We start from the raw sequence: 144179 nt of genomic DNA, 5'->3' as shown, positions 1-144179 counted from the left end.
CATGCTAACCACTTCCAAATCTTGCAATTGCACCATTATTCGTGGCAAAGACGATAAATTAAAACCCGATACAGTTTTCTCTTACAACAGTGCGAAAGGGAGTTGACATATCCGACTAAATGTGTTCGTATTATAATAGTTTACGGAAAACAGTAAAATGGTACCGAAAAGTTGTCGTGGAACTAATATGCGGGACCTCTGTAATAAATGCGTGGTACATACACAGAAAGTGGGGAACCAAGCGTTATAAAATTTTAAAATTTAGAGGAAAAATGATTGATTACTTATTGAAGAGTGAGAATCCCCCTAGTGATGAACTAATAGTAAGACATAGTAAACATTTTTTAAGTTCACACCAAGGACCCGCGAGGAAGATGAGGAAAAGATGCAAAGAATGTTACAAACGCTTAGCAAACCTAAAAGGTACACAGTACGCCACAAATAAAACCAAAAGAGTGATGACCTTTTGTAGCAGTTGTCCGGATAAGCCAGCACTTTGTTTAGAATGTTTTAAAAAATTGCATCGGTAATTTAAGTAGTTATATTTTGTTATTTTTTATGTATTGATTATTATAAGTTATGTATATTGTGTTAAATGTTTGATTATAAGGTAGAAATGTTAATGTATAATGTTAAATTAATAAAATAACATTTTATGCAACGTATTTTTTAATATACAAACGTGGCCCATCAGTGATGCATGCCGCCGCACGGAAGAATTCAGCGTGGCCCATCGGTGATGCATGCCGCCCCACAGAACAATCTAGCATGGGCCACCGGTGGGTCAGGCCGCCCCATGGAACAGACAAGCATGGGCCACCGGTGGGTCATGCCGGCGTCAACGTGATAAAAGATATTTTAAGTACCAATTGAAACAATATTGAGAGAAAAAAATAATATTTCATTACACGGCGAAAATATATGAGAATGAAAATAGTACCATTAACACAATCTCGACAATTTTCTTCATTTTGTCCCATTCCTCGGCAACAACCCTCGAACTCCTTTTCTACGCAGGATCGCCGTGCAATCATCGTCTCGACAATCTCTCGAACCCTCGACCCCCCCCCCCCCCCCCCCTCTTCCGGCGATCTAGGCGCTGATTCTCACACGTTCCACGAATAATCTCGATCCACGGTGTTCCGTGTGTCCATCGTGGCTCGGACAGCCGAGATCCGAGGAAGTCCATGGACGATAAACACGCCGGCTAAAGTTACCGGCTGCCGAGCCGTTAATTCGTCTCGATCGAGTGCTTAGATAAATCGACACGTCCGACGCATCCGACCGACCGTGGACCTTCGCTCCGTTCACCCTCTAGCCGCTGAAACCCTCTCCCAGCCCTAAACCAGCGCCAGCGTCTGCCACTTATACCTGGCTGACGAGCTTGCTGACTGGTGAATGCCAACCTCGGAAGAGCTATCCGATATCCGGTGTTAATGTCGAAGATAAATAACAATTATTTTATAATTAAGCGACCGACCGAGTGGATAGTAAATACACGTCCGCGCGGCGAAAACACCTCCCCGAAACCTGACACCGTCTGTTGCCGCTCATTCATAAGACGTGAGAGCGGCATCGATCAGGCTCTCCTATAGCTGCCTGGGCTCCAACAATGGGCAAGGCTACGCGGCCAAGGAATTGCTTGTAACCTGTGCCGTTGTTTATTGTACATGGTGTTTTCGTGTAAATGTCGGGTAAGAATTGAACGGATAGTTCAGGGGATGGATTGGAAGGCTCGGTTTTATCGAGTACTCGATGCACTTTGAAAATAATCGAGTAACCAAAATTCATTTCTCATTTATTCGTATGTAAAAATAATCGTTTGTTTCCCAACTTCAGATTGATATTTTACCTCCAATTTGCACTGCACGGTTCATATAAATATAAATAGATTCTTTCGAACGTAGGAATAAGAAAATAAAAATTGTGGTTACAGAGAGTTAACTCTGTATATAATAAAAAATAGTGCCGAGACGCACAATTATTTGGAACCAATTACTAACATAAATTTCGCACAAAAACTATCTTGCCCTTAAAACCAGCGAGACTGAATCCCTACCCCCTATCGCGGTAAACGAACCCATTTTCCGCCAGCTTTGCTGGTAAACGAATCGAGATATTTATCGGCGGTGTCTCTTTCAAGATTGTCAATGAGAGGCAAACGATGTAGCGTGTAACATTTTCGTGTGAATTACCGCTGAACGATCGGTGGGTGGAAACCCATCGGAAATATCCGCACGGTCCTCTTGCCTGTCGAAATATTCGTGGAATTCCACGAATCGAACAGCCGCGCCGCCATTCCTGTACGGTTGAGAAGCATATTTCCGGTGTCTCGAAGGGTGCTCAGTGTCCTGATGGGATTTGTTAATAGTTGCGAAGGCAGCGACTCCGTTGCGATTCAAGGCATCGCGGAACGGCGATGCTCGGATTTCTCCGCGACTCTTCCTCCGTTCGTTGATGCTCTCTCTTTCTCTTTCCCTCACTTTCTCCCTATCCTACCAAAGTCCGTTGGTCCGCGTAAAATAAGACTGGTCGGAGTCGTAAAACGGGCCTCCCGTCGTAAGTTACGTCCGGTATATACGCATAAAGCCATTATATACCTTATACTGTCCTGTAATACGCTATAAAATCCCGCGTTGTATATCTAGGCGCGATATCATCTGGGTTAGGAGCACCCGTAGAGCACGCTCGCAGGGACCATTGGTCCTTCTCCTGCAGTTCTCCTCCGGTTCAACCTTTCCTTGTCTTTCCCGCCGAACGGCTTCCACGACGCTGGTAAAACGACCTTCCACCGTTAGGCGCTTACAAGCGTCCAAGTACATACTTACCGGCGCTGTCTCTTTCACTTCGATCGAGATGCCCATTATTTTCACCTTCGATGGATGAAACCTCACCGACGGCAAGAAACCTTCTCCACGGTCGTACATTTTCGATCGGCAGTCGCATGTGAAGCAACAACGACTACCCTGGCCCCCGGCTACAACCCATTCCTCGTTGCTCTTTTTTTCTATCCCGGTAATAACTTTCTCCCCTTGGTACGCGAGTGCCCCAGCATTTTTCTTCCGTTTCATAATTATTTTGTTGCGCGCTCCATTTTCATCGCATCTACTATTCATTTTGTCTCGCACGAGAATCTTAATTACAATCAAACATGGCGTACTTGGATTTACGATGCAACTATTATCGCTGAAGGTTGAAGAATCAAGGGGGTGTACGCGGAGCTTGGTTGAAGTGGAAGCATCGATAAGACTGGAATAAAACTAGCAGAGCAACATGTTGAATCTTATAATCGAGAAATAAACAAATTTAAAACTTCAATTACTGTTATGCAAAATTCCAGCGGCCCAATACGGAGAATCGAGAAACGCGATGAAAGGCACAAATAAAATAGTTAATAAAAAAAGAGAAATGCAAGTCGAAAATAATAAATCAAGCAAAGTTCGATGCAAATCGTGGAAACGAGGAGGCCGCGTCGAGCTGCGGAACGCAGACCGGAATGGAACAGCGTCGGGCCGCCGCATTCATCGGTGGATCTCGCGTGAATCTCGCGTGGATTCGGTTACCCCGCGGCACGGACGATCGCTTCTGAATGGGATAACGCATGTCTTGGTACGATGAAGCACGACGGGGCATAGGACTGCGAAGGAGGTGTTACATTACGAAACTCTCGGTGGCATAGCGAGTTTACGGGATACGGAAGCCTCGTATTCGCCGGCTACCGAAACCCTCCGCGCGTATTTTGCGCATTCGCGGCTCAGGCGGTGTACGATTACGCGGCTGTACAACATGACTCCACGCATCGACGCCATCGGCGACGCACCCCTCGAAACGCGCGTCCACGGAAACGGGTCGAGACTGTCTTGACGCTTAGCACCGTTTGAACTTGTGGGATCAGAGTGAGAATTGCCGCTCGACGATACACCTAGGAGGTTTACGAGGTAATTACTAAGGGGTGGATCGAGCGATCTGACACACACGGTAATTTGGAACGAGTCTGTCTTCGTTTCGAGATGCATAGAGAGTTCGTATTATAGTGATGGTTAAGAAGGACGTTGGACAAAGAAAATAGGGCTAGTCCTTTCCATCGACCATGATAAATGGAATCGTGTATTACCATGCGATCGCGGACAACCTTACCTACAAACACCATTATTGAGTTACATAATTTTTATCTGCCCGCTAAAACAATGATAAACGTTAAGATTATTAGGAGCGTGTTGAGTATCGATAATTGCTTAATTCGTATTCGAACTTTTCTCTCTATAAAGTACACCACTTGAGAGCCATTTGAGGGCGGTCGATTTACTCCGAAGTAACACTTCGGCAACAGCCTTAGCATACAAACGGTCGATCGATGAGTTTGAGTATTCGTGCGTGTAGTTACGCAAGTACGACACTCGGCAATTGTTTACTGAACTACATCAGAACAACGCGAGACGCCAGGATTTACACGTTGGTATGGAAATTATTATTCAAACTGGTTGAAATTAGAAATCAGCTGATCTACGAGATCGCTTAACTCGTGATAATACGGTCATTTAATCAACGTTAAAAAAGGCAGTCGCGAAGAAATTACATCTAATATCATATTTTTTAAGCAGACAAAATTAGAAACAGTAAGGTAATAAAAGTTCACTTGTGTTACCAATAACCATACAGAACGTGTGCTGACAGAACGTAAAATTGGCTTGCAGATCGTAACATACTCGCACATTAGTGTTACAAATCTTGTAACAAGGGTAACACGCTTGTTCAAATGATTCTTGATCCTCTCGCCGCTGAAACGTTCGTTGTAACGATGCAGCAGACACCTTTTACGAAACAACGCTTCTGACTCCTTCAATCGACGCGTCCTGTCCACCGCGTGATATCGACATCCGTATGCGTATCTGATTCGTGCCAGAACGCCCACGTGGACCGATGCAACGGATCGCAGCTCGTCCCGTGCTCGCGTGTACGCGCCACGGGAAACGTAGGAACGGAATAGACACGGATAGTTGATTGCCAACAAGCGCGGAACGCGTAGTCGCAGCGCGAACAGCGCGCGTTACCGCGACGTGCAGCGATCGGTCATCGAGCAGCCGGGACCACCGTGAATCTCCGTCGCGAGGATACGTGTAATTCGCAGAAAGAACTCTTCTTTGGTGCCCGTGACACTTACCGCGATACAAATTGCACGAGGACAAACGTTGCTCCCTCTGCTCCTCCGCTTGTCCCAACGGTGGCTACGGATAACGTTATGCCGGTAATCCAATTTGTACGCGATGCAGTCGCACAGCGGGTAACCCATTGACGCAAGGCTTAAAGGTTCGCGGTGCTGGGGAATTTGTACGCCGAGCAACAAGCTCGCCGCATTGAACCGACCCGTGTTCGAGGATCAATCACGAGGGATAGCAGATACGCGGTCACTTGCGGGGCTGATACCAATCCGGGTAATTAGGAGTGAATAAGTGTAGAGGTGCGGTATTCAAAACCCTTTGATCATTGACTGAAATTTGAGGCTCACAGATGGTCACGTTTATAATCTCTACATATGTACGTAAAGAAAGTGAAATCGACAATTGCATTTTTACGTCTGTAATTTATCTAAAACTGCATTGATTTTTGTAGATTAAGAAAAGTTGGAACTGGATAGTACTCATCTGAGTGTAGATGCTATCTCTTGTCGCACCCATGCTTTCGCCTGTATCAAAGGGAGAGTTTCGAGCCAAACGTGAATATCACGAGTCAGATTCGTAATCTTAATATACTTGGGCCAAATAATAAATAATATATACAATTAATTTTCGACTCCCTTCGCAAACATTTCTGCGAGGTCATCGCTTGACCTCGAATTCTTCCGAGTTAAATAGTACGACAAGGAGTTAAACTACTGAATTCATACCAACTCATTCAACCAAGTTACTCCGATGTATTCTGATAATAAGCAAGTTGTTTTTTATCCGAATGGATTGTGTTTGTGTTTCGTTTCTCTGACTTTCGCAATTTTTAAAATAATTTACATTAATAACTGAGTCAAAGTGCTACATATATTGAAATACGTCTTAAGAATTGAAGGTACTCTTTGCAGTTTTAGTACAAATGCTACGCAAACATTGTTTAAAACGAGAGACTCGTATATACCTATATGACGTCTCCATTCGTTTAAACTCTTCGATTCCCTCAAAGAACGCCAGGCATACATCGAAAAACCTCGACGGTGATAATTGAGCTATTCGGGCACCGGTTAATAACAGATATAAAATTCGCGGTACCTAGCGGAGGTAAGCGCGCGATGTCGATAATCTTGCGGATAATCTCCGCGTATCGAGGTAGTACGTGGCAGTTTCTTACAGCATCGCGGCTATAAACGAATTCTAAATTAATTCGAACAATGCCAGGAGGCAACGCGCGGCGTTCCTTGCCGGTTGCCGGTCAGCCGGATAACGACCCTCGTTTCCTCGAGGCGCGCAGCCGGCCGTTCTGCTCGATTTCAGAGCGTGTAGAGGTGTCGGCCGTATCCATAACGAACAATTCACGATGAAAATAACTCTGCGATGTAGTACAATGGAGCCCCCGTGCACGCCAGCCGCTAGGAAACAGAGAGGCCATGTATGGTGAACGATGGTGCGGCAGGTAGGTAGGTACCTTGCTTCACCGAGCCCCCTATAGGGAAAAGGAACGAGTGGGAAAGAGTACAGCCTCGGCACCCGAGAAAACTTCCCTCCCTCGCATGCAGTACCGTATTAAACGAACGTGAAACTCACATCTGCAGCGAAATCATTGAGTCATCGTCGGCTTAATAACTAATTATCAATTAACTGACCAATAGCAGGGAGCTCGGCTGGAAGAAGAAAGCAATTCTCTTTATAGAATTACAGTCGCGCTCTATACAAACTCTGTATAACGTCCTAATCGATAACAAATTGCCTGCAAGACGGTTCATTTTCCCGAGTGGTGTAATATGGTAACGAGATGCAATGTATCATTCGTGGTTGATCCAATGTTGAAATAAGTAATAAAGTACGAAGTTAAAGTTTTGAACAATTGGAATCATTACAAGTTTATACGAATATTGTATTCAAATTATAATTAGATACGACGCATCATTTTAATTAAGATAATCCCTAATACCATAGATTATACCATCTGGACTAATACATGTTGTTTTACTAAGCTCTACGAAACAAAAACATTTCTCGTAGCGTTAGACCGCGATCCACGAGATTATTAAGAAATTTGCTACATCGTTTACAATCGACGCTCAAGAATGAATTTCACGATAGAGTTATAGGTGGAAGGAGAGGACGAGCACACTCGCTAATAGGCTTAATCCGCCGTCTCGAAATCGCCTCCATTCCGAAGCAAGTATACAGTATCGGGCTGTTCGCCGAGAAAACGAGGAACGCGTTGCGAAACTGCAACTGCGAACGGCGCAAGCCCGCTCTCGTACCGGACCAGTGGAGACAGTCCGATTCCAGCGGGCAACAGGTTCGAGGCTCGCGTTCGGGGCCTCGCATTTATCACGCGTATGACACGCGGTGTACGTTGCAGGGCGATGTAAGACTAAACGCTACACGGGCCAGGAATTCAGGCCCCGAGACAGTATCTCCTTACCTAATTTCTGCCCATTTCAATTAGGGAAACCGATATTCGGCGAGACACCTTCGCACGTTCGGAGCGATCGTCGTATCGCCTGCGTCGATTATCCACGATCGACCCGTGGATCCTCGGATAAACCGATTTAGTTCGAAACAACCCAACTGCGAAGGTAACATCGTGGGAGACTGATCGTGTTGAAGTCTCTAGAGTTCAGAGTTTACAGCGGACACAAGCCTTAAGTGCATACACAAATATTTTGAAGAAGTAAACCCTCTAAATTAGGCCAACGACAACCTAAATTAGACCATACGGGCCTGTCACGTACATTGCTACGACGTCCTCACACCAGAAATCAACGCGCAATCTAACACAGACTCTGAAAGAACACCAGCATCGATCGAAACCGTCAAAACACAAACGTCGAGGAAGAGAAATTCGCGAATCGAGTGAAAACTAGATGAGACACGCCTCCCAGGGGTGAGCTACAATCGCGGTGCATCGCGCTCTGATCAACCAATTTCTCGGTTGATCAGAGCGCGATGCACCGCGCGCTGACTATAATATCGAGTATATTGGATAATGATAAAGCCGCGAGCACGTACACCCTCTGCGCACGGGTGATTGGTTATTAGTTTTGGGACCGCGATACGATCTTAATGGGAATACTTAGGTGGGAGGCTCCGAGACATTGAAGATGATCTATACTCGGGGTCCGTGTACACGCATCAGGTCCAGCTGATAGATCGACCGACCCTATTCTTGAGCCCTACCTTCCACCCTTCTTCTCTTTTAGTCCACACTCCCTCTTTTCGAGGCAGCGTCCGCGTACACACCGATGACCCCCGTAGGTAACCGTACACAGTTACGCGTGCGTGTTCACGTGTATGCACACTACCGGACACGTAGTGGTATGTACGGCAACGGCAACCCGGGAACAACACAATGCAGCTAACACAGGGACCGATAAGATCGGGATCCGAACTGCTATGTCGAGAACGCCCGCTGGGACCCACGCCTTTTTTGCACGCAACCTCCCGGCCGTGGTACGTACGTACATATATCTACTTCCTTGCTCTCTCTGTCCCGCGTACCCGTTCGTGGCTCGTTCTTATTATTAGGGTAAACGAGGCTTCCCCCTTTTCGCGGAGCCCCTGAAGAGAACCACGATCGCGGAGGGAGTCACTTCCTACCGGACATCTGCTTCTCTCTTTCCGCCTCTCGCGTACCTTCTGCAGATCTCGAGCACGCAAACTCAAGGGATTCTGCAACCTTTTTCTAACAACGGTGCCTTCGATACCGTGGAAACTGAGTGAATCTCACTTGATAGTGGTTGAATGTTGTCGTACGAATGTAAAGGGAGTTTGACAAATAACTCTTTTTTTTTTTCTATCAGATTCTTTGGTGAATGACAAGAGCAACGAAAGCGTTACAAGGAAACGTTTCTCTATTTCTCTGTTGTCTAGCTGAGCTTTCATTCAGAAAATGACAGGCATCGTACCTCTGTGTGAAACAAAAAGACGAGGCACACGTAAGCCAGTATTGGACACGTAGGCTTTTTGCGACGCCTTGTTCCAGCAGCGTCATGGCCCACCGAAATTAGATTAGGTTACTTATGACAGCGACGTAACTAAATCACATTCTTCGCGTGTTCGAGTTCTTTGCATGCACCTTTTCCCGTCGTTCGGTTTGATTTATAGGTTCGAGAGTATTCCGCTTCCCATAAACGGCGCACGGTGGAACCAGTTACTCTTTTCGGTACCGTAGCCCACTCTGATAACCCGAGCAAAAATAACGATTGTTTCGCTCTCGAATCTCGCTTCGGAGAATCGTTGTTCCGTGCAAACACGAGGCTGTACCAGGACTTGATGTGCATCCCAATTATACGACCGCATAATTAATTTCTTAATTCGCGTGGAAAGAAATCGTTGTAGTTGTAAAGTCTGTTCGGTAATCTTCTACTAAGCGTTATAACTTACAATAATAAAAGCTACATGTTCATGTGTTTATGTGCTTCATTTACTATTTCTTTTATACTATTTTACTTTATTTTATTGCACAATTTTGTTGTTACATATGTAGAACTCGAAGACGAAGGGAAGAAATAATGGCAAAAGATAGATAGTTAATTAAGATTTATACGTAAATAATACGTAAGAATCTTGGGCGCCGTAGCTTTTCACGACCGGGTCTTCGCAGAACACTGTCTCACTGATTAAAGAAGACGCGGGACGCAACGTATCTCGAGAAATCAGAAAAAAATAATAACATCGACGCTTCAGAAAACTATTTCTACATATAGATTGTTTGTGTAGTATTTCTATTATTCGGTATGAGAATAAGTTTTAATCGTTTTTCATAAATTGCATTGATAGTACCACTGGTATCCTTTCTAATCTTTCGATACATAGATTTGAAAAGTGTGGATGTGAGCTGTGAAACGCAGTGTAAGACTTTTGTTTAAAGTGTAAGCAGCAAGTGTTCATATCGCATCGAAGACGTCGAAAAAAAGTAACATTTGGGAAAAGTTCTTTTTCCCTACTATTTTTTGAAGGAAAGTGTTGCAAAAACGAACCGTTTGCTTGTGAATACTTACAACGATCATGCTCCATCGGAACCAAATTGCAGATGTTGGTTCCAACGCTTTCAACGTGGTGATTTCGATGTCAACGACAAAGAACACGATGGTGCCCCAAAAAAGGACGAAAATAAGGAACTTGAATTATCTGCAGCATTGGATGTTGAAAACGGATTCCCATGCCCAATATATGTATACTATCGCGTTGTCGCTGAAGTAATTCACGTCGTGTATCTACATATTCCAATAAACGATATTTTTGAGAACATAACAACAGTCCGTTCTTGTACGATCGATAAGAACGATAAAACAGGGACACAATCCATTTCGCTGACGTCAAAATCGGGGTAAGGAACGAATAGACATAATGTAACGTCATCGTAATGACACGTTTTCGTGAAGCCGTTTCACTAGCGCCCAGATCCGACGATCATACGGTAGCTCCACGAATCGTAAAACGAACATTACGATCGACGTGGGTGTCGCGTGACGCGCGATTTCCCCTCTGACACGACGTCTCGGATTATTCGCTCGCGCCAGGCGGCACTCTCTTCCCGACATTTCCCTCCGCGAATTCCCGCGAGACGCGGGAAACGAAACGCGTGACGCGGCGGTGCATACATGAACTATAAACGTCGCGCGCGAAAAATACGATCATCATCAATGTCCACATCCGGCGGAGCTCGCTCGTGCCTCGATGGCATCGGTCGTCCTCGCATTTACATGCAGATACGCCATAAACCGGCAATGGCTTATGAAGTTCCATTCACCGGTGTATGCGTTTCGGTCCGCGAGAAGATGAAGGCTCGACTGTTAACGCTTCTGTCGTTGATAATTAAGGGCGAAGTATAAAGAAACAGAATATACATGTAGAGGTGTTTAAATTGTTTAATTTCGTTGCCGGTAACCACATTTCGTCGAGGCCTTCGTGTACGATGTCGGAAAGAATCAGACAGACATCTAAATTCGATTTACGACAGAACAGAAGATTGGTTTTTAATAATTCTATTGCGGGTTATCGAAGACGAACGTATTTAAATTGTTTAATTTTGGTTCGATTCCTTTGAAGTTGTCAAACTCTCGGAAGAACGTTGCGTGTCACTGGCGTAGGTGTAAATGGGCGTACGAGATCGAAACACGAGTTCGAAGAATAAAATTTGATAACGTGTTATGAAAGGGCCAGTCAGAGCGTACATAAAGAATAAAAAGACGCGACGTGTTTCGACACCGTTATTGCGAAATCAGCTTGATTCACTTCACTTTTAATTTCCAAGAAAACGAAGGCTCGTCGCGAGATTTCTCGAGGCCATGGAGCGAAGGATTCACGATTTTAGCAGCGAAGAGATCCGAGGTGAGAGAGAGAAAGAGAGAGAGGAGGACGTGATGAATCCTCGCGATTAACACATCACCGTGGAAGAGCGTGTTTAATCAGCGCGCGGAGAAGACGCTGCGGGGCGTCCGCATTCGGACCGTCGGCCCTCTGTCGTTGCACCCTCTTTTCGAGATGGCTGGAACACCCCGTCATAAATAACGGGGCGTTCTCGAGCCACGCCGGGGGATGACGACGATGGTAATTGTGAGTTACTAAGCCCTCTCGCCTCCTGAGACCCGGTCTCCTTCGGTCCCTGTCCACGAAATCAGCGACTGTAACGAGATCGATCAAAAGCTCCGACTCTTTTTTCATGTCCTCCGCCCGCGACTCTTAAACGGACCGGGATCGAACGCGTGCACGCGATGCATACGGCCTGGGATTTATGAAGTTCCCATCTTACGAATGGGGAGCATTGTTCATTCGCGGATGTTTCGGTGGTACGGTTTCAGTCAGCGGTGAAAATATTGGAGGAGAACTAATAAAATTAAAAAATAAAATTACAAAAAAATTATTTTACATCTATTTGTTGCCTTAAGGATAACTTAAAAATATAATATAAATTTCATCCAATTCACTTTTTACGTCTTGAATGTTTAGGATTGACGTCTTCGTTTCCTGGTTAATCCCTTCTTTTACTTAGTTGGACTGATTTGGTAGACGATCGAATGATACAACGCCTACGTAGTATTCCGAAAACAATAATCAGCAGCTGTTGAAGCTAATTCGAGAATCAGATAATCTGAACTTGAAAAAGCGACTCGCGGCAAAAGATACTATCGTCGTTCTAACCACTGCCAATTAACATTTGACTCGACTGATTTTCGCATAGAACACAGCCTCCGTCTGTTTCGAAAGCAGCGATCGTTTTGATAATGTACGCTCATAACAGCTCTCGAATTCACGATCGAAAGTCCGTTTCGAGCCGTTGTTCTCCACACGGATTGTCGACTGTGGCCCGCATCGTAAATGTAACAGGTGATACGATCGAACGTTTCACTCGATCGGCTCACAAAAATTGTCGTCGGCGGAGGTGAAAGTTTCCGACGGTAGTCGCTGGTTTCCCGTGGCGTAATTGCCGCTTGATAAAGCGGCCGAATGCCCCTTGGATTCAATAAAGAGGAATGCGGTCGCGTGGAACGTGACGCAAAGAAGAGGATAGTCGAGCGACGAGTAATGCGGCGATGGAACCGAGGGAAAAGGGATGCCAAAGAAACGCCATCCGAGAGAATAGACGATAGATTCGTGCAAAAAGAAGCTCGACTCTGACACGAACCTGCTGAATCATGGGAATCATGAATGAACCAAGGTCATCGCGACGTTACACAAATGGCTTGCTCATTTACGAATTTTTTGCGGTGTGGAAGACTGGTTGTCCTGAAAATGTTGGAAATTTTGCAACACGTGGCTTGTTACTTTGTGGTGCAAACGATACACTAGTTATCGCTTAATGGAATTATATGATATCGACAACTGAATATTGAAACTGCATATCCACGAATCTATATTGGTTTTGTCATTTTTTTAAGACTGTACTATCGTTTCTTTAAGTACACTATCAATTAACAACTTTTCCGTTGATAGTCAAACAAATTTCTGATTATAACGAATTATATTCAGAACGCGATACAAACGGGTCCGTGCTAAGTAAAAATTAAAAAAGAAATTAGTAACAATGAACTTTCTGTCTTCTCGCAGACCACACACTGTGGCACCTCCTGTACATCAAACTCCCATCAACTATTCCCTGCAATAGAATCAAAAGCCATCGAGAGATTGTCTCTTGTATCCAACCGTATTTTCTCGGGGGAATGGTTATTCGGATTCCAAGCCGTGCGATTGTTTACGGCTTCGCCATAAAAGCGCAATGTCCACGCAGAAAAGCTGTCCGACGTTTATTAACATCGTTGAGCAGATCGAATTTAAATTGTCGATTTCCCCATAATAGGATTCGCGGCCGGCCTGTCCAGCCTCGCAACGATCACCAACAATAGCCTATTCTCCCCCTGTCCGGCTGTACGCAGATGAAACTTTTTTCCCTTATGGGTATTAGTCGGTGCGCGACTACAAGCCTCGTTAATTAATCCCGTAACCTTGCTGCGCGTGAGCAAAAACCAGAAACCACGGGCGAGATTTGCTCTCTTCTCTGTAAATCTAACTACTGTGCCAATCTGTCTCTGCCTGTTCCACAGGAATGGTATTAATCTTATTAATTAATCGACACTGCGCTAATCTATCGACTGATCGAAATGTATTCGCCATTTTGATCACTCTTAAGCTATTAATCATATAGATATATTAATCGCATCGGTCACCGTCATTAGCGTCGAACTTTTATTACTTTGCAACAAACAAAATTTGTATTGTTATTAGTGCAAAACAATTACCCGGGTAATATCTCAAAAATACCAATTCTATGATATCACACGAAGGGGAAGAACTCTAAATTCAATGTTTAATTGTTTGTAAAAGTTTATTCGTGGCATACTGTAGAGTTGTTGATTGATACTTTAATTAATTGGCGAACTACGCAGGACCGCTGCTTTGTAGCTTTTTCGAGTGAAAACGCGCTCCTATTTGGTACCTAGCGTGATCCTTGGAGAATAATCCTTTTATTTGCCCTGACGCTAGGAACCAGGTAGCAAGTACTATTTGCTTGCTAGTCGTTTTATGTATATGACAGCTACACACATGATTAATTCGAGGTATGGTGACTATTGACTGCATAATGCGGACAAGGAATTTTAATTGCAATGAAACCGTTTACCGGAGAGCAGCACGTTTCATTTGCGTACGGGCATTTTATCAGGACAATAATTCTATCGTAACTGCACGCCGTCAGTATCGCGCACATTACAAATTACGAGATATTAGCTTATCACCCAGTCCTAATGTTATCAGAAAGTGAATCTGAATGTTCGAAGCTACTAGTTCTACAGTGAAAATACACAAAACGGGTCACAAATGTCGAAGTTGTACGGCAATCAGTCAGGGAAAATTCGATATTATTTCTACAAAAACCAAGTCAGGCCAGTAATGTTAAAAAATAATTTTTAAATAACATTGTGGCGGCACTCGCCACTAGAGGGACAGCACCGTTTACACTCTCCTGAAAGTACTCGATGACCCATCCTTTCCAATATATAGAAGTTCTGACCTGTCCCTAATATCCCAGCGTCTAAGGCAGGAACTACTAAACAATACTCACAGATTCAGCCCCCCCCCCCCCCTCCGCACACCGTATCAAAGCAACATCACCCACAGAGATCCGGAACGTAATAAAGAAGCTAAAAAACAATAAAGCGCCAGGACACGATACATCCACAATATCCTACTTAAAAACCTACCCCAAAAAGGCAATAGTCAGACTGACCTACATAATCAATGCCATCCTCACACACAACTTCTTCCCCAATACATGGAAACACGCAACAATAATCCCCATTCCAAAACCAAACAAAAACCCCTCCCTCCCATCGAGCTACCGACCCATCAGTCTACTCCCGTCCCTCTCCAAGGTAGCCGAAAAAATCATCCTATCCCGACTCAACATACTCCTTGAGAAACAAAACACCATACCCGCCACCCAATATGGATTCAGACACAATCATTCAACCACACACCAACTACTGCGAGTCACAAGCGACATAAAAACGCAAATGTCACTGAAAAACACAACCGCCATAATCCTACTCGACACCGAAAATGCCTTCGACTCAATCTGGATCGAAGGACTAACGCACCAACTAATTGAAAACAAAATACCGGAACCTCTAACTAAACTACTCCACTCCTTTCTCACAAACCGAAGCATTGCAGTAAGGATCGGCCACGAAAAATCCTTAACACACACGATAGAGGCAGGAGTTCCACAAGTGTCAGTACTGTCCCCAACTCTCTACAACCTGTACACTGCCCACATCTTCCACAACCTACCAAAACAGATAAATATTGCAGGATTCGCGGACGACATCGCCTTATACTCCTTACAGCTCTTCCCCCCACAAGGCACTGGCCAGGTGCCAAAACGCCGCGAACTTAATAATAAGTCGGCTACACAAATGGAAACTTAATACAAACACGGAAAAGACAGAAGCAATGCTCGTAGCCTACAAACGAAAAACACCAACTCACATTAAAATCCAAAACACCTCAATACAGCTCCAAAAAACAGTCAAATATCTCGGAATCCACATCGACAGTAAACTAACATGGAAACATCACATAGCAACAGCAAACAAAAAAGCAACAGCAACCCTCGCCCGATACTACAACCTTCTCAAATCACCAGCTCTCCCCGTTAAACTTAAAATTATCCTCTACACAACACTTATACGACCAAAGATGACGTACGCTTCCACGGTATGGCAAACAGCAGCCTACTCACACGTCAAAAAACTTCAAACAACACAAAACAAGTGTCTAAGAGTAGCTACAAACGCACCCCGCAGAACCAAAACCAGGAAACTACACCGTCTCCTCAATATACCAACAATAGACACCTTCATATCAAACACAACTGTAGCGGCTAGCATCGAGGTATAATAGAAGACCTTTTTCGCTACAAGTAGCTAGCACGATTTATAGTATGCGCACAAATAAGTTACTTTTGAGAAGACGTCCTTAACGAACTTTCTCCGCATGTTAGTTGTAAATACGTGATTGGCTAAGGTCGAAGCACCGACTTAGCCAATCATGCAACGTAAAGAATTTGTACAAACGCGGCTGCACACGAGAGAACCGAGAAAGTACAGTTGATCTCGAGAACTAGCCGAGTGCAGACGCTCCAGAAATAAAAGAAAAGTGAACATCCTACGAACCATCCGATCAGTCTAATAACGAACCCCTCCACACAACCAAAAACCTAAGTGAGAAGCTTAAATACCACAGCAACCCGACATTAAAAAATGTCAAAACATGCATAAAAACTCACTGGGGGCCTAAAAACCACTAACAACAACCCATATCACAACAACAAGAAACTAACACCAACAATCAAGGGGAAGGCAAATACCTACACAAAATCATGAAAATACACAAATGTAAATATACTGTAAATAGTCTGTACATAACCTGTAAAATAAAATAAAACTAACAGCACTAACATAGAATAAGCCCCACTAACACCATTAACACACTAACCCCCCCCCCCCCCCCAACAAAAACAAAACCGACATGTAACTAGGTTTTTAAAAATTGTTAAAAATTTTTTCTTAGACACACACAACAATACCCACAACACGTATTTATAAGACCTGAAAAGTTGCACTACCAATGTAAGCGCCAGATATCTCCGGATAGGGAACGCGACAATAGAAAGTAAGAAACATTGTAGCGATGAAATATTGTATACTCTGTAACCATCTAAGAAAACAAAATAAACAAATGTCAAATGTCTAAGGCAGGGCCTGCTAGGTAGCCTTACTGATGAGTCCACTAGCAGGCCCAGGACGAAACGTTCTTCCTCTCTCTTTTCCTTCTTTCTTTCCTCCATCTTTACAGCAAACCGAAGCAACGCCGCTTCAACATTTTGACATTTTGACCAAAAACCAAGTAAGGTTGCTCTCAAGTGAAATGTATGGACGCGTTATCAACAATCTTCGTTCTTGATTTGAAGAGTGCTTACAATGCAACAAACATTATTTAGATAACATCGTTTTCGATTGTCTGCGTATTAATTTTTCATAAACAAATAATCACAAAAGTTTTAGATTTTTTATTCATACAAAAATCATAGCGCTAACACCCTTTTCGCTCATCCTGTATATGATTTTCAAATGACATCACGATTATGAACGTCAAGCACGAGAACCAGCGCAACGGCGAGCAAGCACTAACGGCGCGATTGAACGGCAGCGGCCTTTCGGGACGACCGATTATTTCGAGACCAGCCGGACCTATGGGTCGCTCGGCAAAAACTGGGCGCTACGCAACACCGGGCCCATAAACAGCTTTTTCGGCGATCAGTCCGCGCTTGAATATTCAACGAGCGATCCGCGACGCGGTGCGGTGCCGCCGCCGCGCGGCAATTAATATTGATTTTATTAAATCGGACTTTTTGCCTAACCCTTCTACACGGCCAGCTGTTGCGGCTCGCGATACAACCGTGCCAGTCGAGAGTAGAAGCGAACCGCATGCCACGCGGCCGCCTCGCGCGGTTTTTCCCACTTTCGACCTCGCGGATATGGCTAGAGCATCGTCGAGCCATGGGCATACCCTTCGTGCGTCTTGTGACTTTCACTGTTCTTATAAAATTGATTTAATATTACAATAATAGTAGGAGACGTTGCTAGGAAATGTGAACCTTTTTTTCAAGCATACTCCTTCGATACTCCATACGAAATCGACGTTAAAGGACTCGGTTCAAAAACCATAAACTTTTGTCCCAAATGAATTTTTCGTAGCCCTCTAAATAACGGAGGAGGAAATAGTTAAAGTATGCATTTAGTAAAACATTTTCGAGGCTACGACTCGTGACTGGAAAAGAAATTAAAAATCACAAAAAGATTCAAGCTTTCGAGTGGTACGAGACATTTTATTTTTCCAAAATTTTTATGTTAAATTTTATGCATATTTCTAGCTTCCGTGTCTGCGCAAAACGATGAAAAATAGCAATACCCAAAAGAGGGATCTTTCAATTTTAATAAAAAACTCAATGTAATAAGCTTGTTTTATACTCTTTAAATGGTACAAGCTGCATCTTGGGCAAACTTTTCGTTTCAGAGTTATAAAGTGAAATTCAGTTTGTTGCGCACAGTGTGGATGCAATGTTTGAACAAAATAAATGAGTTTCTTGTCACATAATAGCTTAACAGTCGAACATATATCATTGGAGACCAAGATCCGGAACATATATTTTCCGGAATATATGAATTTTTCGTCAGAAGGAGAAAAAAAAGAAGTAGAAGCAAAAGAGAAAGAGAAAGAGAAAGAGAAAGAGAAAGAGGAAGAGAAAGATGAAGAAGACTGCAGCATTATACATTTTCAATATTGTTGACTTGTAAGAGCTTGCATAAATATTTAGGCTTTGCATAAGCTTGCCTAACAATTTTTGCTACAACGTTGTCACTTTGCAAATGTTTGTATTCGACATTGTTACTTTCCAAAGTGTTAGTTGCCAATAGTAACGGGACAACACATTTGCTAATTGCGATTAATCCTCTTCATTTTCTTCTTCGGTTCAGTGAACTATTAAGACTGTCTATTATCCATCTTTGTTTGCTAGACAATCGACTTTCGTTTGCTTCAGATGTTAATAATTGTTTAATATCCTTGTTCAATAGGATGAGAATACAGACTTTCTTTGAGAATCTTTTTTTGATTTCCTAATCAATCCTAATTAATCTAAAACTCTCTAAAACACTCTAGCAACACGGATTTTTGTGTCACAGATCATTGTGATACGTGAACCGTTTATTCTGAAAGTGAAAAATCAAGCTAACTATTTTAATATTTACATTTCCACGTTATCTTTTCATTTTGAAGTAAATTGTACATAATATATTTAAGATCAGTAAGATTTTATACAACAAAAATTAGTAAGGTAATAGAATGATAAAAATGTTCGTTTTGAATGTGATTTAAGTTCATTTATCAGTTTAATGTGGAAATCGTATACCATAAAGTTTTAGTATCAGGACATTCCCTTCTACCGAATTACAGAGATTTTCGGTGACAGAATCATAGAAATGTCATTAATGAAACATAATTTACTGTTTGTCCCACAAGATTTTTTTAATGCTATCAAGAAATGCCGGAAAGGTAAGAAATTTATTTTAAATAAAATGAAAGAAGAGGATTTCATATCAACAAAATCACGTCGGAATAGACCAAGAAAATTCGAAAATATTGTATTGACACCACTTTATAAAAATATAAGGCAAATTATAACAGCGAAATACAAGGACATGATGGACTTACTACGATAAATACTCTGATGAGTACCATAAATTTTTCAAATCCTTGTCGTGTTTTTCAAGTGTTCTAGTGAAATATAAAATAAATTGAATACGGTTTTTTTTCAATTTGAAGCACCTTAAATTATATCGAGTGGACTTGGGCTGTTTTAAATTTTATGACAAATCTAGTTGTTAATTTTGAAAGTGGCTTAAGTCCATTCTTGCTAAGAAGACACATATTATTCACTTAGGAATTGCTATTATTTTAATCGGAATTGTAAATTTAACTCCCTTAGGTTATATTTAAGTAGTGTTCTATACGTACGTTTCTAATTTCATTGAAACGCAAACTCTTAAATATCTGGATTTAAATGTGAATGGACTTAGGTTACGTTCGAGTGTCAAGCCATTATATGTTAAGAAAAGCACTTATTCTGTTCGAACATTGCATCTACAGGTTGCACATCGAGATGAATTTCACTTTATAATTCTGAAACGAAAAGTTTTCCCAAGATGCAGCTTGTACCACTTAAGGAGTATAAAACAAGCTTATTACATTGAGTATTTTGCTAAAATCTGAAGATCTTTCTTTTGGGTATTGCTATTTTTTATTGTTCTGCGCAGACACGGAAGCTAGAAATATGTGTAAAAATTAACTTAAAAATTTTGGAAAAATAAAATGTCTCGTACCATTCGAAAGCTTGAATTTTTTGTGCAAAATTTGAATGAAATTCATTGCGGGCGAAAACATATGGTTTTTGAATAGGGTCCTTTCATTACGGGTAACAGAAGGTTCATATAGTTCCGAAATAAATTGGTTGCTGGAGGCCACGTTCATCATCATGGACAACATTGCAACGGCCGCGGTGGTGAAGTAATTAAACGGGTAATTTGACGTATGTCGCCATTAAAACAGCCGTAAAGCTGCGGGTTATTATCAGTAATTAAATAGATCATTGACTGTACGAGTGCGTTATAACGGTCTGCCTCGTCCCTTCTCGTCTGCGTTGGAACGTGAAATAGATTCAAACAATAACAGTACCATTTTTTCTAAAAAGATTTTTTATGGATGGTTCGATTGAATTTTAAAATAAAAGTGCGGCAACCATAAAAAATGAAACTAGATAGATCGCGAGTGGCATATCCCTTTTTGTAAGACACTTTTACCGTATTTCACCTGTCACACTTAGAACTATTGCCCCACTGATCCTACTTTTATTGTCCCTGCCGCTATTACGCTATCGACATTTCTACGCTCTCTGGGAAGAAAATGTTCTCTTAGAGAGTCTGCCCGAATTAAGTATTCATCATTTCACAGACGAATATGATTCACAAAAGATAATAAACGGTAGGTATAGATTCCACATTACCATCTTCTAGTTGGTTTATTCTTACAAAATAATAAAAAATTCACCTGAATTCTGGTGGTCCCGAAGAATATTATTCCAAACCGGTTCTTTCATTGATGCGTATTGCAATTCTCGAAAGGGAATTTATTTCATCGTACCCGGAGGCCACCGATGACGTCCTCGCGGTGAACCGTGGAAACGGAACAAAAGAGTCGTGGCGACAGAGGGTGGGCGCACAGAGGGAAGATCAGTGGCAAATGTCGTGGTCCCAGTGGGACGCCAGGCGCCCTAAAAGTGAAGACATTCGAGTAATTGGCCCTTTGGTTCGATTCCGACTGGCGCTGCGTCGCGAACACACCGAGAGCCCTCGATACGGCGCTCCCTTACGTGCCGATCCTTCTCCCTCGTTACATCGCGGGTACTGTGCTGGCTGGCATTGTCGGCGGGGAGTTACTGATTACAGAGAGCTGGCCGCGGTCTCCCTGTTCGCCTCACACCACCCCAACGCGAAGAGAGTCTTCGCGCGTCTTTAACCATGATCCAAAGACTCGCCGTCACCTTGTACTCTCGGTACACGCGTTGTGTCTACCGCGCATAATAAGACCAGTCGGGCTATCCTTCGCTCTCCTCGCCTCTGTAACTCTTCTTGTCTCAGTTACCCCTCGTTTTTCTTTGCCTTCTTTTTTTCGTTGCTGTTCGCTCTTTATCTCCTTTTCCTTGTTTCCTCTCGTTGCGGTGTTCCGCGCGTCGAACGATCAAATCGATTCATTCGGTTCTCGAAAGCTACCAACTGCGACGACCACGAGCGCAACCAGAAGCACGTCATTGTTTACGAACAGTGCGCTAGCGATTCTCACGATCCTCGAAGCGGAAAGAGGTGATCATTACGTACGAATGACGGCCGATGAATGGGAATTTTAATCGATTCGGCATTAATTTGATCGACGCTTTATTCGCCAAGTGACGACGACATTCCTCTCGAGATACACGGATGCTTGTCACGTTATGCCGCGTTCGCACGTGTCTAATGCAAGTTGTTGAACCGTTAACAAGTGAAGAGAGTAGTCAACGAGTGAAGATCGATCGGCTTAACCCGTGCATCGAAGAGCACGCGTATGAACGCAGCAAGAGACGCATGAGAACTCAGTCCCGGAAAGCCGTTCGTTCCAACGACGATCGACCGAATCGGAAGAGCTGGCTGGCCACGCGAAAGGCGTGGAGACAATGAAGTGGTGAAAACTATCGAACGCTACCAGTCGATGCACCATGGTCCGTTCTCCAGTCGGAGAAGAAACCAGCGAGGGGAATGGACGAAGCGGATTCCTCTTCCGATGCCTTTTACACGGTCGTTCTGCCACGGCTCAATTGGCCGTTGCGCGAGACGCGACGGAATCCCCCCTAGCTGCTTAATTACGCGAGCCCTCGTTTCTTGTCGACTCATTCGCGGAATGCGTTTAATTCGCGATTGCGCGCGTTACAGTAGGCGTGGATACCGTCACGCCTAGACAACAGGAACGCGATGACGAGGTGGAAATCCTTGAGTCGTACGCGACGATGATATCGGTGGCGCGACATTAGCCATGTTTCACGCGCCACCCTGTTGCTCGATTTTTCCGGCTTAATCGCGGAGGGTGATCGCTGTCGTGCCGGTGCGTGCGATCGCCGCCCTCGGCTCTGATGCTCGGATGATCGTTGCTCCGTTTGATCGCCATCGCTCGCTCGAGCCACGGTGCTTACGCGTCTGTAATTACACGCCATTCTACGGTGGCTATAAACAGTGTACGCACGGACTCTTATTTATCAATGCGACCGTTTCGGTGCGGTTTAACGCTTTATTTTCACGACATCAAATTTCTCTAATCACACTGAAGTATCCTTTTAAATGGCAAAAAGTTTGCTACTTATGAATATTTAGGATCAATCACGTTTCACTTGGTGACACATATTAACGATACATGGCTAGCGGTGTCTTCGGTTACATAGGAACTGCAGCACCCGTTATTCCCACTTGATATTATCGATAACATTTAATATAATGAGTCTTTTTTACTATAATTATTATTTTGTACTAAGATTTTTGTACGATATACAATCCTAAAGCTTAACGTCAATAATTATCCTCCTGTTTATGAAAAAGATATACATGTATATGATCTTCCTATATAATCACACTGCAGAGAAAGACTTATCACGAGAAAGACTTACCACGTGTTATATACAATTTTAATAAAAAAATACACCTTATATTAGCCAAGAAACGAATCGACGTCATTGTCTTCAGTTATCGGAATATTGCGTCTACCAATCATTAAGAAAGCAACATGTTCGCGCGTATTACGACGCGGACCATTGGACCATGCAACGACAATTAGAGGCGACACATAATCGAGCATGCAATTATCCGTGAAATGACAACAAATTATTCAAAAAGCATACCCATCACGCCATACCATCTACGCACAGTGCATAGAATCGAAGTTTAGATGGGAGAGGAACGTAGGCGGTTCGCGTTAAAAGCGGCTCCGCATCATAGTACGGGTACGATTAGAAAAGCGTAGGACGAGTGACCTATGTTTAGCTGATCATAGCTATAGTTCCATCCGGTACATCTTCTTCTTCGATCATCGCGGTTGAATAAACGCTTGTCAGCCTGAAAGCGACGTCTCCCGTAGCTCTGTTTGCATATACGCGCTCCTTGTCCATTATCGACGTAGAATCTCTCCCTCGCGTATCCTCAAACCGTCTTAATCGTCCCCCGTTGGAGCGTACGAGCCTCGTCACCAACGATGAACACGTTCGCAATGGGAAACGTGTTCGTGGACGTTGCCTCGTCGAGCAGATGGTTTTTTTAACCGCGCGATCGATCCTCGCAGGTGGTTTCTCGCGACGTCGCGTCGCGTGTTCCCAGGACGCGATACCATCTGCGCCACTAATTTCCGGCGATTCAGCGAAAGTGACGAGCGTACGCTCGTAAATTTGCTCGGCGAACCGGGCGAAACGATTCCGCTCGGGACCGGTTGCATGGTCCTCGTGACTTATCCAGCATCCGTGAAGAGAGGAATGGACGGGGCGGCCGAGGTACAGGTCTCGCGCGCGGACAATAGGCCCGAGAGAGTTGCCACAGCGGCCATTGTTTTTGCGCCGTCGCGTCGCCGTCACTTTTTGTCTGCATTAACGCGAATTGATTTCACGTGAAACTGGCTACGTACACCGTGAAGCAACCGGTGAAATCGAGTCTGAGACGTGCATACAAATATTCTATAAATGATGCAGGTTTTGATTTGTTGCTTGACTAAAATGGAGCTTGCGCATTAAATTCTGTATTTTATACCCTTTTCTCACTGGATTTGAGAGAGAACGATGTTGCTTTGCGAAAAGTGGCTAATTAGTAAACTTCCCCCCCCCCCCCCCCCCAGTATTATAATTTGTAATTAACGTGGCATTAAAGGTTATACTTGTATTACGAAGCGCGATAAAGAAAAAATACACTTTTGGTATTCATCGGGGTACAAAAAGTAATAGCACGCTTTCTAATTTATGGTAAATGCAGGTGAGAAGTACAAGAGAATTTATCCGAAATATATTACTCGACAAAACGTAACGTTTCAATAAAAAATAGTACTCCAGTTGGATGCTAATTGTCCAGGATAATTATCTGGCTGTACCAACTGGAGCACACTGCGGGGCAGTTAGAAGAAGCTTACGTAAATCAATCAGCCGGCGTACGGACGTTTCGACGAAGGATAATTGGAGTAGCGACAAGTTGATTAGCGCGGCTTCTTTCTCGACGCGGGACAGAATTGCGCGGATCGGGCTCTACTGGTCCCCGCGTGATCCACGGAACGGTACCGGAGGGCTTAGTCATCGAGTGCCTTGCTATCGCCGGCGTGCCTTATGAAGATCAAAAGAAACGAGTATCACGGTGTTTCGTTATGGTGGCCATCTAATTGTTTATTCGAGCACAGCGATTTTGATTCCAGATTTTTCTTTCCTCCTCTTCTTTCAGTCGATACTTATAGTCGCGAGACATTTGACACTTTTCGTCGCACTTTTCAGATGATTTGAATTTAGATAAAATTCATTTCTGGTCCGAGTGAATTAAAAATGGACAATTTTCGATGGCAGATAAACACTAAAATTCTGATAATCAATTTAGCTACAATAATTACCGATTTGAATATAACGGAGTCTGTCCGCCGTTGTTTAATATGATATAAAAAGGAGCAATTTTGAACGAAATCTTTCGAAGACACCAGCAAACTATCGAGAATTATTGCACGTGAACCGGCAACACGGTGTGATTTAAGCGTTCACAGCGAATCAACCAGAGGAAATCCGGTACAACAAGCCCATCACCGAGCACGAACCAACAGGACGAGTACTGTTGGGAAAAATAGGAACATCGAGTCGTACAGCCTCGTGCTCTCTCTCTCTCTCTCTCTCTCTCTCTCTCTCTCTCTCATCCTAATACAAGGCTGTTGCAATACCGCATCCTTCTTAAACGTCTTCGAACATATACGCGTGTGTACACTCGCGACAACGTATCTCGAGGATCGCTGATAGGAGGCATATTACAATTACTAAATCCTGAATAGTCTTTGAACAGCGTCGCGACATTGGTATCGTTGTCTCGATTGTGTCAAATCAATTATTCGGGAGATCGACGGTTCCACGTGTAAACGCGATCGATGGCGGAGTAAAAAGCGGAGAAGGATTCCTCTCAGTACGTCAATACACAGTAATGTTGATTGCGTGGAATCCCGTATTGGCTTCTCTCCTTCGATCCGCTGCATCTCTCTCTTCGTCGCTGTTCTTATAGTTGCGCGACTCTGCGTTTCGCTGCGCCTCGTAACCGCTCCCGAGCTGATGGACGCTCGGCTCGCTTCTTCCGCCACGAATCGAATCGCGATCGGATGTCTGTTGCCGATGTCAATCTCGTTTTTTGCGCTTCCGTTGGCACGACGAAAATCGAACGAGACGCCGGTGACTCGACGATTCCTGTTCCTATCTCGGTTCCCTCATTTCCTTTTGCTTTCGTCTGCTCGCGTGACCGTGCGCTTTCTACGCTCCGCGCCTACCGATTCGACAACCGCCACTCGCTTCTTGCAAGATTTCGTGGGCAAACGGTGAATAAGAATCGAACACTTTTGCTACTGTGCGGGGCGCAAAACTTGCGATCTGAATGAGTTGCGTTCGGGTCGAGACAAAGGAGAAATGAATAGAGGAGTAGTCGCTTTTGACCGATGGGAGGGTGAAAGAGGTTTGTTTAGACCGAGTTCCTGTGGATGGTCACGAAAAAAGAGCGAATGTATGCACGTATGCTTTTTCAAGCCTATTGTCTATTTAACAATCGGATTCAGAGGGAATTGTTCGAATTTTATGAGAACGAATAAAATGTTTACAGTCCAATATGGTTACCACCACTATCTAAATATAAATGTTTTGAAACTCGTACGAATTTTTTATTCTTCTACTTAATGAAGTTGACACCCAAGATGGCAAAGGAAGATCCTAATCCGCGCGACATCGGTTACTAACCGATAGTAATTCATTTCGTTAGTCCTTCATCAATTCTTCCGAATTATCAGATTCCATGACAATCACCAAGTTATGCTAAATACGGAATACTATATATTCACGCACGGTCGACACCGCGCATATTCAAATTCAACGACTCTAATCCAAAGGCCCAAGATATAATAAAGATCTCACCTTGCGTCGTGGCTTCCGACGTTGTAAGGCTAAATACATTTAGATCATTTGTCAAATGAATAAACCTCGAATACTTAACGAGTTCATCGCATTGCTCGCAATGGATGAAGATATTTCGAGAATACGCCGTTCGACTGCCAAATCTATGTTTAGATTCCTTCGGGAGAAGGAAGAAATACGTGCAACAAAATCGTAATCGCTCCGGGATTCAAAATGACGGCTGGTCGAAAAATGCTACAGATGACCGGAGATGAACAAATAGTTATGCAAATAGGCGTGCGATAACGATCGGATGGAAAAAGCGACGCCCATCGAACGACTCGTTAATATTATCTGCATTCCATTGGCGTGTTTCGTAGTTTCACGGACTTAATTTTCTTCGAAGAATGGAATTCCAGCACCGAAATTTATGGAGACAAGCCGTGTTACAGGAACGCTTTCTACGTCGCTTTGTCGCGCCTAAGTACGCGTATAAATCTATCCATCGTTCCGTTTTTTCCCTATCGCGGTGGACACGTACAATTTCTCAGTAAATTATCCATTGCCTCTTGTCTTCGTGTCCCTGGGTGAGAAAAACGCGTACTGCTGCTTGCGAATACCAATTCCTTCCAAGCTCTTACCTTGCTATACTTTTAATTTATTTCTATATAATCATCTTGGTAAATTTATGCCTCATTTTTTAAGTTCCCTATTTTTTTCATCTTCCAGACCCACTCCTATGTCGTTCAACGTTTTCAAACGCGGTTTCTCCTTTTCCTTCTCTCATATTGTCCTGATTTTTCGAAAAATGTGGCATTTCTGAGTTGATGCGTACACGTACGCTCGCGTTTTGTTTTATTGCCTATGTTTTATTGTCGGCATTTTTTCTTTCCATATCTATTTTCTATCGCCCCTTCAGCGACTTCGCCACCGACCACACTCGTCGCGTACGTGCCCCTCCTCTCTGTTCGTATTTTCTAAGCACCCTGCTGCTCTCAATACCTCATGATTATGGTCAACATCTTTTACCAGGGGTCTATGTGCACTGTAGTAGAAGTGTCATCATCGTGTGGCGGCTACGATTCCTAGTATTTTCTAGTCGTAAATTTTCTAAAGAAATAACAATGCGTTCCTACGACACAGCGCAGGTCTGGCTACCGCGGGTTAGCACTTGGCGACCAGGCCCGCGCGTTTCCTAAACCCGATACCCGTCTGGTTTGTGTCCATCATCTGGGCCAAGCAATTGTTTCCCTTAAGATTTCGTCGCGACTGAGTATTGCCAGTCGCGTACAGCAGATCCTTAAACCTGGTTTATTTATGACCAATTTCCGTCCGTTACGTTTCATGGAAACGTTCACTCTCCTCGTCTGTGCATCTATCCTTTTCATTCTGGGATTTCCCATCCTTTTCTATACGCATTTTTAAGGGACGACATTTTCGTCCTCGCGACAGTTCGATTCGGACAGTTCGGTTAGAACGACGCAAGCACACAGTTCTGTTAGAACAACGCTAGCATACAGTTCGGTTAGAACAGTTCGGCGAGAACACCCTGTTCGTTAGAACGACCTCCATATTCGTTAAGAATTGTGAGGTCAAGTTGAGTTTCACTAGAGTCGCGTAGCGACGTAAAAGAAATCGTAGCCATAGCACCGCCCCCAACATTAAGAACTGTTATTTTATTGTTGTTTCGCTATTGTTGACTATTGTCGATTGTTATGTATTAAATTGTGGGCAAAAAGGTCGAGTGTGGTTTCTTACTCCCGTTACATTGCCCTCAATCGAAAAGCAAGAGTTACTCCAAAGTTTAAAACTGTTCATTTCTTTTTATTAAAAATCTGCGAATGATTTATTCGAAAATTGTAATCAAAAACTGATGAAAAGTCTAGGAAAAGAAGAATACATCGTAGTAAAAGTTACCAGTTTATGTATCGGAAATTGAAAAATGACAAGTTTATGTATTAAAGTTGAAACGAAGGTAACATCTTCGCAACCCTATAAACCATTGCGAAGTCTACGGTCCCTTGCTCCTATTTGAAAATGACTCAACTTATTTAAATTGCTCCTGAAGCGAATTCCTTCAGTGTTCACAGAAACTCGGCTGATCACCATCGAGATTTCGCGCGAACCGTCCAACGCGTGCATACATATCGCGGCGGTAGTTCAGAGCGTATCAGCTCTGCGAGTATTACTAGGAAACACCGGTAGTTAATACCGGCAGAAGGTGTGATAGCAGGAGTTAAGGAAGAGTAAGAAAAGCAGAAAGAAGTGTTTTCACGGCCGGGACGTTCCTCTTCCCTCGAGACACCTTGTGGTGCACGGTAAAACGACCCAGCCGAGCGACAGGCCCCGAGAGGAGGTTGAAACAGAAGAAAAGGAAGCTTGGTTGACGGTACTCGTTATCCCGACTGACTGCCAACTCTCGAGTAGTACTCGTTGCGATATCTTCACAGATTCGTATCTAAGGTTACAGATCTTGGTTGGTATACAGAGACACACACGTATACGCAGGGGATAGTGTTCCGGAAACGCTCTCAGTGGTCCGGGAAATCCTTGTGACTACGTTGTCGCGAACAAACGGGGCGTGAAGGTACGCCGATTCTAGATACATACATCCTCTGTACCGTACATAACAAGAAAACGAAGATTCTTCTATGGGTACCGTTCGTTGGGAGCAGCGATGCCATTCGCGTGTGCCTGAGATTGCATAACCGCTATCAAATGTACATTCGAGTGCAGCTCGAAGGTGCAGAGGATAATTTGTAAAACGAAGGAAGTAATAGCGTGTAGTAGAAGATTTTTTATTCAAGTTTATCACGATCTGACGACATGTTTGCCATCCATGATAAAACTACTCAAGCCTTAGGATAATTCTGCTGAAAGATCGTGGAGTACACTCAAAAAACTTCCTTAGGAACTGACTGACAATCGATAATCATTGGTGTCATCGAAATTATCAGTTGTCATTGGAGAGTCACCTGGACACCGTTTGAAAGTCTCAAGAAGTGATAACGTTACGTAAAAAATCTTTTGTTCGTTGTTTCATTCGGAGCCCGGTAGTCTTTTCGAGCAGCAACGGAGCAAGTACCGACCCATTCCTCTGTTTCCACCGGTCCTCCCTGTTCACCACTTATGCAAACTGGCTTCACCGTCGTGAAAACGACGGGGGACAGAAAGAGAAGAGTAGACGAAGCATCGAGCCACCAGGAAACAATCCTTCCCTTTCTCCGTCCCTCTCAATCGTCCTCGACGTTGTTCTCCGTTTCTTCTTGTTTTCCTTCTTCTTCTTCTTCTTCTTCTTCTTCTTCTTCTTCTTCTTCTTCTTCTTCTTCTTCTTCTTCTCCTTCTACTCCTCCTTCTCCTTTTTTTCTATTCTGTCCCCTCCTTCCTTCCTGTTCGCCAGACAACCCTCCGCGTCTCTGCGCCCTCACGTTTCCCTCCACCTTTTGTACGCGACATCAGCGACGCCGTGCAACATATACGAGATCGCCGATCTCTCGCCGGAGAACAAAATTGTCCTTCCTTCTCTCGTTTGTACATCTCTGTCTGTCCACCTCGTGCTGGTACAAAGAGACGAGCAGACATAGAGAAGGAAGACTGTGGTTTCACGGATTCCTCTCGAAAACACGACCGCGACTCCGCCATGAGGCTCCATTACCAGCGAAAGTCCTGGTAACGTGCCCCAAGAGATTCAAGCCGGTGATTTTGATAACGGCAACACGCTCGTGAAGACTATAATGTATTTAATACGAGAGATCCCAGGCCGCGATTAAATTTGAACCTCTCCTGTTCGGCGAGCTCGAGCCTCTCTTGAGCGCCGGCCCGATCGCGTTTCTATTAATTGTCCCAATTTTACGTCACACCGGATTACATGCCCGAACGGGTTCTGATAACCATCGGTGGGCATGAAAACCACGGGCAAACGAATCTTAACGAGCGTTGAAGCGCGCCTCCGAGTGGCCAGTGTAATTAGCCGACTATTTACTCGAAATTCTGGCTAAGATACGACGCCCGTTCCCACAGCATGCGGCCGAACGCTCCGCGATCGGACGATTCAATTTCCTCGCCTCTGGGACTGTATTTAATTAGCCGGCTCGCGTCGATTAAACTCGTGACAGGTGCGCGCGGTCCCTACCGCGGCGGGTTTAATAGGGTGAAGCAGAAGCTACCCCGGCGCTTAATCTCCGTTGACGGTGATGATTAACGAGACTGCGAACGATCAGCGTCGCGGTCACGCGGTCGCCCGCCCGCCAATCGCTCTCTCTCTCTCTCTCTCTCTCTCTCTCTCTCTCTCTCTCTCTCTCTCTCTCTCTCTCTCTCTCTCTCTCTCTCTCTCTCTCTCTCTCTCTCTCTACGAGAGAGCGCGGGGTTTAAGCGACGGGTAACCAAGCGGCGGAAGCGCGAGGATCCTGGCGTTCCCGCGCGACCGTGCGGGGTGGACGCGATCGCGCGCGCCAAGATGAATAGGCTTAAGACAATGGGGACGGAGGAACGTTCTTCCCGCGTTCTTCCTTGGGCGGGGCGGCATCTTCCCTCTTCCCTCGCGTGCCTACAAATTTGCATCCGTCCCACCTCTCGATACGTTTATAAATCACCCGACGACCGATCCCTCGCTGGTTCTCTCTACGGCGTACGCGACATTCCGCAGTAGAATGACGCGTGTTGATTAAATTCTCCTCGCTCTACGACGAGAATATGGAGGAGAGGTTTTATGAGAATTTTAAAACGAACTCTCGCTTTGTATGGAAACAATGTTTTAACGCTTCGTATTCAAGATATAAATGCGAAAGTAAAAATATGTTTTTATTCGTTAATTAAAAATAGTTATCCGTTATTGTCGGCAAAGTATACGATAATTCAATAAGTATTCTCTTCAACTTTTACGCGATCACTGACCTATCGCACGAGTCTCGAGGTGATCAGAAACAGGAGACGCGGGACCTTCCGTGTTTATCGCGATCGTACAAGCAGCGCGATTACGGCGTTAATGTAAAACACGCGCGGGGGCACGGCCAGGTATTAAACGCGACGAGGATAATGTTCGATGCGGTCCGACGATCGTGGAAGGGTTGGCTCACGCGCCACAAATGCTCACCGACTGTTCTATAATTTTATAGCGCTCACTTTTATCCAACCTCTAATTAATGGCCTATAAATTATGTGCGACGAGTAGTTAATGGTCACCGCGTACAGACGAGAACCGCGTGTATCGTCGTTGGATCCTCATCGTGCACATGATTACGTGCTACACGAGACATTCGTTTGCCAGAGAGCTCGCCTACGAAAGAACAATACTAGTGATCGCTATTTCTGGTCGACAAGTGTTTTTCGTTCGTAAACAACGTGATTCGGAGAGTGGAGAAATTTGCGTTCGGAGGATAATCTTTTTTTTCTAAACGGTAGTTTTATTTACAATTCCGAAAGTCTCTCTCTCTCTCTCTCTCTCTCTCTCTCTCTCTCTCTCTCTCTCTCTCTCTCTCTCTCTCTCTAAAGATTATACCGTTGATTGTTCTCCACGGTGAAAGTAAAAGGTCGCAGTCCTGAATGTGGCAAGTCTATTATCTCAGACGCTGTAGGATGATCACAACATTCTTTAACAATAGAACCAGTAATGATCAAAGTCCCATAAATTTTAGACAGACAGGGAATCTTGCGAGAGCTCTAATCCTTTATGAAGGACTCGTGCAAGTTACGAAGAACGTGAAAACGCTCGCAACAATTTTCTAAGCATACCTTGCACGTAGCTAACGCAGACAATTTTACCCACTTATTGCACATAGTCAATCGACGCAATTGAAACGGTACTGTTCCATAACCATCGCCATAACCGAAAGCACAAAGGAAGGGAAGAGGAGGTACACGCGAGTGTACCCGTACGTGGCCAAGGCAAAGCTGGCCACGTATACGAAAAGATACGTACGCGAGGAAAGAGGCTCATTGCCGAAGCATGCAGGCTTGTCTTGTACAATTTGCTCGAACATGTCCGTCGCGGTCGGAACGCTTGTTTGAACCGGTCGGGGAGCGTCCTCTCTTCCTCGACGAGATGAAGAGGATAGAACGCTGGCTCCTTTCGGTCCCGTGGGATCGAGCAACGGCCAAATCCACGGTGTAAATTCCCCAAGTCACTCTCCTCGCCTCCTTCTGCTTCGCGCTCCCTTCGCGTGAGGTGGTAACCCCTTCGGCGAGAGCAGCTACCCGCCGGATCGAATGGACCGTGATAAATCTGCGCGCGCTCTGTTTCACCGCGCTGAAAAGTAGAGATTGGGACAACGCGGGATCGTAATCCCATGTCGGTCGCGAAAAATCGCCCCTGAAATCCTCGATCGTCGACCATTCTTGTTGGAGGGCGTTTATACTGTCGTCAGAGTTGAAAACGATCGTATCTACTGATAAGACCGCGCCATTGTGTTTTTGAAACGGGTTCGTCGTCGAGGCCAGTTTACCTGGCCGCGAATAATTCGAGGGCTTTGTGTTTTGAGAAACGAATCGAGGACTGTCGGGGAATTTAAGCGTGAACGGTTTCCATCTTGAATGGATAATACTGCCGTTGATCTTTGTTGCGTTTACCTAAATTGTTATTTGACGAATTGAACAACTTTTCATGTAGTCAACAGCAGTATTGTATTCGAGCATTCGGTGCTGATCCATGGTAAATGTAACAATGGAGGTAACTATTGCGGTTAGTTTCAGCAACACAAGATTTGCGATGTTGCAGTGAATAATAGAAACGTGACAGGTGGCGTGGTGGTTTCCACTTCATTCTAGAGAGCGAATGAATGCAGCGACAAAAATAAGTAGGAAACCAGAATAATGAAGATAATGAGATTCTTCGAGCTAGGAGAGCTTGAACGAGAGTCCCAAGGAAACAGGGCGGTTCCAGCCATGTATAACCGAACGATCTATGCAACGGCGCATTTCTTACCCACGGAATTCGATTCAGTCGCATAATTAACGTTTTCTGCGCGAGGGATGCACGGCGGCTTCGTTATTGGAATAATTCCATGGAACCGACTAATTAAAATACAATGCTCAGCAAGAATTCGTGATCGACGCCACCAGGCTGACAGCTCCGGAAGCGGAATTCATCTGTCAAGATGATTAACTACGCGTTAATTAGGCGAACGAGACACGGCCGCTAGCAGCTCTGTCGACCGTCGACAGAAAAATACGACCAGGCAAAAAGCAGAGTACGAAGCGTGTTTAACGCGTGTGATTAACCTTCGATTCGATGCGGCTGATTTAAAAGTGCTCTATATGTATTGTAGTTGCACTATATCGGAACTTGTGCCGAGAACATATACCCAGTTCCACCGCTTATTTAAATTGACAATAATCAAAGGGCAACTCGCACAGATTTACAATCTAATCGTCTCACGATCGAAGAGTTGGCACTTTTTGCTTTTCTTACGCATTTCATATTATTTAATACGAAGAAATGGAAGTCATCAGTGATATTTAATGATAAACAATGGCTTAGGATATGTCCGTAACGGAGAGGTACTGTTTTTCACTAAAATCATCGCGTTACGACGATCAATCTCGGGAAACGATCCTTCCTAACTGTACAAGCCTGTTCGAGGCATTATGACAAGTGTTCGAGCCCGATGATCAGCTCGCATGACGTGAGCGTGAAGACTGATGCTCGCGGCAAGGTTCACGGGATTGATTACCGCAGTCAATAACACGGGTTGTGTGTATTGATGAGAACGAAGGGAACGAGGGAACGTTAACAGGTCAATGAAATTATACCGTAACAAAGATTGATGCCGGTGTGATTGATGATTGATGATGCGCCGACCGTGGAAGTGGCAAAATCCACTTTCCATCCTGATCGATGCGATTCCCTTCTTACTTGTTCGTCTATTGTTACAATTTGTAATGCGCCGCTTGTGCGCGTAAAACACCCACGTAACATGCTCGTTGTGCTCCAAACAAGCATCGATCAGCCTCAAGTTCTTTCGTTTCCAATTGCCCGCGACTGCTGAATCTCGTGACACTCCCATCTTTAGTTATCGTAGTTGTCGCAGTAAGGATCGAACTGTACATTTCCCATGGATAAAAGACAACTTTGTATTGCTGATTTTTAAAGTAGTTATTCACCTTACAAAAAGGTTGCTAGATTATTTATACGTGTCGGCGTAGAAACAAAAATGGATCTCCTATTAAGAAATCGAATGTTAGAAATAAACAATGTTAGAGATCTGGTCGGTTCGAGCAGACCTCCAAGTGTTTATATTCAAGGGCCTGAACAAAAAACACGCGCAGACATTGCTAAGCCTGACGAATAACGACTTTTTACTTTAAAAAGTGTATCGTCGAGGTTTCACTTCCCGAACTCATTTCCGACGCAGGCTCATCGCGCTACGGCCAAATAATCAACGGTTTCATCAACAGTGGACAACAGAAGATATTTATGATATATTCGCGAATATCCTTCTGACACCTCGAGCAGAAACGAGCAAAAGACAGGAAAGGAGGCAGAAGACGGTAAAGACACAGGGAACGGGGGAGGAAAAAAAAAAAACGCGGAGCGGAGGACGGTTAGCGCGGTACTAATAAAAATAATTACCGGTATCCGTCGTTGCTGCACGTCGTCCAAATCGAAATCTAATAAGGGGCTTAATAAATGCCGTGACCGGAGGCGGCGGACAAGCCACGTCGAGGGCCACCGGATCATCCGAGACGACTGCTAACTCCCTTTACCTCCACTGCCCCGCTATCACCCTTCCGATGGCCATTGGGGAATGCATCGTCCACGGACCCTAATGATTCCCGAACCCGGGCCCACCGGGGACCTTGATAATATCTAGGCCGTACGAACGTTTCTCGGGACCAGCAACAAGGTACCTCGTCCCTTACCCTCTCCTTTTTATCCAGCTACCGACCCTCTGCGCGGTAAAACCACCCTGTCGTACTGTCGGCACCCGTCGATTGCCCGTCCAGCCTCGATAGAATTCTTTCGGAATTAAATGTTACTAATTTAGCGATTACGATATTAATCATCCCGCCGCTACCGATCCTGGCCGGTTCGGTTCTACCGGTTCCGTTCTCTTTCGACGAAAGACGAGAGATGGACGATCGAGGAAACGGGTCAGCTGAGATGCCCCGTTAATTTACGTGCCGCCACGTTAACGATTGGGTAGATTGGACTGTAATTGGTGATTAGTGGGAGCATTTTTAATCACCGTGTAAGAACGCGTTTGGTTACGGTTGAAAAATTTTGTACAGCAGAATTGTGCGGTACAACGTTTAGTATAATTGTTAGCTTCAATTTAACAGGTTGTACTTTTAATGTGAGTTTATTATGAGAATTACACCGGTTCGGTAGTTTGGAAGATATGGAAACACATCCGAGGTACTCTCGAAGTTTTATTCAATTCCAGAGAACGTGGATCTCGCGATCGATCTCGATCTCTTAAAATACTGCCACGAGAGAGCGGACAAAAGCGGGGACCGTGCGAGAAAAAGTGTGAGCACACTCGTTCTCGTAATAACACCTTGACGAGGTGTTGGCGTCGCGCGTCAACCTCCTTCTTTTTTCTCCGGAGGGCCCGTTGGTCCTCGCGACGACCTGCGCGCCACTTCCTTTTCACGGCCGCGTGTGAATGCTGCCTAAACCGAGCACGGTCCGGGTGGCGGCCCGACCACGGCGCATTGTCGTACGGTCCCCCTCGACTCGTCACCACCCTCTGTCCGTCGTGGGGGATGAATGTTCGAATCTGCCGGCCGAATGAATGGCGGAGTGATGTTTGTTTTGAGTGCAGGTTCTCGCCCTTTGTCTCAGCGGGAGCCGCCGCAGTCGTTTTCTTCGATGGGACCTCTCCTTCTCTCTCCTCTCTTCTCTGTTCCTTTTTTCATCCGAAACCCCTTCTCTCCTTGTCCCGTCTTCCTTTTTCTCTTCATTCGATCACTCTCTCACCGCGATCGAGAGACGCGCAGCCGTCGCGCCTACCCTTAACCGCTCGCCTGAGACTTTTATTCGGTAAGAAAAAGAGAAGCAGGCGGAGAGACCTGTCCGTTCGTGGAACACGGCACACATAGAGTGGACGATCCGTTTCCAGTCCAGCCCGCGCTCATTTTTGAAATCTCTTACTTTTTGCCCCCTTACCCCGTATCTTTTTTCCTCCCGTTCATTTATGCGCTCTTCGCTTTTACAGGCTCGATCCAATAATGCGCGATCAACGAATCCGATAGTAACAGTTACTCCAGACAGGCGCCATTGTTCACCCTTCGTGCGGACCGGTGGATTTTAGGAAAATAACGGACAACAACACTCGTTGCTCGTTTCCCTTCGCGGAGGCTTCGCCCTTTCTCTTTTAGACCAGACATTCCTTTCGTTTCTGTTCATCACCTTCCGAATCGCGCCGCTCCGTGGACCGTTTACATTTCAATATACACGAAGAGATGGTCAGTGCGCGCATCTTCACGAAGATATCCCTGATGGACATGCCTGGTCCATTCACACGTACACACCACCACGTCCACCTCATTCGCACCATCTCTCTAATTTTCTTGAGCGACGAGAAACGCCGGTCTTTTACTCGGCTCGGCTTTACTCGGCCTTTCCAACCGACCCGCTACTGTTTGCCTTTCGTTACGGAACTTTTTAGTTTACTTCTTCGTTAATGGCTTTCTCGGAACGCACCTACTTTTTTCGAGCTTTCTGTTTGTTTATTAAGAACGACTCCAGTGTCATCGATGGTACGCGATGCGTGAACGGTTACAGTATGATTATTGAAACTTGACTGTTCCTTGAAATTTCAATACCTTGCTGCACAAATTCATTTTTAACATTCGAAATATTTTTTCATAGCATATCCATTACTTTTGACCTATTTTTTGGTCTTGTTGAGCAATTTTGGAACGTCAATATGCGCGTGTGGAATACGTTTTCTGGTTGACGCATATATACGAACATTTTATCCTATTAATATTACTACATTTCTTCGTCGTTACAGCGATATTAAATTTATATGTCTCCAAATATTTGTTATCAATTATTTACTAAATGGAGGACTGAAATTTGTACATTTTTAATCATACATGTACGGTGAAAAAAGATATAAGTATAAAATGGTCGGAAACTGTGAACGATGAAAATTTCCATAGCGAAAAACTTGTCGACCAAAGAAGTAAACTCATGTTTCTACGAGGTGCGACGTAACTAAGACGCAAACGCCGTTCCGTGTAAATGCGCGTTACAACAAAATTTACGAAGATCTAAAAGTCTAAAAGTCGAGCGGCGTTCGTTCCAGTCTTGAACTGTGCCATGAATCACCTCACTCATCCTACGGTCACTTGATCGCGACACCGCTTAAATCCGACGGGAATCTTTTTCGGTGGCTAAGGACGCTTAGCCGCCTAATGTTGGACGTGGGACCTGTACGTTTCTATGCAAAGCGCTTTAAGCAGTCCGTGTTTGTCCAGACGATTAAGATTCTCCTGGCTGTCTTCGGGGATTACGCTGCGTAAGCAAGCGTCGAGCACGACTGTTTAACCGAAAGCCGTAAAAAGAGCTGATGATACAGGTGCGAAGACAGGCTGGTTTCTTTCGACCAGTTAGCGGACTTCTGTTGTGCTGGCAGATTCATTGATGTTTCATTGTTCAGTTTAAGAAACAAAGTGGAATGAGATTTCATAGTGAATAAAACAGTTAATTGTTCGCCACGAGTAATTCACTAGTTGTGCGAGATTAACTTGGCACTCGTCACGTAAGCCTCTACGGCCCACGTAACGCGATACAGAATATTAATCAGTCGTATTCTTACCCGAGGACTGATTGCTTCGCGATATTCTTATGCACAATAGAATCGAATAAGAGTCGATTATATATATACTCGGCGAGATGTGTAGCAACATCCACGGAATGTAGTCACCTTAATGGCGATAATACGAATCAGATGGTAGAAATCCGTTCGTTCGAGGCACTGTTCTCAATTTTATGCGTAAATAACACCTCGAAAATTATTCCAGCCATCTGTTAATTTTACTTTCAGCTGAGAGCCTGCAGTTCTACGGGAATCATCACCTACTTCACCTATTTCGCGGAACTCCAAAGTGTACCAAGAAAAGTGACGTCATGAAAAGACGTATTACACGACAATATTTGTCATACGAAGTGAATTATTGCTTATAATATGTCAGAAAAATGTTTTAAACCCAACCCAACCTAAATTTAATAACCGAGAACCAGTTACACTCGCTAAACCTAACAGGAATACATTAACAAAGATATCCAAAACCAGGCAACGACCAAACTCGACGAAAAGGTCGGTGTACCACGAAATTGAGGAAGCAGGCACGGTAGAGGGAAGAATCGGCGAGGACGGGAAGTCTCGAGCCCGGTAAATTACCGGCGTACGCTGGAGAATCCGAGCGCGCGGCTCAGGTAATTCCACGGACGGGCGAGGCGGTATCGGTGGGTCGCATCTCCATGACAAATACTGGCAGGACCTCGCGCGGACGCAGATCGTATCTGCGTTTTATCCGTGCAGATAAATGGGCCCGCGTATAATGCCGCCTCTCTGCCTGTTTACACGTACACGTGTAGACTAGCGGCAGGAAGGAAGGAAGAAAGAAAGGAAAGAAGGCCACCGGCACGTGGAGTCGATATTCCGCGCGGCGCGTCGCGACGCAAGAAACCGCGAACGACCCGCGTTGTTCGCTCTCTTGCCGACCTGTAGCCGCTCCTGGAACTAGCCCGGGTTTCTACGTTTCTTCGCGACGGCTTCCGCTGAACCGATAGCGTAGAAAGCAGCCTTCTTGCCTTCCGTTTCGCGAGCAAACGTTTCAAATATTCTCGCGACCTGCTGACAGCGACGACCGCGTTGCGTTATTCTCCCGAGTATTCTTCGCAAAGGTTCTTGCACCGCGAAGATCGAAGGGTCGACAAGGAATATTTCTTCTTGACTAGAGGTGATTGATGCCAAATTTCTTTGTTACAGCAATGACTGCGAGGCGAAAGAAATTTACTTTCAAAGGGAAAATACTCATAGGGAATGTTAAGCAAAGCATATTTAATCTTCAGCTTTCGACGAATTAATCAACTGGAGGAAGTTTGAGACCAAACAGGTCGGTGAGCAGAGAATGATCGATATTCGCGATCGCGTAATCCAGAATATAAACTCTTACTGATTGTATCATTTGTATTGTATTTATTGTATATATGAGTTGAACGATTCCACTCGGTGGATTTTCTTGGAAACTATATCTCGAATTACTTCAGTACGTGAAATCATTGTCTAGCCGGTTGAATGTGGAAGTCAGTATGCTATTAACTATAATCATTAACTTTGAAACCACACATGGAACTTTCATCAAAACAGCGATACTTATCAAACTCACCCCATTTTAAGTTAACCACTGCCTTTATAAACAGCACGAACAGTTCCTCCAGTGGTACTAATTTTTCACCAATTTTCTCCTGTTTCATAGGCACGATGGCCTACAGGATGCAACAACAGCGCGTAATAGCAGCGTCCACTTCCTCTAGCCTAGCGAACAGAGCGATTTGTATATGTAACGTAATGTAACATATTCTAGGAAATAAGCGGCGGATGCGTAATAACCGGGTCTCGGTGTTAAATACGTAGAGCGGTACGCACGTGCACAATGTTGCTTCGATGATACCGATCGCACGCAACATTCTCTCACCGGTGTTCGCTTGAGATGCAACGTAGCACGCTTTTACGAACACGCAACTACTCACCGCGTGAAATTGGCCCCTCTAGAGCCGACGATGAAACAGTAATCTGCATGTATCAGAGATAAATGCATTATTATGTAGTTAGGTTTGCCTTTTTCCATGAAACAGTTCGATCTTTCGATGCTGATGAGGATAAATGATGTCGCGTGAGAGTGAACATAGCTCGTTCTGATTTATAATATGTGGTGTTTTGTCATCGAGGCGGTTTTTTGCGAATAGTAAAAAACAAAATGGTACAAAATCGTTAAGTTTTCATATTTCCCTGTAACGTAAAATATTCTTGCGAAAGGAAATAAGTTCCATGGAAGTATCATTAAATGGTAGATAGAAAGAATCCAATACGATTGAATTCAACTAATTGGTATGTAAACCATAAAATCTTTCAAATGTAAATATACAAGTGTATCGTTCGAAAAATCGCGCAGCGTTAAAGGGGGTCACAACTTGGGATATCCAAGGGGTAACGATAAATTACTTCAATTTAAACGAGCGGAGATTAGTCGAATGATTTTGTGCTCTCGCGTAACCCAATGAAACGGACCCCATCACGAATCCTTAATACTTAAACAGCCGGCGATAATCACTCCGGAAACGTGGTCGCGTAATTAAGATATTCATGGCGGGCGCGGCAACGGCACCTTCCCGCCGAGTAATTTAAAAACTCTTTCTCGGTGAACCAGCAGTCGCGACAGTTGAGCGTAGATACGATCGAAACGGTACCGGTCTCCCGCCGAATCGAACATCCGCCAATCCTTTAACAGGAATCTTAATTAATTCCGCCTCTTCCCGGCGCCACGCTAGCCTCCTTATCTCGCTCGATTAACGCGAAACGCGGTCTTATCGCGGAATTCGACGTGGAATTAGTCGAGAATTGATCAGCGTGTCGGCCCTCTTTTGGACAGAAAAAGCGAAAGGCTGCCAATTATCGCGGTGATTACATTCGTGATTAAATACGTACATGTATATTAGCGAACACATCCGGAAACGAAAGGGGTGAAAGTTATGTGAAACACGAAGTGGGAATTTCGCGACAACACGAGCAGCTTTACATTTTCTCTCGCATGGAAGTGTATACTAAAGTTTGAAAACTAGAACTTTCTCTAAAACTTAGACGACGCCTGAACGAACATACGAAGAATGCACATAAGGAAATAAAAGGTACAACTCTAAAAAGAATTTAACCGAATGTCTTTCCACAAAGTATTGAAAAATTTCTTTTCGTTTCGTCAATACCTCAAGACTGAATGCCAAACAGATTCCACCGTGGACATCGGCCACAAATGAACGTAACAATTTCACCGTGCACCGTTGTACGGTCCTGGAACGGTCCCAGCTGGTGTCTACGCACACCAAAGAATTGAAGGATGCTTGGTGATGGGAGGGAAAAAGTCTTGAGGAACGCATACGCGAGGAATTTCGCGTTATCGTCGAAGATGAGGTACGTGCTGATTACCGGGCTGCTTACACCTTCCTGTACGCCGTCGGTTCTTTCTTTTCCCTCTCGTGCGAAATTACAAGATCGTTCTGTGTTCCTAGTGCGCGCGTCGGTAGAAGACGGCCGACGCAGAGAATCGAAGGTGAAATTACGCCTGCAAACTACGCACCTCGGCATACTTTCAGTTTTACTGATTGCGGAACATAAAGTGTAATTGCGAGATGGCCCTAGACGAAACAGCCATGGCGAAAAAAGGAAACCGAGGTACGTAACATTGTATCTAACTTTCTTATGCAATTGCGAGTTACGAAGTGCCAAGTGCGTTGTCAGGTACGAATTAATTGTCCTTTGTCGCTATTTAATGTGTAAGAGTTAAACTTTTAAAAATCAGTGTACAGTGATTTTTTTTATTATTTCTAAGGTGATCTGAACTGTGCGCAAGATCATGATATGTGTGGTAGCCACCGATAAGAAACAGTAATAAATCCAAAGCGATACAGCTAGAAACAAAAACGGGGTGGGCAAATATATTTTTACACATTTCCTTCCTCAAAGCTCAGTCTTGTTCTTTCCCTTCCTAAAAATTAAATCCCGCATAAGCTAGCTACAAAATTAACGTCTCGGCAAAGGATACGGTTGAGTTGTAGTTGACGTATTCTTAGAAAACCGATAGAGAAAATGGGAAAGGAAAAGAATGAAAAAATGTTTCTATGTAGATCGCATTACAAAATATACGGGAACGCCATATACCTATGGCGTTGACTCATCTATGTAGTTACTATTTATATGTATAAGCAAAGTCCATTGGTATGGAAAAACGACAGGAAAGAAACTAGCATTCACTAATACGTTCGACCTCTACTACAGTCGTTTTATACCTGGATACGTCGATCCTTCTGGCGATTATTTCACACTTGCGAGAACAGCCTGATGGTTTCGACACGCGTGTCCAGCACCCTTTCTGCCCACTCCTTCTGACTGGTCGGAGTGTTCATTAGTGGCCAAACCCGATCCATTAAGATCGATTATCTCGATACATAGAAATCCACACTCTATTCGAATGAGTTTGCAAAATTGCTAATAGCTTCTCTCACCTTGAATTCGAGCGTCGCCCCTCGTATGTACCACGTGAACCTAGATAGGCGGTGCAACGGGACCAAGTGTTGTTCGTTCTCTGTGCAAAACTATGTCAGGATGTGCAATAAAGTCTTTTCGTAGTGATACTACAAAACAAACAGTAACTTTCAACCACGGTCAATACCACCCACATTTTCCACAAATTCGCTTTTTCTTCATACATTACTCTTCGTTTCACGCAATCACATTTATCCAGACAAAGGTAGATACAATGCCTCGTAAACACTTTCTGCAATCACTATACGCACTCGACTTAATGAAGATTACAGATACAAAACAGCCTGCAAGCAGAGATCGCCAAATACAAGCGATTGCTGATGGACGTTCACACGTCGATGCGTCGGGAAGACAAATCGCGAAAACCGTAATTTCCAACGATCACGATCGCGCACCACGCCACGCGTAATATACGATCCCGGATCGATAGGGTCAGGACTTTACCCAGAATCGATTTGAATGAGACACAGACCGCCTCGTGATGTAGGTAGCTGGTCCACGCTGGTCCGATCCAATTAGCCGAATAGAAGCCACGTGGATTCTCAAGCAGCCTCGCTCCGAGAAGCTGAATCCCTGAACGAAACAAGAGAAGACAGGAAGGGGCGACGGTTTTTTAGCGAACGTATCGCGCGCGGGGAGCTCGGTTATACGAACTTCACACTTTATTTATCTACATCTCTGTTGAGCCAGGGACGCGGTTACGGTACACGAGCCCTCGGCCGGCAACCTACTTACGTACATGGCGCACCGGGGTGCAAAATATGCATGTCGCGAGTAGCTTTTGCTCGACCTGCCTGTCTTTTTATTGGCCAGAATATTTTAAACTCGTGCATCGAGCCTGGACGCATGTAAATATATGGAGATACGGTGGCCACGTTACGGAGCGAAGAGTTCGCGGTTACGCTACGTGAATATGGTGGCCATTATGGATCTAAATTGTGACTCTGTGGACCTGAGCTGCTGCACACCAGTAACGAGAATGTAGACGGTGTCCTTGGAACAGTTTTTGTTGCTATACCATACGATGTTATTGATAATAACGTTTAGAAAATATGCTGCGGCCCATAAAGGTACCGACACTTTTGCAGGACGCTTTTATCTTGCTTACCTAAAATATTTTATCGATCGAATTGTTTTTTTATAGAATGCGTTGCGATATTTACAATTTCATATGTTTCCGAGCAAATTTAGAATATCCTATATGATTTATAAGAGTCCATTTATTTGATCTGCTGAATGCTGCATCAGCTTCGAGCAAGCCCATTGAAACACTATTTACAACCGAGCAGATATTAGCGTTGCATCCGCATAAATTTGTACGCGACCGATACACCTCGTGCACCGTTCAACCGTGCCTCTTTCCCTTCAGTCATTGCCGTTTCGTACGAGGCCGGTATGCCAGGCTGGTAGATTCATAACTCCTCTGTCCGATCCGGAGGACACCGCGTACAGGCGGCGGCCCGTAACCGCGTTTCTGTTTCCAGAGGGGTTGTTAACCAGGCGTTCGGTTTTGAGGTTGACGCTGGAGCGGCTGGTGAAACCGCATAAATACGTGTAGGCAGCGTGTGTTAAACGGAGCCGCGACGCGTTTCAAACACCTCGTGAGCCTCGAGAATAGTTTTCGTGTTTGCTCGTTCCTCCGCGGCGACCGTTTCGGCCCCCGTAACGGCCGAAATAAATCTTTCGATGGACTCTTCTCTCGTGTCTAGTAATTGCTCCCATGAAGTCCTCCGTATCGCGTAAATGCTGCGTTTACTGACAGGTCTACTTATTTTCTATGTAATACACGTATTCTTAATAACGATAGAGATTTTACATTAGAATCATTGTATTACCATAAAAGAATTATAATGTATCGTAACACAGGATGTACCAGACGTATATATACGTGCACTTTAAAAACCATACTAAACGAATATAGCAGAATACTTGTTTGTATTGTTGTTTATAAACAACATGTTTCAACGACACCTATTATATTGTTCAAAAAATTCTAACCCTACTTACCGTATTCAATGTCGATGCATTCGCGAAAATGGCACGACTCAAGGTCTCCAAAATTATTCTGTCCACAGAATTCCCAGAGAGATTTAACCACGTTTCACAATCTACCACGCGTCGCAACTTGTCGTCGACGATCTAAGCGGTTGTCGTCGACACGAAGCAATGTCGCCGAACCCGCGTCGCCCATCGCGCGATGAGACTTATGAAAGGGGCCGAAATTCCCGTGGAGATCCTTATCAGCCGCGCCGTTTCGCAATAAGAAGACGAGTGCCCGCGGAACGTGTAACTTCCCGACAGTCGTATGTATCTTGGGGGAGCTTGGCCAAGGCGCAGCTACGCCGCGCCAACGTCAGGGACGAGATTTAGAGGCCGCGACGGCGGACAATGCACGACACCTGCAGCACCTCGAAAAAGAAGAACACGGATCGGGCGAAAGGGAAACGAAAAGCGAAAGGGCGTAAGCGGAACGTCCCTACGGACGAGAAAGAAAGAGGGAGGTGAGTCTCACGAGGCCTAGGCGAGGACAGAGGCAGGGAGCGCGGAGAGAACGGCGCGCGTAGATGGCGGGGCAATAGCGCTGCTCGCCTAGTGTGTAGCATGGCACGGAGAACGGAAACTGGTACCAGTAGCGCAGCAGAATAAACTCGGGAGACGTCTTAAAAGATCCTTAACATACGTATATGCCGGGAGGATGCGAGCTACGTTGTTCCGGTGAGGGAGCACGATCTATGAAAAACGCTTATTCAACAAAGGAACACAAATCAAACAGCTATAGACCGTGGACGTTTCTCCACATTGTTGCAAACTGCCGGCACCAACGTTCTTTCTTGTCAACCGCTCAGCGCTTTGCCTAGGCGACTTTTGTGTGGCCGATACTACTCTTCGGTTATTACAGATGGGTTCAGCCGCGCTACTGTTACTTTAGCACAAGGAAGCATGTGGTCGCTCCGTTCATTTCCCATGCTGATGATACTGTGGTGATATCGTAGCGACAGGTTTCTGTAGATACATCACAAATTTCGAGCGTTTAAAGGGCTTAAACTCCATTGCTAAATTATTCTACCTATAGCAATTCACTTTTAATCAGCTTTGCTACTTCTCTAGGACGTCCGTATACATTATCCCACTTCGGTATCACATTATTCCACGTCTAGTAAAGATTCGCGAGCAAAGTAAGTCTATACCAACTCTACCAGCGTCTCCTATTTTCTACAATCTACGCGTCTAATGTGACAATATCTCGAACCGTACGCTCTACTTGACTCCTTCTTCTCAACACCTGTCCCCTCTCTGTACGCCCTTAAAGTCGGACGATCGATTAGAGATTCCTAGGAACGGGTGTTCATAAACTCAGCAGCAACCGGTTCATGCGACCCAGAGTGCAATCAGAACGAATGCGAACGGTTCGATGAATTGGCTGGCCTCGTGGGACGCTTGTTCGGTGGAAAATCAATTATCTGGTCGGTGATCGGGCCCGATCTCGCGTTATTCTCGTTCGCTGCACGCAGTTCCCAAAAGGGTTTCCGGTAGTTTCGGACTCCCGCTGACGGAACACGTAGCGAACCACGAACGTCAGCCAGATCCGAAAAGAAAGCACCAAGAATGGGACAAGCGTAAGAAGACGAACGAGGAGGGGGAGCAGCCAGTTTTTTATCGAGACATTAATTGAACACCCAATTATATCTTATGTGGCGCGGCATAAATTCATAACCTTTAAACTCGCAGTTAAAACGAACCAATTATTGGTACGGTGGACGTGTTCTCGGTTTGAAAACCAAGCATGGCTCTGGTTGGCTCTTCTGGTTGGAGAAAGAACTCGAGTAGGGGAAGGCACAATGAGTCCGATGAGTTTTCGTCGCTGACGAAAAACATAATGTTTCCTTCGTATCTTTTCATGGGTGAAGACGACGTGCATCCATGGAACACGAGGTTCGTTAAGGAGGATGAAAAAAAAACATCGCCAAGCTAATGCGTGCAATCAGTATTCTAACGACAGGACGTACATCGACTGCGAGCGGTCGAAATAATTATTCAATCGTCCACCACTCGCTATGACCGTTTGCGCTCTGCGATTAGCATTTTATTAGCTGAATGGAAGATAGCGCACGGTTTTTCGTTGAAGACAAGAGTACACGCGTGTCTTCGCTCACATGCTTTCTTCCGATGAAACATCATCCTGACTGTCGTCGCTGAATCGCGGCTCCCTGATGTTATGCGCGATGGAGCCGGATTTATCGGTGACCAGCACGTAGGTGCCACGATGTGTCCTTTTGATCCGTCCTAGGGCGACTGCTGCCTTAAGGATCTCCATCACCAGGTAGCATGCGCGAGCGTGCGTTATTTTCAGATACTTTAACACGTATCGCACGATACCTTCAAACGTAGCACCTTCCATGAACCCGTTCATCTCGTAAACGTTCTTGGACACCTGCGGGAACGGGTTCGTTTCAGTTCTGTTTCTTATTTTATCGTAAATGAGCGTTGTCTGTTACAGTTGAAGATATAGATGTTCGTTGGAGCATAACGATCGTTATATTGAAACGTGCACAGAGCACGTTTACTTTTTTATTACTTATGATTGTTTGAGAAAGGAACAGGCATACAGTTTTTGCAGTAAAAATCTATATCTACGTTTTAATATTTTCAATTACGCATGCATGTCAGATACTAACAGCTTCAATACTATATAGTTATATTTGTATATGAAATTTTAATAATACGTACTATTTTAGACGGTGAAGAATTGTGATCTTAATAGAGTCCAATTACAATAATTTAATGGAAATTCGCTTTTTTTGGTACGAAGTGGTGGACGCGTTTTAAGAGAATAATATAAGATGAATACGAGTTTATTCCCTGCCTCAAGAGAGACGTATAGTTTTTATTGCTCGCACAGTAATCCCGTAATTGAGATGTAGTTCCTGTCGTGCAACCGCACACGCAACAGTCTTCAACAACTCGACCATCGTTCGAGACGAGGTTTGCAATCGAGTGACACGCGACGGTGGGAGATGTCATGCGAAAAAGATATCCTTGGAAGCGAGGGAAGGAAAGGAGATTAGTCAAGGATGTGGTTACCGGCAGCAAGGACGATGATGAAGAATGTCGTGAGGAGTGTATTGAATGTCGAATTCCACAAACGGACGACCTTGAGATGGAGAAGTCGACTTGAATCCTTCCCATTCATTACAGTATAATATTGTTATAAAGTCAAGTTACTTTTTATATGCCGTATCATTTCTACGATGAAACGTTAAAAAAAAAAAATACACAGGAATCGATAATGGATAATATACAGTTTTTCACGAGAAATAATCCATTGCCCGAAAAGATTAGAAAATTTAGCTGGTTTTATATGGCCCCCGCGAACTCGAGCTTAGGATGGACGAACATTCCCTAAGGGTGTATGGGCCGGTTCACGGTCAACGACGAAGAAGAGTTTTTCGTCGGTTGGCATGGAAGCAGGTGATTCCACGGCCTAATTGAAGGGCGCCCAGTGTGCTTCGGTACCGTGTAATTATCGGGTAGAACGAGCTGAGGAATGTGCCGGTGGAAGCGAGAATAGAGACATTATTCCACTGCTATCTTACCTGTCGTTTCCCTTCCGTTTCTTCAAGGCGAATAGAAGGTGAGGTTACCTGATCGCCTGTCTCACTTTGTCCCGCCTCTTTCTATAAGTTTCTACTGGTTTCGTGGGAGACAAACAACGACACTCTAATACCATAACTCTCAACTTTCACACGTATGATCAAATTCCACATTCAAATTTGTTAACTCAACGATTTATTGTCTGGAATTTTAAAACGAGAGGGCTGTGGTCTCCCAATTCGTTATCCCAATTTGGGAGTGGAACGTTTAGAACCCATAATTGAGTACTGTTCCAAACCAGATCTAGACCCTTATTTTCCAATATTTCTTCGATCTCATTGGCTCCAAGTTTCAAAGACGCGTGTTGCTCAACGACCGGTCGAATTTACGGCCCGGCGTACCTCCTCATCCAGCAACAGTGAACACAGTCGTTTAAAATACCGATCTCGGGGAAAAAAGGATCCAGCGAGCAGTCATCCGCCAAATGAAAAGCTAGGCTTCTGGGTCATCGGGCTGGTCTCTATCGAACGATCTCGCTGCGAGTCTCACTAGCCTGGTCAAATCGAGCGACTCGGAGAATCGAGGGGATGGCGTTCGAGAACACAGGCGCTCGCTCGCAATTTCCAACGATACGAACAAGCGAGGCTATCCAGTTGGGTGCTGCGATTAAAAGCGCCTAGTGACTCGCGGAGGCGCGAATCCTTCGAGATACGAGCGAAGATAAGATCTCCGGTTCGTGGGCGAGAGCAACACCACGACGGGGGTGGAGCGAGAACATGCGGAACGCGTCTTTATTTCTGGCATGGTTTGTCCCACTGAAACGAACGAATTCACTTTTGCGCGGACAGGGAACATCCCTGCTTCCCGGAACGAGTGACTTGTCGCCTGTGTAGCCCCATGTTTCTCTAGTGTTTAATTGTATTGTACAAGTAGTGTTCGTGAGGATATTTAAGCAGCTTGAGGGATTGGGTCGTACCTGAGAGAATGAGTAGAAAACTTGATTGTTCGACCATAAATTATATTGCGTTAACATGTTCACGGACTGTCGATATTCATATATGACCGCTCTCAGTAAATGCAATTTCAATGCTTAGTAGATGTCTTACATCTCTTGTATTTTACCATTGTGAGAGTCAGTAACTGCAATCGTAAATAATAAAATTGTATATAATGTACCGTAAATAAGCAAATTGTAGTCAACCGTAAAGTCTTTTTATATAGAAGGTCAATTGCACAGAATGTTTACGTTTGGTTACTTAGGATCTCTCGAAATAGCTATCGAACGTCAGTTCCGTGTGCAAGCGGCTTTAAACGCCCGCGGTGCCCTCTTTAGGGTCCGCTTCAGAGGAATCTTCCCGTCTCCTAAAGCTCGTCACGCGACGAAAACGTGGACCGAGACCAATTAACCCATCATCGCCGCTAATTGCCCCGACACGGGGTAACTAGACGCTCGATGGAAGCGGGCTTCTGTATACAGACGATCCGTTTCATTCAAAGATACCAATCAACGAGCGAAGTTAATTAGATAACCGGAACCCTTGCTCGTTTCGTGCTACTTTAACTTGCTCAATAACATTAATTTTCGCTAAGTACACTTGTGAACTTTAACCGTAACCGTTCATATATTTGTCTAACATCAATCGAAACTAGCACACTGAAAGATATCAGCTTTCTAAGAGGTGCAACTGAAAAGATTAGCAATGATGAAAGTGAAACGCTATTCTCTCAAATTAAAATTTTTTACACCCACGTCTCTAATGCAAATGCAAAATGAATGTTTCAATAACATAATCACAATCGCTAAACGATCTCATAGTCAATACCGTTCCCACCCACGTAAAACACGGTTAGCGGTCTAAGCAGTGCCACCGACAATACAGGTTACCAGATAGATAAAGTCGCGCGTTCACGGCAGCGCTAACAAATTGGTATTACGGTCGTTGTGTTAGACAGTGGCGCGCGGTGGGGGAAGGGGGGGGGGGGCACGTGGCGATACCGTGAAAGCTGCAGCAACCCAGGGATAGAACGAAGCGCGCGAACGACTCTCTACGCGTAAAATAGCCGTGGCTATGGGCCCGTTGATCCCTTCAGAGCGCGCGATAGTCGCGGTTAACCCGTACGGTCACGGACTATTATCGTAACGCACCACCGGTTCTCCGTCCACGGTGGTTCTCGAGAGAAAAGCACCGCGCCTGGAGATAGAGTCATTATGACCAAAGGGACAACCTTCCACCTGCGCCGCATAACTCGTCCAGTCGAAACACCTGTGCCGGTTCGAACGCCAACAATTCGTCGATGAACGCCACGTTTCACGGCGTATCCCTGACGCACCCTCGACACGTTCGCCCAACAGTTTGAATCGCGGCGCTCGATCAAATGAATACTCAAGGACGTAAGGGGCGTAAATCATCGAAACGTTAGTATAATCCCTGTCGTTCGTGAGAACGTAGGGGGATGAAAGTAAAGGACGCCCGTTTCTTTCACCCCTTTCTTACCTTCTCTCCCGTTCCGGTTTGCCAAGCGAAGGGCGAGAAAAAAAGCATCGAACAGATCGGACCTTATCTTACCGACAATTTATGGGTCCGTGAGTCCTTCATCGTATCATCATCGTCGTCGTGCAATTTTGCTGTCACAAGACGACCCCGGCTAAGTTTTAAGAGTCGTAATTACACCTATAAAGTACGTGTCTCGGAGGGATTTAACCGCTGCCTGGGCTGCGTGTTTTCATAGCGAACGGTGTCTTCGACAGAGGCCCCCATAACGATGTTACATTGTGCTACGGCCAATAAACGTCAGCCGTGCACGCAGGTGCACGAAATCTGGCGGTATGTCTTGCGAGGACGTTCTTAAGCCTGATATACTGTACATGAGATAGCTAACGACAGGAGCTTGCACGAATATAGCGGACGTTTCAGTTTTCGGTAGCTAATTAACGTTAATTCCATAATTTAAGACTGACGTTTCATTCATAGCCCTCTGACCCTCTTTATTTTTGAACGAAGGCATGAATATGTACAGTGTTCGATACGACTGTTCAGCAGATGCAAATATTTGCATGGAACGATTAGAATGGTATTTTCGATTAGCCACGTTTCTTCGTGCTTCAGCGTCAAATCGGCGAATAACCAGTCGTTCTTTTTCAAATTATCACCACAATCTAAGGACTGTTGTCTCGCAGTCCATGCGATACCGTGAAATTACGCCGCGCTCTTTGCCGTCTCGCGCGCTATAACTGCCGCATGGCGCCATTCGCGGCTTCATCGGTGCATTCATGGTCATCTCGTACCCTTTGCAAAAGATTATTGCGACACGAAGCCCGAGTAATCGGTATATAAAGTCATTAAATGAATGACAGACGATCGGTGGCAATAAATATAACCGTATCTGTCCGTATGAATAATTATAAGACGTAATTGAATCTATAATTTGAGAGAAAAAATAAAGACAGAGAATAAAAAACAAATATTTTTCAAGCTTCTGCTCATTATTTTAAGAGAAAAAGAAAAAGAAACAAATCTTTTAATATGTCAAAGAAGTATTTTCATACTCAATCAATTGGATTTAACTGACGAGTAGCCAGCTATCAAAAACCGATAAACTTACCTATACCTGCAACTATCTACTATTTTTAATAGACTAGACAGGAGCACATGAGAGATCATTTATCGGAAAGATAAAAATCTTTTAAATACAAATGAAATATAGCACTTCGATCTATTCGTAGAGATACAGGTTTCAATGACAAATAATAATGGCTATTATAAATACCAGAGGCGTTTGAATACCGAACGCAAGGATACAGAATCATTGGAAATAATTCAATTATATGCACCTTTAACGTATATATAAAAATCGCCGTGTAATACCTCCAGGAATGTCAAGTATCATCTAGCCGATCGTAAGTGTTTCGTTAAATTGCGCAAGTCCTTTGCTTGTACGCACAGTGTCGCATCCCATATTGGATGCTCAATCACAATGATTACGAGATGAAGTATTCGTTTGAAACGAGCTCAGTAGGTCCAGCATAAAAGGACGTCGATACGAGTGGGACGATAATAAGATACGCACACGCATGTTCCTCGACTAAAACGAGTACTACGAGAGGAAAAAGGTATTATAATTCCTGGCAAAACGAGGGTTCTTTAAATGAGAACAAGGTTAAAATTCCTCTTCTACAGACAACATACACAATTAATTTGCAGTCATACGCTTGCAAATTTCCTTCTTCGCATCCGAAATACACATCGGGACGAAGTGACGAAGATAGACGAGTCACTAGGAGACTTTAATATTCTATTGACAATAAAACAGCGATAATCAAGATATCCTCATGTGAACCATTAAACGGACGCTCACGGACGTTCAACTCAAATTGAATTTCACTAATTGCTCCTTCGACGCTTCCCGGTAAATTGATCCTCGCGAAATCGATCGCCGGATCAATGTAAAATCCCGCCCTGAAAGTACAGAATTCTCAGCTCGGCGAGAACTGTCTTCCTCGAAACTGGTTCTATTAGAACGTTTCGACGAGGATAACTGAATTGGACCGCCACAGCGTCCGTCTCATTACGCTGTACCGGTGCCTCTGTGTTCCTTCCCTTCGCCGCGGCTGCGGCAGACTTGCTGATAATAATTATGCCAGGAACTAAGATTTTTCGCGAGCAAAACCGGTCGGATCGTCGGGAGGCCGCTTGACCTACCGCACAAAGGTGTGCGAGCACCGTCGGTAGCGCCGCTACGGATACTGACAAATAAAGCGGCTCGCAGGCATAATTCTATATAGTGGGAAGAAAAAATCAAAGAGAATTTTTAATGCTTGAATTATATAGATTCGTTTGATAAGTTGATCCGACAGATAGATGGTAGATACCGAGAAATATATTCGTATCGTCAAAACAGAAGATAGTAGGACCGTAAGCGTCGAGAATGAAGAAGGGAGAACGCGTAGCCCCGTAACCGAGAGGAACTTAAGGAAGAAAGGGAGGCCACCCTGGAGGGAGGATTACCATAAACACTCGAGTCGGATGTGCATGCACGTTAGTGCAGGCTAGCGAATACATGTGTAAATCCCGTGTTTCAACACTTATTTCGCCTTCTCCGCCTCCGCCAGCGCGGCGTCCTCGCAATCCACCCGTGCCCGACTTGGTCCTGGTTCCCTTCGGACGCCTCCTTCCTGCCCTTCCCACCGCTCCTTCGATCGGTCGAACCACCTCGTGGTGCTCGTGCCGGTCCGCGAACGAATCGGCAAAAAGAAGCCCCGGTGTAGCGCGGTCGCGTGACTTTCATGCTCGCCCAACTGTCCTCGTTTCTTTCTCTCTTCTTCCATCGCGATCTGGCACAGTGCCGTACAGCGATTTCGAGCCAATCATTTCGACGGTCGATCGAAATGAAACATTCGGGTAGCAAGCTCTCATATCGAATTTCTTATTTCATTAAAAAAAAAAAAAATTAACTAAATAAATCACGCACTAATGAACGCGTGTTACAATCGAGAGAAAAAAATAGTCCATAGAACGCTTCAAGCGGCCCTTAGCCTGTTCCGATTTCCCAAACACGATGAGAGAATAGCACAATCGATGTTGCTTAACCAAAGTACGTACATCAATAGAATCCAGTATCGGCAAAGGTAGCGAGCAGGCCACCTCGCGAACGCCGATCTACCAGCGAGCATAGAGGAAGAGGAAAAAGGCGCATGGAAATGGCAGGGATCCGTGGCAAAAGACGTGTTAGAGGCTCTCGGTCGCGATCTCCCCGTTCCGTCTATTGGATTCAAAGCAGAGAGTCCTGTTTACCATATATTTTCCAGGGAAAGCATTGTCAGCTAGTTGAACGGGGGAATACAAAAGCGCACGATGAAAGATAGCCGAGCCGGGACGGTTCGGCCGCGGAACGGCGAAACGGCATTACGCGTAAGCGGCCCCGCGGACGGGGCATTAAGGCAGGCGAAATGAATGTTCTCCAACGTGGAACGTTCGATCTGGCGCATAAATAACTGGCGCGCGCTCGCGGCCGCGCTCGCGGCCGCGCTCGCGGCCGCGCTCGCAATGGCCCCGCGCTACTTGCCGGTTTCCTTGTTAACAGAACCATGTAGCTACGCTACTGTGTATCGCGCGGCGTGCTGCGCCGCGGTAGGTTTCCTAGATCTGGAACAAACGATCGGCAGGAATCGCGGCGCGGGCCTTTCCTTCTTGCGGGCACGATATCCGTTTCTTTGCTCTCCGCGGACGAACGGAGCAACCGCGACGTGTGTCCCACGGAATTTCACTGGTGGCTAGCCGGGGTTGGAGAGGGTAAGGCTGCCAAGGACTTTCCACCGATACTTTTATCTTATCTCTGACATACTGTCACGTACTTCCGTATAGGACGTGTTTGACTATAGGTGGACCGAAAATTAAATATCATGGAATTCTATTTGCACTCGAGAGGCGACTTTCACTCGCCACGACGTTTCGACTTAACTTGACTTTTCCATCGACCGATTTTTAGTTTTGAACTGAAAATATATTTGATTTTGGACCGTTAAACAATACATTTGATCGTACTCAGAAAGAAATTAGGGACAGAGAAAATGGAAACAGTGATCGGGATGAGTGACATGGTATTAGTTGTAAGAAATGGAAAATTCGAGCAATAGCAGCGAATTCGAAAGTGACTGCGATGCCCCACAAGACTTTAATAATTCAAAATGGACGCCTTACGATGAATCCAGTGAAATACCACCGAGAAGAAAATTAATACTCTGCAAAATAAGAGTAAAATAAAGTAGATGAAATATTTAAATATTTTTATATGTTTACGTTCCAATTTTTTAAATTAATATGTATACAAAATCATTTTATGTTAGCTGCAAGACACTTCGTCCGACTGAAAAAATCGTCGACCGCAAATGGTTAAATATCGACTACTTGGCTGATAATTGAACATACATTGGTGAGGTAGCCGATAAGACCGTCGAACGATAGAATATCGGCAAAGGGGCGTCTCGAATGTTAAGAGTTGATGGAGCGGATCACGTGATGAATGAAATAAAGCGACACCGCTCTGAATTCAGCCGCGATTAAACAATCTCCAACCGCATCTACGCTTTGCTCGATTTCTCTGCTGGCTAGTTAATCGTTGCAATTAGCACCGGTGGAACCAGCCATTTACGGCTTATCACAGCACTTGGCACGCTTGTTCGCTCTCACGAGTCAGCACATTGCAGCAGGCTTACAATCTGATGTTTGCGAATAATTTAATTGTCTCTATTCCATTGCGATTATATTTAGAGCGATTCGAACGAAAGAAACCGCGAGGTTGTGTCTTTTGTTCGACGGGTACAAAATACGAATAAAACAGCAACAGCAACAAAACATTAATGTTTAGACTTTCAGTGAATTTCTGACTTTCTCTCTAGAGTTGATCTCTTTCAGATAAAATGATGAAAGCGATGAAAATTTTGCGAGCATGTCCGGTTACAACCAAAAGCAAACAGGAAAAATTATCTCTGTGCTATAGGCATTCGGCACAGCGCGAATAATGAGGCGATGAAAAGACATGCATCAAACGGTAACACAGTAACCAAATACGCGGCCAGCAAGATCTCAGGTTGAATTGGAACTCTCCCGTATCTGTTAACCCTTCGCGGTGTCACGCTTGACAGCCAATGGTTTCTTCTCGCGGCCAAAGAAAAAGTATTCAGCACGCAAGTTTCATTGCACGCTTCCCGACAAATAACAAGTGAAATAATGAAATCACTTCTTAGAATGTTTTTTGCATCGATTGAATTTTCGATTACGTACAGTTGAAAAAATGACTGCTATCGCCACGTGGGACGCAGATGATTCACGATGCAATAACTACGCTACACATTGTAATTATGCATCGATTAATGTGTGGAAATCTCCGTACTCAGCAGAAATAACATTAATTTATGAGAAGATGTGGAATACATAAGAGAACAGCAAGCGATGGTTATTCTCTTATTATCTTCTTAAGAAACGTGATTTACGAACATAAAAGTTTGATGAACCAGGCCAAGTAACTAGTTCTTCCACTGATCGAAACCATCTAATGAGCAACGAATACGTTCAATTAAACTGAACCGTGTAACTTATTCGAATCGTTCGACCAAACTGCCAAAGTCTCTCAGTATTAAAAACTCCATGCGTTCATTATATTTACCGCATCGTTTGCCCAAATTGGACCCGGTACTTCTCTCTGAAATGAAACCCAATCGAAAGATCCGAAAGGTAGCGCAGATTTTCGCGCTGGTGGTCCACGATTCTTATCGGGCCATTTCTCTTATCCGCCGCTCGATCCATCGTATACCCGCGGTCGTGGCGATCGTGGTGCACCAATTAAATTAAATCCAACAGCCTCCCTATCGAGCGCTCGTAGAACAGAGGGACCCACGGCCACGCGTCTTCCCCGGGGAAAAGCGTCGCCGCCAAAGTATGGCGGGCATTACCGCGCCGCCGTCGATGACTTATTACGGGACGCAGGGCAAACGTATAGTTACACGGACTCGCGTAATCACTCTTACACATGTTATAATTACTGTTGCACGGCCGATTAATCACGCGGAGCAGTCGTCGCGTACCATCTGCAGTTTCCACAACGTTACTTTGTTCAACAGCCGAGGAACGGCTCGTGAATTCACGTCGAGCGATGATTTCGTTCGTTCAAAAGGCCCACGTCCCCTATTCCTCGCCATAAGACTATCTTCGAGCAACGTTATGTGTACTGTGTCGTAAACAATTCGACGCTTCGACCGTAATATATTCTTATGTGGTTGCGCGAGCTTGAGCCTTTAGTCATCGTGCAAAATGCTAAGGTTTGGTTTCTCGTGTCCAAACATCGCTCTTGTGCTTATCATTTAATTATACAAGAATGTGCAAAAGTTTTGTGGATTAATGGTGTGAATGCGTCGTAACGATATCGAATGGCGTTTGTTTTACTTTTCGTAGGACGTAACGATCGTAGCGAAGGATCAATTGCTGCATGGCTAACTCACAGGAAGCATATAGTACTTTGTGATTGATGATGTAACTTTTTTAATTCAATAAATATATTTAAGGTATATACTTGGTAAAGGTAGCAAACATTTTGATGGTGTCTCATCACTTAACGATTCCAAGCATCAAATTAAGCTATACTTTTAGCGTTAAACATTTAATAAATGTTCACGTGTAGAACACGTAATAAATGTTCTTGGAAAAGTTAAGTAGCACTTAGCGCAATTACTCGTCGTAATTGTAACGAAACGGAACTCAGTTTGCTACGTAACAAACTGCGTCAGCACATTATTAAGTTCGATTTAATGCCGTTGGAATTTACGCGGTATTAAGCGTAGCGTACCTACGCTCAGAGATGGCCCTGAACGACCGCGTTATGGAGTGTGTTCATTTGTACATTCGCTTTAAATGAGTAGCAAAAGAGCACCGTTTTCACGTACACACCGGTGCCGCGCTACCGGTCATAGGTCTGCGTCAGTGTCGATACAATTCGAAGAATTGATTCTGTTCTACTATCACGTACGCGTAGCTGTAGTCGTTCGATGACAAATTACGGCGCTAGATAGAGCCATTTTCCATCGAATGACTGTTGTCAATCGTTCACGCAAGTATGATTCTTTATTTAGTGGTTTCGATGAACTCGGTGAATATATACATGCGTACTACAAATATCCTTGTATGTAAATAAAGTTCAAACAATATTGGCATTTTAAATTTATCCTTTTTCAAACCAAGTACTTCTACCTAAATGTTTTAGTTAAAAAGGAAAGCACCAAATGTAAACTAGGCAGTAAGAAATGAAAAATTTCATTCAAAAAGGTACAGATATGTCGCCCCCCTTGAGAAGGGGGCGAGCGTTGACGCGCTTTTGTCAAAGACGTTCGTGACAACAGTTGTCACAGAAAAAGGTAAAGCGATAGTCCTGCATAAGAATGTTTGTATGGAAACTGTGTGTCAATATACAAAAAAGCCGCAAATATTGTATATCGGTCTCTTGAAGGATGTAACTACCCCCAATACTTTAAGTCACCAACAGCTGCTACAATAGAATTTTATTATGTATATATAAATTATATTTATACATACAGTTTTCATACATATTATACATATTGCAATACATACATAAATACATACATTACGTTACATTTAAATAAATGAGAGATAGGTGGCGTGGCGTGGCTAGCGTTTCGCGCGGAAATTAGGCAGTTAGTTGTCGAGAATCATGTCAGTCTTCGTTTGTCCGTCTGCCTCGAAACAATCAATCCTGCATAAATGTCTAAACCTTTTCGAATAAAATATTTAATTTCTTACTACTCGGTTTATATTCGGTGCTTTTGTTTAAGTAGAATATTTAAGTGGAAATACTTTCGATCTGCATAAGGATGAATTTGATTTGAACAAAAGGTGGATTTAAAGCGCGAATACTTGTAGTACGTAAACTTAATTGATCTCTAATTAAGTTAAAGCAATTTTGAATCACATTAAGCCGTACGATTCGACAACAGCACGTGCTGACGAGACTTGTCGATAGACTTTTTTTTTAACAAGACTCCTGCGAAATATCAACGAGTCTTAGAGACGGGGCACACATCGACGGAAACGCGAACGATTACCAAGTTTTACACGCCAACACGAATTTCACGTGTCACAGAGATCGAGCAGCGACCGGTTCATAATCCGCCTAGTCGTCGCGCGGCGTGTCGTAATTCGTTTCGGCCCGCGGTATATCGAACGAATTTCGCCACCGCTTGCAGAACCCGTTACAATCGGTTATTAAACGCTTCCCACACGGCCGCTTTGCATTCCGAGCGCAACGACGCGTAAACGCACGCGTATACGTGACCGGTCTCGCGTTACACCGAACAGTGCACCGAATTATCGGTAAAGTAACACTGTTATTGAACAGCATCCCTATTCACCTGCGCGCGAGGTGAAGTTCAAGTACGCGACCGGGAGATAGCAGTTATCGAGTCGATCGAGCCCCCCGTGCCTCCCGATTCCGCGATCCTACACGCCCACACCCGTAGAACCGATTTCTAGCTGGGTGAACGCCGCCTCTCGACCGCCGGTGCATCGAGAGACAGGGCTAATGGAATCTTCTAGATAAAGTAACGCAATAAATAGACTCAGAATTCGAAGCAGTTCGACTAGATGGGACAGGTAACGTGGATAGGATTTAACCGGACGTAAGGGCGAGATATTAATAGCTGAATACTAGTCGAGGTGCTTTCCTGTGAATCGAAGATGAAGGATAATGAAATTATCTCAATTTAAAAGTTAATCAATAATTCAGGTTTCAAATGTTATGTGCGTGGAATAGTCTAGAATGCGAGCGAGAGCGAATGTGCGGAATAAATGAGTTTTTCGTGTGAATGTTTTAAAACGAAGAAGCAGTTGTTCATTAGCAGTCTTTAGAGTAATATCTTAGTTGAAAAGAACTATCTAATGATTTACAAAATCTTGTAATTGTCTTTAATTAATAAAATTCCTACAAAGATAAGATTTAACAAGTAGAAAGCATCGGTTTCTTATCTGACCGTCGAAGTTGGATGCAGGTCTTGTCTACGTGTAGTTATTTTATTGGTGATTACAAACCCCCCCCGCCCCAAGAGAAAGACAGAAGCAAGATATCTCAAAATAGTCATCATTTACATGTATCATAATAATTTAGAAAAATCGAGATATCAGATTCGTTGCTACCAGAAAAATATCGTTTAACCAACGTTACTTTTCTTTTATCTTTTCCTATGCGTGAAAGTCTCGTTTCCTGTTTAACTAAACTGGCTCCATGTAACGAGCCGTTATGGCAATAAAGATATATTATAATACAGTCGACCGTCGGTGAACGCGTTCCGCGTTTCGCGGACACGTCGCAAGTTGTACCAAACGATCTAGGAAGTACTTTATTACGCCCACGTTTCGCCAATTGGTTCGCGACTTCCTCGGTTTCTCCCGAATCGACGGCTGGCAAACGGCGAAAAATCGGCTTTTTGAGTTCGTCCTTCAATCGGAAACCACGCGGGTTTCGTTGTTCCTCGATCGGCCGTTCGATTCGTTACGAACAAAATACGCGAACGCTCGATTGTAAATTAATCGATATTTCGTATCGAAAGACCGGCTTGCGCGTTCTTTTAATACGCCTACGTGGATTTCCCGGCGGACGGATCACGCCCGGAGCGATCAAAATTCAAATCGGAACGCCGTTTCCCAACGCGATATCGTTGTTGAATCGGCCTTTTGTCGCCGTCGTATCCGGCGTACGATTCCAAATTGCTTTTACATATTAATCCAGGACCGACGACAAAATTTACGATCGGTACACACGTACCTACTTGCGTAACGGAGAGACAGCGAACTTCGCCTCTGGTTGTTCCTTCAGATTAGAATCTATCGTTACTCCACGACGCTCGAATAAGGATCTATTTATACAGGTTGAATTGATGAGGTTGATTGAAAAAAATCCCCATCGATGGAAGAAATAAGTATAAACGCGCATGCGACGAGGAATACGAGAAAAAGTTGTACGCATAAATGCACCCCCGAAACAAATTAAAGTACCATTATCGAAAAGTTAAACACGTATCGGCCGTAAAACCGCAATGTCCACTCACATAACCGTTCGTGTTATCTCCACTTGGACACATTCGCCGTTCAATGAAACATTTGTCGTTTCTCAGGACCGATCGATCCCTGTATGAATTATGCAACCGCGACCAATACGCAAGGGAGAGAAGTGGACGAGTGGACGAGGTACCCGCCAAATCAACGATTCTCGACTACCGGAAAGAATCCGGAGGAACGAATTCCGTGGCTCGTATCGACAGCTGCGCGCAATGGTATTTCTCTGGGATTTCTCAATCGTCCTGGCACGTAATCGATTAGGATCCCTCCCGTTCGATGCGCCGCGCGGTATCGTTACATCGGCGAAGGTGCGCCCAGGCATTCGGCAAGGCTAATTGAATGTGAATCGGCGAGAGGCCCTCGCGAGTGGGATTCACGTACAATTAACGATGATCGTAGAGATCGAGGCGTATCATGGGGATTATTTAACGGGATACACGTTGCGCTTAGGGATCTCTCGTTAGCTCCGTAACCGCCAGATATTGCGTATCGACAGATAATGGTTTTTATTCGATTAAATTACACGCGAGATTCACATTTCACATAAACATCAGTTGGATCTGGATTTTTATAAAATCTTACTCCTATTGATGTTCTTCATTATAACTCCCCGCACAGCGTTTTGTGGCAATCCTCCGACACTCGCCACTAGAGGGACAACGACAACCAACCACAGTTTCCTGAAAGGCTATCACGTTTCAATATATTACCAGCAGGCCTAGGACGAAACGTTTTTCCCTCTCTTTTTCTTCCATCTTTCCTTTTTTACGGCAAACCGAAGCAACGCGCGTCAGTTTCTAGAAACAATACTACCAGTACTTGGAGACTCGAATAGATGATCTACCCTCCTGTTTTATTCCGCCACCCTCGTTCAGCGCCAACGATCGTAACACGAAACGGGGTGGAACGGGCATCTCTGCCATTTCGCTCGCTGACTCACCTGCGCTTCGTTCGGAGCACACGCGTGCACTCTCCCCTGGCTAGACGTATGCGCGCATTCCCGGTTGAAGTTGCACGCGTAGCGGTCGCCCGGCTGCCCTCTCCGTCGCTTTCCTGTTCGTCCCTCCATCGCCAGGGCCGGTCTACGTGCGTATATAAGCGTAAACCTGTTGTTACCGCTCCTCCCCGCTATTATCTCTCGCGCATCGTCGCTGATTTTTATAGGCGAGGTGATTCACGAGGCAAGTTCATCAAGTCGCCTCCCTTACCTTCCGTGGGCACGCAACCAGCGCGCGCTTTCACAGGGATTATAGAACGGAGGACTCTACTATTCTTACGCTCAGCTTTCACGCGACGCTTGTACGTCGAGTGTGCCAGAACTTCGTTCAGCGGAGCGAAATTTCAATGAATAATTATATAATATTAAAGTTCTACTGTATTCAGTATTCTTTCGCTGCATCAAACGCTATAAGTTGGGTGAAACTATGATCGTTAGCGAACATTTAAAAAATTTGTGTAGCTTATCCTTCGAGGATTGCATAGGAATTGATAACTCTTTAGAAATTGCCGATTCCTTTAGAATCAATATTGAATCGAACGTTTTCGCGTCGAGGATACTTTCTGCTTATTCGTCCCAAGAGCTTTTACGTCTACGTTTTACTATAATAGAGGACCGAGGATTCTTGTTTTTCTTCATCGAGGCGCCGTAAACAGGCAGACGATCGCTACGCGTTGGTGACTATTGCAGCCATTGAATTTGTATGAAACGGTACGGGCCTCTAAGAGGATACTTAACGATCGATGTATCGGAGAATGCGGTTGCTAAATCGAATAACGGTATCGGTATTTATGCCGTTCATTAATGTCCTTCGGTCTTTTTACGTCGATTAGTATCGTTACGGGGGGATACGCAATAACGCGTCGGCGATTGGACACTGGAAATAATCCACGCGTAAATCGCAATATGAATAAGCAATACTCGACTGGCTTTTTATCTCCGGTGTTTTTCCTTCACTCTGTCGCGTAATTCGCCCATGAACGATTTAACAAGCCGCGTCGTAACAACCGTGTCGAAACCACGCTCGAATACTTATTCACGAACGCGTAATTAATCCGCACGATTATATAAACTTTAATGTTTAACGTACAAATCTTGTAGACCTGATAAGCTTCAGTGTCTCGCTTCGTATCGCGCGATGTATGTATTATTTTCTACATTAACCGAAGATATTAAATACTAAAAGCTTCTCGATGATACTTGCAAGATTAATAGAGCATAATATCACGTAGGAATAAAATTGCTAACCAAAAAGTATCGAAACTAGAAGCAAAGGCAGAAGAGACAGTCAGGTATCTACTGAACCAAAGTGGAATCTAAACACGAGTGGGAGGATGACCGAGATATGCGGTATCGTTATCGTTCCGTTTGAATCTAATACGGGTGAGATTCCAAGGTGGCGCGCGTACAAATGGACGCGGTCACGAGGACGTCCGCGGCTTCCTGCTCGGTCGCTCCGATCAACGGCGGCGATCAGCTGTTACGCGGCCCGCCCGCGCACCCACGTGCACACTTGAACACAGGCCAGACCACGAGGAGTCCGTTCCCGTTGGAGACGCGTCCGTAACCAGTTCGCGCGCCTTTTTGCTGCGATTATTACACCGCCGAGATACCCGTGACGCTACTCGTGGCTCTCGATGCCTACCGTTCACGCTCTCGTATTCTTTGACGATGCTATTCGCTTCTGATAAAAATCATCTTCCATTCAATCTGATGCAAACGTGGTAACGGTGTTCGCATATGCAAGTCTAAGCGCCTATGGGATGGAATCGTTTTATATTAGGTAGTACAGCGTATAGCTGTTAATCAGCCTTTTACTGTATGTAGGATTATTTGTAATCTCTAAGACTATCTCAAGACACTCGAGGGGAAGGGATCGTCTAACTTGATTCGGTCATAATCTTAATATAAACGACATCATTTAAAAATAGATACGAATACAAAGGCATAAACGAACGTTATAAAAGCAAAAGGCATTCGACTGTCTCTTACGACTGCTGATCTACTAAATAATTCCCATTTTTCGCATCTATATGAGTTTTGGAATTTATAAAATGCTTGGAATAACCGTACAAAATAAGATAGCGGAGAAACACAAAAAATTATCTCAGGTAAAGAGTTTTGATGACACTACAGAGGATACGGCTGAGAAGATACACGTATAAATATATGAATGGATTATTTGAAATTGATAGTGATTGAAAGAGTGACGCCGACGCGAAGCAGACTCTATGTATACCAAAGGAACAGCGTAATAGAGTTCACCTAAATCACCGGTATAATATTATCGGTGGTGAAACGAGAACTGGGATTATAAAGACAATGACCCCGGCGGTATGTCAGGTACGGGCCGGCGCAATACTTCAAAAGGACATCTAATTCATACGAGAAACTCGTTTTTATTCCGGCTACGACAGAAGAGGTCATCCTGGCCGAATCGTGGGGATGGTAGAAGAGATTAGAAATGAAGAAGAACCGAAGCTAACCGGACGAAAAATAAATAATTATTATACATACGTACGTTCCAGAACTTCCGCCGCCATGGAATCGAAAACGTCTCACTTACGCCCAGCGAGCAGCGTCGCTATCCGAACCTATCTGAAGAGACCTCCTCCGGCGCGGACAAGGTCACCCCCATAACTCGCGTGTCGCGACGAATCAAGAAGAATCTGTATAAACGAAAACCCGCATAAGTCCGCTCTCTGATGCTCTAGTGAAAAGAGCGCATCGAGACCGTCGGGCAGAGAATTCACTTCTCGTGGTACCAATTTCCATCACTGATCTTCAGCGTACAGTAGCAACGTCAGTAACTGCTAACTTTTCGCCTTACATAATCATTTTGTCCTGGGAACAGCGGTCTTTTCTACACGGGTGATGATACTATTATGTTACATTATACCGCTAAGATGGTTCTATACCTTATAGACTTTTAACATCGTGTACTTAGCAGGCCGAGAGAAGCTTGCGCGCACGGCTTCAACGACGGACGTCTATCTTAACAGCGGCGCAACGCGTGGACAAAAAACTATGTCTTTTCCTTATTCCGATTCAGTATAATTCTTCGATCTCGAATACCGTTACGCTAATCCCTGGAAGTGGCATAGTCGGTAAAAGGAACAAGAATGAAAGGGTGCGAGGGTCACGAGCCCCCTCCGGTAGTGAGGAAGCGCGTAACCGAAGGAGGTCCGTGGACTGGACGTTTTTTAAGATGGCCGATCTCTCCGCGGCGCGGAATCAATATTGTTGGATTGGCTTGATAACGCCTCGTAAATATAATAAAGCCCTCGGAGCGTCTACCCCGTCGGTCGTCCGTGGCGTAGGGCGGCGCTGGCCAACAGAGATAATGGTCAAAGTGCCGTAGGCACCCGGTAGGCCCCAACCCATGGAAGGGGCTCGATGGAAGGGCCTGAAATCCCCCTTCTGCTAGTATCGGTCTGTGTCTCCGTCGCTCTTTCGTTCCCTGTGTGCCTCTCTGTCGCTCTCCCACGGGCGCAACACGTCGCAGCCAGAGAGCCTGGCGGGCAGCGCAACAACCGAGTCAGTGAGATTCAGCCCGAGCCGGCGAACGGTTGGTTCTTGGCGCGTTCATTGCATCCGTTACTCGTCCTTCGTGCTTCGTTCCACGCTCGACTCTCGCGTACGCGATCCCGATCGCCGTGCACGTTCTACGAACCCTTCCACGGCCGTGTGTGGTCCCTTGATTCCGGTGGCTCGCAGGACGTGCCGCCACGCCGGGACACGATAAAAAAACGGGGCCCGATCTGTTCGATCGATGGTGACACCGGTGAATTCGACAGAAATCGATGAGAGAGACGTTCGACGATTTTTCACGTGTCGTCGCGGTCGAATCGACGAGTAACTTCCGAATCGTTGACAGCGGATCAGCAGGAAAGTAAGCGAAGAACGAAACGAAGAAGGTGAGAATCAGTTGGCGCAGGCGAGACCGTGTAGCGAGACACGCGGAGACTTCGACGACCGGTACGAGGATGTCGCGCGTCGCAGACCACCCTGACTGTTGTTGTCGTCACCGTGTACCGGTGACGACGATCCTCGCGGCGATCTTACGGTGAGATCGCGGGGATGCGCTTGTACGTGTTCTTATGCCAGCTTTTTCCGCGGTGTATATAATACATAAATAGACTCGATACATACTCGATCTCCGGTTACGAAAAGCAGCTCCGACTGGCGAATCTGTATTCAGCCAAGTATAATTATTTACCAGTGATCGGCAAGATAACGTCTATTATCGCACGTAACAACTCTCGATAGTCTCTGGTAACGATGTTATAATCGAACAATAGAAAGAAGATCGATGCATTCGGAGGTAAGGCAGGTTTCGACTGGATTTGAACGTGGTGACAAGTTCGATGGAAAGTGATCGTCTTTCGGACGATGGAACCAGGAATGACACGTGTAACTCGATTTCCGGTGCAAAAGAAGAACTCGTGATTAACCGAACGAAACGATAGGGGAGAGGCAATCGTCCAGTAACGCGCGCGTGCGTTTAAACTCTCCTGATTCGCGCACCGGCCGTGAGAAGCTCTACGAATCCCGGATTAATGCACGCTGGAAATCGCAGCATGGAGGACATAGTAAGTACAACAACCTTCGAACGACATTCCTGGATTTTCGAGGTACCGATTTTCTGGTAAAGAAATTTCATTCTATGAAACGAGCGAAACACTCTCGACGACAGTTCGATTGCTGACATGTTATTACCGGGTATTAGATGCGCGTTCTCCTGGTCTCTTCTCGCATCACGAATGCGCTTACCCGGCACCCTTCTAAACGCCATGATCATAGGGTTCCGCGTAAATGATGTACGATCGTCGAACCGCGAGATAGTTCGTAATTACAAGATGAAAATCGTGAACGCGCGCGTACACCAGACGGCAACGGGTACGTAGGTTCGATCCTGGCGTGTAATTATTCGAAAACAAACACGTTCGTGTGACAGTGGAACATTGTGATCCTGAGCGACGTCTACTCATGGATTACAGGCTTCCGGGGCTCCCTCGAATTTCGCGAGTTTGTAACAACATCGTCTGATACCTTATAAATTTATGTAGAAATGTTGAAATTGCGCGAGCCTATTTTGTTCTAGCAACGATGAGATAGTTATATCAGAGACTGACGATAGGCTGTCTGCACGTGGTGCATTCAATGGAACTAATACGTAATTGTATTGATTGTATTCGGTACAATATTCGATGCAACGCATCGTTTTAATTTGGATCGAAATTATTGGTTCGGAGGTAAAACTCTTTTTAGTCAGAATCTTCGTATTTATCTCCGTTCATTTGCGGCGATGATGAATCTCATCTTACACGTCCTCTAGCGCAATACACGTAGAACGTAAAAAGACCCGCGAGATTTTTATTGAATCGATACGTCTAATCGGTAAGTAAATTCAGTGCAGGCAGCGATCACAATCAACGCATGATCCTTAACGAAAACCTAACGGTCGTGTCATTCCGAAACCTATCTCGCGAACAAAACGTATGGACAGGAGTAAAATAGACGTAATGGAATAGAGGAATCTTCGTTAATTGAGAAAATCCAAATTGATTGAACATCTGATGATCCAGCAGTGGGATCGCGAATCAGAACTTTCACGTTGACTCGAACGCATGCCTCTTTGCATTTTCGCTCATTCATCTATCTCCGTCTCTAGCAATAAAAATATTTTACGTTACCAGATTGAACGTTGATTAACCGAACCTATAACTCTAAGGAAGGTATACGGGGCGAGCGTGGGACGTTCTCTCTATTAGGGTCTACGTTTCATTTCTACGATGTCTACCGCATTTATTTTTTCTCAACAGAGTGATTTCAAAAATACTCATCGTACCGATAAAACGGTAAACTTTCCGAGCACCGCGAGCCGAACGTTTCGAGAGGAATCAGAGTCGGCGAGATCGTACGTGGGAATCGGCGAATTAAACCGATACCAGAGAGGAAAGCAGGGGATGGGCGCGTACCTGCCAGAAGTACTCTGGATGGATGAGCGTCGACTCGCGTGACAGCCGGCGTATTAAAGCAGCGACAGACAAATTTCCAAAGCGCGCTCGCAAAAAACGATGCCGGCTCGCGGCGCGAAGAGAGGACAGCTTTCCTCCACGTAGAAGGAGGGATCGTCGCTCGGTGGCTCGTTACGCCCCGGTCGATTAGTCTTCCGAGGCGACTACACGTACGCCAGGCCCTACACGTGCACGGAGTAGCCGTTGCGTACGCCGCGGACAAGCAAATTCATTAAAACCGGCTCATTTAGTAGGCGCGCGCATTACGCGCTCGCTGAAATTTCGCCCGAGAAACCTCCGAGGCGAGACGAAACGCGTCCCCGCTGACGAAATACACCGGCGTGTCATTTTCTACCCTTTCTGTTTCGCCTTCTCTTTTATTTTCGGCCTCTCCGGTTCGCTGTTCTTCTCGTTCGCCGCGTTTCAGATAGTTAGGAGAAACGGATTGCACGAGGTGTTTTATGAACCGTCGGCGGCAGGATAAGAGGCTTGATTATGATTGAAGCGGATCCGCGAATAGGCGTGTTGATGGATTAGGGGTTCTTCATTAATTTCTTGGCTCGTGGATTCAACCTCGAATGGAATTTTTATTCCGCAACGGTCATCGGGACCACGTTTCTACTAGTTTCTCGCGGACTTTGCTACAAAAGACAAGTTTGGTACAGAATTACAGGGTGACCTTTAGAGACCCAGGAACTGGAATTCAATTTCTGCCTCTTGATGTTGATTAGATTTATTCCTACGTCCTCCGGTACCAACTTCGCGAATATTCACCATATAATCTCGGTGTCGTCGTTCAACTTTGTCCTCAAACATATCCCTATAGATTCTAAAAACTCGTTACTCGTAGAAATCTCGCTACGCAAAAATTCAAGTAACATAATCCTCTTATTGTGAAACACTGTCGAAAACTTAATCATCGGATAGTTGAAGTCAGGTTATTCCAACTGATGTTTTTTCGACTGATCGAACTGAACGCAATATTAACATCTTCGATACGAAGAAACTCGAGGATACACAAAAGAAGTCTCTCTACCAAGTTGTCCCGGGCGCGTTCGGTCAATTAGTCCCGCGGAAAGACTCGCGACGCGCGAGCGTGCGTGAAAGCGGGACGCGTCCGCTTATTAGCCGGCATTGCCCGTGCTCTCGCGTTGGACAATGAGGCGGAGATTGCATATTGTTGTTTATATTTACGCGGCGCGGCATAAATCTTCGTTTAACTCGCATTCAGCGTGAGCCCCGCGAGGAAATACGGCCGCGACGCGAGCGGATCGGTGCGAACGCGGCGTCACAGCAGCACGCTTCGCAGCGCGGACAAAGCGCGGTCTTCATTAAAGCCTAGCCTCTGCGTGCCGGCGGACTATTAAGGACCGAGGACCGGCCTACGACTAATTTGTACCGTAAATGAGATCTCGAGAATCGTTACCCGCGTGAAACAACAGACGAAGCGAGACCCCTCGTCTCTCCTCGTGACCTTCCTCCCTCTATGGTAATCGGACTCTGACAACGCACGTAATTCTGCTTTCCACAGCTTTCTGCTTCACCCCTTTATGATCGATTTGCTCGTGGTGTAACTCAAATTTTTAAATTTCTATTACAAATTCTTTTAGGAGAATGTAGTGTGTGCGTGTATGCTGCGTGTGACGCGAGGCAGTTCAATGCGACATAGAGTGACGACACTTGCTAGAGGACAGATGTTTGACATAAATCAAGAGGAACAGTTTTCTCAAAATCAGCGAATAAAATAATTTCCTAAATTCGTCTCATGTGTAAAATAATTTCGTATGGATTCAGTTCTTTTAACGAATTGCATTAACCTATTTAATCTAGATTTCGATATTTTCATTTTGTGTAAATTATAGAACTCGTTGGACACCTACGAATACGTTACAGAAGATCGTAACAGAATTAACCATCGTAATTTCTTCAATTCGGTTCTCTGCAAATGAAAACAATAACCGTAGGTTTCGCATTCTTAATTCGCAACAGAAGAAAGAACACGTTACATCTGGCCATTGTTCACGACGTGTCATCCATACGTATCCTTAAATTTGCCAGCTCTTCGTGTAATAATATTTCATTCCCTTTATTCCCGTCCTGTCTTTATACACCCCTGTATCATATAATTAAGACTCACCTTGCATAGGATGCGAGGTTGCACTTAACCCGACGCCCCTCCCATCCCCAACGAATCCAACCGATTCCCCGTAATAAAACTCATGCACAATGGCCAGATAAGATTCGAAAGCTTATTGTTTAAAGCGTGGCGTGGAGAACGCATCCCGATCTCCGTAAATCATCTTGCACAAACATCGTTATAGGCTGTCTCGAGGTCTCGAGCGTTTGCGAGCGCCGCTACGTGTACCAAACCACCCACGTTACAACGGAGAAACGACTCGATTAGCGGAAACCGCGGTCGCTTAATGGCGGTTTCTCGTCCGACGATCGCTTCGAATTTTCTCGTACACGTATCCCGTACACATACCTACGTACGTATTGCCCTGCCGCGCAACGAAATCCCATGCCTGTGGGCCACGATCGACCCTAACACGCCATGAAATTGCGAAAACGACGAGTCTCTCCGCTCGATGGAAATTACGGCTGAACGTGTCGAACGCCTCGAAACCCGAACGAAGTCTTACAAGGAATGACACCGTGCGCCTCTGCCCACGATAATAGCGTCATTTTACATATATTAATCACGATACTCGAGTGAAATGAATCCACCGTTCGCGACGGCCTCCGTTTCTATACACCACGAGAGTTTCCTCTATGCGATTTCGTCCGTTTAAACACCAACTTTTAACGGGAGCAACTGCCACACACCCTCCCCTTGCTTGAGCCTTTTTTCGAGAATTACTTCTATTAAAACGGAACAGCGTGTAATTACAGTGTGTACGCACAAGAAAAATTGTGCCTGGTGATTTTAATTTTTGTTACACTTCGTTCTTCGCCTTTGCGCTACGCAAATTATGATGAAATACCAGTTTCCGTCGGTGTACACTTATCCGATCGAGAAAAAGATTCCCTGTCTTCCTTTCAAGAAAGTTTCGAGACAAACTGTAGAAACGTTTTTGTCAAGTAGTTTCCTTACTACGTTGTTAGAAATATTCCTACTTCCGTTAAGGCAGCACATTAATTCACATAAATTAAGTTGGCCGCCATAAATGATCGATGTTACAATTTTCATTCGCGTACGAATCGACGGAATATTTATCTTCTATGCACCTGTAAAATTGCCATTATAAGACAGAGACGTAACCATTGCAAAAACGCGAACACCATTTTAAAGACCATTTCAGAAAATTGAGTAAAAGACTAGAATGACAACTCGTGCAACAATTTACTCCCAATAATGTAATTGCTCCTTTCCACACTTTGGAACGTTCGTATTAAAAACACGGGCCTATTCAAACCACGTATCATGCACGTCGTATCCTGCGTATTGACTCGCCTCATGGAAGAGGGATGATGATAGGTTATCGACTGAGAAAGCACACATGCATTCAAAAAGACAAATTTGCAAATGGCAGCGTGTATAATGACGACAGTACACGCTGATCTCGCCTAGCGAGTAGGCCCCTCCCCACAACGATAATGCGCATATAATGTTTCCCTGGATTAAGACATTAGTTTCAACGAAATGTACGATCCCGATCACGGCAGCGGCCGACGAAGGGGCGCGCAACATTTCCCGCGACGCGTCCTACCCTCCGGGAACCGTTGACCGTTTGCAGCAATTTCCACCGAGGCTGACCGTGCTCTCCCTGCTCAATTGGGAATAACAACGCGCGGATCCGCATTTACATAGCGACGCAGGTAGAGGCGTGCGCAATATTTCGCCTGTCCGCGAGTAGCTTTCTGGAGAATACAGCTATCAGTAAATTGCCGTCGCGAAATTACGAATATCGTGGCTCGTATATCACGGCGATTATTTTGCGTACGAACGGAAATTTATCAGCTTTACATGTCCGTTCGTTTCGCGCTGCGACAGCGCGTAATTTCACGAATTATTCATTGTCCTGGTTCGCCTAGGAATTATCCGTTTTCGCCGATGCGAGACCCGTTCATTGTTCTTTACTACTTAGAAAACGCGTCTTTGCCGTTGGAAGACTGATGTCGCATGAGAATTGTGTTCGTGTAAAACCGTCATTCAAAGTTCCGTTTTTACTCTACCTTTAGCAAGGATTTGCCTAGTAAATAATTCTTGGTAAACGGTGAAAAGTAATCTGACAAATAACATTCACCAAAGCTACAAAATTACCATTCATTCTCCTCGTGCTTCGTATAATTTTCAAGCTTTTGTTCGTGAACACAAAACCATGCGCCTGATGCTGTATCGATGTTCTACTACTCTCGAATGCAGGGATTCAGGTGGTAGATCTAACGTGAATTCGTAAATCTCGAGCGACGGCGATGGCGGTGACACAAATGCAGCCTAAATTCTGATCCGAATCGTGTCGATTCTGTTTCCTTCACGCGCTCGCTACTCGCGTAGCCATTCCCTTTTTTTCCTGCCAGCTTCTCAACCGCGCGCGCCTGCTCGCATTCAGAATTCACCGGAGCCCGCTATGGGGGAGGAGCCGGTGGAAACAGCGTCACTGGTCTTCGCACCAGATAAATCTCAGTCGCGATCTGCCTCCAGGAACGTCGTTATCTCCTTACACACTGTACCAGACGGCTGCACGTGTTGTAACCCTCTGTGAGCGCAAACGCGGCGTTCTACTTTTGGGGCGAGTAGGCCATATTGAGATGCGGATCGTGTTCCGTGGGAAAAGACACGTGAACGGAACGATCGTATAAAATTTCATTTCCTCGATGGTAGTAAGCAGTTCCCGTCGTTAATCGCAACGAAAACGAGGTTGAATTTTTCATTACGGTGAAATCGAGAGGAGTCGACGCACCACGAATACCTACGAAGGGGTATTTCAGAAGCACGGAATAAGAATTCATAAATAATTCATCCAATTCTATAATATAACTAATATAACTGTATGCACCGCGAACTCGTTCCTACGTTTACCACCGTTCATTCCAGAACCGGATCCCTGAATGATTGATTCCCTCTGGAATCAACGATAGAGGAGCAACTTTCACTGGATTGGGACTGGGAAACGCGACCCTCGTGGGCAACGCGAACGTGGAATCGCGCCCAAATCGACGGTTTCCTGTTAATTGAACAGAGCGGAAGATTCATAATTAGAGATCCGTTCGTGCACGAACAAAATTGCATTGACCCCTAGCCCGGTGGCATCCGATCTCGCTTCTGTCAAAGATCGATCGCGGCCGCCAAATTCAATTAACGCGGTCAGAACACGATCAAACGGCCTCTAAATTAAGCGGCGACGTAAATTACACGCTGTTCAGTGATTGGAAATAAACGAAAATTGGAGTATAGCATAACAACGATCGGAGAAAAATGCGGGACGGACACGCAACCGCCACGAAATTCCATATACCGTAAACTCTATCACCGTGGATCACGAACACGGTTCGTTACTGTATCACCCTCAATCGCACGAATTCTGTACGCATCTGGTGCGTTCCCTGTAAGGCAGTAGCGCGTGTCCTTGCTATATCGACGACGATTTCTCCCTGGACGCTTTTTCGATGCCGCTCGAAACAGCTGCGCGGCTTCCCATTGAGGGGTGGGTGACGCGAACAAACGCTTTTTCAGTGAGAATTTAACCATTCGTCGAAGACAGACTCGAATATTGATGGGGATGATGCTGAAGATCTATCGAGTCGTTTATCGACATTCAAAAATACATTCCGATACAATCCGATACATTCACAGACACACACGCACGCACACGGAGAAAACGATTGTACATCGCGACGTTCGTCGAAAAATCTAAACGAGTCAATCGAACCAGAAACTCTTAACATTTCTCCAACTTGCATGCCCACGAAATTCTTTATGCGGAATTTTGGAATTCCGTGCGAGAAGCCGCGCTTTTCCATTCTGCGCGAACCCTGTGAAACGCCGAATCGCACGGATCCAGCCGCGCAATGAAAAGTGAGTCCAATGACCGCTTGGCAATCCAAGCGGAGGCGATTGGTGCACTCGGGTTTCCACCGCTGGGAGTTCGCGCTAATTGGTAGTTACTTCCTATCCGACGTCTACCAACGTCGTCGTGTACGCAACGGTCGCGCATGTATATGCATACGAAGCTTCTCTGGAAATTCTTGGACCGATCCGCACGAATTCGCGCGACAACGTGCCCCGTCGACCTTCGAGTTGGCCAGAATGAACGTGTACCGTCACCGCGTGTCGATACATCCGCGATGAATCTGCCGCCATTTACATATCGCGAAGTATGCCTTTGCTAGCTGAAGAACGGTGGACACGCTTCTCGTCGTGGATAAGATTATGTTTAAAAGTGTTATACCGAAATCTGTAGTTTCTTTGGTAATTATGCTCGAGAACGCTTTCGTTTCTCCTGGGATACTTTTTCATGTTCAATGTGTCTACACACTAAAAAGGGAAGAGTGCTAGAAATAGGCGTACATTCCTAATTGCAAAGTCTCGCGCAACAGATATTTATGTATTCCTTTTCGACGGCGACAGCGTAACCGTTGAATTTATTTGTGTATCTCGTCATAACCGGTGATATATCGAGACGTAAGACCGATACATTTTTAAGATGGTTCGCATGTTAACAAAAACCAGAAGGAGCAAGAGTTACAACAGCCACCGGACGGTCGCATGCATATTTATGCAAACACGCGTCGAGCTCGTTCCTCCTCGCGGCGCTGATGGCTTGTAACACCCCGACAAAGAACGCCCTTATAAGATGAATTCGCGGGGCAAGAAACGTCATTAGCCGTCTCGAGAAATTTATCTTATTCGCGGTGGGGACAGAGTCGCGTCGCTGCGAATCGGGTCGACTTCCCGATTACTTTAGTCGCGTTATTATCGGCACTTTATCATCGTCACGGGGCGTTGAGACATCTGGAACGCCTCGCGTGCAACTTTGTTTGCGATTTCTCTCCCCTTTTGGACTTTTTCATTTGCAAATTGACACACCTTTGCTTAGCCTTTAAAAATTCTACCAAACTACCTTGACCGTTAGAAAACATTTTGTACATTTCTACATAATTTTTTCAGCAAACTACTTTTGGATGTATATTATTTTATTGTTGTCGCACTAGTGTCCAATATCTCGATTACAGTTTGATTCAAACCAGCGCCTTGACAAATTTTCGTAACAAGACCAATAATAAGTCCCAATTCAATCTTTTCTAATTAACCAGTCTCAACTATCGAAAAAGAATGATTCGATTCACGATTCCCAATTAACTACAACACCTATAATCAACCTCGATATTCACGAGGAATTCACTATCCCATTCGCTCATCGCCTTATTACCCCCACGATTTCACTAGCCGTATTAATTACGCTCTGAACACGGCTTCGACTACACGTATCAAGCTGCTTCCACCATTTTCGTTGCCGCTCGCCGAAAAAAAAGACTTGTGAACAAGTGGGGAGGAACGGCTATCGGTAAGAAAGAACGTGCAGCAGGACAATCCGATAGGCGCGGAATGCTCATAGGGTTTATACGTCGCTAGGTAAATTCACCGGCTTCTTAATTAGCGAGGCCAATGTTCGCGCGGGCAAAGGGGGGTAATGGAGTCACCGCGAGATCCGGTGAAACTGGTGTAAGGAAGGGAAACAAGGAAGAAACGGACCGCGTACAGGCTCATACATTATGTATGATACGGGACGCCTAGGAACATTTACCGGCCGCTCGAACGCCGGTACACGCCATCGGTACCTGCATTTATATAATAGAAGTACGCAAATTGGTCGCAACACCGCTGACCTAACGCGAAAGATTCTCGCGGTACGTAGAAGAGGACACAGTGTCGGGGAACGGACGAACCTCCCGCTCCGAGGATAATTATAACTGTTGATGACCGCGATAAAAAACGCAACGCGACGATCTTCGTGGCGTATAGGCCGTTTTCGGTGGAACGGCCGTTTTCTGTTATCGTGGAACGTAACTGCGTTCAATAGGATCAAGGATGGATCAAAGAATTGAGGTGCGAATCGACTCGAGATGTGTTACAAGATAATAAATTATTTCAAAGTGTTTGGTGCAAGCGTTTGTGAGACATGGAATTTGTCATCTCAGTGCGCCGTTGCTCTCGTCGATTAAAACAATGTAATTGGACGTTTCCCCATATTCGCGTGTAACGGATAAATAACGCGTGTCGAGTGTAAGAATTTTCACACACTTTCTTCGAATTATGGAACGCCGTAGGCAGCCTTTATAAATAGTCTCACCAACTCATTCGCGGCTTCATTACGGTTCTGTACAGACACATCGCGTAATGTTACGCAGTTTTGTACAAACACATAAAAACCGTAGAGCCGGAAAATTTATCAAGATTACAAGTTTCCTTAATTAGACGCCTATACGGGATAGGCAATTGGATGATTGAGCTTTCTCTTTCTCTCTCTCTCTCTCTCTCTCTCTCTCTATCTCTCTATCTCTATCTCTATCTCTATCTCTATCTATCTCTCTCTGTAGTTTAACATGAAAAAATCGAGGGTAATAACGTTGCCACGGGAAGTGCATATAATCAGCGTGTCAGAAGCATGTCTAATGACTGGCTTGTGCAAATCAGCCGGTATTCAACGCGTACAATGTTGCAACGGTCAGATACCAACATTTAACTCTACGGTGCATAACCTCGTCATTGGAAATGTTCAAGACATATCTTGAAGATATGATGCTATTAGAGATATACACACGTATACACGTGCTTCAAAACACGAAACATTTGCACAACACTTTCAATAATATTTTATTAAACCTTCTAATTATTATTTCAGTCAAGATAAGTCTGTAAAGTATTGCAGATTTAATTTGTTTATTTAATCAATTCAACGACCTTTACTTAATGCAACTAAATTCTTTCGACTTCCTTTTCTAATCTTTTTTTAATTTTTCAATTTCTGTTAAGAAATCATCTAATATTATGTTCATTTTATTGATGAAGAAAAAAAAATGATGATAATGAATGATATCACAACTCGCTTGAAATGCATATTACAATTAAACAACCCTCGTAAATATAAGCGCAAATGTAGGAAACGAGTAAAAAACGGCGTTTCTTCGCGTGCTCGGCCGGGAAGAAGCGATAAAAATCTCGAACGGTGGATTGCCTGCGACAGGAGTTGCCTTTGCGAGATGACGGCAATCAACGTAAATCCACGTAACTAGATCGGCACGGAGACATTAACGCATCGTTACCGGGCCACGAACGAGACTGAGTTTCTCTCCGTTTGATATGCATCATCTGCTGTGTCCGGCTGCCTATCGATCGGAGCATCACAGAAATTCCGCGGCGGTGAACGCAGAAATACGTGAAATGGGAACGCATTGTTCCCCGTTAATATTTCAAGCGCCGGTGCTCCTTTAAATATCATTACTTTCCATGTTACACGTTCGCTGAGCAACGTCGCTCGACGAAGCGCGTGGCCGTGCACCCGAGTCGCTTGACAGCTGTAGTGGCCAGAAAGGTATTGCCTCACTGGTTCATTTGCACGTTTCATTTTTACTCTGATACCTTTTCATCATGCCGCGTGAAACGTTGAGGAACATCGCACGATGGGATAGTTATACAGTGTGCTTGGACTTGATTAATCAATTTATGTATAGTGAGCATTTTGTGCGATATTTTAACTAACCAGGCGTACGTGTGATTATGGAACCCATAATCACTATGACGTTGAACTGTCGCGGCACTCAACACGGGGACGAGCATCGATCCGTTTTCGTTGAGGGACGTTCGTGGCGACAGTTACGTAATACAAAGGCAGTTTATATTCAATTTTGCTGTGCAAAAAGTGTAACGAGATAGAATTTTCTTATGTCATTCCTCCGGATGTTTTCTGAAATTGTATTTACATCATTGCCGTAATGTATCTAACGAATGTTGATTACAATAAATATTCTCTACGGAGCGGAATTACGATTATTCTCTCTTCTCTACGCGTTCTTATTCGTATCTGAAATAATTTCAAACTTACTAACAAAAAGCTTTACGAATTCTCCCATGTCGCAGTAGTAATAACAAAACTAATTTGCAAAAGTTCGTACTATCACAGTAAAAAGAAAGAAGCACATGTATCCGCAACTTCAATCTTTCTCCATTGAAAATTACTCTCAGGCAGTCCTCCACTACCGATGAATTACCGAACTCCTTTCTCCACACTCAAGCACACTCTGGCCACAAATAATCCGCTCGAAATTAACGGAAGACTATCGCGCGTTTACCAGATCCTTTGGATTCCAACGTGTTAATTTAGAAGCGAATATCCCGGCTAGGAATACTGGCGGAGCAAGTGGAACGCGAATCGTTTCCAAGGAGAGAATGTCGTTCAAGAACGCCGATCCTGTGCGATGTACTCGCAACGTTTCTCGAAACTCTTCGCGGACACGATGATGTATAAATATCCCGCGTGTTAAACGGCGCAAAGGCTCGCGGAACCGTGAGGTTTACTCCGTTTAAGTATACCGTAGCGAAGGGAGCGAGGAGGCTAGACGATCGACGTCGTTTATTAGGAGGAAAAAGGAAAGTGGACCGCGGAAAATTTCTCTTCGCGCGGGAAGAACTCGGAGCGTAGCACGGCTCTCGAGAATAGCCATTGGTCCATCTTAACTAACGCGTAACTTAAGTGCGAGTGCGGGTCTGAAACGCGGAGGACTGTTGGCGGACGACGGATTGCGCATCTGCTAATCTCTCGGGCGAGAGAAATTGCGGGCCTCCGGTGGTGCTCTCACGGTAGATCTTGCCTTCGAGGTTGACCGACGATACCGGTAAATGCTGCTCGACTTGTTGCCAGATTTATGATACAGTATCGACGTGAATAAAAAAAGGGTGGATGTAAGAAACATCGGAAGGAAACTTAACTCGTTTAAGTACTCGAACCGCGTATGATGGGACAAATCGTGGTTTATTGAGTGAAATCGTAATAACGGAATGCGATTTGGGAAGGAGGAAGGTAATCAGTCAGAAAAATTGATGCATAAGTAAGCATTGTATGATGATATTGTAGGGGGCTCGAGTATTTGAGTTATTCAAGGACTCTGAGTCTGCATTCTTTTTATATTTATATGCTCAGAACGGAATGATTTCTCATCACACGAGAATTATACGATTATTGGAAAGAATGTCCTGTCATGAATATTGAGGAGAACATTAATCTTGAACGATCAAACCTTCGACCTCAATTACACCGTATAAAAGCTCCTGTTAGACTGTCGAGAAAGGGATGGAACGGCTTAGAAATCGATTGCAGACGTATACAGTAAATACAAGCGAAGGCTTCCCGACTATGACGCCCGCGCATAGTCTCCAGTCAAGGCTGCGTCAAGATCGAACGGAAATAAGAAACGCGTATGACGGAGCGACCGGACGAGATTGTTTCTAAAGCGCGCATACGGACATAAGGGTCAGTTGAAGCGTTATAGCCAGAGTTTATGGTGACGTTAAATAGCAACAGCGTCAGAACGAGACTAATAAACTCTATTAACAAGTTTCGCTAATGGTTAAACCGATGGTTTGAGCAGTCGGGAACGCGACAGACTTGATTAGATGAGCTCGCTTTATGCTCTCATTTTCCGCATCACTTGCAGAGTAGCACCAAAGCATCTAAGCAATTAAGTAAGTTACTCTTTCGAATTACTCAGACCACCACTAAAACAGCGAGAATATTTGTACTAATCTTATTAGTAACTACCACTGAATCGTGTTTATTCGATTAATATTATATTTATCTATGAATTATTACCTCAGATGCATCGCTATGTTTCGTATTTTACGTGCGTAGACGCGCAGATGTCGTAGACTTTGAGCTTTCATGCGCGTTATCCCTGGAGATCGGTGAAATTGTTGACCTGTGATACATTACCGTCAGCTGGAACATGCAATGTACACGCAGCGATATTCTCGACTCGATTCCTGCACGTATAATCTTCTATGATTGGGTATCAATTAAGGTTTTTGGTGAAAGGATCGAATCAAACGCGGGCTGGGGCGGAGAGAGAGAGAGAGAGAGAGGGGGGGGGGGGGGGGGGGGGGGGTATCAGTCACCGCGGTTTGCGAGAAACAACCATATTTTGGGGTGAGTTAAATTAAGCGTTCCATCTTTTTATGCGTCAGTCTTGGGGAAATATTAATTAGTCGTGCTACTCAATAAGGATAATGACGTTTCACTGGATCGCCTCGGTCTAAACAAGATAAATTACATCGGTCGCTTTAATCAAAAATGTAATTAGTGCATTTGAACTGAATGATAGACCACTGAACATACAGAAAGTACGATCTTTTCGATCGCTTAATCAAAGACACTACTCCCGAAAAGCAGGTTTCGTCTAACCCGGAATACTTCCCCCCTATTGTCAGGAACTTCGAACTTCGCCAACCGAACTTAATTGCCACGCGAAGGGAGCAGAAGGGTGGTTGGCAAAAAGTACGTCGCGTATTTGGAATAATTATACGTCTAAAAAGCGAGGGTTCGCGTCGAACAAAGGCGGTTTTTGCACCATGGACGCGACGAAGAAAGGTAAAAAAGAAAATAAGCACGATGGGACGATCCGCCGCGACCTCCCAGTGGCGATCACGCGAGAGCCCGCGCTCCAGCATTCGTAAATGATAGATGAACCAAAGGGACAGGAATATGCCGGTTGTGTAATTCGCGGCTCGGACTATTGAGCCATCCAGAGAGACTCATCGATCCTTGATGAAGATGTCCGGTGGTTAACGAGAGAGATGAATAGATGTTGGGCCTCTGGCGTTGGCAGTAGCTCGTTTCAATGAACCGCATATGGAGAGAAAGAGAGATCAACGATCCGGTAAAAGCGTGTTCACCGAACACGAAACGCACCGAGCACGCTAGAGGTCCGAAAAATAAATTGCTCGGTGCAGCAGCAGCAGCTTGTGGTCTCTTTACAATTTGTGGGGCAGTTATACCGCGGCCGGGCCCTATCTCTTTCCTCTCGTGCTACCCGCAGCGAAATCGTGCAGATCGGTAGGCAAATTAGGAGACCGCGAACCCCGAAGGCGCGACGGCTTCTAATGGAGACGTTCGAATGGGCCCAAGAGAGGCCACGAAGGGAAGAGAAAAGAGGCAGGATGCGATGGGAGAGAGAAAGGGATCGTACGAATGGGTGGGGGAGAATAAGAGGTGGTCGCTTTGGGCGAAAGGACCGTAGTCGTTTTCCCAAGCGAGGTGGAAGAAGAGGATGAAAGGGACCGCTCTTGGCTGGTCCACGGGAGAAAGAATAAAAAGAGGATGCGGAGCCGATTCGTAGGTAATTCGTTTCTCCTTTTCGAACCTGTATTTAGCCTCTACGACGTACGTCTCTCCTCGCCCTCTCTCTCACCGTGGCTCTCCCTCTTTCAACGACTACCCTTCTTTCTGACTTTCCTCCTCGACCTTGCGCGCAGAGCAAACATTCGGTGGCTGTTGGGGTTCGGCCTCGTAATTGACCGGCAAAAGGAAATTTATCGGATGGAGTCGGTCAAACTCATTTATTTTGTACAGTCTATCCCCGTATAAACTAGACTACGCGCACACAAGACGCAAACAATTATTATCTGAAACGAAAGAAAAATTGATTTTTCATCTCGTAACACATTAAACGCGAGGTATCTCTACTTTTAAATCGTCCGAGTTGATTGTTTATAGAAACACCGTTAAATCGCTTTCGCATTAGACACTGGAAGGTATATACAAATGCAACGAATTTCGAGCAATACACAGAAACACGTTCCATCGTCTGACTGTTTATACAAGCACGTGCCCTCGAACCCTTTTTTTTTGTCGGTCTCCCGTGGCCAAGACCATGTGGAGGGACGCTGGCCGTCGGTTAAAATATCGAGAGCAGCTGTCACCATTATAAACAGTACAATTTAATACCCCAAGCTCCGCACTTTTAATACCTCCGAAACCAAACTGTTACCACATACGACTCCATGGAACGGTTACAAAAAGACAACTCAAAAAATATCGCCACCCTCACACCACGGATCTTCTTTTCAGAATTCCCATTTTTATTCAGAATCGTACCAGTTCTTTCCATTTCCCGTGGTTAGCGCAACAAATAAACTCTTGTACGAATGAAATAGAATCATCTGCCAACCCGGAGGAGTGTAGCGAATTCCGATCAAAGGTATACGCTCGTGCTAGAACGTCGCTTAACCCGCGGAAACAAGCGTTATCACACGTGGAAAACAGCGTTTAAAAGCCGCCATGAAAGGACGAGACTCGGGGTGGTTGTCGGACATGGGACACGCGACTCTACTTAAAACTGCTGAGAATGAAACGGATCCTGTTGGCGAGCGAGACGTCTCAGGACCACTAATTAGCGTTATCAACTCTCAACGAAAAGAAAGGAAGACGATCCTCGTTCGCTAGGAGCAGAAACACGCGCGGCGTCCGGTTGTGCTCGAGAGTGCACACTCTAAGGGAATACTGTCATGGTTCCTGATCCTGGGCTTTAACGAGAGCTCTATCTCGTTCTGTAGGTGGTTCATCGTCCTCGTTGCTCGCGCTTAGTTTTGGCAAGCTGGCGCGGGAAATGCCGATCGTAAAATCGTCGTAAAGAGACGATAAACTTCGCGACCGACTCCCTTTTCCCGTGAACTCGCGTAAACGCTCGAAATGATCACTTCCATGACGGCTAGTACACCGGTCGAGGGTTAACAACAGTTGCAGATCGCGACTTGAAGGCGAAAGGTTCGATCGGGGGTGGTTTTCTGCTCGCGAACTAGTAACGGAGGATGATGAAGCAGCCTGGCAGGGATAGGTTGGTAAATAAGAAAGAGAAAGAAATGGCAGAAGAATTACAAGTAATTTTAAAGGAAAGGAAAGGAAATGGCTTTAAGGGATCGCAAAGTGGGTATTCTTAATACCATTTCCATTTATTTCGATCCATCGTGGATAAATGCTGCGATTATAATGTAACACCTTTTTACGTCCCAACAATTACGATGCAATCGAATGTTAATTACGATAATTAACGTTTTTTCCTCTCCTTTGCAATTCGTAAATTATTCATAGACAGATTATCGAAGAGCGATCGAATCATTTGTTTTTAAAAATTAACCACAATGCGGTCTATTCATTTTCTTTCTTGCCTTCCCTTCTTCACCGTCTCGAATTAAAAAATATGAGTCATGGTATTTCGCTCGGCGAGCAACACCCGCCCTTTTATGTACATTGCTGAAATCGTTGATTCAACGGGAAGAAACGACAGGTAACATCAACGTTCGACGTATCGTGACTCGTTAGCGCAACATTGTCGACTTCGTTCGGATATGAATTATTAATACATCGTGAGGTCATTCCAGCCAATCCCACGGGACTGTCCGACTTTTAGTTCAGATCTCTTTTCGCAAACCACCTCCGCCATACCGCGTTCACCCATAAACGGAAACTCACTCGGCGACTTCTCGCCTGCACGCATTGTCAGCGTCGCTTAATAAAGATATTCTTATTGCGGGTTCGCGTAACACGTACAGATTTCTTGTCGGGATAAGGATCGCCTAATTTAAACACTGATCGTGCAGATTCTTGCGAACTAGTAACACCTCGACCACAGTTACAACTCCCGCGATGATTGGAAACGCTGAGATAACGAGAATACGGAGGAAACCTCGCTGTTCCTATGCATGTCTACATTTATATAGCAACGCACAATAATAAGAAATCATCTATTCAAACGAATTTCAATGCACATTCAATTCCCATCATCAGGCCGAAAACTTGGTGCGAGTAAAATAAAAAGTAAAATGAACATTTAAAATTTTCTCTAGTTGGATATGGTAAACTGACAAGAGGAAAACAACAACGAAAGAATCGAATAGTGTTATTACTCGCTTACTTGGGAACTAGGCAATGGTATGTTAAATTATTTATAGGGAACGCGAGATTCAATAAATTAGCGTCGAACAAACAGAAAGCCGAGATTAGCTGAAGCAAACTATTCCATTCCAAGCGTCTGTGTCTATCAACATCCGCGATGTACGTGTTTAAATCGCGCATACCCCGCCGTTTAAGACGGACGTAGACGGAAACAGGGAAGGAACGAGCCGCGCGCAAAAGGGAGGTTCGTCTCGGTGAAACTCGGAGACACGGTGGACGTCGATGGTTCGCGCGTTAGATCCGTGGTTACCTGCCCGGGGACCACGGGAGATTCCTAATTCCCATGCAAATCAGCCAATTTATTTGGCAGACCAAGCTCAAGCGATTAGGCTAATGCGAGCCGGCTCTGTCCCGCCGCGGCCGTTCGCCGCTCGTAAAATCGTGTTCTCCACTCCCCTGAGAGTTTAATTCGCAGCTTCTTCTGGCGTCGTATTGGCCACGGTGGTCTCGCCTTGACTAACAACGATCCCCTCGGCGGTGAATCCCTTTCGCCCGATAGCCCTCGACCGATTACGTAACTGCACGTGGAAAAACGAAGAAACGACGGAATCGCTCCTCCTTAATTATTCCTTATTATTCATCGATTTTTTATTATATAAACGGTGACGATGACTATTGCAAGTGACGATTAAAAATGGTGTTCATCAATAGAAATATTTAACATCTTTCATTCGCCTTAAATTGTTGTTCACGCACCGGTACGCTAATATCGCTTCGAGATATTAAACGCAAAATTGCATGATTCACTTCATCGTCGTTTATTCAACAAAATTGAAAAGGAAGTGAACGGTGTAAATTATCCTTTGATCGAGGCATTCGATTAAATTGGAATTTAAGCTGTGCACTTTGCTTTTAATTTTGTTGTTCACCCAAAATGAACCGTGTAATTTCGCTTTAATACGAATATGTTACGAACACGTAGCTACTGCGTATACCTGACGCGCTGCATGGCATGGCCATTTACTTCAATTCGCACGCTTTACGTATGTAATTGTGCAACTATGCGACGCGTACACACCTATGCAAAAATATGAAACCTTGCTTAATCGTAATATACACTCGAAAAGTTACGATGCCAGATAGAAATATTACAATCAAAATTAAACCTGTCACACCACGAACACTCATTTACGATATAAATGTTTGTAACAGCTGGATCAATACATCTATTCTACGCACATAGTGGTAGCACGTTGAGCATTTCTCTATAAGTGATTAAAAGTTGTAACGTTTGATCGAAATTTATGGTCCGATGATGTTCCACGAAGATCCGATGCGCTGCCGATCGACGCCTACGCGCGATCCACCGGCTTTCACCAGAGCCACGAGTCGAGAAACGCCCAATGGAACAATGGACGGCACCGGTGATATTCTTAAATCAGCGGCTCCGTTATAGAAAAACACGTCACGCCGATACGCAAAGCCCATTCCCGACGAACCTATGATCGACGTAACGCGCTAGACACGCTTGCGTCGTCCATAGAGTGGACCACTTCAAAAAGTATGAACTGATAATGTTTCAGATAATTTTATCGATTTTTATTCACGTTTAATACCTCGAGGAACAGTCACACCACAAGAAGACGTTGCTGTTAACAGGAGATCGATTGTGGCCATGGAGAAATTTCTTACGAATGGACACGTCATATTGCCAACTGAATTTCTTTCTTATACTACTTCGGTTATTTATACCGGATAATAAAACGTTTTCGAATGTATGAAATTCTATGAAACGCGTTGGGAAGATTGAAATAACGATAAACCAGCGGAAGTAACTGAAATTCCCTTTACCAACCTGCACGTTCCCAGTAATGAGATCGTCGGGTGGAAACCAAGTAATAGAATAAGCCAAACGTATCACTGCCTTCGCAACAAACCTTTCTAATTACCATCACGCTATTACCAACGAAATACCATAGAATAATAATTTTTAAGCAGGCCGATTTGAACCGAAAAGCAAGTATTCTTGGGAAACCCGAGGGAGTCTTGTAATTTGGAGGTTACAACGAATTCGATTGTTGAGAACGGAATTCATAAATATTTACATTATATACCTTTTAATCTAGTTCCATAAGAGCGATTGCGCCAGACTCATTCACGGATCGACAAAGTCCGAATCATTATGTCCGACCCACGCATTCTTTCCGCGGCGGTCGGGTCCCCCGGACTCAGCTTCTCTTTTTGATCGTGGACTCTCGTCGAGGCGGCTGCTCTCCGCGCGCCAAAGAGGGAAGGTACGTCCGCGGACGTTGAGGGAAAGAGGACTCGCGACGAAGAAGAAGCCATCGGAAGTTGAACGACGAAGAAGAGGAGGACGCGAGATCGTGGTGCGGGAAAGGAGAAGGCAAAAGGTGAACAAGGAAGGAAACGATGAGAGAGAGAAAGAGAGTGAGAGAAGGCCCAGCTATATACGCCGGCTGCACCGGCGGTCGAGGTGGTCCCAGCTTTGCTGGTGGCCTGCTCTCGCACTTACACACTCGATCGCACATTCGATCTTGGGTCGCGAAGCATCGCAGACGACCTCGAACCCTACGTCACCGACTACGTGGAAAGAGGCGGCGGTGAATCTAGTCGGCGTGTACGAACGAAACGGAGAACTGGATCGGCGGTAACTGTTTCAGTGTTCGTCTCAGCGCGCACTGGAATATGCTAGCTGCGGAAACTTTTTCCTCGGAACTTGCAAGTAGTTTTTAAATCTGCTGAATACACTTTGCGGGAAGATAAATTGGTTACAGAGGGATGGGAAACGTTCGGAAAGGATCGGGCACGTGTCTTCGGTTCCGGGAAATTTTGATGTATTAGAAAAGCAAATAGAACCTGGGTTGGATTTCCGTAGCTGGAAATGCGATTCGTATCGAGTTTCAAAGTTCGAATGGTTTCGAGGAAAGCCGACTATCCCAAGAATTAGTTAATTTTTTTCAACAAATCACGACAATGCTAAATAAATGCGAAAAGAATGACTCCCCCGATTTTGTTGTTATCAAATGTTCCGATGATTAACTGAACGATATTTCGCAAAAAGCTTCAAGTTGCAATCCTCTTTTATTTCAACGATAAAGTAACAATGTACATGTACATAAAAGTATTTGTTATCTATCAGCGTCTAACTTCTTTCCCTCATTGTTCCCTGTGCAATTAAAGCATCCTGCCGAGGTAACGCCAGGATGCTCCATCAAATCCCCTCTATCTAGAATGTTCCAATAAAGCATCGTTAGCCGGGGAATGTTTACCACTGCGATTACAGCCGACAGCTTGCAAGTAGGAAGGTTTCCAATCTTTTCCATCGGCGGCCACACAATTCCGTTCGACCATCGAGGAAGAGGAACCGTTAATGACGCGAGAACGGTTTCCCTAATGAAGCGCATAGGGATCGCGATTTACGCAGACGTTTCCATCTAAGCTAACGAGAGGCATTAGTCTGCTCCTCGCTAGAAAGTAGAAGATACCGGCCTGGCGATGATCAGTCTCCGAGAAGTTCGCGCACGAGGAGAACGGCAAGACAATTCGTGGAACGCGTTGCAGCATGGTGAACAAGCCACGACACGGATATTCAACGCCTGTCGTCGAAAAGGCTTAAGCCGAATCGTGAAACGGAGGTCTCCTATCATAGTCTGAACAATGGTTTCCATGTATCCGAGAATCTTGCGGCGGTACCCAAACAGAGGGCTGATTAAAATGATCATTGTCACGGTCTAACCGCAACGGCCGGCCTGTTCGGTACGTATGATCGCTGCGACAAGATTGTAATTACCAGAATTAACGAGCGATCCTGGGATGCGATCGATAATCGCTCGTCATTTGGCGAGGATCGTCGGCAGACTGACCCCCGACCCCGTTACCTCGGTTTCGAGCCGAGCAAAAGAGGACCATGAAGAAATCGCAGACCCTTTGGCAAACCCGGAAACGCGAACCACTGGGAGATGGCGTCAAATGTGATTCGCGCATTTTCGCGCCGCGAGCATCCCTCTCGTTCCAGCAGCTCGTAAATAGAGACGGAAGGCGGCGAGCATCGATACGAGATTAAGATAACGCGGTGATCGCTGTGAGATCTGCAGATCGGACGTAGATCGTAATAACGAGTTATTCGAAGCCGCTGACCCGGCTTCTGAGGCGGCGTTGACCTCGGTCGCTGGAGATGCTCATTCACGATATTAGATCGGCTAATTAAATCGTAACAATTGCCCACGCGCCGCCTGTTATCGATTTATGGCAACGACGAATTACAACTCGCGTCGCTATTGTGAACGCATTCGAAACCAGTTTTTTTCGGTTGAATTTACGATCATAAGAAGACACGAGATCTGATTTAGCAATTGGAAGTGATTAATGTGAATTACATTCCGTAACGCGTGACCCGTTCAAGAATTCGGTATTTTAATCGTTTCGAGAATTAAGTTTAATAACATAGCAACGCTTAACAGAAGCTTGTACAAACAAGAATTCAATTCACGATCACTTGTGGGCACGAAATTTAAAGATAACGGTGCACCTTCAACGAAATAATTGATAATTCATCGCAATGGTCGATTTTGCAATTTCCGGTTAATTGCATACGGCCGTGCTGCGTGCTCGAATCACCGCACTGTCGAAACTATATTTATCTTGTTAATCGATGGTACACACGAAAATCACGTCCAGCTGATCGTACCTGCGAAAGTAATCTGCAATAACCAATTAAATTTGGTAAACGCAGTATCGGCCCGGTTACTACTGTCGTTACCAATTCGTACGGTAAAGCCATGTGATTTAGACTTAACGGTCCTATAAATCCACTCATCGGCAAAAGATTCTCGTTTCGATCGTTATCTTGAATTGCCGCCGAAGGCCTTCTCGACGTACTTACAGCGTGCTTTTTAAGGGTTAAACGATGTCCCGCTCTGACCACTCCAAATTGCACGTCCCGATTCTTATCCTGTACGAAAATCGACATCGAAAGGATAAAAGCGAAAACAACGAAGTATTTTCGTTGTGTTCCGTTTCTATTCTTGAAGGAAACCGCAACACAGTAACTGACCTGATATTTTTACGACCTGGACTGAGGACAACATTGGAGTATTAGCGACAGATGCGTGGCTCGGAGAGGCAATTTAACGGTTACCACAAAAGCGGATCGGACAAGCCGTAGGATGCATGGAGCTACGCGACTCCGAGGTCGCACCGAAGAGAACGAAACGAGAGGTGATAGAAAGGGGGATCGGCGAGGAACGGAGAGGAACTGCATTAAATCTCACCCCCTTCTGGCACCCTTACCCCTGTGCACGGCGCGTCGTGTAACGCGCATCATGCTCCCGAAAGGAACCGACCTGTTCTGCGACCCGGCGGAGGGAGAAAGAAAAAACGCCAGTGTACGGGGTGCTCCCCCTTCGTTCGAACGATTTTCACGCACCGCGCCAGCTTTTATTGGTGCGAAACGGAAATACGTCGTAGACGGTGATCCCGCGGTTTGAAATGCATTCTGAACGGGTGCAGTCAAATTTTTCCGCACCGTTGCTAAATTTCACGGTAACGACTATTATGTGGAACTGTTACGGAAACGTTGTTTTACGATTCGATAAATTTTACTTATTCTGTTTTAAATAATCTATAATTTAGTTTTTGTTGCGCTTGCCTGCACTCTAATAGTTAGTCTCGAGCATTCTTCAAAGGCACACCCCAACAACCGTTTAACAACCGTCGATAAACAATCACCACTTGTTTCGCAACGCAAGAAATGATACTCTCCAAACTCGAAACCAGTCGATCCACCCTGTATACAAGAGGGAACTATTCACGCGCGTGTCTGCACGCGGGGCGAAAGAGCAGGAACCATTCTCGCGGTTGACCTATCTCGACCCAATCCTTTGTAACGTCGATGCGTCGTCGCATCCCAGGAACGTCGGGGATGTCCTCCGATCGCCTAGGGGATACACAATGGCATTGCTCGCGTAGAGATACTCGTCTGTACACGAGCGTCCGTCTACCGCGAATAGATACGTTTTCCCCGGGTGACGCGAGCGTACACGCCTCCTCCGGATCACGGACGTTCCGAATAGAGGAGCACCGCAGATCGTGGAGCAGACGACGGCGGACAGGATGTGAGAGGAAGGTTGTCGACGCCCCACGTCGAACGGGCGTGCGTGTCGTGCGAGAGATATTGCAACTCGACGGTACGCACTCGACGGTATGCCCGGCCACAATAACGCCGCTGATTGCGATGATTCGGAAATATGTTTACACATATTCCACGATCGATGCCAGATGAAGGAATCGAAGATTTTTGCAATTTTAACGCTGCGATCGGTCGCTGCTACGATCTTTCCAGCAGACAGATGGTAATGAGTGCAGTGATCGCGGAGAAAATGCTTGTGTATTAGAATTTGACATTTTTTCAGAAATTTGCAGCGGTGCAACAACTAGTTCCGTTTGTATTGGACCGTTTGTATTGCAGACACGATATTCACTTCCATTTATCGAGATAAAAATTTTGTTACTTCTTGGCAAGGCAACCTCCTTTCTGATCTAACGTTTACCAAGAAGAGGAGGCAGGACGTTTCTTTCGGTAGGCAGGAAATACGCGGTGGAATCACGCGACTGTTAGCGGTCACCGGTGGCAGCTAGGCGAAATCCCGTTACTCGTAGTCGGCATCCTTTGAGAGCATCTACTTTACGTCCACGATACGTACGAATTTAAAGGATTTCGTGAAACCGCATCGGAACGGATCGAGCATCGCGTATCCTTCTCTCTCGGAGTACAGCTCGAGGCAGGATGAAGACGTCCAGAGCTTCGTGGCAGCTCAAGGTCTGCCACTTCTCCCTTCCCTTGGGAACGGATCCCTCCCTCGGTGTCTCCGAGTTTCTCGTTCCTCTCCCGTGCTCTTCGGCTCCGTTTCTGCCTCTCTCTGTCCATGCCGCCCTTCAGCGGTTCGAGGTTCGCCAAACAGAGAGAGACGCGGAAAAGACGCGGCCGTTTCAACGCAGCCACGAAAAAGATGAGAGACGAGGCACCGCGAGCGGTAAAAGAGAGGGATGACTAGCAGAAAACTGGGAGGGGGCAGGAACCCAACCGACTGAAATAATAGGTTGCGCCTGCGCGCTCATTAACCTTTATACCCTGCCAGGCTACAAGCACCATCGACCTTCTTCCTTTCTTCCTGCGATACACGACGGCATGTATACCTTGCCGGGCGATACGTGTGTTTGCTTTGCCATGATCGAGCACACACGAGCCGCCGATTTCTGCACGGCACACGAGTCCCACCACCTTCTCTTGGGGCTACGTTTCGAGTCTGAATCGAACGGACGGTTAGAGCCGCTGGGCCGTCCCTAACTGTGTTTTTACGACTCTCGCATGCTCGTGATTTGTGGTTTTCACGCGGCTACGCTGGGAGTAGCTTTCGAGTAAAATTCTGGATTTATGAAAAGGATTCGGGTTGCAGGGGTGCAAAATTGGCCGCCGGCTATCGAGTACGTGGATGCGTTCATTAATTGTAACAAACGATCGCCATCTGTCGTGACCTAGTTTAAGCATTCTTAATCGATGTTTAAGCGTTCGCGAGAAAGTGAACGATTCTTAGGCCGAATAATTCCATGAGATTAAGCCTATCCTTGCGCCAACGGTGAAACACCAACGTTGATGTAATTCGGAAATTTTCAAAATCAGAAATACAGATCTGCTTTATCCTAAATTTAAATCAAACACGTCCAGCATTAATTTTGCCGATCGTAGATCCCAGTTGACGTAAATTTTCGCCCTCGCGGTGATCCATGCTGGGGTTACGAAAGCAAGCGCGACTAATGCGATCGTGAACATCGCGGAGAGAGTTGCGGTACACGTGTAGGGGCGCGTGCACGTTAGCTGAAACGAAAGATTATTAAGATCCGAAATGCCCGCTGAGGAACTCGCTCGTTGTCGCTGAACTATGGTGTTTACGGATTAAAACCCGGCATTCTCCCGCGACGGGCTTCTCTTTTCGGGGATTATAAGAGATTCAACGTTACAGGCCGCTTTTTACGACGCCGCTGTCCTCTTAACAAACGCACGATACTTTCGGATCATCGGTCGAATAGATTTTGTCGGTACGTGTCTGTAATCAACAAAAATGAACGATCAAAACTCTAGTCCCTTGAGAATCTCTCTCTTGCCGATGTGATTTTCTCTACAAAGATCTCGAAACCATCTACGATGAAGCTGTCTACGATGCCTAAGGAAAGTATTGAATTACGAAAAGCCAATACATTATTAACGCGAATATTAACGCGGACTGCATTCATAGACATCGCAATGAAACACTCACGCACGATGCAAATAGTCACGAGGAACTTAAAACATAAATCAACCATAGTTTACGGAGTACCGGAAATATGATAGAATATGTTCCGCAGCGAACCGAGAACCCTTTATACAAGACCCTTAATAAACATTCGTGTAAAGCATACGCGATCGACGTGTTGCGTGGCTCACTCCGAGGAAGAATCGATCAAGCGACGCGGCCCGGTCTGTCTCTCCGTCGAATACCACGTCGCGACGAACGCGTTCGGTAATCGTTTATCGTTCGATCGTTATCCAGCAGCTGGCGCAAAGACATGAGTACGCTCCGCGTTCCACGGTGGCGAAATTCGTAAAGGATTTGATCGATTCCAGCTATCCCGGGAACCGACGAGACAAAGGAGGCGCACGCGGTAGGAAGCTGATCGCCAGGGCCCGTTTCGTACGCCCGAGCCTGTGCGCCCCCACCTGACAGAGGCCCACAGATTTATCATCGTGCCTACCCGAACCAGATATCATCTCGCCTCCGCCGTCCTCGTGTCCCGTCATACGTAATCCCGCTGCTCGGACAGCTCATCTATTCATGTGGCATTTCTTTCCCCATCCCGTATGCCTCGTTTTACCCTCGCGCTTTCTCAAGCAACGTTCACGCAACACGACAACTCGATTAACCGTCTAGTTTTCGATTCTAGTTTTCTAAAAAGTTATCAGTAACGTAGATGGAGTACGCGTGACGTCTGCATGTACCAGATTATGCTTCCATTCGCACGATATGCGTTTGATATAAAATAAAATAAAATATTCGGGGTTGCGTCGTTATTATACTGTAAGGAATGCCGTGCGACGGATCGACTTGCCCTGTCCTACAAAACGGTCATGGTCGATGTTTCCGGTCCGCGCGGGTTCACTTTCACCGGTTGCTACGCCCAACCGCGCCACCGTCGAAATGCGCTTCCGTTAATACAGTCATTTCTTAGGCGACGCTTTACGGAAAGATAGCATGTTATTAACGTCGAAACGTTTCTTCGGCTCGCTTGTTTCGTTCTAATCTTGATCATGCACGAAAATACCACGAAGAGAAAGAAGAAACGTTACATGTTCAAATGCGTACAAGCTGTGTCCGCGTCCATAAAAGATCGCGTTTGGATAATGAAAATTCGGCTCGGTTTGGACGAGTTCGCGTAATAAAAATGAACGCGTTGCGAGCAGGTAGCAGGCAGCGTTTGCGACTATTAGATCTCGTGGAACTTGTTTAAAGTTGGAATTCATTTTATAACGATGTCGAACAGGAAACTAGAAAACTCGTTTAAACGTCCACTCAAATATGCTCAGGCCTGATATCAACGAGCCGTGAAGCACGTTTTAGCGGGCAATAAGAATTAAGACGGCCATTACGCGACGAACAACAGCATTCCTCGTCGCGACTCTTGTTATGCACCTCGTACCATCTTTTTTTACACAGTCTACATATGTAACGACAAGGGGTTCGACAAATGGTAGAACATAAATGACTTGTGACACGCCTTTTCACTGCAATCGTACCTCTAGAATACCTTACTCCTACTAATGACTCTACGTCTTTTCGTTTTTTTTTTTCGTTGACCAATCTCCCCTCTATTCTTTTTCTTCTAGTGATGGTTTTGTCAGATTTACTGGCAGATATGTATATTATCCAATGAGACTTTTCTTAATTAACCTTTTTCCTACATTTGATTTCCTTGGAATATTAAATTTGTATACCAAATATCTATTTCTGTACGAAACTAGTATTAAAACAAGTTGCATTAAAGCAAATTGAATATACTCGAATTAGTATGTAAACGACGAAGTGGACACCATAGTTTTCCAACGAAATAGTTTTCACAGTCGCTATACTCTGTACGAACAATTGAATTAAACAAAATAAAAAAAGAAGTAGATACTTTTAGAAAACAGTCATGCACGACAGTTGACGCAAACTATTCGCAAGCGTGAAAAGATGTTAAGCAGCGCAAACGCTGAAGGGAGGCGCGCCGGAAGTGGCGGAAAACAGGAGGGGCAACGAAGCGTAAAAAATACACGTCTCAATCTGCATATTTATAGGCGCGGTTTCTGCCATTGCCAACATTGTTTCTCTTTTTCCCGTCGAGGAGCCGCGTGTATCTCTTCATAAATGAAGCCTTCCGGACGAGATGGCCGCGGACGAGTTTTACCTCGTGGAACGTCCCGATCGCTAAGCTAAATCGCTTAATCTGCGGACGATCTCCGACGTCGCCGGCTTCAACGCTGTCTCTCTGGTTTAGTATCGCTAGATGTCTACCGATACTGAGACCGATAGACGCGACCAATGGATGATGCTTTCGACGTGCCACGCCGATCGTCCCGGCAGATACCGTCTAAATTTCTCAAATTTCTTTCCTTTTTTTCTTTCGTTCGAGATCTTGACATCATTTTAAAGAAAGTACCTTCTCATATCCGTAACTTTTGTAAATTGTTGCGTTTATGATGTCTGTATATAAAGATGACGATCGATGTAAAAGCTGTCATTTTATTCGTTTAATTTCCTGGCATCTTTTTATCACATGTTGTTGAGCAAATATTCGCGACAAGACTGACACTTTGATAGCATCGAACGCACAATTTAGTTCTGGTACGAAACAGTGTAATTAAAAATTAGTTATCGCTAAGATTGCTACTCTGGTACCCGACCATCAAGCGTATTCATTTATATTTTCTCCAATACCGTGGAATAAATTTAAAGTTATGCTCAAGTATGTCACCTACTGGTTGGAAATTGCGCGAAACAAGAAAATTGCCAACTTTTTTCTCGCTATCTTGCAGAAATATCATTAATTCGCAGAAATTACAGGTTGTGAACAGTTTGCATGCTGTCTTTAACGGCAGGCCATATCCTCGCGGAGCGGTATCGCGTGGAAAATAAGATGTTCATGAATGGCTGGCGTCGTTGCCGATTCGATCCGCTCGGGCGGCTATTATCATTTATCGACTCGTGTCTTGCGACGTTGACTACGGGTACCAGTGGACTAATACGCCTGTCCGCTTACGTTTAAGCAACCGTTGAAAATGTCAAGCGCACCAGCGGCGCAACCATAATACGCACGGCTGCGCCCGGTTGCGATCGCGAAAACACCGGCAACGGTGATGTAACGACCTCTATTTGATTCGCACCGGTCGCGAGTTCCGCGAAAGTCTTTGATTCGTGTCGATCGCACGATACAATCTTTGAAGAGTGCCGCTAAATTACGAGGAATAGAAAGTTCTTGGGAATCGCGAAACGAGAAGAAGAAGGTGACTCTTGCGCATATAAATTGTAAATATTTATACGGATATAGGAAAATAAATAGTACTGTAAAAATAATCGAAAGAGTTATCTCATAAATAGATCATTATACAAAAAATCGGTATCTCGATCTGAGAGTGATGGAGGACTTGCGTATATGTAGATACCATCACAGTAACCACTCTTAATAAAAGAAAACGATTCCTCATCGAATGATATCTTTAAAAAGCAAACGCGCGACACGTACAGGTATTCCTCGCTGTAATTCGTTATCCGCTCGATACTCCTCGAAGTGAGCGCAAAGTAGCCTCCCACGGATACCACGATAACGCGTGTTAATTGCGACGCTAAAGGGAGCGACGTCCGCGAGGACGCCGCGCGTATAGAAAATATAATTAACCCGAGGCGAACGTTACTTGGCACTGCTGGTCGATCAGTTAAAGGTGAGAGACGGCCGCATTAAGTGGCAAGCGGCGTGATCGGGGGCCACGAAACGCAAATCGACGAGCGATGATAATCGCGCGAATAAGACGTCGGATGTTAGCCGGCCATCCGCGTTGTGTCTCCCCCTTGAACGGCCCTCGAGAACGCCAGAGGAGAGGAGAGATGCGTAGATCGTTTGGGTGGAGATGCGAGAGCAGCCGAAAGGGTTCGGACGCGAAACGGTGTGTGACAGCGTGTAATCTCGCCTCGGCTTCGAGCCTCGCCGAAATAACAGGTTCCTCTTTCCATCGTTCAACGCGATCTCTTCTTTCTTCCTTTCTCTTTCCTCTCTTCCTTTGCGTCTTCCTTGTACTTTCATTGCGTATGCTCCTCGTACTCGCCTTCGGAGGTTCCTTCGTGGCCACCCGCTTGCCCATCGAGCCTCAAACTTTTCTCATTTTCGCTCGTCGCACAAAGTTACGATTTCACGCCAGAGACATTATTGAGCCAGCAATGGCGACGTCGTTGTTGTCGTTCTCGTCGTCGTCGTCGTCGTCGATGCTCGGACTCCGTATCATCGTCGAGCGAGTCGAGAACCGGATCGCGTCCCTGATACGAACCGTAATAACGAGTTTATAAAAGTACACCGTCGCCCGTAACAGTCGCGAATTCCGAGCGACGGATCTCGTCTTCGAAATTACCGGAGTAGTCCTTACCGTATTTCCCCGATGATGGGGAAATGTGTCGATCGTAATTGTGAGTTATGGCCTAATCTGTGTCACTGTCATAGAGGCCATTGATAAACAGTCAATAGAGTTCCAAAATACATATACTATGCGTAATAGTGGAAAATTTCCAGCTGTTACACAGACTCAGAACAAGGTGTAACAAATTACATCCACTTTAGAACAGATATCAAGATACACATCATAGATACCAACGATCCTAGCGAGGACGCGTTTATTTGCGGAGTCATCGGTCCAACACCGCTATCACGACACTACCTATTCCTATGCCCAATTGTCAAGTGTGGCATATCGTTAGCGTGGCGAGATACCGAGAGCGAACCATGCATCAACGTCGTAAAACGCTTGGCACCGATACCGTTTCGTCTCCCCGCAGTAAAGGTTATTTCATCGATCCAAAATCTCGAATGAGACAGCAGCCAGCTGCTAAGCTGCACCCTGGCCATGTAGGAAGCCATACTTCACAGATCAATTTCCCCCGTTCAACGTTGAAACGAGACAACTACGATCTTACGCCTTCGTCGCCGCCCTCGTCTTGCCGCAAACGATCGAGTTGAAAAATGACGTTTCGCTCGGCGAAGCACGACGTCCAGAACTGAAACTGAAAGCTGTCCGGTGGTGAACGCGCGATCCGGTCGGTAGTCGAATCGGTAGCTTTCGGTTTGATCGTGACGTCGATCGGAAGTTGGCCACGGTTTTCTGGAGGTCCCCCGTCTTGCGTATCCCGGCATCGCGGAGGGACAAGTCCCTCCCGCCTGGTCTGTTTCACGACGACGACGATGATATCGCGGCCTGCCGATTCGCCTGAATACCGGGGAATCAATCACCGTGCCGATCGATGGGCACGATAACAGGTCGCCCTGGCCGCACGATCTAGATTTGCATCGGCGGGCCACGCCATTGAAATCATAATAATACCCCGATCCATTATTACGACCGGGCTCTGGGTACGAATACGAGATGCGGATGTCGTTTAGCGGTCGGCTTCTACCGAACGTACCGCCGCAGTAATTGATCCATCTTCGACTGTTGCCGGCCGATTAAGAGCCTCCGCAGTGAGGATCGCCACGAGATTCCCGCTGGTGGAATTCGAGGGAGGACAGTGGCGTCCATTGGCAACGAGATATAAAAGTTCGATGGTTAGTAATTGATGAATGCGAAACGAACGAATTCGAACATTAAATATTCTTATCGAGGGTGAGTTTCGGTTGCATAGTTGTGGGCGAGACGTTCACTTATTCCAACGATGGTTCAATTCAGATTCGATTTAAGAAACTTTTCTTGTACTCTTGGCTGAATTATTCTTAAAATCTATTTAATATGGACACCAACAGAGATGCCTGACTGTCTCTTAAAAATCTATTCGTTAGTAAGAGGCCATATAGTAAAAACGATCTATTTTCTTAACCGAAGAAGAGCCTATATGACATTGCTCGGTATATCTATTATTGTACCGATTACATATCTATTAAGTTCGGTAGCAATGAACAAGAATCTCCAGATCGATACGTTCAGTGAAAATGAGCGTAACTGGACAAGACGTGGATAAGTTCAGATAATCAACTCGAGTAGAACATCCGCCAGAAAATACCAGAGCGGACCGGTTCGAAGCTACGTTCTCTCCATTGACAGAAGTGCCGAATCATTCGAAGCTGCTCTACTGTCAACGTCGACCAGCGGTGCTATTCCTTGCTTTAGCGATACTTCGATATCTTACGCTCGATTAGGCGATCATTGTGATCGCTTAACCCTCACACTATATCCTTCACGCTTTTGAAAAGACCTACAAATATTTTTTAGGAGCCTACAGGTTTGAACGCTACTATGTAAAAATGAGTAACTGATCACTGATCGCAACAGCGTTGCTCCGACACGAAAAAAAGATATCCAAATGAATCTCTATCGAAGGAAAGTAACCATTTAAAACAAAGAAATAAGGAAATGTTAGAGGCAAAAAGGGATAAGCGTATTTTCGTAGCGATACTCGAAATCATTAAATAAGATTTACAGGAATACTTTGAACCTCAAGGTCAGCTTGCAGAAATCGTAGAAAGCGCTATCCGTAAGCCGGGGATGGCTCCTGGTGGCATTCGATACAGGCGAATAACGTCTTTAAACTCGTGGGCGCATTAGTTTTCCTGTCTTAGGAGAAACCTCGCCAGACATGCTCGACCGTCGGGTATTACTTTGACGACTGGGTGGTGGTTCTTATTTTACGTTGCGTTCATGGGATGGTGGCAGTTCCAGCGTTCAACCGTTGAATAACCGACGTCCATGGTGCCGTATGGTAATCGCCATTCGGATTCCTCACCACGGGTCGCTGGATCATTGCATTTCCTGGCAATAAATTCCGCGGCTGAAACTGCGCGTGATACGTACAAGCTTCCACCGAACGATGCATTTTGTACCGCCTAATCTATGGTAGCCGGTATAAAAAATCCGATGGAATCCCGACGAAATTTCCCTTGAACCCAGTCCAATATCCTCCATCGAGTCCCAGAATCTCCCCATCGTAGCCGATAAATGAACAACTGCGAAATCTTCGCGGAAGGAACTCGGTTTTACACGATACCGTGAAAGTGTTCCCATACCATGTTGTTCCAAAGCCGTAAAAATTGTCTTCCTAGTCACGAAACAGAAAACGTTCGAAAAGTTACCCGGTACACTAACAGCCGGTAATCTCTGATTTTCTCCCCGGCTCGCGGCGACGATACGGTTCGTCAGGTAATCAGCCACCGACCTTACGCTTGATTCGTTCCGACGGATTCGTGAACGTTCGTGTCTCGTCGCCTAGTTTACTCTCGTCATTGCGACCGGTCGAAGGAAGCTTATGAGCCGTAATCACAGGAGGGGTCGCCGGGCGTTACGAACAACCGCGCATCACGCGAGCGGCGAGCGAATCGAACGAAATCGTAACGAAACTTCGATGCCCGATAGTAGGAAACGAAGGGGGTCTAAGGATAACGAGAGAAGTGTACCGATGACGGAGACAACGGTAGCGTGTTCAGAGCGAGACGGTGACGAGAGAAACCGCAGCCTTTACGGTTGGGGGGGGGGAGGGGGGGGGGGGAGTAGTTTTGCTTCTCGAAGTCTCAGGGGCACACGAAGTAGAGAAAGAGCTGTACAAATATACGCGAGATAGAAAGAGAAAGGAGGATCTTTCCTGGTGGTTCAGCGGAGAGGGTGGGGGCAAGGTGGATCGTGGATTGAGTCATTATGCCTGCTCGGAGGAGACCACAGGCCTTGATGCGGGAACGGCTGCCATCGACTCGTGAAAGGAAACCGACCGGATGATTCAACGTATACAGACGGACAAAGTAGTCACGGAGGTTACTATACGCTGCACTCATCCTTTCCTCGTCCCTATTATTCTTCGTCTTCTTCATTGTCCGCCCCTTCCCGTACCTCCGTCCACTTCTTCGTCCTGTTTCGCTCGATCGTTCATAGATCGACCGCGGCGGAACTGGCTATAGTACGTTCATCAAGTTTGACTACGACGCGATGTGGACGAAGACGAGGATGATGATGTCGATCGAAGAGAGACGAAACAAGGACGATGTAGCCGATCGCGCGTTAGCTAATTCCCCTTCTCGGCTGGTTGTCCGTGTTTCTTAAGAAATTGATCGTTTCCCGTTTTTTCGCGGACGTTGATAAAGCGACTGGACTCGTTACCGGGGAAATTTATTAACGAGCTTCGATTGCTTTTCGAGATGCGTCGTACAGGGAGTGGATAGGGCCTCCCAATACGAAAGGAACGGGCATTTTTTTACCGAAAACATAATTAACGTAGTAATGGGAAATTTACACCAAAGTTTACTAATTAACGATGATACGTTATCGTAAAAATTGATTGATTGCCATTTTCTTTTTTTTTTTCTTTTTTCAAACATCGACGATAAAATCTCTTTCTTACCGCTTCCTTATACTTTTTGTATCGTGCGGCGCAATAAAAGCGACCTGACTAATTACGCGAAAGTTTGTTAACGGGTTTGATTCTTCTCCGTAATACGTTGCTTAATTAAACGGGTTGTAATATATGTTGGCTACGAGCGGAACGCTCCTTTGTTATCACTTGGTTAATTGGACTTTAGAGAAAATCGAGCAACACAGCTAGTCTTTTTTTCGTGGAGCAATAAAATCTCCTCGTATAGAATACATAAATGCATAAGTGCATTCTATTTCTTTACCGGATACGATATACTTCGTCTAAAAAAGTAATTTATACTGCCGATAATTTACACACACTTGTTCATGAAGTAAAAGATCTTTATTGCATTAAGCAATATTATAATAAGATAATTAAAATCAATTGAGCATTTTTGTATTCTTCTCAGATATTACCAAAATTCCTCCATAGGATAACAGTCCAACATTTAAAGGCAATAGACTTTTTTACGAATAAAACCAACATCGAAATATGTTTAAAAGGGCTATTGGGCTTGAATGTAACACAATATTATGAGTTTTGCGCAGATGCCATTATGACTAGCTAAGCCGGATTTTATCTCGCCAAGTCGGTGTAAACCAAACGAGTTGACAAGATCACGATTCATCGGAGAAAGAAAGATCGAGAGGCTCAACGACAAGTACAAACGAAATAAGAAACCCAAGATACCGAAGGAAACAGAAAAGTCCTTACCTGATAACAGGTGATCGATTACCTGATTCTCAAAGAGAAAAGAGAGAACGTCCGAGGATCTTTTGACAAGTCACTTTGGTCCACATCGGGCAACCTTCTTTCGCTGAATCGTTCCCATCGCTTCTGGCCGATACCAATCTCGCTAATATATCGTCGAGTCCACAAACAACAAAATGAAATGCATATTTCGGTGGATCGCGTGTCCCTCCGTTCCCGCTCATTTATTTTCCCCTTTCTTTCCCTTCGTGTTTACCTGCATTTTAAAATACGTGGCAAGATAACCCGCGCGTCCCAGAATTTATACACTTTCTCCAAATTCCGTGTAAAAAGGCCAACCTTCCGTTCCGCGAATAGGTGCGAGCCGCGTGATTAAAGTCACACGGAATTTCTCGCGAACTTTTTTCCTCTCGAGCAGCCAATATGCCACGCACGCGAGCCGAGAACGAGGTGCCGGTGAAAAAAATTTCTCTGCTACGCAAATTACCTCGGTGGTAACGCGGTGAAAAACGCGGCTGGAGGAGGAAAAAGACAGCCGGTTGAAACGCACACGAAAGACTTCATCAACACCCTTCATAACGCGAGGGAGTTGCGTGGCGTCAGGGCACGCGTGGGGTCGCGCGCAGCGAACCAGCGGGAGACCGTAATTTGCTATGTAATTCGTCGATGAACAGCACACTTTCACGGGCATCGCGACCGCTCTACTTGTCATTCGTGCAACTGTACATTGTCATTACGTCGTATGGTTATACGCGGCAACGGAACAGGTCCTCCGGAGTAATATCACGATACACGCCTGTTCAACAATCATCTTTTTTGTATCGCTTAAATCCTGTTTTTAGGATTTTGCACGCGTTACTGGACCGACGCGTATAATCTCGGATAAAGAGTAGTGATGTACACACTATATCGTGCGACTGGTCCTCGAATAATTTAGAAATATAGATGAAAGCTAATAGCGTAGGTATTCCTGAATAAAACATATTGATCTCAATTTCGAAGCAACGAAACGACATGTCAATCCGTGCGCCGAAAGAGATTTCAATGCTGGAGACTTCGACGCGCGCATAAGCGGTTTCGTTGGGTGAATACATTGGCATTGGAAGATAATCGTGTCATTTTTACTCAAAATAATTGATTTGTGATTTTCGTTAATTTGTCTCTCGGAAGTTATCGGTTTCAATGTATATTTAGTCTACCCTTTCGTTCGTTAAATAAACAAAAAAATTTATAATTCAAGATAAAATCCTTCTACGATCTTCGATATTAATTCCAACTCAAGATACTCTTATTTCACCTAAATATTCTTTAATTTTTAAACAAATTGTTTTTGCTAATGTATCTAATGTCTCATTTTTAAAAATATTGTCTATGTGAACAGAAGTATTTTATACGTCTTAAAAAGTGTAATTGAACAACGAAAAATGCCAACGCACCCTTTGTATCATGATATCGGCCTGCTTTCTCAATGGCCGACAATTAAACCAAATCGGTGCTCGTGGCTACGGGAGGAGGAGAAGGAGGAGGAGTGACATGTCACGATCGCGTTTGCGCCCTTCCGAACATCGGAATTGAAGAATTTACGAGGTCGGCCCGACCGTGAGCATGCCTTTACGCCGCGCCTTCCCGATTCATCCGTTGGTTCCCTTAACGGCATCGCCACGTATCTACGGTCGGTCTCCCTCGTGAATTTCGTGGCACCACGTCGACGCTCCTCTCGTCTCGTTTCGTCCATCCGTCCGCTCTCGTCCATTCCGTCCGGCGTTACCGCGTGGATTCAATGTCCATGCAAAGTAAACGGCGGCCTCGAGAACGGCTGTCAATTATCTGTTATATACGGCCGTAGCCCTCGAACCCATTCTTAACGACTCCTTAAACTTAGGCCACAAAGAGAGACCAGCCCTACTCTCTTTCTTCTTTTCTCATTCTGCATCGTGTCCGAAAACTTGAAGGAATGGGCAAAGGCGTTCCTTCGACAACGACGAAGACGACGACGGTGACGGTGACGGTGACGACGACGACGGTGACGGTGACGGTGACGGTGACGGTGACGGTGACGGTGACGGTGACGGTGACGACGACGACGACGACGACGACAAGGACGAAGGAACAATAGAACGAACGAACGCGTACACGAGCAGGACGAAATTGAAGAGGAGGAAGGACCGGCTGCGAGACAGAAAGGGGGTAAGGTAGACGCGGTTTCCGGGAATCGTTTGGTATTCCAACGCTACCGCCACTCGCGGCACCTTCCTCGTTCAAACTGCGGACGGATTCCACCAGGACTTCGTCCAACAGCTCGGTACAGGGACGATCGGCTCTATAGCAGCGCCGCGAAGTGTGTCAGAATTGCAAATGGACAGCGCGGCACCCGACGAAACACAGGGATCAACGAGGGCTCAGGTAAGAGGGCGCGAATTCCACCGTGTAATTCTCTAAGATGGATTCGAGAACCGAGATCGAAGGAATTCGTGCGGTTCCGTTCCAGGTGGGGGGCTAATGGTCCCGTGGAAGGGTACGGGTAGAGCGACGCGCTCCGTCGACACTGAGAAAGGATCGTTCCAATTTTACGAGGGAGTCATTCCCTTTGTCCCACAAGGAAGGGGAGGGACCGTATCTTTTTCTAGGGCGTGTTTGTTTTACGACATGGAAGGATGAAACCTTTGTCACACCGGAAAATTTCCAGTTCCAGCTTTCGGCTCGGTAACAATAACAATTTTCGACCATACCGACGCACACGGTTGGGGCAACGATTACAAAGTCATAATGGACTAACATCAACGACGATCGCGCCACCCGTCCCTAAGGCGAGAGGCTAACGAATCTCTTAGCGAGTGGTTGCCGGTACGCGTTCCGAACGAATGATCCTCTGAAAAGAATGTTGAGGTTAACAGGCACGAGGCGCATCATCTCCAGGCTCGTAAACGCCAACACCTCGTAATTATAACGATACGTTTCGTTCGAAAACGTAACGAGGAAACCGAGGACGGAGAATGGAGGAGCCACGAGAGAAGCTCGTGGCTGCAACACTTCCAACACTCGTCGGCTCGTTACGGTGATAGCTAAGGATCGCAAATCAATCAAACCTATCCCGCAAGACCTTTCTCCGAACGAGTTAATTGACCGTTCAGTGACAGGGATCGTATTCTAGCCTCGTTCCGTTCCGATTTGTTAACTTGTAACTGTGCACACAACGGAAGATAGGTTACGTTCACTCACCGAGTTCAGACTGTCCCCGTCAAGCTTCTGGAGAACCTTGCACGATTTGGTTAGACGATTTGTTCTTGCTCACATTAATCTCGCCTGATTTTCCGGTTTAATTAATTGAGTGAACTGCCTTACGTAAAAACACACGTTCCTTGGAATACATAAACGCGATGCGAACTATGCGCTTTCGAACAAATACGAACAGGAATACGAGAAATTTTTCAAAACGTACATATACCGATCTGATCAAATGGCAGACACAGATGTTCGATTATTTCTTTCCGACGTATACATGGCGTAAATTAAAATTTTCCTCTGGCAATGCTATACAGATACATGTGCTCTAAAGCTGTTTCAACCGAGGAAAGAATAAAATATTCCTGAACCATAACGCCAGAGTAAAAAGGGTTCGCTGATGTGATGAAATTCAGAAGTGCAATACTTCTATACGCTGTGCACGTATCCAATAAAATTATTTTAAATGGCTATGAGCGCAATTTACGTGAACCACAGGGAAGGGATATATTATTCAGATTCATATATTATACTGCAATCTTCAAAGTAATATTCTCAGCGTGCGGCGCAGCGCGATCAAAATTCCACAGGAATTTATCCACTGGGCAAGTCTCGGGGCCGTGCGCTCCGAGGGTCGCGTTTTTCGAACGAGGCGTGATTGAAAGCGCCCGAAGCGTGGAATACGCGGCGATTCGTCGGAGACGCGTCACCGTGAGTATAATGGCTTATTAACAAAGCGTTGCCGAGGCGCGCGAGGAAGTGACAGAGCGAGTCTCTCAGGCTTTTCTCAGCCGAACGGTGAGGAGAGAAAAAGATCGTGAACAGCGAGTGCATCGGAGGAGGGAGATGAAATCCTGATGCCAGGGGTCCAGTCACGGGTTCCGTCGACGCCTTTGAGAGAAGGGTCTTGACACAACGGGGCTTTAATTACGCCGATATCACGGTAATTAAGCCGATCGATACGTCCCATTGTGCGAGGGCCGCGGGGCTCCATCGACGGTGAGGCCCATCCATAATCACGGTCATGGACCCCCTTCGTCCGGCACAAAAGCACCCCGGCCCATGGGACACTCCGGGATGCCCCGATCCGTTGCCTGTTACTTTTTTTTTTTTTATAGGGAAACCGCGTGAAAGCCGGGAACAAAAATTGACGCGATCCACCATATGATACGATTCGTTTAATTAAAACACGCGCAAAATGTAATCCCCTTTGAGTTGTTCGAGTTCGTGGTTGAATCTCGCCTCTTTGTGGCAAGACATCGTCGACGAATCGTCGGAGGTTCGGAGTAATGACACGACACGATCGAACGTGAAATTTCTAACCGTTTTGGATTAATTTAGCAACCCTTAGATCCGCACGAAAGTAAAACGAGGCGGGTTATTTGAAATTACTGCCACGATTTACTCGAGATTAATCCCGGTTCTTCGTTGCGTCGATCATTCCTTGCTATGATCATAGACAATTATCTCTAGCTGGGACGCGCACACGGGCTGTGACGAATATAAATATGCTCCTTTTAATTCCTCGTCGATGAAAGAAGTATATAGCATCGAGACTGGTATTTCTTCGACTCGAGGGAAATCGTGCGTGAAATTCGTGGCTCGGGGCGGCCACGGTCTTGTGCCATATAATCCGCTAGTCCTGATAATACTAACTAAAGCGTGCCCGCTTTTCGCTCGATCGGAAGATTGTCGATCTCCATTCGTTGCATTAATTGAGAAGAGACTGCGCTATAATCATCTGCACGATATTGTCCCATAATGCGCGTCAACTTGCGTATCCTACCGATTGAAATAAAATCCAGCTTCCAGATAATATGGCCGCTTGCACATCTAACTTTCGTCTTTCACTAGAGGCAACCCTGTGTCTCGATAATGTACAATAGCTTTCGAACACAGTGAGTTTTATGTTAAAGTATACGCCTTGATAATGATTTTTAAATACCCGATCTATTCAATCTTTATCCTTAAACGAATCAATAAAAAGAAGTTGCCTCGTATCCCCCCACGATTACGATCCATCGATAGGCATTCGAACGATGGAACGCATATAATATTTCGGATCGTGCACTATCACCATTCCTTTGTACGCTGCCCCAATTACACGGAATGCATCTAAGCCCAAGTTATTCGGTCGATGATGAACGCACGAACGCTTTGTCACTGTTTATCCGTCGCGTAAAACCTTCGAACCGGACGAGACTCGAGACGAAAGGATGAAGATTTGTTTGCGACCACCCGCACTGTTTTCTCTGTTTGTCGTAGGGGTTAGGGACAACCAAGAGTTCTCTGCAAACTGTTCTTCTTTCTCCCTCGTCCCGATTGTTTCGGAGAACGAATCGACCAGCCGAACGATACACATTTTACCTGCTATTTGCACCGGTGTTTCGCGAAACACGAACGGAAGTGGATCATCAGATTGTTCACCGCGATCTCCCGCTCTCCACCTTCCCGGACAGATGTACGTATATACCTCCTCCAATTTCGAAAAGTAATGTTTCCATCACAGCTTCATTATCCGTGTTTATCCGGAACTGCTCGCGTGATCCACCTTGGTAAAACAGAGTCGTTCTTTCGTGGCTTATATACGTTCGGAAATAATGACTACTTCCTGAATGGTTTCAGAGGGTGAGAGAGAGAGAGAGAGAGAGAGAGAGAGAGAGAGAGAGAGAGAGAAAGGGAGAGAGAGAGAGAGACAGACGGACAGACAGGCAGACAGACAAACAGAGAGACAGAGGGAGAGGTAATAATGTATACTCGAAAGATTCGTTCGATTGCACTGCAAATGGATATCTTTTTCTCGCGAGCGTTTCGTCATGATCATCGTCTTATAGCAGTGTATATCTATACTTTGCAGGTGACGGTCGCCAGCACGAGCACGCCAAGCACGAACACGGTTCATCCCAGCGTGAACGACATGGACTGGTTCGCCGGTGTGGCCGAGGAGGAACTGTTGTATTATACAGGCGTCGGAAACGACGTCGATTCACTTTGGGCTGTGATCGGGAGCTTCGTTCCACCGCCGCCTAGACCGCCTTATTTACCAGAGGAGGGTGTTACCACCGACGGACTTACCACCTGTGATTTGTGCTCGTGGGCGTGGAGGAACGACAGGCATTCTTTTTCTCTCGACGGCACTCTCGGTAAGCGCTACTGTCACCTTCGATTCCCTTTTCTCGTAAACTCCCCCTCACCGCAGACACGGCACGAATCCGTTTGCTGGAAGAAATTAAACATCATCTCCTTGATCGGGTCGAATCGAAAACGTTTCCTTGGATATTTTTCTTCGACGACGAATATTTGCAAGACGAGGTTTCTTGTATCCCTTTCAGGCTCCGTTCGTCCTTGTCAGCACTTCAACCAGACCTCTCTCGAAAAGGGTTGGGAAGTGGGTTGTTGGTAGCAATATTTAAGGAGCGCGTTATTCCTTCCGTACATACTCGAGCGCATTTGTGGCGTGTTGGCCGGGCAAACAGCTTTTCCAGTATACTTTAGAACACTTCAAGCGAAAAGCTTTGCTCCGTTGTTGGCGTGTTTGAGGAATTTTCGTCGAGGACGATGGGCCGGGCCAGCAGCATACTCTCACGCATTTTTGCGACCATTTATTACACGATGCAACGATACACAACGACTAAGGAAATGACGGCTATTATCGGTGTTCCAGCGTAGCAACGCGAGCGTGGTTCTTTTCTGTTCTTTTTTTTTTTGTACCCAAAAAAAGGGCGAAGCGATTTTATTACAACGAGACCTTCGCAGTCAATGGTTATGCAGCAGAGGATACAATCGCAATGCGGTTACAAACCGAACTGCTATTAGCAGCAAACGAGGTGAGCATCTCGAGTCAGCCTATTAGGATTTAATGTTGGATAATAGAGCGTTGGGATATGCATGCGCTCCTCGAAAGTAAATATTAAATAACCATGGAAGTGTTGACCATCTGGGTGTTCATAAAGTTTCGGGGGTGACCAAAAAAAATGTGCAATTACGGAGTACCTTCGTGCGGCCAACCACGTATAACGACGGCGTGGAACATTAACGTCACGTGTAGCCCGAAGCCGTTGACGATGTCATAATCGATAGAACGAAACTGGTCGAGACGCCAAAGGGAAACGAACACGCAAGGTGTACGCGTCTTTCAGCGTATGGGGTCCACGGGGTGAAAGGTCGGCGGTTGGGTTCACCATGGGAGGCCCGACGCGCGTTCGTGCCTGTAAAACTCTCACACGGTTCCTCCTCTCTCCCTCCCTCCTCCACAGCCCAACCCTCGCATTCGACTCGCGCTAATTCTCGTGACGGACAAATTAAGACGGATAATTCAAGAGTTCGCCCTCGCTTGGCCCGACCTCCACATCCGGTTGAGGCGTTTCGACCAATCAGAGGGTCGACGCGACCACTCCTATATGACTCTCCCTTCGGCGGTCGCATTTACAATCACATTTTCTTTCCCTAACGCTTTGGTTACCTTAGAAAATTTGATCGAAAAGCTGCGATGCGACAGAAATGCGAAGCTTTCTTTGATCATAAAACGAGTGAGAAGCGCAAGAACGCGATTCCAGTTTACAAACAATGTTCGAGGCTACTGGAACAAGTTCACTGTTGATATGGCATTCGGTTACATCAAGCACAACGATCGATTGAAATCGGATGTCAAAAGCATTAGGGCTAGGATGTAAACGAACCGAGCGGTCCGAGGGACCATCAAAATTTTATCGACCAGTGCTCGAGCAGCACTTAAAATTGAAATGAAACTGATTGAAAGAGGTTTTCGACGGAGGCCGTGCTGTACATTTGGTCGAAAGAATTCGCCCAATCAGAAAGCCCGCTCTCCCCTGGAGGACTGCGAGATTCGCACGTACCCGACCGAAACATGCATAGGTACATAACTTTCCGTAGCGTGGCAGGGTGCCCCACCTCTGTTCCGGGGCCCGGTTCGACGCAGCCGCCCTCCTCCTTGTTTCAGACCCTGCGGGTCCCATCGTTCCAGGCACGCATTATCGCCATTACCATGAATTCCAGCAGTTATTACGCCTCTGTTGCGCCGCCACAAAAATGGCGACCCGATGCATCCTACCGTGACAATTAACGCAGACCACGGTCATTTCGTTTTTCAGTCGTCTCTCGTACGATATTTATTCCACCTTCTGTCGACGCGGTGCATCGAGGAACCGTACGGCCCTTGGTGAACACCACGAGCGCTCGTAAATCCACGAAAGGTCGCCCGAAGGCTGCCGAACGAAATGTCGAACCAAATTACCCGCTGGTGGAAATTGAAACTTGTACACCACCGTCAAAAGAAGAGTGTCTCTCGAGAATGATGGATCACTAATAAAAATCCTTAACTCTTTCAACGTGAATACGGTACACGAGCGTTCGGATTGACGTTGCTTAGTTCCGAGATGCCGAATGATTACATGCGTTAGCACGGTGAACGATTTCTTCGAAACTAATAAATGGCATCGATTTCTTTTCATAGCATTGAGATGGTATCATCAACGTGACGAATATCACTAAAATCAGGATAATAAGATTCACGGCTGGATGCCGGTATCTCGGCCGAAACCACTGCAATTATTCCGCGAAAAAAGGGTGAGGTATACCGAGAGAAAGGCGGCCTCTCGAGGGGGTGGCGGGGGAGAGCTGTTTAAACCCCGCCGGCTCCGCGATGGGATAATCATCGCGTCACTTCGCATCTTCCGCGACGTAATAATTACGAGATCGCGCCTCCAACTCGAGCGTTGGTATTTGTGTACCTACGAGACCGCGAACTGGTGGCGTGGAGTTGCGTGAAGGACGAGAAGACGGAAAGCCGACAAAGGACGGACTTAATTCGAGCTCTCGAGTTTCTTTTCGAAGTTGGGTCTCGGGAGGCCGCGTGCGATTCCGCGTCAATTCATATGGCGAACGCGCGTTGTCCGCTTACGTATTCAAAAATCATCTCTTAAATCCGTTATCGCGTTCTTCTTTATTACTTCTGGAGCGCGAAACAATTTTTCAGAGCACCAGCCACGCGAGGTACATAATAATAAACATGGATTAATATTTCCCTTGACTCAAGAACTCTGTAAATTACTCCGGTGAGAATGACAGCAGCAATCACGAAACATCGCGGGGGACAATTAAATACGTATAGAACGTTCGGTGATTGGTTGTTCGGCCCGATACGACGCGTTCCCATCGTGGATCGCCGCCATGGATTTTAACCGATTTCAAAGACGGAACGAGATCCGAAGTGCCGACAAGAACGAAGACGCGCGGTAACGCGATGGTGAAACCTTACCTTTGTGTCGCGACAGCAATCTGCAGGAAGACGAAATCGCTCCTCGTGATACTCCATTTGGAACGCAACCGAACGTGTACGTAGAAATCGTCGAGCTAATCACGCGGTGCCGCTTGAAATGATCCACGCGGACTGCCAATTAGACGAGGATGTTGCAGCGCTGATTGTACTCTAGTACACGTTGAACGAGTCTTCTGGAGCGTGCAAAACCGCGGGACAACTTCATCCGCTGGGTGCGAGTGGTATTTATCGACGCGGCGAATGGTCGACACGGCGTGGTCTGGTTTAATCGGCCGCTCGTTAGGATATCCACAGCGTTTCGCGAAAGCACGCCCGTCTCCTCGCCTGAGTCATCCTTTTAATTCGCGTTACGCGCCCCCGGCTACGTATATTCGTATTGGGCCGATGTTATCTCGCGTTGCGTATGCCATACATATACATATATGCCTGGGCTCGGGATACTTAACGAGGTCCCTTCTCGTTGCTCGTCCCATCAGCAGTTCTCTTTGAATGCTGCGCCATCACGCCCTTTGGTTCGTCTCTCCCACTCTTCTCATTGAAATTACGTTTGATTATATTTACAGCTACCGTTATACATTTTCTAAAGTATATTTATAATACACATTTCGACCATTTTAATGTCGATGTTCTCCAATCTCCAGAGGAAAACGAAAATTATGTGTAACAATGGCAACATTTTCACGCACTTTAGTTTCAAGGAAAACTACTCATCAAGGTAAATCCTTAAAAAACTTTCTTCAAATTTCATCTTTGAAAATTTCGACACTGTATGTTTCAACGATAGATTATCAATTAACTTTTCACTCCTTGAACTCCACTACTCGGTCAATCGATTGAAGTGTAAGCGAGTCTGACCGCAGCGACTTCGTTTTTGCGCAAACAAGTTTGAACAATAAATCGTGCTGGGGAGAGGGCCGAGAAAGACTTCCGTTTAATTGAGCCCCGCATCTAATCGAGGAATCCGTTGGTCGTCGCGGTCCTTTTCCACCCGTGGCCACGGCGTCGCATGTTCGGCCCGTCGAGGAAAAAACGAGGAACAGGCTGGTTCGCGCCCGCAAAGTGCGAGCACCAGAAGGATGCAAACGAGAGTGGGTCCCCTTTCGTGCGACCGCACAATTTTCAGGACGTCCCCTCTCGGGCGCACCGCACTTTTATATGCTCCTTCCCCGGAGCCGCGTACTTTTAATCTTAGAGGCAATCTCGCCCACGTAGATTTATTGGCAGCGGTTCCATCCGCGCTGCAGGACTACCGTGCGCTTCTGCGCGGAGCCAGTCTCCTCCAACCGCTGCCCTTTAATTGCGTGCACCCCGATTTCGCTTACAGTTAATCCGCACTGACCGCCGAGGAATTGTTCTCCGCACATCGCAGAAATAAAGGAACGCGACGTTTTAGGTAAAAAGGGTTTACGTTTCGATATCGAGGCAAATAAAGTTTATTACTCCCGCTGGGGAATTTATTACTCCTAGCTTACGAAATCTATTAGTCAGCAGAGCGTATCGGAGTTTATAAAGAGACTTGAGACGTCGAGAACAAGGCCGTCCCGATAGCGGCAACGCGAACGTGTCATTTCCCTAACTAACGAATAAAAAGTGTGCAACCTGCTGTCCAGCAGGTGACGCGGGAACGATAAAAAAATTGCGAAATTATATTTGCATGATAAATTGAAACAGATCAAATTAATTAACCGCGTCGAGTGTTAACAGCATACAAACAAACGGCTCATAGATACGCTCGAATGAATCATTAATCCGCGTAAAAGCGATCGCGCTGCAACGACCTGTTCAGTGTCGTGTATGAAATGCGTGGATCGGTAAATGCAGCGTCGATACAGCCACTGACATAATCAGATCGTGTATCATCGTAGCCAAGGACTAATTTCTCGGGCGACGTGTTATCAAATCATACCAAGATAGGCATTGCTATGAATTATACATATAATAGTACACGATAACCGGGACACGTTAATTATCATATCCGAGTAGCTGAGCGTTCGTTAAGCATGAGAACAGTGCGCGACGCTCGTAATTCTTAACAGTCACTGGACCAAACAAAAGCGTTCAGCTAATGATCCCTTTCATGCGAAGAATTACGTGCTTGAAAAGTGGCCGCAGAAAGTTTGTAATTTTCAGATTACGTGCAACTAACAAGTCCATTATTGCATTCAAACAAATGAACTTTTCAAGATATTAGATGTGACGCGTTTACTACTCACTACTTTAACGATGATTTCCATACTCTTTATGTAGAATCCTTGCACGATTGCTGCGAATAAATAATACGCAATTGAGGTTTGGCGATTATCCTCGAAAGTTATTCCTGGCTTCTAGCCAACGACCGCAGGTGCGTCTTTCAGGTTATCTACTCTCTCGCGATAATAGCACACCGCTATACGCGTTTATATTATATTTACGTCGATAGCACTTAACGCAGAAGAGGCTTTCCAAAGAAGTTGTAACTTTAACGCGCAACTATCGGATAGATAGCAAAAGCAGCTCGAAATGTTATATGCAAATTCCACTCGACATTCGAGCTTCGAGGAAGCACTAACTATGCTCGGTGATACTACACAAGTAATAAGTAGCGCTTAGCGAGTTACGACCCTTTAAACCCCTGCCCTTCGACTTAATTTCAAGCGTCGGAATAGTCGTTCCTCGAAGACAACGTTATTTCCAACGCTTTTCTTGAAAACGCAGGTGTCTCCGTCCGAATGGCTGCAACGGCCATTCCACCGAACCGATAATAGAGCGCCGCGGATACTTAAAAGTTCTCACGAGGATCGCACTTAACAAGCTTTCTTTCCGCTCGTATCCCTCTGGCTACGACGATATCGACACACCGACCTACGCGATTCACCAGCGGAATTTCAGGTAATTAAGATTACAAGCTGCGTCGATTATCCGGAGACAGGCTGTCGCGTGTTTCCCGACTGGCCAGCATGGTCCTCTCTGCGTCCCTTATCTTCGCCACTTACCGAACTATGCTGCACTTGGCCGTGTTATCTCGCAAACACGGACCATCCTCCCGGTTCCGGAAACATCCACGGTCCACGTGTATGCACACGTATATTGTTTCTCTCCTCCTTTCTCTCTCTCTCTCTCTCTCTCTCTCTCTCTCCTCTTTTTCTCACTTTCCTCCTAAATAATTTTCGTCCCACTGACACGCACACGTGTGAACATCTTCGCGCGTGTACACATCCACACGGATCGTTTAAGATTTCCCGCCATTGGAGGGATAGCCGAGAAGTAGCCTTCGTTATTTATCACTCGTTTTTTCGCTTATCTTGTTTCACGCGACGGACGCGCTCACGAAGAGGAGAAAGAGTTGTTAACAGCCGAGGTTGTATCGCTACATTAGAAGCGATAGAAATACCACCGCGTCCGCGGCAAATCGACGGGACAGCTCGCTCAGATCGGTTCCTCCGAATGGTAGCGATCTACTCTTCCTTTTCTCGCCTGTAATCTACGTTTGCCTGACCAATTATCGTCGATTCGAGTGTGTTTTTCTATACGTTCCTTCTCTTACTAATACACCCACGGTCACAAACGGTTCACCTGTACTCGGTACAGTGGTACGTATATCATATATATGATATACTGATAGGTTTTTTTGAATACCTTGTATATCTTTTAATTCCTGTTTTTAAATTCATCGTCGTTTCTGATATTGAATAGAAAGAAAAATATTGACGTAGTTCGCAGTAATGTACTTCCAACTTGAACAATGGCATTTTCAGGAGCAGTTGTCGGTTTGTTCCGAGTTTTCTTCGCTCGTTATGAAATTGGAATAACACGCGGAAACGGGCCGTCAAACGACACAGCCACCGAGACAATGAAGCCATCAAGCTATAATTGCCGTTCCAGTAGCTACCAGCGGTCGTGTTCGTCAGAAACGATAATACCCTCTTTGTTTTTGTTCCGGCCTCTTTCCGTGCAACTATTGTCGATTACGCTCGACTCTCCACGAACGGGAAGAAGTACCTCTGCGTCGACTAGGACGAGGTAAGCCTCTCCACTCGACTCTATCCGTACAGTTTTACTGGACGCCAACACGAGGAACTGGCGTTGACGTCTGCCAACTAGCTCGTCGCTGATCCCATCATGGGTTCACGTACAGTCGACGTCGAGTGTGAATGAGTCCGTTAACTGGATGTCGGATCGCGTGGTCTCGAGGAATCATTTTTTAGAAAACGTTCAGTAAAACCCTCTTCCTCCTTTGGAACTTTCGACACCGGTCGTTCGAACCGGCTGGAAGCAAACATTCGTGGGATCCAATCGAAATCGTCGAATGTATTACGCTAAGTTTCAGATGCGACGTATTTCTTATTTTTATTTGCAAACTGCCTCGATGATTGGAGAGACTGTTATGTTGAACGGCAAACATGATACTTCTAATGTCGATTTTACCCAGACGGGTAGACATCGATAGATGACATCGACCCATGCGATATTTGCTGACTTATTCGATAACTCATAATGGTGACAACCTCAGTACCATTGACATCGCGTTGAAACGAATAGATGAAAACGATAAACGTGTCTCTTTGACCTTCTTCTTATTCCAGAGTTAGATATTTAACTTCCTCCGTACATACTTCCTCTATTATTGCAGTACATCTACGCAGATTATTCTGCATAATCCTTCGAAATTTTACACTTGTAGAAACTGCAGTCATTTCTAAGCATAAATACACATAAGGAATCCCACGCCAAGTTCTTCGAACGAATGATGAGAATAAAGGAAAACTGTGCGTTCAATGACAGATTGTGGCGCACAGCGGTCGTTCTGAATCGAAAATAACACAGGAACTGGCCGCCTTCATTCTTGATTCTAAACGGAGCAACGCTTTCATCCGTCCGGTGCGTTCACTGTCAATTCGGCTGTCTCCTTGGCCACACCTTCGCAGGCAGACAGACAGAGTCGAAGCGTGTGGAAATAGCGAGACGTCCCAGTGAACTTCAGATGAGATGACGGATAAATCTCGACCGATCGATCGTTCATCTAGTGATGGATCTGTTCTCGGTTTTTCTTTCATTCCGTTTCTCTGCTCTCCACCCCTGGTTTCGCGCGTATTGTACACCTCGGATACATTTTCAATCACGATCTACGAACGATGGCGCCGGACAGCTTTATCTCGATTACAAGTTGCGAGATATGGCAATAGAGTCGGCTGTGAAAGCAATATAATTCTATCGCAGCCGGTCCAGATGGATAATGACCGCGTTACGATACAGTAATGCTGCCATTAATGCGCGCGGTGATTGTAGATTAATATGATTTAACGGAGCGTGCAGTTACTTAGTTACTCCGCCTCGAGCACAAAGTCGAGAGATTCTTCACTTTCTTGTCCGCCTACCTCTTGTAAAATTCCTAGCATTATCGTAAACTTGACCATCTATGAGTTACACCGATCTCGATAACATTTCGAACTCGTTGGCATAATATTAAGAATCCGTGAAATTCATGCTGGCTTAATCGCCGATGGCAATTGTCCGTTAAATGAGTAATCCGGTTTTCGTTTCCTCGAAAACGTCGAACAATGACTGATCGTCGCGAAACTCGAATGCAAACATGGGGCTCTCATCATCCCGTCCTCGATTAACTCGTCCGAGCGCGTCGGGGGTAGCGGCCGACACAGCGAGATGATATACGTGTCGTTAATGTAACTGTTACATCATGGATCGTTTGAAGAAAGTCTGGTACGTGAATTACGATGTGTCCCGTCTCGGGTAAGCGTGACCGCCCTGATACCGCAGGGTGCAATCGTGTGGGAATCGGTGACTCCTAATTTCTCGAAATGCCTACCGGTTCGGCTGTATTGTTGCTAGTATTATCAAACCGCTGTGAAAGCGGCGCTATAAACACCCAAGTTAATGGTTTCGTCTCGGAGCAAACGGGATGCATTTCGGTAATTAACTTCGTCACGTTCGAGCATTCTTTACGCGTTCCTCGTTTAACCCGCCCTTTGAGTGGTCACTAAAACAGCCAGACGTCGGAGAAACGTTCATTGGTTTTTACGAGTTAAACTGGCTGTCGCTGTTGTAAATGGTTTGGAGGTACAAGCTTTTAAATTCGTCTTGGGATTTAATAATAATCACTGCACTTTACATATTCCATTTCGTTGTTAATGACAGCAATGGAACTAAAAAGAAATTCTCAAAACGGTCCATGAATGGTGTTCAATATATTATACAATATAACGATTCTTAAAACCGTATCGAAGTAAATTTACGTCCTACGAATTGAAGCAGAGAAAATACCAATGACGATAAAAGACGCGGGAATAGGAAGGCTGGACGTGGCCTGAGCAACAGGGTCGTATTAGAGTATCGTAAACCGCGAAACAAAATGGACGACGCGAAGGGTAGGCACAAAGGAAAGCAAACCGACGGAACTACAATTTTTCTGATCGTCGTGAAACTATCGTCGTAAATCCTAAGAAACATTCGTCAGTCGTTTTCAGAACACGATCTATTTACACGGGCGTTTAGGAGCTGAACATCGGGTTTAAATATCTTTTGACAACCAAATAGCCGGATACACGATGGTGGCTACTAGGGAGACATCCCTGGAGACTCTTTGGACATTCTTGCACTGCCGGCCACGAACCGCTGGAGCTCGTAAACGGCCGAGTGAAAGTGATTTGCCGTCGAGACGTGTATTTCTTTTTTAATCGTGCCTGTCCATCTCGAAAAATTCGATCGTAAATAAAGAACTAATTGAATTCCATAACGACAGCGTAAAAAACAAAGCTGTTCCGTCAGAGCCAATTAACTTATATGGACTAATTCCGTTTCTTTTATTATTACTTTAGCCGATGTTACAGCACGTGAAAAGAAAAGTAGAGGAAAAGAATAAAATTAGAGTTGATTTTATACATATTTTGGAAATTTAAATAACTTAAATTGCTTAAAGTGTACGTGATCGATTGAGCCGGATCTGTAAGGAGGGCTTCATGAATCAACCATTCCTGGAAATAATGCTAACCGCATCGCTATTGAGACATTAAGATCTGCGGTTGCTTAATTGCTTAGGTATATACTTGCGGTTCCCATGATTTATCCTGCGCGACTGTCTTCAGCTGGTAGCAGTAACCGTGGTAACCAATGAGGATAAAGTCGTGAATATATAATGAAATGGACGAAGCCGCAAGTATATTGAGCCATCACGTAGACGAGCCGTCTGATTGAACGACACTCTTAAAATCCTCGGCCGCGCGCGTCTTTTATTTACGGCCGTTCTTTCCCACTAATTTCTTGAATAATCGGACAAAATTTAGTGTCACCTTTTAAGGCGTGCTGCCTGTAAGCGCTGTAGCACGATGATCAAACGTATCTCGTTAACAAGATCCCTCAACCATTTTTTTCGGACGAGTATATGATGTTTCCCCGGACTTTTTAATCGAACTGGCATCAATTTCAAACTTTACGGAAAAATCGCTTCCTTCTAAAACCACACGATTAAACTAGAAAAAACATATACCATCCAATGTAATATTTCTTCGATCCGTTTTTCTACCGAGAAAAAGAGAGTTACTACGACCTGTGGCACAGAGTGGTATCTTGTGACCACTAGTTCCAAGCTGAAAGTTTTCAAAGAGCAGAGCTATGAGACGATCAGGGGACTTTTGCTTTCCTTACAAAAGAGTTCGCAGACGATTGTTACGGACAAGAATGATATCTAAATTAATCTAAAGGCAGCCAATCTAACATCCTTTTCCTCTTACTAAAACTTGTAATTTCAATATCGTAGAAGACGAAAAAAATGGCGCCTAAGATTAGAGGAAGGCGGGAAATCCTTCAATCGGATGGAACGAGTTGATCAGATATAAGAAAAAAAGAGAGCTTATCCGCTTCCCATTCCTTGAACGGGCGAGCGCAAACTCGCCAATTTCCACATTCACAAAGCGCGCGATTAACCGTAAAAGCGTGAAAAGGATCGCGAGTGGTGGTAGAGTGGGGCTAGATGGAAAGCATGACGCAGTGCTGAGATAAGAGCGGCACGTAGGCGCGAAAGAAGGCCAACCGTGGATGATGGTCGGGGATTTCGCCTGCGGAGCCGAATACCGAGGTCGATTTTAAAATTTTCGCGGTGACGGACGACGGCTCAATTATCACCAGCCACCTCGCATGTGACCGCACATGCGCAGAACGCGTAATCGTGTGTGCGTATAACGTGTGCGACCGCAAAAAAGGATACTGCCAGGAGAAGCCAATGTGGATGCCTTGGAGCGAAGAGCGGCCCCCTTCACTCTTCCCGGATAAATTATTGTTAATGTTAATGACATATTTAGCGGTGGTACCGAGAAGCAGCGGCCTATCGGTCGGTATAATTTGCCAATTCGAGGGAAGCCTGAACGTCTCTGTCGGTCACCCTCGCCGCGCCTGTCCCGTCTCTCATTCTTTCATAAACAGACGGATTTTGCTTGGTCGTTTTCTCGGTGGATCTTATTTTTTTGCGGTGCTTCCTCTTCGTCCGGTTTGCATGTCGCTCGTGTCGCTCTTGTTGGGTCCTTTGAGGGTGATTAAGTTGGCGAACCGGAGGCGTCCAGGGCATTTAGAAAATCGCGAATCGAGAGGCATGTTGAGAGCAATTGTCGCTTCGTGGTCTTTGTTTGCAAGATGACACGGCCGATTAAACGCTCGGATGGAGAGAAATTTTTAACGAGCCGAGGGACGTGGCGTCGTTCACGAATCGTCCGTGGATGATTTTAATACGTGAGTGCGTGGTTACGCTCGTTGGAACACGCTTTCCTTGCGTTATTTAAACTGTATATCCACAAGGAGTTTTCAAAATATCCATCGTGCGTTTGCATCAGCTGGCTGAAATGTTTCAAAGCGAGAAAATTCTATTCTTCGCAAAGACGAGTCCTCGCGTGCCTCTTTTAAGTTGCGAAATCTCGCTGCACCGTTCAGAGATCGTGCAAACGTCGCGATGCATTATCATGACACACGAATCGCTTCTTAATGATGATTAACGATCATCGTGTACGCTAACAGTCGGCGGTTGCATAACTTCTCGCGGTAATTAGCCGGCGTAGTCGTAATTCAATGATCGCGCGGCTGGTGTGGAGGCAGAAGAGGCTTTGCCTCCGGGCGATGTTTGGTGCTCAATTATTTTGTCACCAACTGAATATCCTGTCCTGTAACAAGAGGTTCGAGTCCGCGCGGCATCATTCCGGCATCATCACGTGATCACCGATAATACGCAACTTAAATAAGCGAAAGTCTTTTTCATTCTTTTCGCTCCACGACCCGCTGACAACATGATGAACGCGACGCCATTAAACGTCTCGTAAAATAAGAAGGACGAACGAAAATTCCGTCGAGCCGTAATCCCTAGGTCAGCGTCGGGTGCGTGGATTAAAGCGGAAGCGAGTGAATGGCGCGCAATCATCGGTAACCGCAAACTTCGAATCCACCACTGGGAAATTGGCGGAGCGAGATGGTAATTCTATCGAACGATTTTGCACCGCTGTGAATACGGACCATCAGTGTCATCATTTTAGCGAAATCAAACTGTTACCGATAAACCCCGTAATCGGATTCCGATCTTTTCAAATCAGTTACAGTTATAGTTACAAATTTATCGGTAATAAAGATAAATACGTTCATTTCTAGAAAGCGATTTCACCGACGATCACGACGATGAAGAATCATTTCTTCCGGATTCTACCAAAAATTCGACGTACGCCCTTTTGAACGCTTGTACCGCACAAAATGGATTCTAAATCTGGTAATTACCGTGAAAGTCTGATCAGTCCGATAAAGTTATTGCGAAGAAAGTGGAAAGAACGAGAGCATGTACGAAATTTTCGTGTCATTGTTCGCAGAAGGTTCGACGTGTTTCTGGACGAGGGAAAAAATTTACACACGCATCAAGAAAAACCGGAGTTACGGTAAATCTCTAATTAGGTATCGCGATGCGGTTCGAGGGCGTCCACTTTTTCGCGTAAAACGTGTCCGTGATGCGAAAGATATTCTCTCCCGAGGAAGGGTAACGATGAGTCGGTGTAATTACGTGTATTAAGATCGCAACCACAAGGCTAAGGAAAGTTTCGACATTTGTAATAAAATAATATCTTACGTAAAACAATTCGAGCAAAGAAATTAGATTTTTTCTGAACCTCTAAAAATGATGTAAAATATTCTAATTATTAAAATATTCTTTAAACACTCTAAAACGTATTAAAAAGTGAAGGATATTGACAAGTAACCAGGCTATTTTAGATCTAAACAAGATAGAATTGTTCGTGAATGATTTTCTACTCCCTCGTAAGCAAAGAAATGGCAAGAGACTCCAGTGAGTCGTTTATTATTATAATTATGAACGTACATCGGTGGAAATGACATTGCGGCACGGTGCTACCAAAAAAAGAGAGACCCGACAAGCCAACCTTGAAAGTACATATTGGATAATCCGTAAAAAAGCACTTCGATATAGGCTGTCAAAGATTCGATACATATCGAGACGACATCGATGATTAATGCTTCGAAGAGACTTTGGTAAAAGTTCGCATCGACTCTCTCGCGCGTACCAACCGAGGGCTAGAACGATTCAACTTGAAATTCATAGGTTTGCGTAATAGATTTTGAAATCTATATATTTCTTCCGGCAGTTTTCTATTCGACACTTTGCTAGATGACGGTGCGTTTAGGAGGAAAGAGCAAACAGTTGTAGTCGGTCCTATGATTGCTTGTATTCAAGTCAGGGTGTTGAGATGGGTTGGAATCATGACAACAAATTCGTAGAATCTTCAGGTATTCGTAGACAACGCCGTAATTACCGATTTACATAATGACTGTACAAACTGTTGAGCGCTTGCTCGTATGGGACATTCGTTAGTCGATAGCGATGAATCTGAGAGTGATTTGAATTTCGCGCGTTCCGTGAAAATGTATCATTCTAATTGCAAGCCGATTATATTGCGGAACGATAATGACACATCTTGAAGCGAACCGTGTCTGAACGGAAGAGGATAAGTATCGTTCTACACTCGATAAGATCTTTATGGATAATACTATATATAGCAGTCATGAACATTAATTTGTTAAAATAATTGTAACCGTACCACTTTACACAGAAAATAGATAATTAATGGAAGCAATATGGCGACTACTAAGAGCGTCATTACCTTCTTCGATGGTGGTCGCGCACCGTGCGTTCCTTCAGTCACTTTTTCACAGCTGTTCGAAAATTTGTTCCTCGAAACGTCCTTCCAGTATTCACATAAATTGCGGGGGGAGGGGGGGGGGGGTGTATATGCGCGAACTCGCGTGTCGACCGCAAGTGTCGTCAGTGGCATTTAACGTGTGTAAAATCAAGCCAGAGAATACATGTACGGGCAGAGTTCAGGTCTTTGTGCACGTCGATCCCCCACGGACGCTTACAAATAAAAAATTAGATTCTACCTGGCCATGAAACACGGCGCTAGGCGGGCGAAGCTGGCGAACAGGGCGAGAAAAAAATTCATTTATACACGGACTCCATAAATCCCGGCACGGATCCCGACTACCCGTCGAACCTCCTAATTCGACCTGAAGGCTAAGCCCGAGGGAGATGTACCCCTGTGAGCTAGACATTTTTCAGGTAATCTCGGTGGAAGTAAAATATAGGCGTACATTAACCGTGTACAATCCTTTATCCTACGTGGATTACCCTTTTAAAATTCTTCCCAGGTATGTGGCTACATATTGGAATCGAATTAATATCAAAGATCATGATAATCCGTATTAATTGTAACAAACCTTTGCACATAGCTTAAAGAAAACATCAAATGTTTACTTTTTATAAATTTACCAAACTTTTTATCCAAATGATCACAAATCTGAAAGTTGATCATGATAAGAACCCTCCATCGGTAACCCCCGCTGATGGACTCTAAAACGCAAACTACACCATCGATAAATTATCCCCGTTGTCTGTTCGCATTCCTAAAAACTTTCACACGTTACAGAAGCATCTATCTGCTAAAAATTCTTCGCGCGGTACGTACGCGTACATTGTTCGAATTACTTCGAAGGAGCAAGAATGAGAAAAATTGAAATACGAAAACGTTCGCGCAGATTCGAACAGACGGAACTCGACTCGTAATGGTAGAAAAGTATCGAATTTATTGATCGCAAAAACTCCCATATACATATTATCATGAAAATATGGCAAATGAGTTCATTCGGTAGTTTTGTTATTCTCTCGTTTGAATAAACAGGTTCCAGCAGCGCGTGCCTCTGGCAACATTCTGCCCGACAAAAATGGCGCATTGTTGCGAATATACCGTCATTTTTACGGTGTCTAAAGATCCGTGGAAAGCATTCTTCCCTTCGATACTCTTTGCACTGAATATAAATAGTAACTTCGTAAATATTCGCCTGCGACATTTACGCCTGAAATTTATGCAAGAAATGAAAAGATTCCTGGAGTTCGTACGAAATGCCCGTGCAAAAAAAAACCAGGAAATATCAATTACGCAAGATTATACTATAATAATTAACAAAATTAAACGATCCTGAAATACCGACACAAAGATCGTTCGATCTCAACCACGATTAATGATCGATTCCTGGTAGAAACCGGAACAGCAAAACGATAAGACGATCCGGTCTTAAAGTACGGTCGAACGATCGTGTGCCGGGACAAACAATCCCTATAAAACATTTTAAAAAGTGATAGTAAAGGAACGTCAGTTACTCATTTTCATGGATGTCAATTCGATGCGTGTAAAATTATTATCAAGGAAAAAGAAAGGGGCTTCAGACGGATGTGAACATTTACTCGTGGACAATAAATTAGTCGTAAACAAAATGTAAAGAGTGTTGTCACTCGCTAGTGACCATGACACAATTATGTTTCTATAAATAAATTGAAAAATTAGATGAAATCACAGTAAAGTTTGATAATTTAATCTACATGATTCTGTGACACCGAACTGGTAAAAGATAGAAAAACGATAATAGTGCTAATTAAATGAACAGGTATCATAACAAATTGTTCCGAATTATGCAACGAAAATTATGCAGAATCCAAAAGTTCGATGGTCAAAATGACTCGAAATCGACAAGGACACAAAGGGTCGAGCATCGGCAGAAAACGTGTCGCTTTTTGTACGGTTGATTCGTTCTTGACAGGGAATCCGAAATGAAGGACCGTTCCCAAATCGGGACGCTTTTTCCCTTTTCTTGCCACGTTTTTTTTTTTCTTTTTTTTTTCTTTTCTTTTCTCGTTTGCTTCAAACAACGTTGTAACTTGACGCACGGCGGGTGAAGCTATTCACGCGACTCTCCAAATTAACACAAATTGTTCTAGATGACCAAGCTCCGCTGGAGATGATTGATAACTTTGTTGTAAGACGTTATCAGCCTGCACGTTGTTATGTTCATGTAAAAAACGTGACACCGATAGACAGGCATCTCTCTTCTCCTTTTTGTCTCCCTATGGCTGAACTATCTCGTTCGGTTCTTCGTCTTATGGTCTGGTACTTCCACACGACCTGTTAATTCGAACGAACTTTCCTTTTTCTTTCATTCTTTTTCTCATGCCACTATTTTGCAGAACGGAAATGGATACATTGCTGAAATTGATTTTTACTAAACAGTTCACCACCGGATATCGTTTATCAGAAAATTAAACGTTCCGGACGAGCTAATAGAATTGATCATTGTAACGTAACGACTTCTATGATTGATCGCCACGTTGAGTGAATTCCGTGTGCATTTCGTCAGAACTAATAAACGCGAATAGAAGACCGAGACATTGTTGGCGGACCTAAGCCAAACAGTGACGCGAATGGCTCAAAATGTTGCTTGATTAGCGAACAGTCACACGCGAGAGGCTCTTCGGCGATGATACGTCGGGGTCAAGCACCAACAATAGATTACAACCACCCCTCTTTCACTATTGAACGAACCCTCCCAAGCATCCGTTTCATGCCTTTCTACACCGCGCGACAAATACAATAATTAGGTATAATAACAGTTTTAGTCGCGCTGACGTTTCTCTGCTATTCGTTCTTTCGTGTTCGTTGAAACAAAACGGTTCTCGTTTCAAAGGTATACCTTGTTATTCGCAAAGGTTCACATCCACTTCGGTCGTTCAAGGTTTATTAATTCTTCCTCGGGATCATATATGAAACGTTACTACGAGCAACGAGACACCCATTCCGCGTTTGAATAAATAAAAGTTCTTCGCATTTAATAACCAGTCGGATAAAACCATTAATTACCGCGAACGAGCATTTCCCTCGGCACGTAAAAGGACGCACGTAATCGAATAGCATTTAGCTTCTTCCCCTCCCTCTTTCTTCATAGGTTTTCATCTATCTCGCCTGTCTCGTCCTAAGTAAATTACACCCCTCCTCCTATTTACGATCGCGCTGGCAATAAAACTGACCGCGGCGACTCGTTCCGCGGAAAACGCTCCCGATTAAACTTCTAAATTAGGATTTGAGCAGAAACATTTCATTAAGGGATTAAGATATCTTGCGGAATCGGTAGAAGCCGGCCGCTAATGAGCAGCGGCGAACAGAGTAATCGTCGCCAACCTCTGTATACCGACGACCAGTTAAATGCGAGGGAGCCGACTGCGAGAGCTGTGAGAATCGCGGGACGAACGGACTGAGAAACTGGTTAACCGATCGTGTTCTCTTTACTCGCGAAGTGGTACGTGGAAAATCATTGAGAACGAGTCGCGAGAAGGAACGTTCCATCAATGAATCCGGATAAATCAATCGTTGCGTTGCGCCCTCCTCGCATTACGGCGGCTTGCATTACCCATATCCTGTGTGCTTCAATTTTTGCTATTCCATAAATCAATTTGGCTAGCGATTCAACGAATCTCTCTGAATAATATCGCATCAACCTATAAATTTTAATTATATTTTCGCTCCACTTCTCCTTCTGAATCTCTCTCTTGACAAACTTGAACGGAGTATCGAAATTGTATCCACGCGAACGATAATTTCAGTGTCTTGTTATTCGTGATAGGATTGTGGTTCCAGCAGCACGGGCCAAAAAGCGAACAAGGGGGCTTGTTTTCGGTAGGTGCGCCACAGAAATAATAGGGGAACCCGCGTAATAAAGCTGCGGACCACCCGCTGGGCGGAAACTGGACGCAACGAACGCGCACCTCGGTCCAATTATGGTGGCTTCTTCTCGCGAGCGTAACACGCGAGCCACCGTCCGCTAATTTATTCCGAAACGAGAGTCCACCGCGGGGATTTCGCTGTGGCGGGCAAGGTACAAAACCGTTCGATATCCATTCCATCGGACTCGCGAGAAAATCACCTCGAACATGCGAAACTTCTCTGCCTCACTCGAGCAATTTGCTTTCCTCTCGGTAAAAACGTCACCAGTAACTTTCACGGGTTCTGATCTCGTTGATAAGAACGGACGAAAAAGATCGATTTCAAGAGCCGTTCTGTAGTAACCGCTCGAGTAAAAATTAGAGGTTTTGAGCGTTCTGTTACCGGAACAGCGTTTCTAAAGTTACTACTTTAGAATAGACCAATCGATGAGACAGCTGGTCACGGTCAGGTATCTTTTTACGCCGTTATTTACCGATTTCACGTAGCCGCAAAGAAGACATCGGTGATCGTCACGGTTCGGTGGTGTAACAAAATTGGCGTCAAGTGTTTACGATGCCGGTCTAATCGCTGGTTTTCGCTCTTTTTACAGAAGCTCCTGGAGAACTCGGATGGGTGCTGACTCTAGTGATAGTGTCTTTAGTATCGGCTGGCATTGGTGCCGTAGTCATGGTGACGCTTCTTCACTGCCGAAGGTTAGTACGATCTCTATACGATCTGCTACTAGACATTTATCTACGATATAATAATATTTAATCAAAATTTCAAAATGAACCGCTTTCCTCAAGCGGTTAATCATAATTTAGGCAAACGCTCCGATACTTTTTAACGAAACTGTAGTTGGCGCGAAAGACATTGCACGCGAGCGAACTACAAGCCTCGATTCCGGCAGAATCAATCAACCCCCACGATAGAGGGGAGAATAGGCATATCCGATCGATCGCGAGATATCGAATTGAAATATGAGAACGTAAACACCTGCGCGCGCGGTTTCCATGAGATTGCCTCACGAAATCCGTGCAAAGAGGAAGGGACAACGATGCATCTCGATACGGATCGGCGATCAGGTAGATTCGCGAAACGATCGCGGTTATGTTCGGCTCCGATCCGATCCCCCTTAAATTACCACCTACCCGCGATGCATCACAATCGACAGAACCGAGCCGAGAATAAGGAGGATGAACCGGTTGCTAACTAGATCGCTCGATTTGAATCCGAGCGACAACACAAAAAACCCGGGACGGAAACAATGGAAAAAGCTGCCGACCAAGAGACAGTAGAACAGTCTTGTTCGCCGACGTTTTCGTTCCAGCGCGACCAGAAATCGAGCACTCTTTATAGCAATCCACTTCCTCCGGTGATCCTCAAACCGGACAAAGACCTCGCATTCGATACGCATTCGGCGCGAATGCTTCTTACATTTACGCATCGCGGAATTTAGTTACTACTCTTTGCTATTCGTTCCCACATCCTTCGTTTTACCGTCGAATCGTACAAGTTCCCGATGAGTTCAAAAAATTGTCGACGAACCCCGTCACTTTAAATATCTTTCAAATCACAGCTAACGATCTGCTTAGCTTCTAATCGAAACGTTTCTGTTTTTTATGTTGCAGATTAAAAAGCGTCGGTGGCAGAGGTAAGAAATCTGTCAAGGATTATTATAAAATTCACCTTTTTATCGACTGGATTAAATGTAAACTACTTAAGGAGCTTACGGTTAAAATAATCACATGCGTGCTGCATTGTTCTCTGGATTGTCGATGTTGTTACACTCTTATCCCTTTATTTCCATAATGTAACGAATTACAAATTCATCGCGACTTCGAGCTCGAATTAGCCATTGTTCGCAGAATTGCTCGTGTAAAATTACGTTTCTATCCTATTCAACGAAAATATTCAATTCCCAATTTAACCCAGCCCAGATCCTTTGTCCGCGACAAAACATCTTGACGACTCGCATATCATTCATAGACAATATTAGTACAATAGTTGTACCACCAACAGTCCTGTCTCTGATCAGAGTTATGGTTATGACTAACCCAGACGGAACATATTCTAAACGATTCACAATTATCCCAATCTCCGGCCAGGATATCAATTCAAAGTCCTGCACCATTCTCCATATCCACTCCCTCCCGTTATACACGATGTCCGCCTTCTAATAATTCCTGCTTACGCTCCCTTTATGAATATCTACTCCTTGAAACCTTATCTGCGTTCAAAAAACCCGGCCACGTGTACCATAATTGACAAAAGGGATTTGAAGCATTCGAAGAAAAATCTGTTTAAGAAAAATAACCATCGTGCTTACTATCGGAAGCATTATCGGAGAGTAATTAATACTATACGAAATAATTGAAGGCGTTTGCTAATAGGGAAGCTGTGCTTCATTTGTTCATAACAATTATGAACATATACTAAAAATAACAAAAATAAGCAGTTTACTTATTTCGATTCTAAAATAGATACAACACAAATATTTTAACAAAATAATCGCACAACATGTATTTATTATTTATATTTATCAAAATATAAATAATAATTATATTTTGGCTTCCACAGCTTCCATGGACTGTATGCCACAATTCTAGATACGACGTGATCAAAAATGCAGCCAATAAAACAGAATTATGATAAAAACAAGTTATCCTCTGTTACACTAGGTTCTTGTCACGCACGTAATTCGACAAATTTTCTTTAAAATCGTTTTTCTAAAGTACGACATCCCAAACATGGTTGCATTGTTCTCGATTTTCGTCGCGTTTCGGCCTCAGCTGATCTCAATGTCCTCGAATTCTCCAGTAACAATCGTCGAACACCCCGTATATATCCGGATGTCATTCCCTAATCTCAAGGAAGACAAACGGGCCTGAGAGGAGCGCGAGACGTACGGCGTCGATTGGTGCAAACGAGAAGCATAGTAGAGCCATGGCAGTCGAGTGTCAGCGCCGATTGGAGTTTAATTAGTTCGCATAATGAAAGCCGGCTCACGGCGGTATATTCGACCGTGGCTACCGGTGCTACCTTGTGTGCACACGTGAAAGGGTAGGAGCGGGAGAGCGACGCGATGCGATGGACGGGCGACATAAAGGACAGTGAAACGCGTCTAATTAACTTTCTGATTTAAAATCACCCGCGGCACGATACGATCAACGAACGAGCCGGGCACGGAGCCGGCCCATGGAACCCGGGACGAGTGAACGGAGACGGGAACCGGGGCAAATAGAAAGGGCAGGTTACTACCGGCTGAGGCTACAAGGGTCACCCGAATTAATTATCAGACACTCGTTTCACCGAACCTCCTTGGTCGACGACTCCGTCGTTGTCGCTCTTCACCGACTCGCTTCTTAAGTGCCCTTCACACCGGCACGTCGTGATCGCTGCAAGGTAGTGGAACGCTGTCTACCGGTGGCGCCAAAGGCGTCTGATCCGGTGAAATTGATTAGTCCCCACCGAATTAACGACTGCAGCTGACCAACTACTAAAATCGAGCGCATCGTGCGCGATTAACATTTAGATCAGTGATTAGTTGGCTGGATACAGCTTGACTAATTAAACGTAAATAGGTATATAATAGATAGCGACGAACTATTGCGAGCGATTATCTCGCGAATATGGAGTCGTTTCACGAAAAAGGGTAGCTTGTGTGAGAAATCCTTGACGAATCTGGACCGTCAAAGTTTGAGACGTAAAATCTTCGGAAGTCTCGTTACGACCTCGTAAATATATGTCTAAAGAAGCTGTAAGTTACGGACTACACCAAACACGGGGGCATTTTCTCGTTACTCCAAGGAAGTCGCGGAACGTTCCTCTTCCTTGGTTTCTATTAATTCGCGTTAAAACCGCGGAACGGTGGTCACCGCGGAATAACCGTGTTCGCCAACGAGTTTATTTAACCCAGGTCTATGTAAACTTGTCGCCAGTGAAATTATAGCTGTACCGTGGTACGGATGTAATTGGAATTTCTAACCGAGGGGGTAGAAATGACTTGGTCGAACAACCGTGATGGGACGCGGCGAGCAATTTCATAGTGGGGGGAATAAAGAGAAAGATAGATAGATAGATAGATAGATAGATAGATAGATAGATAAACAGAGAAAGAGGAAGAGAGAGAGGACGAATTAATGAAACATCGTTAAAGCGTACAACCGTGCGTAAGAATTGCCACGAATGCCAACGGACAAAAGAGGCGTTAATGGACGGCTGAAAGGGGCTGTTGCCGCAAAAAAAGATAAGTCCTCGTACAAGTTATGTTCCCGTACGACCGACGGGACACAATGACGATTTGAGAGCCGGGTAGTATAGGTGAGTCGAATGCGTTAATCGGCTTATCGCGCATTCTTCCGCTCGATACACCGAATCAGCTGCTGCTCCCTCGAATAGTCAGCAATCGCGTGCGCTCGTTGAAAGGGTATTCTTTACCATTTTTCGCGCGCTCGAAATTCACGACAGATAAAAACGGCAAAGTACCGAAAAAATGAACCACAAGCCGAAGTACATATTCGAACTTGAACTTTGAAGCACTCGTATCTGGAACATCTATCGACGACACAATTAATTGTGATGACGGTTTTGACACTATAAAAAACACAAAGCCGGAGATTCACCGAATCCCACAAACTGGCTGACGTGTGCATTTCCCACATCGGTGAAAATCTTTCCGACACGATGATGCGCGATAAGGAATCGGAGGCATCGAAGTTCGTGGCCAAGCGGCGAAGAAACATCAAACGGAGTCCGGCCGGTACGTATCCCCAGCCCCTAACGAAGATACATGGCTGCTGGGAAATAGAATCCGGGAGGCTGTAGGCATTCGAATCTACTATAGATCGTGAGGAGAACATTTGCCCCCCGCTGTCACGACACGGCATGATTTTCACGCGTCCCGCTTGCCAGTCTAACGCATTCGTCGACCAATTAATATTCGAACCATCTAATCCGGTGAATCGGCCAATGACGGCTCCGAAACGAAACGGATCCGATTACCTCACCTCGTCCAGTAGATGGGAATTATCGAGTAACCGCTGATTGATCGTGCAACAGTCCGTGCACGAACGGTGCGCGGTTTCCACGACCTTCACGGAAAAATATTCCACTTGGACCGTGGAGAGGAGAAATGAAACGTAAGAATCTTCGCGACTGTCTAACGTTCAATTCTGAAGGCGAGCCGAGCTCCTCGTACTGCGTTGTCCAAGTGGCGAGCCGGTAAATCAACAATCGACCGTCTTATTTACGATAGCAATAAACGGCTTAACGCTTGCCGCGGAATGCTAAATTGCTGTTCGCCGGTGCGCGCGCCAACTGAATGCCGAAGATAAATAACGCGATTACCGCGTGCTCGACGTAATCGATTGCACTTGGATCTTTAAGCATTCGTGCGCAAATGAAGTCGCGCGCCTACACCGCTTGATGGAGCGGCAAGCTCCGCGAGAGCGTAACGAATGGAAGGTTGATTAAGGGTCGAGAAGAAATGTTCGCGCGGCAATTGAATCTTTTAGGTGTCCGCGAAAACTGTGTGGTAATTGGTCTCGATCGAGTAGCATGTATCTTCGTGTTCAGAGAACAACGAGCAAATTCCTACAATGGAGGACAACTTTCTTAGCTGTCAGCCTATCGGACTATTTTCGTTCGATGAAAATGTTGAAATTCTCGATGAGCCGATAATACGTCAACGCGGTCGTTAAAATACATCGATCCAATGCCACGAAGAAGTGTACGCGAAAGGTCCAAGGATTCCTGTCTACCACTGCACGATAATCTTCTGACCGTGGCGTAGATGCTAATTATGTAAATTACAGTGTAACGGCTCGTTATGAATATCCGCGAACGGCGACTGTAAAAGAAAAAATGAAATCTCTTTTCATGTACGTCACCCCGGTTTTCATTAATGAAACGCGAGAATGCATCAGACCGATTATCCCTCACGAGATACAGTTTCTTAGAAGAAGAAGAAAATAGCGTCTAGACCGGCCACCAAGAGGAGAGAGATCATGCTCGTTGTACCGGCATACGGTGTACGCGTGTGCGCAGCTCGTGGAAGGGTACTAACGATAAACAAGAACCAGTCTCTCTATCTCCTGGCAAGTGAGAGGCCGCCGAGACGTGTTACGGCGGGTTTGCGAGCCACGACAACGAAAACTACCGGCTCGAGGACAAGGACGACATTGAAGAGAAATCGTACGTACAACTACGTGCGCAGGGTATGAGCCAGACCGATGAGAAGAGATTCCCATAATCTCGTTTTTTCACCCCGCCATTCTCATCCCCGCTTAGAACGCGGCGGCACCTCTGATCTATAAGTCCCGAATTCTTTTCGTCCTCTCTCCTCCATTCCGCGTCCATGCTTGCTCCCTACCTTTTGTCTCTCTTCATCTCTTTCTCTCTTGCAATCCACTCTTGACCCTGCTACGTTTCTATGAACGCCGTGACAGTGCGATGACGAGTACACAATGAGGCCATACAGAAAACCGCTCTCTCTCTCTCTCTCTCTCTCTCTCTTTCTTTCTCTCTCTTTCTTTCGCTCTCTTTCTTTCTCTCTCCCCCTCCCTTTCTCTTTCTCTCCCCCTCTCTTTCTCTCTCTCCCTCCTCGTGTATATGTATACACGAGCTTATGTCATAATGATGCGATGATTTAGGTCCATGCATACATATGTACGTGTAATATATCTGTGTACGTGACTCTCCTTAGCTGTACGTATCCATGTATGCGCACGTAACAGTGTTCTATAAAATAACAAGATTCTGTCCGAGCTCATCTGGTGCTTCGCGTGCTTCATCTCGAACTATGTCCCACTAAATTCCCACCCTCTTCCCTATGAAACTCGACCGCGACTTTTGTTCACGTTCCCTACCAATGGATTTCCCAAAGGAGCATGGCCTAGCGTGGGACCCATGGTTTTTTTTTGGTTTCTGTTCCAGCAAATTGCTGCAGCGTCGGCATTGAGGACTCGAACGCTCAAGAAGCCGGTGGCCCAGGTGGCGGAGGCGGAGCAGGCGGTGGAGTGGCCGTTATACCGGACCGACCGCCTCTCGAGCTGGATAAGTTGCCACCTTATCACGACGTCGCTCCTAGTCCTGGTATGTATCACTGAAACTACTCGAATACTTAATACTTGGAGACGTCGGTAACCGATGCGACTTCTATCGAATCATGTGATGTGATTCAAGGGCACAATGTGTGGTCGTGGTTAGGCTCGCGACGCGGCGGCGGTACACCGGGAGTTGTCACGACACCTCTGTCGCTTCCGCAACACCGACGGGCGATGAATCTGCCTGTGGAGAACCACTACACCCACATGCAGACAGACGAGGCGCTCTACGCGGAACTAGACTCTCAGGCCGCGAGCTACGCGAGCGATCTCCAACTACAAATGAGAGGAAGCTCGACGTACGGCACTACTTCCGGCGGGCAGGAAGACGAATACCATGAACTAGACGCCGCGAGGTTACATCGTCATTACGGTGGAAGCAACGGGGATGGATCCTTGCAGAGGGACACGCTTCGTACACGCCACAGTAAAAGGTAAATTCACTTTTTCGTTGAATAACTCTCCCCGAGCTGCGCTGTTCGACGTGTGTAGTTTTAATTATTCCTATTCATAATATCGCTGAATAGTTATCACTCGTAATATGCGATTCTATTCCACGATATCCTATTAAATATTTACCTGTTTGCAACGTTTTTTATTCATATTATGCAATTTTGCAGTCAATTTCGCACAATTTTTTACTCGCCAAAAGGCACGCGAATAGCCCGATCCTAGGACATCGACAATAACACGCAATCTAAACGTGTTATAGGAAATGTGTTCGCTTATATGTATATAGAATATACCCTTACAAGTGGTAGAAATAATTATCTTCTTAATATTCAGACTTTTTATTTAATCAAGTACAAAAACTTGGAAAAAATAGAACACTGAACATCAATATCTACTCGTAAGATTATCAAGAATGTATTCCAGTTAATGACAGTGTAGTATAATGTATGTTTCTAAATCTGTAGGAACCTGTTTAACAGATACATCTACGCTGCGATTAAAAATACAGTATACTTTTTGCGATACTTCATTTAACTCCGTTACTGAATATTAATTACTTGAAAGGTATCCCTTCGAAACAACACTGCATTTCTCACGATATGAGCGTGTTGGTATCGTTAAGAGATCGCGCTGAAAAAGTTTCATCGCGCTAAAATAGTTTCAAGACGAACTCGTAAAACAGGTTAATCGATCAGGCTTCTTTATATTTACGATCGTCGTAATATGATCTTTCCAGGTTACAAGAACCGGATTACGAAATGTACGAGAATGGACCATCGACGCCAGTGCCGCCAAGTCAGATGCAACATCATCATCACCATCTTCACCACCATAATCATCACCATCATCACCAGGACCTGCGGATGGGCAGTAGAAACGGCGATCATCCGTCGTATCAAAACACCGCGTACACCGGTAGCGACGCGGAACCGGATGGGCCCACTCTGAGCAGCGCCCCGAGTAGCGCCTATTATAGCGACCTGAGCTCGAATTCAGCGAATCAACAGATGCCCGCGGCCGCTTCTTCCGGAAGCAATACGAATGTCCATCTGAATTCACAGGGTTTGGAGACACCTCAATATCGATTAGCAGCGATAAATGAGAGCTCGGTGCCTTCGGACTACATTTAAAAAAAGTCACGACTGTCAGACCAGACGACGATCATGATTTTCGATCAAAATCAGAAATGTTTGCGTGGAAGAAAGTTACTCCTAAATGCCTTATACTGTATCAGCAGTGATTCGGAATCGTCAACTTCCTTGACGACGTAGAGGACGAACAAGATTCCATTCGTGCGAAACCGTAGTGCCATAAATATTTTCGACTTACCATTCCACGTTCGTGTCATGGAAAGATATCGGAAAGATATTTCGTATTTTACGAACAAAACGCCGTATAGGAAATTGATACACCGTTTAGAACATCGCTATTGCGTTTCTCTCACGGAATGACCGTCCACAGAGAATTAGCCTGCGAATTTATTTGTTCGCTAATCTATCCGTTCCGTTACACCCGATAACCAGTGTTGTCTTTTTTATACTTTTACGCGGTATATACTATTACTCGGTCCCCGGCGTTCTTTAATCTGTTGGTAGAATTCGTTCGCGAACGCGAAATGGGAGGGTCTTCGGCGGTAAGGCAATGAAAGCGCGGCTCGCGGCTCGCGGCTCGTAACGGAATCGCAAGAAACCGATCGGAATGAAGTCATTTCGGAAAACAGGTATTTCGTAATTTCAAGGGCTTTCAATCAGCGCCCTCGATAACATCAGCTCTGTTTTTCCATTTCGATCGATCACGAATGACACACGCCATCTGACCGGAATTCTCCTTTCTCTTGGCTACTAATTCTTTTTTCTTTCGTATATGTACATGTCGTTTCGCAATTTTCCGTGTACATAAGTCACTCGAGGAATTCTGTAGAAGTTCGTGTTTAATTTAACAAGAGTTGACGTTACAACATCTTGCATTTTTAACTGGTCGAATGAAGTCTTTCACAAATTGAACACATAGAAATGCTGTTAATACCTGTACAATTTTTCAACCTGAATTGATAAAATGATATCTCTCGGGATAGGATTAAGTGGCGTCTTTCACCAGTTTCCCATTCTTTCCAATCATTACGAACTCCATACGAACAGAATGATCCATTTAATCGAATAAAATACAATATTTATCCCATTGTTGGAGGATTGACTCGTTCGATAGTAATCAGAATGACTGTTTGCCAGCGTCGCGCGAAACTGTTTGTCACTGAATCGTTAAATAGGCCCTCCCGTGGCCTCCGTCAGGCTCGGTCGTTTATCTTCGACCCCCATCCGAGGGCAGAATTAATTCGTTTCACCCGATTCGGCAGGACTTGTTTAATCGTCGCCGTCGTGTTTTCTTAATTACCTTATTCCATCGGACAGGCGCGATTGTTTCTTCGACGAAACACGAACCGGGAGAGGCATGCTGCCTCGAGATTCTACCGACGCCGCGCGTCCGTTCACCTCTTTCCTTCGTATCTCACCTGCACCACCTTGCACGCCTGCGATCCCTGTACGCCGCGCATACATCGTCGAGATTCAGTTGCGGACTTTTACTTTCATTGGCAAACGGATCCTTCATTTTCGAAAATCGACACGATATAGTTTCGCAGTATAGTCTCCGATCGATTCTCTGCGGAAGCCTGAAGAAATATAATATTACAATAATTTGGTTAAAAAATAAGCAGAAATATTTGGAAATATTCGAAACGAGAGTAACAGAATAATCGAATAGAAGGGGAGCAATATTAACGCATCGATTAAAAAAAGAAGACCAATATCTATCCTATTTAACGCGTAAATCGACAAAGACAAATAAGAACGATTCGGGTTAACCATCCGCGGCAGTTACCCGTGTTAACCCGAACTCTCAGAGTGAAACACATTTTTCTTCTTAATCGTTCGTGTACTCCTGTAAGTCGACGTAAATTGCACCCGGCTACCGCGAGCTCATAAATTACCGCGGCCCTTTAGTTTACGGCGCACAATAAATCCGCAATCGTTTTTGCCCGCCGAAAAACCGTTCCGCCGTCGCGGTGGAATTATTTCACAGGTCGCTGTGTTCGGTTATGCATACACTGGAGAACAGTGGATCGTGCAACAATAGATGTAACAACAATTAATTGCGCCCTAGCGGCCACAATACCGTTAGGGTCGAGCTTGACCGCGCTTATGCATTATTTCGACCCAAAATATCCCACGAATTTGTGCCAGCACGAATTCGTTGATGCCCGCGTATTTAATTAAGGTCCGCTTCACTCCGTCGGCACCCTTCCTATTTAAGCAATGCGCTCATTGCGTCGATTTGCAGTTATGCCACCAAATATAAATCCCCTAGTTTTACTAGACTCTACGCGTACGAAAACCGCGAATTAACCAGAACATACATGCGGAGACGAGTCAACCTTAGATAAGACAGTGCGTTTCCTAATATAGCGTACGATAGTTGACCGTCTAAAATTGCAAACACTTTAAGTTAACAATTAATATGTTATTGGAAAGTTAAAGGAAATTAAGATTATATCAAATCGCAGCAACTCGACGTTGGGAAATGAGATCAATAATCAGTCTACAGAATGCATTCGAATTCCACAAAGCGCGGACATAACCCAGAAACTGTCTCAAAATTTTCATTAAAAGGCGCTCATTGTCATCAGTGGACGTTCATCAGTTAATCTTCAATATAGCAAGGTCGTGGAAATTAATTTTTTTAGATACTTACAAATTTCTCTACCCTATAAGCTATCTACGCACACCACTTTTGTTTTTACTTATATATATAGTTCTCCGCCACTCGTTTCACCTCTTCTTTCCCTACATTTCCTTACGCTCTTCGCAAGGGTAATCTACATGACTGCGGTGAATACCTTCCTAACCGGTGTCACTCTCTGCGCATTTTTCGAATTACCAGTGAAATCGCGCGCCCATCATTACCCGCGGCGCGCGGCGTTTCCACACCGGATAAATGCTCGTGGAATAAAAGCGGCTGCTTTTCGAGCATCGCGTGCCATCCTGCTGAAACACCAGGAATTCCTCGAGTTCCAAATAATTTGGAATTTATGCTTCTGAATTGATAGACTACAAGTGAACGACTTGACTTTAACGATTATGAAAGATTATTTAAGATGCTTAAGATGCTTATGATCAGGCGATGAATCGTTCTGTACATTTTTTTCAAATTATAAATATTAAAAATTCATATGTGATTTAACTCTTTCAGTGGTGTTGTGGTGATGTCTAGCACGCCGTATAAAGCGCTTGGAAATTCTATTCTCCTATTTTAATAAGTGAAAATACGACAAATAACGAGAATTAAGAATCTTTTTGTGACGAAATATAGATTTTTAAACGCTCAATTAAAATCACCACTGATACAGTTAAAAATATTATTTTATTGTTAGCGTACGTAAAAATGAGTGACAGAATTTAGAATTTATGTAATGTCCCCTGGATATTAGAATACATGTAGAGAGTGGCGCAATAGCAGTCAATCATATCGAAATACCCAGTTACCGATTGATTAAAATCAAATGCAGTATTGCGAAACGGCAGGAAATAGCCGGTTAATCGCAAAAATGCTGTTTCGATCACGTACTAATTACGGAGAACGAAAGAACCGCGATTGTCTCGTATCGGTTTATGAATTTCAACGATAGAAAACTGCACCCAGATGTTATTGCATTAACGACAACGTTCCTGTCACAATCGCGCGATTGTATTACCGAATTTTTACTTTTATGTGATGTGATGTATCTTGCCTACAATTTTACGACTGTACGTAGACCTGTAAAGAGAATATAAAATGTAATATAACAATCCAATGAACTCTAACGAGTGAAAAGAAATATATAAAGGTCGAGTGAATGTACGAAATTGTAAAAATAAGCGAAAGTTTGTAAGCTGCTTCAATTGTAATTAACGTTAGTCTGAACATTACGATACGAAACGCTGCTGAAATGAATTGTCACACTTACAATTACAGCTTTCCCTAATTTACATGATCGTTTATAACTGTTTTCCACACAAATGAAAAAATGTATTTACAATTTGTAAAAAGAATAGAAATTATTTCTTGATATTCTATCAAACTTGTTTATTGGCAATGATATCTGTGCAAAACTACTGATTATTATGTTTGACAATTCTATGGTATAACTGAGTATTAACCTTCCGTTTTAAACAACTTTCAAGTTGTACATAGTATAATTGCGAATTGTAAAAAAAAATATTATTTTATATTCATGTATATATTTACGACAGATTTATGCACATGAGTGAATTATTCCATTCGTGCGCAATTAAGTCAATTATTGTGACCATTTTTTAATGGCATTGCACTTTTTAAATGTAAGAAATTGTACAGCGAATAAAGAAATATTTGATACCCTTGAAGAGTCTTTGCTGTATGATCACAATTGGAGTACTCAATTTGTAATTATCATCGATTCGCTGGAAAACCAGTTAGAAATATTAAATATCTCGTAATAAATACTTCGTCAAACTCGTAACAATAATTTGTCGAAAAAAGAATTAGCAAAATTATCACGGCAGCAGCCACGTTAGGACGCTTTTTATCATTCATAGCACTAATTTATTAAATGTAAAATAAAGCCAGTTATATTAATCAGTAATATAAATACAGGCATGGTGACAAAGTAGTAACAAAGAAAGAATAAAAACAAATTAAAATTAGAATACTCGCTGATTAATGAGTAATTAACGTAGGATATTTATTAATTAAGAACAATTAAAAATTTTTTAAATCGTTAGATAATTCTTTTCAACTGAGATATTACTCTAGAGATGGATGATGCACAACTGACTCGTCGTTTTAAAACATTCACGCAATAAACTGCGATTCATTCCGCATATTCGCTCTCGCTCGCCTTTTACAATATTTCATAACCATAACATTTGAAACCATAATTATTGATTAACTATTGATAAAGATAATTTCATTATCTCTCATTAATAAATTACTTTAAACGAGTGAAATAAAATTCTTTAATTTAATTATATAAAAATATATACTTGTGTAATAAGTTGCTAAGTTATAGAAATTTACAATAAAAATGAGAAAATTAAGAAGTTATGATCCATTGTAATATAAAAATATGATTCTGCCGACTCGCGACTCCGTGGCAGAGGTTGAGAATGCGGAATATGGGAGCAGTACTACTGTATGGTGGCTTTGTGGCGGGGGGAGAGGGATACGTAGGGACTGTGAAATCTTAGGGTAGGTCCCTTTGCGTGCCAAGTCTGAAGTATAGAAACTAGGCACGAAGACGCGAAGGATGAATGACGTTCATACGCTGAACGTTGAACTATTGGTTGGTAAGTGAACAATTTAACTATTTAATTAGTTATAATGGTAACAAAAAAACTATTCTACTGATTCGAAGTTTGGTGTGGAATTGAAAATTCATTCTTAATAACAGCAACAATCATTTGTATGATATTGAAAAAAACTCCAGAGCTTCAACGTTCATTTCTGCTTCATTTTGACTTTTGCGTTCGCCGTTGGACCACCGTGGAATCGCCGTGAAATGCGTACATTTTTACTCATAAACCATTACATATTATATTGCATATTACATTTATACAATGCAACTGCCGATAATTTTATTATTAATTTAAGGTATTGGATCGCAAACCCGATTGCATGCAGATCGCGCGTTACGCGTAAGCAGTAACGCATAATTTAGTTTTATGTTTTGTAAGTTTGTTTTCTACCTCGTATCGCCGGGGTCTTCGGGCACTCAGAAAGCTGAATTTAGCCTAGGTACCGTTGCTAGCACCAAACGATGGGCCTTTTTTGTTCTGGAGTGACACTGGAGATGGTTCGACGTTTTTGTATTCTTGAAATTTTTACTTAAAATAAATAGTTAATCTATAAATCTACTACAATTAGATTTTGGAAAATTAGATTATGGATGTCGATTTTAAATTCAGATAAAGTCGAACCTCAACACCTTCTGTTCCAAGGTTTGATTAAGGTTGTAGGGATAGGTATAGCGTAGTCACCTCCACGCAGTAGATCTGAGCTTTTAGTAACGTTTTTTAGAGGCCGGTCCCTCTGAAACGATATCAAGCTAGGGACTACGTAGATGGACTTAAGTATATGCCCTATCTTTATAGCTTAAGTACAGTTGTAAACTGGACACTAAAACTATCAAATCATTTAAAATAGTCAATCAGTTGATAATATTCTTAACTTCTTATGAAGATAGAAATTATTAAGTAATACAGTTTTCATTATTTCATTTTTATGAATTATTATTGTAGTTTCTTTCACTATATGCTGCTATCTTGATAATACACTTATTCTTGCTTGCCATTTGTAGTATCTTTCTTTTTATCTATCAATTGTTCAGTATAAATATATCGTATATTATATCTACCAATGTAAATTATTATTATTTATATCCATTCTATCTATGTATGTATATAAATTAAATTATAAAAAGATACATTTTCTTATTTGGAGTGTAAAATACCCATCCTTCTTTTCCTTGTACCCTTCATTTATCAAATTTAGTTTTTCACGCATTAAAGAACATGCTAACTTTATACTTTGTAAGTTGGTTTCCGCCAGTTGTTTGCCGCTAAACTGTGTTCCTGCTTAGTCTAAATGTAGTTGAAGCGGCTGCGCTGCTTCGGTTTTGCTGTGCTGTAAAGATGTAGGAAGAAAGAAGGAAGGAAAAGAGAGGGGAAGAAGAACGTTTCGCCTGGGCCTGCTAGTGGACTCATCAGTAAGGCTACCTAGCAGGCCCTGCCTTAGACGCTGGGATATTAGGGACAGTTCAGAACTTCTATATATTGGGAACGATGGGTCATCGGGTACTTTCAGGAAAGTGTAAATGGTGCTATCCCTCTAGTGGCGAGTGCCGCCACATAGTTATTATTATAACATTTTCATACTTAACAGGTTAATATTCTTAAAATTAATTTTTCATGATGTATTGTACAAGAAAAAAGACCTATATCTCAGCAGGAGCAAATAAATATACAACTTTTATTCCAATATTTCTCAAGAAGCTATTGAAGAATTTGTATGTAAAATTATAAATTTATGCTTTTTTCAAAATTAGATTTTTATTTTTAATATTTGTAAACCTACAAAATGTAATTCAAAAAAATATGCTCTCACGATGGGAACACGAAAAGAAAAAAGTCAATTGAAATCTCTCCATGCTGTATAAGCAGAGGAACGTGATTGGTTGAGTTTAAATGCAACCTCTTTGAAGGAAAATTGTACCAACCACTCCTGAAAAACATTTGACAGTTGTTATAACATTTTCTCTTTTGGATAATAAAACTTGAAAATCTAATACATAACAATAACACATAACAATCAAACTGGCATAATTATATAATTTGATTGTACTTTGATTTGTTGTATTCATACTAATACTTGTATTATGCCCCATCTTTATACATTTTATTTGAATAAAAAGCTTTGTAACCTATTCTTTTATCATGAAAATGAATAAAACATTTTTCTATAAACTTCTAGTTTAGTAGGAACTTACATTGAATTTCATTCAAATTTACCCAGACAACCAGCGATTGTAGCGCCAATGGCACCGGGTGGAACTCTAAGCACTGTGCTAACACGGTGTTGCCTCTCAGTTCTCGCAACAGCACAGGGCTAGCACTGGAGCGACACTGCGTGTCACGGCACTATCACAGTATACAGTAGCGAAACTCTCTGTCGGCACCTTTGATGTCGGTGTACCATAAAATTGAGTGCGCATGCGCGACAGAAGAATCCAAATCGCAGTGCCACCTGGATTTCAATCTCACTTGCATTTTTTTACTCTCTATCTGGCCAACTTATTTTTACGTTTAGTTAATCAAAATTTAATAAAAATAACAAATGTATTATTTCTAATGCACTGAAAAGCAAGGAAAGAAAGCAGAAATCGAAAAAATATAAAATACACATGTTACTATGACTATAAAAATGTAAGAACATAAATATTATACAAGATAAACAAGAGAAAATATAATGAAAAATTCTTCAATTCTTATAGCCCCCTCTGCATATATAATACTACAACAAAAAATATGTATTATAGAAAATTACAAAAAAATATAAAATATTTATATAAATTAACAATTCCTTTAAATTATTTATCAAAATACTTTTAGAAATTAACAATTATTTTAAATTGATTCTTTCTCGCTTTCTTTCCTTTTTCTCCTAAAATCTTCGAAATAGCTCGAATGTGCTTTAACGCTTTCAAGCAGCTTTCAACAGATTGAATTCCCTCCAAATTCAGCTTCAGGTTTGGTTAGATGTTCAATCGTCTTTTTGTTTGCTAAGAAAGAGAGAGAAAGAAAAACTAAAGAGCAAGTGAGGCAGAAGTTCAGATGGCACTGCGATTCGGAACCTTGTTTCGCGCATGCCCCAAATTTTATAACACATAAAATCGTGCCAGTTGCGCTACTGTATACTGTGGCACTATCAAAGCACGGCGATATAGCAGAAGGCCGACACGGCGTGCCAATGACACTATCAGCTCACCATAGTGACACGCGTGCCAGTGGCGTGGGCTAATATATACCAATGAAGAAGCTGTTTGCATAAAAATTATAAACGAATATTAAAAATGACTAAACTAAGCAATTTATTTATTTCGATTCGAAAATAGATACACTGACACGAAAGAAAGATAGAAAAACTTCTTTTTATTATTTTCTATAAACTATAACTTAATACAGCGATTTTTTCAGAAAACTCGTTAATTACTTTATCGTAAAAATACATACACTTATTTTATAAATATTTTTTCAACTCATCGTTAAAAATTCATCTAACAAAGGTATATTTTATATTTAATAATCCTTACAAACGATAAAACCATTTACCACAAGAATATATGTACCAAAGGAAAACAAATAATGACGTTCAATATTTTCACCTGAAAATTGTGATACGCTAGTAAAGTAAACGTAACTTAATTAGTTCAACATTTTATAAGTAAATGTATCATTTATTACATTTCTTTAAACAATATGTTGCCATCGTATTTAATACTTTCTATTGGCATGAATTTTCCTGACGAATTGAAAAAATATATATGGCTCTCTCAGTAACTATAAATGTTGGCAAACAACTACCAAAACGTCTGTCAGTACTCGTATACGGATATCTGAACTCTGACGTATTTAATTTGTACGGAATAACAGGTGGTTCCCCATTAACAAATGTGACGCCTACGCCAGTGCAGAAAAAATTTTTGAATGGAACGATGACACGCGTGTCACGCTGGTACTGGCGCAGTGTCATTCGCACGCGTGCTACGCTGGTAACTAGAACGTGTTGGCACTGCGTGCCGGCATTTTAGCTAACGAATGCGGACACAGATGGCTACGGATCTATGTAATGACTTTGCGAAAAAATCGATGTATCGACTTACAGATTATAAAAAATAATAAAAAGAATTTTTTATATCTTTGTTTCGTGTCAGTGTATCTATTTTCGAATCAAAATAAATAAAGTGGTTAGTTTAGTCATTTTTAATATTCGTTTATAATTTTTATGGAAACAACTTCCCTATTAGTAAATATCAGTCTACGCCACTGCCACGCGTGTCACTATGGTGAGCTGATGCCACGACGGTGTAGCCCCTATGCTATATCGCGGTGCTTTGATAATGCCGTGACACACGTGTCGTCCCAGTGCTAGCTCTGTGCCGTTAGGAGAACTGAGTGGCAGCACAGTGCTTCGTTCCACCCGGTGTCACTGGCGTGCCAATCGCTGGTTGGCTGGGATA

The 144179-nt window shown here is 44.6% G+C and overlaps 1 protein-coding gene across 1 annotated transcript; it reads left to right on the top strand.

Moving 5' to 3' along the window:
* The first annotated feature begins 66440 nt into the window (after positions 1–66440).
* LOC143429840 (uncharacterized) lies at positions 66441–134502 on the top strand. The gene is made up of 7 exons (XM_076905652.1): positions 66441–66532; positions 107317–107602; positions 126424–126526; positions 127445–127467; positions 132750–132908; positions 132999–133353; positions 134109–134502. The coding sequence occupies exons 1-7, from the start codon at positions 66500–66502 to the stop codon at positions 134500–134502; spliced, it is 1353 nt and encodes a 450-aa protein (XP_076761767.1). The 5' UTR covers positions 66441–66499.
* The last annotated feature ends 9677 nt before the right edge of the window (positions 134503–144179 follow it).

This window comes from Xylocopa sonorina, chromosome 12 (genome assembly GCF_050948175.1).
Source record: "Xylocopa sonorina isolate GNS202 chromosome 12, iyXylSono1_principal, whole genome shotgun sequence".
NCBI lineage: Eukaryota > Metazoa > Arthropoda > Insecta > Hymenoptera > Apidae > Xylocopa > Xylocopa sonorina.
The sequence above is the reverse complement of the archived record's forward strand: the minus strand, read 5'-3'. Positions and strand labels throughout refer to the sequence as shown.

Excerpts from the sequence above, each read along its gene's own strand:
- LOC143429840 (XM_076905652.1), top strand. The coding sequence starts at position 66,500 with ATGCACGCTGGAAATCGCAGCATGGAGGACATA. Across the intron at positions 66,533-107,316 it reads ATCGCAGCATGGAGGACATA|GTGACGGTCGCCAGCACGAG; the intron begins GTAAGTACAACA and ends TATACTTTGCAG. Across the intron at positions 107,603-126,423 it reads TTCTCTCGACGGCACTCTCG|AAGCTCCTGGAGAACTCGGA; the intron begins GTAAGCGCTACT and ends CTCTTTTTACAG.